At 40.1% G+C, this 144,179-nt stretch overlaps 2 protein-coding genes across 9 annotated transcripts in view; both read left to right on the top strand.

Moving 5' to 3' along the window:
- The window catches only part of kcnip3a (Kv channel interacting protein 3a, calsenilin), a 163,568-nt gene extending 113,719 nt beyond the window's left edge, over positions 1–49,849 (top strand). For 2 of the 3 annotated variants that reach the window (XM_030143340.1, XM_030143339.1), the window contains 6 exons: positions 34,500–34,624; positions 34,747–34,816; positions 37,750–37,928; positions 39,702–39,806; positions 39,923–39,985; positions 48,495–49,849. In XM_030143340.1, coding sequence (XP_029999200.1) covers positions 34,500–34,624; positions 34,747–34,816; positions 37,750–37,928; positions 39,702–39,806; positions 39,923–39,985; positions 48,495–48,542 — 590 coding nt within the window. In that variant the 3' untranslated portion in view covers positions 48,543–49,849. Of the gene's footprint in view, positions 1–19,273; positions 19,564–27,171; positions 27,175–34,499; positions 34,625–34,746; positions 34,817–37,749; positions 37,929–39,701; positions 39,807–39,922; positions 39,986–48,494 lie in introns of those variants that run through there. The other variant, XM_030143341.1, reaches the window with a different exon arrangement.
- Positions 49,850–59,341: 9,492 nt separating this feature from the next.
- On the top strand, positions 59,342–130,449 carry slc23a2 (solute carrier family 23 member 2). 6 transcript variants are annotated; one of them, XR_003936256.1, is made up of 17 exons: positions 59,343–59,617; positions 81,859–81,907; positions 90,302–90,534; positions 96,024–96,122; positions 99,550–99,666; positions 103,173–103,330; positions 112,127–112,215; positions 112,376–112,443; positions 114,925–115,106; positions 117,254–117,374; positions 120,370–120,526; positions 120,612–120,759; positions 122,016–122,121; positions 124,209–124,476; positions 127,219–127,314; positions 128,953–130,110; positions 130,146–130,449. XR_003936256.1 is itself a non-coding variant. In XM_030143278.1 (17 exons), the coding sequence occupies exons 2-17, from the start codon at positions 59,609–59,611 to the stop codon at positions 129,231–129,233; spliced, it is 2,181 nt and encodes a 726-aa protein (XP_029999138.1). In that variant the 5' UTR covers positions 59,406–59,433; positions 59,474–59,608; the 3' UTR covers positions 129,234–130,449. The 6 variants fall into 6 exon arrangements, 5 of the variants coding, with proteins under 5 accessions (XP_029999135.1, XP_029999133.1, XP_029999136.1 ...); XM_030143278.1 differs by having other exon boundaries at positions 59,406–59,433; positions 59,474–59,617; positions 128,953–130,449; XM_030143275.1 differs by having other exon boundaries at positions 59,342–59,617; positions 90,305–90,534; positions 128,953–130,449.
- The last annotated feature ends 13,730 nt before the right edge of the window (positions 130,450–144,179 follow it).

Here is a 144,179-nt window from a genome sequence, read left to right as displayed (position 1 = left end):
AGAAAACATCAGATTAGCTGCATTAAAAATGTTTTTTCATATCACTTTCTGTTACTGTGTTTTAAATACATGTTTCTTCGCTTCAGAAATTGAGCTGAGTGGACATTTTTGTAACTCCATAAAAAATAGGTTCATTAAAAAAATTTCCATCACTTTGTTTTTGTTTTTTTTATCATGTCTAAAGAGGAATAAAAACACTAAGGTTGTCATAACTCATGCATCAAAGGGTTAAGTGTGATAAAAAAGTAATTAATTCAAGTGTAGCTGTTGGTTGTCGTCATCCCTCCTCACTACCTCTTCAAAGTATCAGATTCAATGGATAGTTTAAATACTGTCTTTATAGTTCATTAGGGGTATTTTTATTTTTGTACATTGAGAAGTGGAAATAATGCCCATTCTTTGACACTAAACAACCGACAAAGGCCTTTAAATTCTTCCAAATGAACTTAGTTAATGTTGGAAATCGACAAAGCATGACAAATTCCAACCTATGTTATGCAGAAACATTTTAAGCACTTTGATTCACAGTTTTTCTGCAGTAATTTCCAACCTTGGATGGGAGGCTACATCTGCTGGTGCTATTGGACAGTACTTGTAAAGGGGATTTGATTTTTTTTAAAGTAATAAAATAATTAAATTAATAAAGGTAGTTCCTGATCAAACTATAATCCTCTGTCAAACTCTTAACAGGGACTAGACCCTTTTTTCAGTAAAAAAAAGTTGTAGCTACCTTAGCAAGTAAACACAATAAGCTTGTAATGACATAACATAATCACAGTATAATAAATGATGATAATGTTATTTCATGATAAATGTTGTGACATAATAAATCCAAACATGCTATGCTAGTTGATGGTTCAGTCTAAACTAACATAAATGATAAAACAGCTTGCTGAATGGCTAGCTGAAAGCGCTACGTGGTAAAAGCGCTACATAAACCACCAAACCCCTAACCCTAATCCTACCAGAACACACCCCCAGATACCAGAACCACCATCACACTGAAGTAATTATCTGATTTTCTCTTTGAAGCACAAACTCATCAAAAATAACAGTCTTGTGATATTGACATAATGCATCCGTCAGTAGTTGAAGTCATTATTCTGTTGGTTTAGCTCTAGTTTCAGACAGAAAACAGCCACAGCTAAACCACAACACCACAGGTCCCCTCAGTTTTCTCTACAGGTTTTGTTGTCAACAGCTGCACTAACATTTACATTTTTTCCAAACACGGTCAGAACTTTCACAATAACTCTAACCCTAAGTGGTAAAACGGCTAAATAGACTTTTTAAGCCAACATAAATATGGAATGGTATGGATAAATGTGGTGTGTGTTTTTTAAACAGAGAGCTCAAAGTAACTGCTAATCATTAATCAGTGTTAAACTAACAGACCATTCAAAGTATAAGATAACATCTAGTTAACTCCATATAATATGTTTCATTTAGCAAGGTGGAAAAAAAAAACAGCAAAATAAGAAAAGAGTTCAATAATGGCAAAATAAAGGCAACACAAGCTAAATAAAGGGTTAAGGGTTAGACTTTTACTGTGTGATTAAATATAGTATAGATAATTTTAACCAAATACGTTTAATGTATGAAAGAGCTGGAGGAGTTGGTTAACCCTCTGGTGTCCAGGTGTGCTTTTTAGGCACACTTTGCACTTTGTTTTAAAAAACTTCATATTATTTTTCACAATTTAAATAAGGTTAGAATTCAAAAGTTGTTCATTTTTGCATGATCTTTAAAATTCTGTCCACCAACTCAAATGTGCACATTGTAAACAAAAGAAAATGACCAGACTAGCATCTGTCTGCCAGGTGTGCCTAAAACGCACTATTTCTAACATTTGATCTGTATGATTAGGACTGAGCTGGATTTACAAAAATAAAATCCAATTAGAGCAGAAAAATAAATCAATATATAATATTTAATAGTTTGATTTACAGGTGTGCATTTTACGCACACTTGGTGACAGATGCTAGTATTTTTGAACATTTGACCTAGTGCCAAAAATAATAATAATAATGCAAATTAACTGATGTTGGAGTTAATCACTGACATATGCCAGGATGAAAAAATCTAATAATATGTGATCCACTTTTTATGTAGTATACTGAAAAAAAATATTTTTTTTGTCTTTTTTGCATCCAAAAAAATGGTTTGTTTACATTACAAACATGACATTTAAAGGGTTAAAAAATGTGACAGTTATTGAATATTTGGTATTTTTATTTACGGCTTAAGTTGATGAAATAGAAAAAAATGTAAAAGAATTAAAAACAAACTGTATGATTTTTTTTTTTTTACACTATTCCACAAGTGTGCCAAAAACGCACACTTGGTGCTTAGTAAGGGCCTTGGTGGATGAGATACCAGAGGGTTAATGTAATAAATGGATGGAACTAAAAATAAAAACATAATTGTTAGTGTTAAAAGACATTTAGTTAATAGTCCATAGAAGAACTACGGGGTCAGTACTGGAGCAGATGTGGTTGTGGTTTGGGGAAAACACTGTTTTACTGGAGGTTCGATGTTTTTCACAAACACCACATTAGACAGCACGTCTATGATCGGCAATAAAAAGGAACAGGATAATGGGAGGTTTTATTTTGCCTACTAAGGGATATACAATAAAAGCCTGATGGACCAGTAGACCGTATCCATTTGGGGCTGTCAGTGAGACAGCAGATCCTGCCGTTGGAATGAAGTGGTTCCCTTTGGTTGGAGTTTTGGGCTGAAGGCCAGCCCGTCAGAGTGCCCTGGAGTCCACGAGCCAAGACGATTAAGGCAGGAAGGCTCCGGTCGGCACATTAAAGCCACTTACACAGCTCAGCACCATAAGTACTGAAGAAATGAAAGTAAAAAGTACAGCAGTCATGTCCTTTCATAAGTGATCCTTCCTCTTAGTGTTGCCAGTCTTGGTTCGTGTCGGAGCGGTCCCTCCTCCTTCCTCTGGGCTGAGGCCTCCACCCTGCATGGGCTAGCATTACTTCACATCAATTATACATGCAGTATTGAACCGGCTTTCTCTGAGGCCGCCTAAAAATGGAGCCAGGAGCACTGGTCCAGGACCCTGAAGGACACTGGTCATTCTTCAGTCGCCTCCAAAACTCTGCCTCCGTCTCTCTTCATTTGTCTTCATCCACTTCATTAGCTCATTCTGTCCCAGTGGGACCAGTTTACCAACTGCATTACCAGTACCTGATGTTGTTGTAACATTTAATTTGGATATTATTTTATTTCCAAATTATTAATTTTTGTTTATATATTTTGCATTTGGCTGTGTGGCAGACAAACATTCACTTAAGGTGTCTGTAACTGTTTTTGCGTTATGCAGGTTTCCACAGATTGATTGATTGATTGATTTTTGCCTTTTTGCACACCTTGGAGTTCTTTATTGAAATGTGGACATTTCATCTGTGGCAGAGGATGACTAACATTTAATTTGACATTTATTTTATTTCCAAATTATTAATTTTTGTTTATTATTTTGACATTTGTTTATGTTGTAATTTACATATTATTTCATTAATAATTTAGTTTATACTATATATTCTTTTATTATGTTTCTTCTTGCCTTTCTTAATATTTTGGTTCCTGCCTATTGTTTGTGGTACGACCTGTTTTGGTGTGACACGAGTTATGGCCATGGTGGAGCGTGAGCGGTGTATGTCGTCCTGAGCTGCTGGCAGTAAAGTCAGCTGAAACTGTCCTGCCGTTTGGTGATTATTAGCACAGAAGATAGCAGAACATATCAACACCAAGATTACCATTGTAACCTGCCTTACCCACAGCCCCGGTGAGACAAACAATATTCTAAGGTTACATTGTCATTATCTTCACTAGGTTTGGGTATATTCAGCAGCAGATACTCTGTTGAAGGGTTTCTGTTTTCACCAGTGAAGACCAGCCAGTCATGGTGGTTCTTTTGAAGAAGCTGGATTTTGTTCTTGTTAATTAAAACACAGACAGCTCTTGTTTCTGCTTCATATTCAACTTGTGCTGTAACCGTACTGCCAAGAGTTGCTTCCAGTCGGACCTCTACTTTCATTGTTCAACGACAGAGCAACTCTGATCCAATATATGCAGGATATAGTGACGTGTATTTCAAGATTTGAATGAGCCGTCGTCACGTTGTCCCACTCTGTAGTGATGTGACGTTCATGAACGAATCGAATCTTATGAACGGCTCTTTGAAATGAACGATGGGAACCGAGTCTTTGTAAACAGCCGTTGATTTTATTTTATTTTTTTAAGGAGGGAGTGTCCAATTGCCTGTCAATTTAGTGTCACTGGGGAGGCACTGGGCAGGAGGAGAATGTTCCAGCAGAAAAAAAAGAGTGCACTGAGCATGTCTGATGGCAAGAAGTTAAAAAAAAACAACAGTTTGAAGAGTGAGGTGAGCATACTGAAGGAGGCGGAGCTAGAAGACTGGAGGAGGTGGAGCTGGAAGACTGGAGGAGGCGGAGCTAGAAGACTGGAGGAGGTGGAGCTGGAAGACTGGAGGAGGCGGAGCTGGAAGACTGGAGGAGGAGGAGCTGGAAGACTGAAGGAGGAGGAGCTGGAAGACTGGAGGAGGAGGAGCTGGAAGACTGAAGGAGGAGGAGCTGGAAGACTGGAGGAGGCGGAGCTGGAAGACTGGAGGAGGAGCTGGAAGACTGGAGGAGGCGGAGCTGGAAGACTGGAGGAGGAGGGGCTGGAAGACTGGAGGAGGCGGAGCTGGAAGACTGGAGGAGGAGGGGCTGGAAGACTGGAGGAGGCGGAGCTGGAAGACTGGAGGAGGCGGAGTTGGAAGACTGGAGGAGGAGCTGGAAGACTGGAGGAGGAGGAGCTGGAAGACTGGAGGAGGCGGAGCTGGAAGACTGGAGGAGGAGGAGCTGGAAGACTGGAGGAGGCGGAGCTGGAGGTGGAGCTGGAAGACTGGAGGAGGAGCTGGAAGACTGGAGGAGGTGGAGCTGGAAGACGAGGAGGTGGAGCTGGAAGACTGGAGGAGGAGCTGGAAGACTGGAGGAGGTGGAGCTGGAAGACTGGAGGAGGAGCTGGAAGACTGGAGGAGGCGGAGCTGGAAGACTGGAGGAGGAGGGGCTGGAAGACTGGAGGAGGAGGGGCTGGAAGACTGGAGGAGGAGGAGCTGGAAGACTGGAGGAGGCGGAGCTGGAAGACTGGAGGAGGAGGGGCTGGAAGACTGGAGGAGGAGGGGCTGGAAGACTGGAGGAGGAGGAGCTGGAAGACAGGAGGAGGCGGAGCTGGAAGACTGGAGGAGGAGGGGCTGGAAGACTGGAGGAGGAGGGGCTGGAAGACTGGAGGAGGAGGGGCTGGAAGACTGGAGGAGGAGGAGCTGGAAGACTGGTGGAGGAGGGGCTGGAAGACTGGAGGAGGAGGGGCTGGAAGACTGGAGGAGGAGGAGCTGGAAGACTGGTCAAAACTGGAGAAAAGTTTAAGAGTGAGTGAGCAGCTGTGAGTCATGAGCCAAAGAAAAGGAGGAGGATTTGGATGAACTTTCAGAAAGAAAAGATGGACATGACACTTGCAATATTTACAAAAAAAATCTATCTTTCAAGTCTGGATCAACGAATAATTTGCACCACCATTTGAAAACTCACATTTATTGTTCTTGTTTTGAGAATAAAATGTTCTTTCATCAGAAAATGTTTTCTTTTCTTCTTCATTTTTATTCTACAGACTAGTCCACAGAATGTACTGGGATGTTTTTGGTCCAGTTCCATCATTTGTCTAATGTCACCTCTCATGTCATGGACACCTTTAAAATGGAATGTCAGTCATCACATGGAGCCTGTTTAGTCATTCAAACACTGGTGTTTCAAAATAATGCCAAAAACAGAACAGAGCCAGTCTGTTGAACGACTCTTTTCAGTGAACGACTCCTGATTGAATGACTCCCTTCAAAGAACCACCAGTTCCATCACGAACAGTCATTCCCCCTCGGCATAAGCCCGGTGACGTTGTTAAGTCGCAGAAATTCTAGTCGGAGGTGGTTGGAGGTCCGGTCCGGTTTCATGCTGCGTTTATTTGTGTCTTCCCTCTTTCCCCAAACCTCTTTCCGTCCCCATAATCACCACATTATCTGCAGTTTGTCTGGAACAGGACACTGTGGGGTACCCTGTGTGTTGAAATGTGAGGCCAGGACGGAGCCACCAAACCAGACCAGTTCAGTCCAAATGTGTAGGAGTGGTAGCCCTTCAGAGTATACATACCAACCATAAGTCGTTCTGGACTCTTTGAAAGCACTCGTTTGACTTATTTCTATGTTGGATTGGGATTGGTCAGTGGGCTCTGTTATTTCTGTGTAACAGACAACTCATACCATAACTATCATAATGTAATTAACTAGAAAAGCCCTGGGAGAGCGCAGAGCTCCGCCCAGGGAACAGAACTCACAACACTGTGAATCAGGAGGATCTGTCCCCATTCCATGAACAGCAGGAACGGCTTGAGTGGAACTGTTAGCTTTGTAGTTGTAGATTAGATGAACACACTTTATAGACCTGCTTTTATGTGATGTCTGTCCCTTTTTAATTTTAATGTTTTAAAATTTGAATTGTATCCTGTTTGGTTATTCATTTCTATTCTCATACATGATGTTGTTTTATGTCACTCCTTCATTTTTGCGTTGATTTGACAGCATCATGTTACGTTCTCCCTGCCCTCTTTACTCTGATTCACTTCATTTATTCTTAGTGTCATGTTTTTGTTTTTGTTGTGCACATCTGTCTTATTGTGTTGCTTCTATTTTAGTGTCTTTACTTGTATCCTGTATCCTGCTGTTGTGCCCTCTACTTTGTCTGTTAAAGCACTTTGTAAACTTCATTTTTAAAGGTGCTATAGAAATATAGCCATTATTATTATAGATTATGATCATGAAAGACAAAGCATTAATAATGACTAGAATGACCGCAAATGAAGACAAAACAAAAACTAAATAGTAACTAAATAGTATCTAATATGCCACTAATATGTATGTTTACCTCATAAAACTCTTTGTGGGGACCCTAGCATAGGATGAAGGTTGTATATATATATATATATATATATATATATATATATATATATATATATATATATATATATATATATATATATGCATAGCACGCAACCTGCACGCAATATCTCACTCTGACAGAGACAGACAGGTGGGGGAGGGGCAGTTTGGACTCAGGGGGCCCCTTCAGAGAATTTGAGACAGCTAGTTGTTACTGCACCTTCTCACTGCCGCTGTGTAGTGAACTTATTCTTTAGACTGATTGTGTGAAGTCAGTTGGTCCTTTGGGGGCCCCTGCTGGCTTAGGGGCCCCAAGCAGCTGCTTGCCTTGCCTAATGGCAAGCTGCACCACTGGGGGTAACACTAGGTTTAGGGTTAGTCTTAGATCAGGGGCTCAAACATGCGGCCCGGGGACCAAATGCGTCCCCCCCAAAGGTTCCAGTCCGGCCCATGGGATGAATTTACAAAGTGCTAAAATTCCACAGTCCAGGCTGTGGAACTGATTTTAGTTCAGGTTCCACAGACAGACCAATCTGATCTACAGGAAAATAATAACAGCAGAAGAACCGACAAAAAAGGACTGCAGATTTACTTCTAGGTTTGATGTGGAAAAAAATATTACATTTTTTCTATAAATCAAATTTTTGTCTTTGTTTTAGTGCAAAAAATAACATTAAATTCTGAAAATCTTTCCATTTCCAAACTCTCCTGTACCAATAAAATGTGACTAACCTGAACAAATGTGTCCAACCTGAAATGTCTGTATTAAATTCAGTCCAGTTTGAACTCTTTTCTTCCTGTTCCTCAGTGTTTAGTGTCTTTGGAGATCTGATCCAGAATGCACATGGACTAATGAGAAGTGGAGGCAGAAGACTGAGAAAATTACACGGATTTTTCTTAAGAAATTTCAGTTTTTTTAGGTTATTCACATTTTTTTTTGTTTGAATAGTTTATAAAAAAGTAAGTATTTTCATAATTTAATGGGTTTTTTGCACTAAAACAAAGACAAAAATTTGGAGTTGTCATTATTTTATAGGTTATTCTGTTCTTATTTACTGGTTCGGCCCACTGCAGATCAAATTGGGCTGAATGTGGAACCTGAAAGAACAGGAGTTTGAGAACCCTGACTTAGATAGAAGAACGTTAAGTCCTAAATGCACATCATCAGTTCTCATATGAAAGGGAACATCTTCCAGTTTCTGTAGCTTTAGTATGTGACTGAAACACAGTATGAACAGGCTCTCACCCCTACCCCCAGAACACTACTAATATCCTATATGTTATTTTCATGAGTTCATTTGAATTTTTAATACATATATACTATTAGATATAATGTTATACTTGAACTTTGTAATTTCATTGGACTTTTTTTGAGTTGGTTTCTCGTCTTTGGTGTCCTTTTATTGTGCTGTCTGCTTTTGTGAATAGTTGCTTGCTAGTGCTGCGGTTTCTCCTGCCCCTGTGGTTTATAGATGCCACATATTCTTATAAAACATAGTACTGTTTACCATATTTTCTGGGATGGGAGATCAGCATACCCCTGAACGCTCCAGTGCAGTGCATCCTGACCCTGTCAAAGGGATAAATAAATCTCCAAACCTTCACAACCTGATCCTAATCCTGGTGACTTGGTGGATGTTAAGAGGTTAAAGTGAAATAAAGAGGGTTTGAGCTCCTGTAGTGGTCATTACATGATCAGGATGTTTCATTGAGCTCGAAGGTGAAGATTTATTAACCCTTAAAGACCCAAACATCTACCTTTAACCTAAACCATCTACTGATCTAAACTGTTTAATACCTGTTGATTCACTAATCCTGTTAATCCATGTCAATAATTGGTGTCAAATACAGTTCTTCATCTTTTCATGGTCATCAGATATGACCATATTTGGATGTTCAGAGGCTCTGTAGTTACCATGGAAACACCGTCATCTTCTACAACATTGATTCACCAGTCAAACCCATGGATTTGGATCAGTGACGGTGGATGGACACACTGGGTTTATGTTCAGTTAATGATGTATTTTACTACAAAAGTCACTTTTACTTCAGTTTTCTGCGTTTTGATATAATAACCTTTTAATTAACTCTGAGTTTTCATGAATATCTAAATTAAATATAGGAAAATACATGATTTACAGTGAAAAAATGTAAAATAGAGAGGATAATAATATAATAAATGGTGATTAATCACCAAAGAAAGGTTCATTAGAGAGAAAAACTCATTTGGGAACTGACCCAAATAACACTGGGTCTTTATGGGTTAAGCTTATTGACTTTTTATTGTGAATAAGGCATATCAGACTGAGTAACAGTAAGCATTTGATCCTGTAGATCTTTGGGGATCCTAAAAATCTTTCCTTGCATTTGGAAGTAGCAGTCCATTAGAAGTTCTTTGTCAATAACAGACCATTAATGTCTGATAGTTTCTGCTGTGGGATCTATACTCTGCCATCAGCTCTGCAGGGCCACGCTCACTGATGCTTTCCCTAAAAACAGACTGTGTGTGTGTGTGTGTGTGTGTGTGTGTGTGTGTGTGCGCGTGCATGGGGCTAAGTCACCTGATCCCAAATGGAACAGCTGACCTGTGCTTGGTCTGCGGTGTGTGTTTTTGGCTCTGCTCTTCTGTGTGGACAGGCTGGGTCCATTCACTCCTATTTTGGGATGACACTGATGCCAGAGCTCGTCTTTGTAGAGCTGCAGAACTGCTATTTTGAGGTTTTCTGATACCAAGGACTGTATTTTTACTCCACATTTGAGCCTCACACTGGACATTTTAGTAGTGAGTAAAATCAATACACACTCCCATTTGTTCATGTATTTGTTTATTTCTATGTTTAGTAGATGACTCTTATGTCATTTTATTAAATATATTTATCATTTTTGTTGGAAAGTGCCCCAAACATTAGAATGTAACTTTTAATTGCACTGTCTAACAGACTGAAGCTTGAAAGTCCCATGCACCGGCTGTACTCTCCCTTTTCCCCTCGTTAATATTTTCTTTTAAATGAACACGTATCAGGACCCTCCCTTTCACACAGCCTGTCCAAAACAGTCTCATTTCCTCCCTCTGACTGCAGACTGCTGTGCACTCATCACTAGGGATGGAACCATAAGAACATTTCATATCACAGTTATCATTATTATCGCAGTTTTGTTGAAACTGTGCTGAAAATGTTCCAAAAGTACTGATACACACACTGAAATTATTTCTCCAAGTTGTATTTTGAAAAAAAAAAACAACAACAACAAAAAAACAAAATAATAGTCACAATGTCCCTTCTGTTCATTCAACATTCAAATATTAACCCTTAGTGGTCTGAGTCTATTTTGTCTGTTTTTCAGTCCTTTTGATTTTGCCTTTATATACTATATAAACAAATGTTTACTATACCCATGTTTGGATCTGTTTTTTCAGCACAACTTCATCTATATCATCTGCCTATTGTTTTTTCACTTTAACCTACTATAAAAACACAAAAGGACAGAAAACACACAAAAATATATAAATCCTGATTCAATAAATGTATATAATTTATTGCATAAATAACACACAGATGCTTAACGAACCTTTTCAACGACTTTAAAAGTGAATATTGGTTCCAAATATTAGGTATAGAAAACTAAAATTGTAATAAATTAAAACTATACTCAGATATTTGACATAAAAGCAGATCTTTACATAGGCGTTTTCACTGGAAAAGTGCAGTAATCAAACACAGTTATCATGATAATTAGAATTTAGATGCTAATACTAACCGTCTGCGATTTTACCCAAGTTTATCATTCTACCGGAACATCCCCACTCATCACACATCTGAATTGAACTATCGAACTACGCAGTCATGAAACTGCACAGTATGAACACACTGAACACTGGCCTGAACAGCAGCTCAGCCTTTTAGCTGTCAGGATACAGATCATCTTCCATAAAACCTTTAACTGCTCCACATTTGGAGGTTGTACTTTCAGAACTGAACTATGCCACTGTGTGTCACTGCTTTTCTTGATGCCATTATGGTTGAATTTCTGTCATTGTGTTTTATTGTTCATTGTGTATCACGTCTGTGTTTTGTGTTGTTTAGACTTTGTATGGCTGACACCATGGCCAGGTCTCCCTTGCAAGAGACATTTGATTTATTTAATTTTTTTTCTTTGGTTTAGTTTATTTCAAATATGCAACAAAACAAAGTAATCTTATTTAGTCTTTAGAAATAAAATAGATAGTTGAAATCATGGGGAAAAAACCCTCTATATATACATGAAAGCAAAGTATGACTTCATTTGCACATTCGAAAAGGAGTGGCAGGAAGTCGAACTTATTTAATCCACACAACAGTCTATCCTTCAGCTTCCTATCAGCAGAATATATGAACAGCCAAGTCCTTTGGATCTTTTGTAAGTAATTAACCTCACTTATCATCCTCACATACACATACATACACTCCCATATTGACATACCAGAAACAGCAATGGATAAATAAATAAATAAATAAATAAATAAATAAGTTATATATATATATATATATATATATATATATATATATATATATATATATATATATATATATATATATATATATATGTCACAGTAGAGATTGAAATCCAGTAGGATTACAAATCCTACTAGGACAGATTGAAATTTTAGTTTGTCCCTAGGACAAACTAAAATCCTACAAGAAATTAGGATCTGAAGATTGGAATTCCAATCTGTCCTAGGAGAATTTACAATCCTACTAGGACAGATTGTAATTCTATTTGGAAGTGGGATCTGAAGATTGGAATTTCAGTCTGTCCTACGATTTCGCCATCACCATTCCAGCTGAATTCTTTTCATACCTTAGATCCAGTATATGGCCCTTAGGTCAGTACACATTGTAACCAGGATGCCAGCCGTCCTATCTGGTCCAACCTTATTCAATGGCCGTTTGTAACTGTCATTGGTATGTAAATGAGACACATTTGTATTCAGAAATCGGTAGAATTTGAAAAACGTACCTGTAAACAACCCGTTGCCATGGCAACATACAATTTTATTATTATCTAATTGTTGCCAAGCCATTCAGAAAATGTACGATGTTAAAGTTGGCATTGGCATTTTGCTGCCCCCTGGTCTAGATGGTAGAGTTAAAAGTAAAAGAAACAATGTGCTACATACTACTCAATAGTGACACTAACGTTAGTCTACAGATTGGAATTCCAATCTTCAGATCCTAATTTCTTGTAGGATTTCAGTTTGTCCTAGGACAAACTGAAATTTCAATCTGTCCTAGTAGGATTTGTGATCCAACTGGATTTCAATCTCTACTGTGACATATATATATATGTACACACATACATATGTACAAACATACATACATAAATCCTTAAAGGCAACACAAATGAACACACAATAAAGTAAACAATAAGACAAAGTAAACAAGAAAAGCACTCGGAGAGTGCAGACCTCCACCAAGGCAGATCAGTGGGCCCTGTGCCCCCCCCCCCCCCCCCCGGATCTCCACCAAAATTTAGTAATTTCTTCCTTGTGCCAGTATCAACATTTCCTGTAAATTTCATGAAAATCCGTCCATAATTTTTGGAGTTTGTAGGTTTTCCAATAAAACCTTTCACTTGGAGCTTATGGCTGACTCGTGTTAAAAGAGTGTGTCCTCCACAAAAGTTCGTCTTCTTCGATTTATTAAACAAAATTACGAAAAAACAAAAAGCACATACATACAAAGTTCCACTATTTACGTTATACTGTCCAAAACACGGTAAAAATACATACAAAACGTCCACAACCATCAGAACACGTTCCTAACACGGTCAGAAAAACCGTCAGCCCTCCTCGGCCCTAATGCCGTATACCCTCCAGACCTGTCGCACACCCCAAGCTCCGCCCATTGGCTCACACAACAACCAAAACACCTTTTTAAAATAAAATTAAATTATAAAATCACTAATCAGTAATTAATAACAGAACTGAAATTAGCAAATGGCACCTATAGAGTTATCTTGGTAGCAAACAAACAAACACACACGCACACAAACACACAAACAAAGTGATCACTACACCTCCTGGTGGAGGTAACAACAACAGCAATCAAACAAAACATAACAATCCACAATCTCAATGGAACAATCTGTAATCTCAGTGGGACTTCCTGGTTAAATAAAGGTAAAAATAGATAAATAACAATGTACTAATGGGTGAAAAAGTGCATGTGGAGAAGTAGGACATGGTTTTAACTGACAAAAGAAAACACCATCTAGAAGACGTGTTCATTTTGTGTCCAAATTAGCCATTTTCAATGTGTGGATGCAGGTTGGAGGTGTGCTGTTATTTCACTTAAAAAGACATTAGTTAAGTTCATGGTTAAAAAGAAAAAGTTAGTAAATAAATAAATATATAGTAGAGTTTGGATATTATATATAATATTCAAACAGTAAATTCAAGCATTAGTAACACAATTCAAGCATTCTGTATTGTTGTATCATTCTTTTTTCTTAAAAAACAGAGATGTGTTGGACATTCAATTTTCAAACTATTGGACTTGTACAATATTGGAACCAGGTTGATTTTTCTCTTGGTATAGAAACCTGGACCTGTACCATATTTGTCGTCTGCGATAAAATGTCCCAGTTCATACTGGGCTGCATTTAACCAGTAGCAGTGATTACCAGTTACATAAAATTCCTACAGAGAAACAAGATTGTTTTCTTTGTTCAACCATTAAACAGTAAAACTTCTCAGTTTAACACGATTACGTTGATCTTAAATAACTGTGTTTTTGCTGCTGTTAAAGGCACAGGTCCAGACTTATTTGAGCCAAACAAAATGCTGCTCCAGTGCAAGGTTAAAATCGTTAATGAAAACCAACGAAATGAGGAAAACTAAAATTGAAAAAACATTTTCGTTAACTGAAATAAATAAAAACTCTAATCAAAAGAAAAAAAAGATAACTAACTGAAACTTTATTGTGTGTTTACAAAACTAACTAAAACGTATAAAAATTACGGATAAAATTCCCTTCGTTTTCATCTTTTTCAGTGTCGGATTGATTTCAAATTGATTTACTTCACTCCAGCAGTTTTAGCTGCAGCACCATACGACACTACACAGTCCGTCATGTCTGGTCACTGGTGGTTTCCAGTGGTCTTCTGGTCCCCACTCTACCTGGAACATACAGACTAAAGCTGGGACACAGCAGCACAGTCCTGTCTGGGGTTTACTGGAGTGATACATGGGTCGGGTTTTTTTTTTTTTTTTTTTTTTCACTGTGTGCGCACATGAGTGACAGAGACAGAGTGGAGCTAAATGACAGTCAGACAGGTGTTGAACTAGCATCCAGGTAAAAACTGGAGACTTTATCACCATGAAAAGGCCTTCCAAGCCCTGAACTGCACAGTTTAGAAGAGGAGAAAAGAGGAGGATGAAAACTAATCTAAGTACAGAGGGATGGAACCTGTTAGAATGTTAAAAAACGTTTGATGTTACTAGCTACAGCTAGCTGAACTGAAATGAAGCAAAGTTGGCTAATAATGGAACTGGAGATGATAAAGATATGAGAGATCTGCTAAGGTGTGGTTTACTGATGAGGAACTGGGTTATATATGTTTATAAGTGGTTTATATATGTTTCTATCCGGTTTATATATGTTTCTATCTGGTTCACTGCTAGCTGCTTTGTGCATCTCCTCTCACACTTTGCACATCTTCGCATTGTTTTCACGTAAGTGACGTTGTGTATGGATCACACACGCCCCCCCCAACCTGCTCTAGGGAATTTATACATCATAATGTACATGTGTTTGTGTCTGTGCTCAGTCAATGAGCCGCCCTAACCCCACCCCCAAATAAAGTGTCCAGGGTAACCCGCTGATTCGTGCCTCACTAATTTCTTTGAATAGGATGGAGAGGAAGATAAAATATATGAAATAACTAAAACTAAAACTAATACTAAAACTAAACTAAACTAAAACTAAGCATTCAGAAAAAAACGAAAACTAATAAAAACTAGCAAACATGCTCTAAAAACTAATTAAAACTAACTGAATTAGAGAAAAAAAGTCAAAACTAAATAAAACTAAACTATAATTAAAAATCCAAAACTATTAGAACCTTGCTCCAGTGGAAGAGTTTTTTCCAGTACTAGACAATGGGTTCATATTCATTTATTTATTATATACATTTTATTGTATTAATGTGGTTCTATTATATTTCACTGTTCCCCATAAAGTTGGAATCATTTTGTTGTCAGATACATTCCTCTTTTTATTCCTGCTTATACACGTCTGTAATCACCTCTGAGTCCCAGTTACACGTTTTCTATCAAGAATAAATCGCACTGTCATGATTATTTCCTCAGAACAAGTACAAATATTTTATTCTGACTTCATGTGCAACATTGTGGTATTTGGCCTCTTTCTAGTTTCTAGTTCCCTCTGGAAACGGTTCCCTCATTCTAGCTTCTCTGAGCTCATATCTGCCTATAGGTTACAACAGGTATATAAATACAGACCATAGTTCACATCTACACATCTAGAATGAAATTAGAGCGGTTTAACCTCCTCAGACCCAGCTCTGGGTTTTCTGTCCACATTTATGGACAAGAGTTTCACAACTTTATACAAAAAAAAAAAGAAAACTGTCCACCACAAAGGACATTCCATAAAGATGTTAAAAACTGCATCTGAAAAAAATGGTTGCATCATGATGTTTCCAATATAAGCACTGACTGAATAAAAGACAAAAAAAAAGCTGGTACTGCTGACATTTCCTGGGTCTGAGGAGGATGAGCCCAGGCTGTGTCAGTATGTATCAGGACTGTCCAACTCCTGTTAGTTCAGTTCCACATTCAGCCCAGTTTGATCTGCAGTGGGCCAGACCAGTAAAATAATAACAGTGAAAAAGTCCAATTCTATTCTGATCAGGTTTACATCTACAAAGTTTCCTTAAAAATCTGAATAACATGAACAACTTGAATTGTCTTCAGAAAAACAAGTGCAATTTTAACAATATTCTACCTCGTTTTCATCAGTTTATCATTTACACATGTGCGTTACAATCACACTAAACATTTAGTAACAGACAGAATATTGGTACAACTGCATTTACTTTTCTAAAGACATTTCTGTTTGTTCATATTTGTTCAGGTTATTCACATTTTTTGTAAAGTTGTATAGTTTGGTAATGTCAACATTTTCATGTAATTTTACTTTTTTTTATAAGAAAACACAAAGAGAAAATTTGCAGTTGTCATTATTTATCGGTTATTCTGATCATATTTTACTGGTTCTGACCCACTGGAAATCTAACTGGACTGTATGTGTGTGTATGTGGAACCCCAAATTAAATAATTTTGACACCACTGATTGTTAACATCTTCAGTGTAATTTTTGCATTTCACAAATTCATCCCGCGGGCTGGACTGGATCCTTTGGCGGGCCGGATTTGGCCCCCAGGCCGCATGTTTGACACCTGTGGTCTATATGGTTAGGCCTGTAACGGTACACAAAATTTTCGGTTCGGTACATTTTCGGTTTTCAAAGCCACGGTTCAGTTTTTTTCGGTTCGCTACGGGAAGAAAGAAAACCCCTCAAAATGTCTTTAATACATTTATGAATTTTTTAACATTTTTCCCTCAATTTTTGGACACAATAGAATATAGAAAAACAGGAATAATATAATTCTGCTGCTATAAATCAAATGGAAAATAAAATAAATTATTAATATGACTAAATGTATTTTAAACATTAGTATTGCACTTTTCTCTGACAGGTAGTTTTGAACAAACAAGAAAAATCTAATCACAGTTCTGTCAGTTCACATTCTGCATAAAAATATCAGCAAAAAAATTCTGCATGAAGTTCAACATCAACAGGAGGGTAAACTGGTATTCTGTTTAAACAAACTGAAGAGCAACACTGACAACAAACTGAACCAAATTATTTATTTTAGGACAGAGAATAAATTGTTTAGGACACTGTGTGTGTGTGTGTGTGTGTGTGTGTGTGTGTGTGTGTGTGTGTGTGTGTGTGTGTGTGTGTGTGTGTTTGAGTGTGCGCGCGCATGGAACGTACGATTTGTCTGGGGGATGGTTTGTTTGTTGTTTTTTTGTTTTGTTTTTTTTGGTCGGAGCCGGGGGGTGGGGGGGTGCGGTCCGGTCCATAACTAACGTAACTAACGCTGGCGTGAAACGAAAGTGAAACTTTATTTTTATATACTGTCAGTGGCCAACTCCGAGTTTTATTCCTGTTATACAGCGTGCATGAGAGAGAGAGAGAGAGAGAGAGAGAGAGAGAGAGAGAGAGATAGTGTGTTTTAGAACTACCGTAGTTCCTAGGGGCCAAACAACGTCCGTCTTATCTCCGTCTCTTTCCTCGTTGTTGTCTTTCACCGGGACCTGAAGTGATCCAAACTGGACTGTACTGATGGTGGAGGGTCTTCAGTCTCTTCCTTCCAGGTTCACATCATATTTGTTTTTTTTTTTTGTTTTTTTTTACCTTATATCAGCTGCTATTTGGTATTTTGGGTCAATGTGCGTGTCCTTTAATATGTCCGTGTGAAACTTGCGCGGATTTAAAGTTCCGCATTAAACGACATCTTTCGTTCCTTTTTCTTTTTGTCAACATACTGTGCCGTTTCGGTACAGCTGTGTGCCGAACCGAACAGGTGTGTACCGAAATGGTTCGGTTCGGTACGTGTACCGTTACAGGCCTATATATGGTCTCTGTTGTTGTTTCATGTTATTTCCACTAGAGGGAGGCAGTGACCTCCAAACACTCCAGAGGGAGCTGGTGCATTTGTGAAGTGTGACAGAGCCCATGGGAGGCCTGTGTTCACCATTTCCATTTCTGTCAGGAGAGACAGGGGAGCAATTAGAAAAGTAGAGCGCAGGAATGAGACGACAATGGAAAACGGGATGGAGGACACCTGCTGACCTCTAACATCTCACCCTCTGTTTCCTTAAAGGCATCACCACAACTTTGGATACAAAATAATAAAGTCTGTCAACATGACTTTATTTAAACTACAGTTCCCAACACTTTGGTGCGTTTGCTAATGGTTTTGACTCTGATTTTTAATTCGTTTTGCTGAACTGTAGCTTTTCTGTGGTTATTCAGGAGTTCAGAGGTTAATGAGCAGAAAAGAACATGTGAGATGGAGGGGAAGCTGAGGAGCATCAGGATCATGGTTTTCATTTTCAACAGGAGCTCCAGCACCCACTAGACCACAGGTGTCAAACGTGTGGTCCGGGGGCCAAATCTGCCCCCCCCAAAGGTTCCATTCTGGCCCATGGGATGAAAGTGCACAAATGAACCTGAACAGTTCAGGTTCCACATACACACCAATGTGATCTACAGTCAAAAGAACAACACAATAACCCAGAAATAATGACAAACACATGTTTTCTTTGTAAAAAATTATGTGGAAAAAATTTAAGTGAAAAAAATAACATTACACTGTGAAAATATTTACATTTACAAAACTATTCTTTCACAACAACAACAATAATCAATATTCTGAACAATATTCTGCCTGTTCCTAAATGTTTGGTGCATTTATGGATCCACTGGGATCTGCAGTTGGGTTCAGAATAACAGATGGAATATTGGAGAAACTGTTCACATTTTAGTTCAAACTGCAAAATGTGAACAATATTCTGCCTGTTCCCAAATGTTTATGGAACACTGTGTGTAAATGGACATGTAGAAATAAGAAGTCCAGGCAGAATAGTGTTCAAATTGCACTACTTTTTCAAATGAAATTTGTTTTTTCAGGTTATTCACATCTTTTTTGTAAAATGTAAATATTTTCATAATTGAATTGGGTTTTTTTGTACTAAAACAAAAAGAAAAACTTGGATTTGTCATTATTTATAGGTTATTCAGTCATTATTTTCCTGGTCTGGCCCGCTGCAGATCAAACTGGGTTCGATATGGAACTGAACTCAAATGAGTTTGACAGGCCTGAATTAGAAGAACAGTATTCACACCAGGAGTCCCACATCTGGTCTACGCCTGGGACAAAAAAGCCAAAGTGAGAGTGTCTGTTCATCTGATTGGATTTTAGGTGGATTATCGAGGTGGTCCACATTTTAGTGGGTTTTTCTCTATTTTTTCTGTAAATAATGGGATCCACTGGACCAGTGGCTGGAGTTGTGGGGAATATTCTGACTGAAAGAGATGTGAGGAGCGCAGGAAGAGGCAGTCAATTAAAACAGCAGAGGGACAGGGCTAAATACAGTAACAGACGGGGGGGGGGGGGGGGGGGGGGTAGTGATGGGTGAGTGACAGCACACAGAGGACGACGAGCAGAACGAGGTAGAAGTTTTCTGTGGAAGAGATGGAGTTACAGAAGTGCAGCCAAAAAGTAGCAATCAGCAGAATGTAGAAGGAGAAGAAGAGGGAACCAAGAGGGAAGTCAAAGGAGCGTGGAAGAAAAGACAGAAGAGCGGGGGAAGATGAGTGTGAGGTGGGAGACGGAGGGGCTGCAGACGGTGGGCATCGTCTGCCTGGTCATCATGTTCCTCAAACTCATGCACCTGCTGGGCCTCATCGACATCACTGAGACCGGTGAGAAAACACAGGCTGCACATTCACAGTCGGACTTCCACTTCTGTCTGAGCTGCAGCTGGAGAACGTCTGCAGCTGCTTTTACTGCTTTTACTGCTTTTACTGGTTTTACTGGTCTGCAGCTGCTTTTACTGCTTTTACTGGTTTTACTGCTTTTACTGCTTTTACTGCTTTTACTGGTTTTACTGCTTTTACTGGTTTTACTGGTTTTACTGGTCTGCAGCTGCTTTTACTGCTTTTACTGCTTTTACTGGTCTGCAGCTGCTTTTACTGCTTTTACTGGTTTTACTGCTTTTACTGCTTTTACTGGTCTGCAGCTGCTTTTACTGCTTTTACTGCTTTTACTGCTTTTACTGGTTTTACTGCTTTTACTGCTTTTACTGCTTTTACTGCTTTTACTGCTTTTACTGCTTTTACTGGTTTTACTGCTTTTACTGCTTTTACTGCTTTTACTGGTTTTACTGGTTTTACTGCTTTTACTGCTTTTACTGGTCTGCAGCTGCTTTTACTGCTTTTACTGGTTTTACTGCTTTTACTGGTTTTACTGCTTTTACTGGTTTTACTGCTTTTACTGCTTTTACTGCTTTTACTGCTTTTACTGGTTTTACTGCTTTTACTGGTTTTACTGCTTTTACTGCTTTTACTGCTTTTACTGGTTTTACTGCTTTTACTGGTTTTACTGGTCTGCAGCTGCTTTTACTGCTTTTACTGGTTTTACTGGTTTTACTGCTTTTACTGGTTTTACTGCTTTTACTGGTTTTACTGGTCTGCAGCTGCTTTTACTGCTTTTACTGGTTTTACTGGTCTGCAGCTGCTTTTACTGCTTTTACTGGTTTTACTGGTCTACAGCTGCTTTTACTGCTTTTACTGGTTTTACTGGTCTGCAGCTGCTTTTACTGCTTTTACTGGTTTTACTGCTTTTACTGGTTTTACTGGTCTGCAGCTGCTTTTACTGCTTTTACTGGTTTTACTGGTCTGCAGCTGCTTTTACTGCTTTTACTGGTTTTACTGCTTTTACTGGTTTTACTGGTCTGCAGCTGTTTTTACTGCTTTTACTGGTTTTACTGGTCTGCAGCTGCTTTTACTGCTTTTACTGGTTTTACTGGTCTACAGCTGCTTTTACTGCTTTTACTGGTTTTACTGGTCTGCAGCTGCTTTTACTGCTTTTACTGGTTTTACTGGTTTTACTGCTTTTACTGCTTTTACTGGTTTTACTGGTCTGCAGCTGCTTTTACTGCTTTTACTGGTTTTACTGGTCTGCAGCTGCTTTTACTGCTTTTACTGGTCTACAGCTGCTTTTACTGGTTTTACTGGTCTACAGCTGCTTTTACTGCTTTTACTGGTCTGCAGCTGCTTTTACTGGTTTTACTGGTCTGCAGCTGCTTTTACTGCTTTTACTGGTCTGCAGCTGCTTTTACTGGTTTTACTGGTCTACAGCTGCTTTTACTGGTTTTACTGGTCTACAGCTGCTTTTACTGGTTTTACTGGTCTGCAGCTGCTTTTACTGGTTTTACTGGTCTACAGCTGCTTTTACTGGTTTTACTGGTCTACAGCTGCTTTTACTGCTTTTACTGGTCTGCAGCTGCTTTTACTGCTTTTACTGCTTTTACTGGTTTTACTGCTTTTACTGGTTTTACTGCTTTTACTGCTTTTACTGGTCTGCAGCTGCTTTTACTGCTTTTACTGCTTTTACTGCTTTTACTGGTTTTACTGCTTTTACTGCTTTTACTGGTCTGCAGCTGCTTTTACTGCTTTTACTGGTTTTACTGCTTTTACTGCTTTTACTGCTTTTACTGGTTTTACTGCTTTTACTGGTTTTACTGCTTTTACTGCTTTTACTGGTTTTACTGCTTTTACTGGTTTTACTGGTCTGCAGCTGCTTTTACTGCTTTTACTGGTTTTACTGGTCTGCAGCTGCTTTTACTGCTTTTACTGGTTTTACTGGTCTACAGCTGCTTTTACTGCTTTTACTGGTTTTACTGGTCTGCAGCTGCTTTTACTGCTTTTACTGGTTTTACTGGTTTTACTGCTTTTACTGGTTTTACTGCTTTTACTGGTTTTACTGGTCTGCAGCTGCTTTTACTGCTTTTACTGGTTTTACTGGTCTGCAGCTGCTTTTACTGCTTTTACTGGTCTACAGCTGCTTTTACTGGTTTTACTGGTCTACAGCTGCTTTTACTGCTTTTACTGGTCTGCAGCTGCTTTTACTGCTTTTACTGGTTTTACTGGTCTGCAGGTGCTTTTACTGCTTTTACTGGTTTTACTGGTCTGCAGCTGCTTTTACTGCTTTTACTGGTTTTACTGGTCTACAGTTGCTTTTACTGCTTTTACTGGTTTTACTGGTCTGCAGCTGCTTTTACTGGTTTTACTGGTTTTACTGCTTTTACTGGTTTTACTGCTTTTACTGGTTTTACTGGTCTGCAGCTGCTTTTACTGCTTTTACTGGTTTTACTGGTCTGCAGCTGCTTTTACTGCTTTTACTGGTCTACAGCTGCTTTTACTGGTTTTACTGGTCTACAGCTGCTTTTACTGGTTTTACTGGTCTACAGTTGCTTTTACTGCTTTTACTGGTTTTACTGGTCTGCAGCTGCTTTTACTGGTTTTACTGGTTTTACTGCTTTTACTGGTTTTACTGCTTTTACTGGTTTTACTGGTCTGCAGCTGCTTTTACTGCTTTTACTGGTTTTACTGGTCTGCAGCTGCTTTTACTGCTTTTACTGGTCTACAGCTGCTTTTACTGGTTTTACTGGTCTACAGCTGCTTTTACTGGTTTTACTGGTCTACAGTTGCTTTTACTGCTTTTACTGGTTTTACTGGTCTGCAGCTGCTTTTACTGGTTTTACTGGTTTTACTGCTTTTACTGGTTTTACTGGTTTTACTGGTCTACAGCTGCTTTTACTGGTTTTACTGGTCTGCAGCTGCTTTTACTGGTTTTACTGGTCTACAGCTGCTTTTACTGGTTTTACTGGTCTACAGCTGCTTTTACTGCTTTTACTGGTCTGCAGCTGCTTTTACTGCTTTTACTGGTTTTACTGCTTTTACTGGTTTTACTGCTTTTACTGCTTTTACTGGTCTGCAGCTGCTTTTACTGCTTTTACTGCTTTTACTGGTTTTACTGCTTTTACTGCTTTTACTGCTTTTACTGCTTTTACTGGTTTTACTGCTTTTACTGCTTTTACTGGTCTGCAGCTGCTTTTACTGCTTTTACTGCTTTTACTGGTTTTACTGCTTTTACTGCTTTTACTGCTTTTACTGGTCTGCAGCTGCTTTTACTGCTTTTACTGGTTTTACTGCTTTTACTGCTTTTACTGCTTTTACTGCTTTTACTGGTTTTACTGCTTTTACTGGTTTTACTGCTTTTACTGCTTTTACTGCTTTTACTGGTTTTACTGCTTTTACTGGTTTTACTGGTCTGCAGCTGCTTTTACTGCTTTTACTGGTTTTACTGGTTTTACTGCTTTTACTGGTTTTACTGGTTTTACTGGTCTGCAGCTGCTTTTACTGCTTTTACTGGTTTTACTGGTCTGCAGCTGCTTTTACTGCTTTTACTGGTTTTACTGGTCTACAGCTGCTTTTACTGCTTTTACTGGTTTTACTGGTCTGCAGCTGCTTTTACTGCTTTTACTGGTTTTACTGGTCTGCAGCTGCTTTTACTGCTTTTACTGGTCTGCAGCTGCTTTTACTGCTTTTACTGGTCTACAGCTGCTTTTACTGGTTTTACTGGTCTACAGCTGCTTTTACTGCTTTTACTGGTCTGCAGCTGCTTTTACTGCTTTTACTGGTTTTACTGGTCTGCAGCTGCTTTTACTGCTTTTACTGGTCTGCAGCTGCTTTTACTGGTTTTACTGGTCTACAGCTGCTTTTACTGGTTTTACTGGTCTGCAGCTGCTTTTACTGCTTTTACTGGTCTGCAGCTGCTTTTACTGCTTTTACTGGTTTTACTGGTCTGCAGCTGCTTTTACTGCTTTTACTGGTCTGCAGCTGCTTTTACTGGTTTTACTGGTCTACAGCTGCTTTTACTGGTTTTACTGGTCTACAGCTGCTTTTACTGGTTTTACTGGTCTGCAGCTGCTTTTACTGGTTTTACTGGTCTTCAGCTGCTTTTACTGGTTTTACTGGTCTACAGCTGCTTTTACTGGTTTTACTGGTCTACAGCTGCTTTTACTGGTTTTACTGGTTTTACTGGTCTGCAGCTGCTTTTACTGCTTTTACTGGTTTTACTGGTCTACAGCTGCTTTTACTGCTTTTACTGGTTTTACTGGTCTGCAGCTGCTTTTACTGCTTTTACTGGTTTTACTGGTCTGCAGCTGCTTTTACTGCTTTTACTGGTCTACAGCTGCTTTTACTGCTTTTACTGGTCTGCAGCTGCTTTTACTGCTTTTACTGGTTTTACTGGTCTGCAGCTGCTTTTACTGGTTTTACTGGTCTACAGCTGCTTTTACTGGTTTTACTGGTCTACAGCTGCTTTTACTGGTTTTACTGGTCTGCAGCTGCTTTTACTGGTTTTACTGGTCTACAGCTGCTTTTACTGGTTTTACTGGTCTACAGCTGCTTTTACTGCTTTTACTGGTCTGCAGCTGCTTTTACTGCTTTTACTGCTTTTACTGCTTTTACTGGTTTTACTGCTTTTACTGCTTTTACTGGTCTGCAGCTGCTTTTACTGCTTTTACTGCTTTTACTGGTTTTACTGCTTTTACTGCTTTTACTGCTTTTACTGGTCTGCAGCTGCTTTTACTGCTTTTACTGGTTTTACTGCTTTTACTGCTTTTACTGCTTTTACTGCTTTTACTGGTTTTACTGCTTTTACTGGTTTTACTGCTTTTACTGCTTTTACTGCTTTTACTGGTTTTACTGCTTTTACTGGTTTTACTGGTCTGCAGCTGCTTTTACTGCTTTTACTGGTTTTACTGGTTTTACTGCTTTTACTGGTTTTACTGGTTTTACTGGTCTGCAGCTGCTTTTACTGCTTTTACTGGTTTTACTGGTCTGCAGCTGCTTTTACTGCTTTTACTGGTTTTACTGGTCTACAGCTGCTTTTACTGCTTTTACTGGTTTTACTGGTCTGCAGCTGCTTTTACTGCTTTTACTGGTTTTACTGGTCTGCAGCTGCTTTTACTGCTTTTACTGGTCTACAGCTGCTTTTACTGGTTTTACTGGTCTACAGCTGCTTTTACTGCTTTTACTGGTCTGCAGCTGCTTTTACTGCTTTTACTGGTTTTACTGGTCTGCAGCTGCTTTTACTGCTTTTACTGGTCTGCAGCTGCTTTTACTGGTTTTACTGGTCTACAGCTGCTTTTACTGGTTTTACTGGTCTGCAGCTGCTTTTACTGCTTTTACTGGTCTGCAGCTGCTTTTACTGCTTTTACTGGTTTTACTGGTCTGCAGCTGCTTTTACTGCTTTTACTGGTCTGCAGCTGCTTTTACTGGTTTTACTGGTCTACAGCTGCTTTTACTGGTTTTACTGGTCTACAGCTGCTTTTACTGGTTTTACTGGTCTGCAGCTGCTTTTACTGGTTTTACTGGTCTTCAGCTGCTTTTACTGGTTTTACTGGTCTACAGCTGCTTTTACTGGTTTTACTGGTCTACAGCTGCTTTTACTGGTTTTACTGGTTTTACTGGTCTGCAGCTGCTTTTACTGCTTTTACTGGTTTTACTGGTCTACAGCTGCTTTTACTGCTTTTACTGGTTTTACTGGTCTGCAGCTGCTTTTACTGCTTTTACTGGTTTTACTGGTCTGCAGCTGCTTTTACTGCTTTTACTGGTCTACAGCTGCTTTTACTGGTTTTACTGGTCTACAGCTGCTTTTACTGCTTTTACTGGTCTGCAGCTGCTTTTACTGCTTTTACTGGTTTTACTGGTCTGCAGCTGCTTTTACTGCTTTTACTGGTCTGCAGCTGCTTTTACTGGTTTTACTGGTCTACAGCTGCTTTTACTGGTTTTACTGGTCTACAGCTGCTTTTACTGCTTTTACTGGTCTGCAGCTGCTTTTACTGCTTTTACTGGTTTTACTGGTCTGCAGCTGCTTTTACTGCTTTTACTGGTCTGCAGCTGCTTTTACTGGTTTTACTGGTCTACAGCTGCTTTTACTGCTTTTACTGGTCTGCAGCTGCTTTTACTGCTTTTACTGGTCTGCAGCTGCTTTTACTGGTTTTACTGGTCTGCAGCTGCTTTTACTGCTTTTACTGGTCTGCAGCTGCTTTTACTGCTTTTACTGGTCTGCAGCTGCTTTTACTGGTTTTACTGGTCTACAGCTGCTTTTACTGGTTTTACTGGTCTACAGCTGCTTTTACTGCTTTTACTGGTCTGCAGCTGCTTTTACTGCTTTTACTGGTTTTACTGGTCTGCAGCTGCTTTTACTGCTTTTACTGGTCTGCAGCTGCTTTTACTGGTTTTACTGGTCTACAGCTGCTTTTACTGGTTTTACTGGTCTACAGCTGCTTTTACTGCTTTTACTGGTCTGCAGCTGCTTTTACTGCTTTTACTGGTTTTACTGGTCTGCAGCTGCTTTTACTGCTTTTACTGGTCTGCAGCTGCTTTTACTGGTTTTACTGGTCTACAGCTGCTTTTACTGGTTTTACTGGTCTACAGCTGCTTTTACTGCTTTTACTGGTCTGCAGCTGCTTTTACTGGTTTTACTGGTCTTCAGCTGCTTTTACTGGTTTTACTGGTCTACAGCTGCTTTTACTGGTTTTACTGGTCTTCAGCTGCTTTTACTGGTTTTACTGGTCTACAGCTGCTTTTACTGGTTTTACTGGTCTGCAGCTGCTTTTACTGGTTTTACTGGTCTACAGCTGCTTTTACTGGTCTACAGCTGGCAGGTTTGGCTCCATTATCAACCAAACCCCTAAACTGATATTTAACCCTTTCATGCATACTGGTCACGCCACTGGACATTTATTCAAAGTTGTTCTCTTGTATATTCATGGATTTTGTTGTTTTAGTTCCATTTCAGCCGACACAGTGGACACTCATGCAGCATCCCATAATACACTGACATTCAGACCGCTACTGTTACCTGATCTGCACTAACATGTTTGAGTATAAAGCGATTCCTTATTGTTATTAGACTGTAATTAACTTTTTTTTCCTTTTTTTTTTTTGCATATTATCTCCATTAGAATATGTTAAAATGTGAGAAAACATCAGATTAGCTGCTTTAAAAATGTTTGTATTTCCTAGTTTTCACACAGTATATCAGTAAATACATTTCTGTGCTGGTGTCCAGCTGAGGGGACATTTTTGCAACTCCATGAAAAATAGGTTCATAAAAAAGATTTCAATCACTTTGTTTTTTTTTTTATGCCTAGAGAAATAAAAACCCTCAGGAAAAAAAAAAAAATCTTGATTAAGGCTTTCATAATTCATGCATGAGAGGGTTAAAGTACTGGGTCTGGGACCCAAAACCTGATTATGGAGTTCGTTTTTCAGTGATAAAGCTCTAGTCGACCTCAGGCTCCATCATTTCTCTGGGATTTTCCTTTATTATGCACTATTTTTAGTCCAACATCCTCTAATCTGTGGTCTAATATTATCACCGGAGCATTCAATGTGTACTAATTAGGGATGTAACGATTACCAGCTTAATGATAAACCGCAGTAAAATTGCAGATGGTTAGTATTAGCGTTTAAATTCTAATTCCCATGATAACTGTGTTGGATTACTGCACTTTTCCAGTGACAACGCCTATGTAAAGATCTGCTTTTATGTCAAATATTTGAGTATAGTTTTAATTTATTACAATTTTAATTTTCTATACCTAATATTTGGAACCAATATTCACTTTTAAAGTCTTTGAAAAGGTTCATTAAGCATCTGTGTGTTATTTATGCAATAAATTATGTACATTTTTCAAATCAGATTTGATAGATTTTTTGTGTTTTTTGTCCTTTTGTGTTTTTATAGTAGGTTAAAGTGAAAAAATAATAGACAGATGATCTAGATGAAGTTGTGCTGAAAAAACAGATCCAAACATGGGTATAGTAAACATTTGTTTCTATAGTATATAAAGGCCAAATCAAAAGGACTGAAAAACGGACAAAATACACTCAGACCACTAAGGGTTAATATTGGAATGTTTCTGACACAGAAGGGACATTGTACCAATTATTTTATTTGTTTTTGTTGTTGTTGTTGTTTTTTTCAAAATACAACTTGGTTAAATAATTTCAGTGTGTGTATCAGTACTTTTTGAACATTTTGAGCACAATTTCAATAATATCGTGATAATAATGATAACCGTGATAATTTTGGTCACAATAACTGTGATATGACATTTTCATCTGGTTCCATCCCGAGTACTAATCCACAGTCCCAAACCTTCTCCTCTGTAAATAACATCCTGTTGTTTTAGGCTAAAATCCTTAGTGATAGTGAGTCCCTTTGACTTAAAGCTTGTGTCTGTTTTGACAATTCTGTTCTGGAACTGAACATTGAAAACACAAGTGGTTTTTGGTTGAATGTCACAGTGAAAATGTGCTGCTCAAAGTTTCTTCTGCAGTTTCTCATTTCAGCCTCATTTTAGTTTCTGTTTAGTCTGGTTTGGCTGTGATATATATATATATATATATATATATATATATATATATATATATAATTTTATTTTATTTTATTTTATTTATTTATTTATTTATTTTTTCCCCAGTAATAATTGAGATTTGGAGGACATAACCTGCTAAACTGGACTTTGTGCCCATAGTGTTAAACGTAGTATTGTAAAAAAAAAAAAAAAACACTGATTGAAATGTACACTGTAAAAAATGACTGTAGAATTAACACATAAAGAGTTGTAAAATTGCAACATAAAAAAAACTGTAAGTGACAATACGATGCTAAGTTGTTTATTTGAAAAGATTTTTTGTGTTAATGATTAAATCAAATATAGCTGTAGTTTTTACAGGAAGAGTATGTGAACAAAACCAGATTTGTATGAAGTAATGATGGATTTGTATTGTTTTTAGAAAATAAAACTGTAAATTGAAAAACAATGTGATGCCATTTAAATTGCAAAGACCATAATGTTGAAATAACAGCATATTTGCTTTTTTTTTTTTTTTTTTTAAGTTATAAAAAAAAGTAAACATTTCCAATGTGCCATTTTAAATTTGTAAATGAATGGGTTGGTAGAGTTGGTAGAGCGGCTCGTCCAATAACCAAAGGGTTGGTGGTTCCAATCCTGGCTCTGACTGTCCATATGTCCAAGTGTCCATGGAAGACACTGAACCCTAAACTGGTCCCAGTTGGACCTGGTGGATTTGGAAAGAGCTGTGGACACCATGAAGGAGGAGAAAATGAGCTAAAGAAGTGCAGAACATTTACCATTTAAATCTACACGTTTAAAATGTTAAATCTACATGTTTAAACTGTTCAATCTACACGTTTAAAATGTTAAATGTACATGTTTAAACTGTTCAATCTACACGTTTAAAATGTTAAATCTACATGTTTAAACTGTTCAATCTACACGTTTAAAATGTTAAATGTACATGTTTAAACTGTTCAATCTACACGTTTAAAATGTTAAATCTACATGTTTAAACTGTTCAATCTATATTATTCTGTAAATATGTTCACAGTTGGATGTGTTTTTTACAGTATTGTTCTGGAAACCACAGCTGCCAGTTGTTGTTTTTTTTACGTAAAAACAACAGGATTGTTTTTTGCAGTGTACAAACTTTTTTTTTTTTTTTTTTTTAGCTCTTTTCACTGCACTTCTTAACACATATCAAGCATTAAGGACAAAATGTGGGTTGTGGCTGAACCCTTCTGGGAAATCACAAACTGTAAACTGTGTTTTGCAATATTGTTCATTGATCTGTGTGCCCATGGCTGACTGAAACAAACAAGCGCTCAGTTTTAGACCTCACTAACTCATGTTTTATGCCTACATTATTGCAACAAGCCTAAAGTAAAAATGAAAAGCTCATTTAAACCTCCTGTTTAATCTTTTCAAACTCCAGTTTCAAATGTGATTCAGCTGTAATTCTGAACTTCCATTTCAGACACAAGCTGTAAGAGGGCTCCTTTTTCAGATTGACCATCAAAGTGGTCCATTTATTCACAGAAAATGGAACTCCAGACACAACCCAGTCCAGTTTGGTCACAGTTCTGAATTCATGCTGGTTTGACTGAAACAATCTGAGACTTAGACAGTTTGGATTTTCGCGAGTGTACAAATAATGAAGTAGTGACTTCAGTGACGGTGGTGCAGCGGGTAGCACTGGAGCCTCACAGACAGAAGGTCCTGGGTTCCATTCCAACAGTCGACAGGGGGTGGGTCTTTAGTCCACGGGGGTGGGGCCTTTCTGTGTGCAGTTTACATGTTCTCCTCGTGTCTGTGTGGGTTCTCTCTGGTCCTCTGGCTCCTCCCACCATCCAAACACATGCTCTGATAGGTTCATGGGTTCATCTAAATCACTCATAGGTGTGAATGTGACAGTGGTTGTTTGTCTCTATATGTTCAGTCTGTGATGAACTGGTCACATGTCCAGGGTGAACCCCGCCTTCGCCCATAAGTGGCTGGGATAGGCTCTGCCCCCGTGACCCTAGTGAGGATAATGAAAATGAATGAATGACTTCAGTGACTCCTGGTCTGTCGTAGCAGGAGTCAAGGCTCTAATAGTTTTGGATTTTTCATTATAATTTAGTTTTATTTAGTTTTGACTTTTTTTTCTCTAATTCAGTTCGTTTTAATTTGTTTTTAGAGCAGGTTTGCTGGTTTATATTAGTTTTCATTTTCTTCTAAATGCTAAGTTTTAGTTTAGTTGTAGTTCAGTGGTCTCTTTTCTCTTCTTCTCTGTCGTCGTATTCAAATAAATCCCAGACAGGACTCTGCTGCTTTCTCCCAACTTTAGTCTCCATGTTTCCAGGTAGAGTGGGGACCAGAAGACGACTGGAAACCACAAGTGATGAGAAGTAGGGATGGGAATTGTTAAGAATTTAACGATTCTGATTCCATTATCAATTTTGCTTATCGATCTGATTCCTTATCGATTCTCATTGGGTGAGGGAATAAAAGAGTACAAACAGGTGTGTTTGCATAAACTGTTTTTTATATTTCCATCTGCACAGAAAATAGAACATATACAATTTGTACAAATAATAAGAACAGATGGCACATGGCCCAGTTTGGGGGGGCGGGGGGGGGGGGCATACAGTGAAAGTGAAACTACAGACTCTTTACTAATTCCTCTATTGCCACATTTCTACTACGTGGAACTGGTTCAGCTCAACTCTGCTCGTCTCCAGTTGTTGTGCACCTCATTTCTTTTCCTCTACCTTCAGAAACTTATATTTGGGTTCGACGTTTGTTGCCTGCACCCGAACCTGAACTGGGCCTGGTGTTCACTCTGCCGCTACATTCACAAGCGTCGCTAAGTAGAGAATCAAATATGTGACATTCCTGTAAATGAATCACATGTGGACAAATGTTTGAGCAGATTGGAGGGATTCCACCCTTTAGAAGAAATGGAAGCTTTGACAGAGTTCAACTGGACCTGGTGTGGTCTGTTTGGACCCGGTGTGGTCTGTTTAGACCCGGTGTGGTCTGTTTGGACCTGGTGCGGTCTGTTTGGACCTGGTGCGGTCTGTTTGGACCTGATGCGGTCTGGTTAGACCTGGTGTGGTCTGTTTGGACCTGGTGTGGTCTGTTTGGACCTGGTGTGGTCTGTTTGGACCTGGTGTGGTCCGTTTAGTCCATTTCTGCCTCAACACCATGTTGTCTACGTTCTGACCAAAACAATGCAGCGTACGCGTGATGTCATCACGCATGCACAATGAAGGCAGAATCAATAAGCAGAATCATTATGCAGGAAGGCAAACGATTCCAAAGAATCGAGCTACTGGGAACCGGTTCTCAAAAAGAACCGGTTCTCAATTCCCATCCCTAACGAGAAGTGACGGACTGTTAAATATCATATGGTGCCAGCAGCTAAAATTGCTTGAGGGAAATAAATTGATTTTATATCAATCTGACGTTGACAAAGATGCAAATGAAGGGAATTTTATCCAGAATTTTTATCCGTTTTAGTTAGTTTTGTAAACACACAATACAGTTTCAGTAAGTTATTTTTTTTCTTCTTTAAATTATAGTTTGTATTTATTTCAGTTAACGAAAATGTTTTTTTACAATTCTAGTTTTCATCATTTCATTAGTTTTTGTTAACGATAATAACCTGGCAGGAGTCTTTATTCATGTCTGGCTCTGGTCAGAGGTCAGCTCCTCCACTGTCTTTACTGTTGTATTCAGGTTTTGCACACACGTCACATGATCACGTGGTTTTCTGTTTACGACGCCATATTGGTAGTCAAGCTTTCCTTGGATCATACAATTGCCCATTGTTGGTGATATTTCTCTTTCTCCTGTGTAGATCTACAATAACGTAAAGCTTTAAGCAGTGTAACCATGGTAACCACATGTGTTGCGGTTGGTCGCAATAGATGAGTTTCATGTGACGTATGCATACATTAAGTCTTGGAGGAGGAAGTCACGCCGAGTTTGTAGCGTGTTAAAGGATGGACCTGCGAAACTCCTGTGTGCCGTTTATTCCTTCTCTTTCACCAGTATCAGTTCTGCATACAGACCGCTGGGTTCCACTGGGGGCAGCACTGGTTCTGTTCTGCCCACCGCTGTTTACAGTTATTACCACCGTTAGCCTAGCTTCTCAGTATAGTTAGCCTAGCTTCTCAGTATAGTTAGCCTAGCGGTGTGTAAAAACAGAACAGTCCTCATGTGGTCCGGTGCTGCAGACCCTTTAAACCTCCAGGAGGACTTCCCCTGGACTATCACCTACAGACACAGTGGGTGTGGATCTACCTGCTCCCTTTGAGTTTCCTCAGCTGGGTGAGGCAGATGGAAGTGGGCGGAGCTACGGCGGGCGACAGCGCTGAGTTCAGCTGGAGCTGGAGACAGTACTGCCCCCCCGTCTGTGCCGGTCTGCTGTAACTATGGGACAGCCTTCCACATGAGGTCCAGTCACATGATGCAGATGGGCGTGGCTTTAGGACACAGACAGTTGATGGAGCGTTTCCAGTGAACATCTGGGCTGGTTCACCAGTTCAGAGCCTGCAGGTGTACGGCTGATGGGAGCCGGCTGGAGCTGGGAACACTGGTTTGACCTCCCAGTTGAACGCATCACTGTTGTTGGTGAACATGTAAACTCATGTGTGGTGCCTTTATCACAGCAGACAGACTCACAAAGAACAAAACACACAAACACCAGTCCACAGAAAAACACCAGATAAAGAAACAGTTCAGACTTTCCGGATCCAGATAGTGTGTCTACCAATATGGAGGTGGAAACAACAATCACATGACCAGTGACGTCAGCTGACAGTCCTCAATAGGAGCCCGGCAGGTCCAGCCCCTGTGGCTCTGCCTGTGGTGTGGGCTGGTTGTATTTCTCTGTGGGCTGGTTGTATTTCTCTGTGGGCTGGTTGTATTTCTCTGTGGGCTGGTTGTATTTCTCTGTGGGCTGGTTGTATTTCTCTGTGGGCTGGTTGTATTTCTCTGCTCCACTGGAGGTTTGATCCCCAGTGGACTGCTCAGTACCAATCCCATGAACCTCTGTGTATCCTGTCTGACTTTTTTTCTTTTTTTTTGTTGTTCTTCCTCCTCTTACTATCGCTCTACCACTGTTCTCCATTCACTCTGTCACTCCATGTCGGTGTCAACACCCCTCCTCTCTGTTCTTTCTGTCTAAAGATGGTGAGTATAGGAACAGCACACAAACCCAGATAAGAACGGTTGCTTTCTAAGAAGAATCCCCTCCTTTTTTTTTTTTTTTTTTTTCCTTTTTTTGGGTGCTTTCCTTTTCCCAGTCGTGCAGTGCTTTCTCTTAGTGTGTGTGAACTGCTAACCAACAAGTGCCTCAACAAATTTTAAATTTCTGCTGTGGCTTTTGTTGTTTTTGACAGCGAACACATCAGATTCCAATTATGTGGTGATGTTTCCACCATAAAGAAAGTACCATAAAGCAGTGTTTCCCAACCTTTTTGAACCACGGCACATATTTTACATTAGAAAAACCACACGGCACACCACCAAACAAAACTGTCACAAAAAGTATATTTATTGAAATATGATGTAAACCTGGTCTCACTGTACTTACAGTGTGAAACCTGGTTTAGTTGAACACAAAGCTGATATTCTTGCAGGAATTGAAGAAAGACACACACGAATCTTCCTCAACAGCTCTCAGTCTCTGTGTTTTTTGAGGGGGGGCACGTCCGGGGTGCACGGGCGACATTTTCACAGGGCGTTTGGAACAAGAAAGCTGAGAGGGGTGCGTCAGTGACCCCTTGGACGGACCCCTGGGTTGAGGTCCATTGTATAATAGTGTGGGAGGCATATCCCCCCCGCCCCAACCCGATACCCGGGGTTCATGGGTAACTCACTGATTTGCGCGTCACTAGTGATGGGGGGCCTTTATCAACAGAACACACCACATTGGGGCCAGTTCACTTTCACTTTTATTTTGCAAAGGGAAACAGGAGACTGTTGTTGTGGAATGGATGACTGGTGCGTGCAGTGGTGTGCTCAGTTACAGAACCCATCAGGTGGAACTGGCACAGTGGTCGGGAAACACTGCCATAAAGTACCTCTTTTTCTTTTCATCCCCTCCGTTTACGTACTTTTTTGATCTTTTACAGTTTTCTCCTGAATCTCTCTGGCACGTTTTCCCTGCGTTCGTTCTGTGTGTTGAACGTGTGAGCCCCCACCCCCACCCCACCCCACCCCCCACCCTGAATGTCAACCTGCATCCACACACTCAATGTCTACCACATCCTTCCTGTTTTTCTCTTCATTTTCCCATCTTTACATCCTTCTTTCTCTTTCCTTTCTTCCTGTCTGTCTATCATCCCTCTCTCTCTCTCTCTCTCTTTTCCCTCTCTCTCTCCATCCCTTCCTCCCTCTCTCTCTCTCTTTTCCCTCCCACAGACAGCAGTGACAGTGACTTGGAGTTGTCCACGGTGCGTCACCAGCCGGAGGGGCTGGACCAGCTGCAGGCTCAGACCAAGTTCACCAGGAAGGAGCTGCAGTCGCTCTACAGAGGCTTCAAGAACGTACGTCCTGATGCTTCTACAGCGCAACCAAAACAAAAAAACAAAGTCTTCATTGCTTTAGCGTTCTTTATATAGACTCATATTGTTCCCATCTCTGTCTTTCTTCTTGGTCTCGTGGGCAGGAGTGTCCCAGTGGACTGGTGGATGAGGAGACGTTCAAGTCCATCTATTCTCAGTTCTTTCCCCAAGGAGGTCAGACATTTACACTGCTTCTGTCTCTGTCTTTTGTTTGGTGCTTTAGACGACCTCCATTCTATGGAGAGTTTCAGAGGCAATCTCACAATGTTCCAACACATCTGAAACACACATGACATGAGCAGGGTAAGGGTTAGGGTTCAGGCTAGGGTTAGGGTTAGGGTTAGTGCAGGTGCAGCTGTATTTTCAATCATCTCTGTGGATCAAATGCTGGACCCCTGTAGACACCAGGTGTAAATGTAGCTGTCGTTGTTCATCTTTAAGCAAAAACACATTTGGGTGAACATTATCTTAGTAAAATACATTTGATCTAAGTCATGAGCGTTAGGGCTGGAAATGACCTGCTTCCAAACTGTCTGATCTAGCTATTGTTTTTTGGGTTTTTTTTATTGATCTCAGCATGGTTTCCTAACAGTTGCGCTCTATAAACCAATGAAACAATGAAACTCATCTCCAGTTTTATTTTTGTAGTAACATTTCACCAAAAAATTCATTTCAAAGCACTTTACATAGTAAAGTCAAAGACATTCCCTGGACACCTCAGGTCTACTGCTGCTCATGTAACCCTAACCCTGAGTTTAGGGTCTGTCCGCTGTGGGACTACCTTTGTCATAGGGTTAGGGTTAGGGTTAACCACAGAGCCAATCAGCTCCCTCCTTCTGCCCTGCATAGACTGGTAACCTGTCCCCCTGTGGACACAGTACTGTGGACAGAAGCATCAGCCATGCCATGGGCCTATCAGGGTCCAGGAAAAGGATCCGGGACCAGTTCTACTTCATATATGACCTCAGTACTGTGGCAACACCAGGCCAAGGAGTTCATGGAACAGCATCTCTGATTGGTTCTGTGGCTACAACATGTTCTTACTGCTTATTTTCACAGTACAAATGCTAATATTTGATTGGCTCTGTGGAAATAGACACACCCATATTTGGTGCCACAGTACTGTGGCAGTAGACATTGCCATAATGTAAACAGGAAAAAAAACTGTTAAAAAATGCAAGAAGAGGAGTCACGCTGGAAAAAAATAAAGTGTCCAGAATGAAGCCTTGAAGCTTCATTCCACAAAGAAACATGACACAAGGCTAACTGTGATGTCTGTAAGAGGATCATTTCATTTCAGGAAGGACATGTGGTGTTCTCTACAGGTTATCTCAGGGATGGCACTGTCACATTCCTGTTTGCTCAAACATTCCTTTTGACTCAAAGATGAACTGATTCTAATCAGTCAAAGGAAAATGTCACCGTGACAAAACATTTACTGACTCAAGAAATCAGTCGGTATTGATGACAACATTTCCTAGGATGAAATTATGACACAATGTTGAATTACCCACAAAATGTCAAAGGCCGACTCTGCTACGACATTTGACAAGTGACGAGTATTTGTCTTGTCAATGTTTAACAATAAACTCCTGTGAAAGTCAGTGTGAGTCATTTACATGCTGCTATAGAGACAACTTCTGCATCACTAACCACATTCCATCTAAACCAGGGCTGTCGGACTCATGTTAGTTCAGTTCCACATTCAGCTACATTTTTATCTGCAGTGGGCTGAACCAGACAAATAATAACATAATAATATATAAATAATGTCAACTCCAAAATTTTCTCTATGTTTTAGTGCGAATAAAGTGAAATTAAACAATGACAAATGTTTACATCTATAAACTATCCTTTCAAACAATGTGAGTAACATGAACAATCTGAAAAAATAAGTGTAATTTTAACAATATTGTGCCTCAGTTTATCATTTCCACATGTACATTAGAACCTCCAGATCACAGTGGATCTACAAACACACAAAACAATTAGTATCAGGCAGAATATTGTTAAAATTGTGCTTACTTCTCTTAAGACATTTTAGGTTGTTCATATTTGTTCAGGTTATTCACATTTTTTGCAAAATTATACTTTGTTTTAGTGTAAATACAAGAAAATATTTACATTTACAAAGAGACAAATTTGGAGTTGTCATTATTTCTATGTTATTATGATAGTATTTGACTGGTCTGACCCACTGGAGATTGAATTGGTCTGAATGTGGAACCTGAACTAAAATGATTGTTAATATCTTAGTGTAATTTTTGCATTTCACAAATTCATCCCCAGGGCCGGACTGGACCCTTTGGTGGGTCGGATTTGGCCCCCGGGCTGCATGTTTGACACTTGTGCTCTAGACTTGACTAGATGTTTTCATCTACAGTCTGAGGTTGGACAGAGGTTTCTGGATGGAAACTGGAATGGACTGGTTAGCAGACATATGCATCATTATTATTTTAAATAAAATTCCTTTTTATTGTCCCTGTGTTTGTGTACGTGCACACACAGCAGGCACTCAGGCCGTACAGCGACCAAATGCAGATCTAAAGCAGTACTGTGGTCAAAAGCACAGGCAGAGAATTACACCAGCACACTGGGAAACCAGAGGAAATGTTCAAGACAGGAGGAGGACGAGCAAACTGCCACCAAAAGGCCCTGGTCCAACTGGGAACCGAACTGAGGGTCTTTTCTCTGTGAATGAACAGTGCTATGCCAATAAGTAATATTTAGTTTGTCAGGTTTGTTATAAGTATAACAAACAGTTTGTTCTAAGTAAAGACTGACATCAAATATCAGACATCAAATATGATTCACAAAATACCGTTTATTAACAAATAGCAATAGTTTGTTACTGTTTCTGAAGTAAAAAAAAAACAAAAATAAAGTGTAAATCTAAGGGGAAACCAAAACTCAGCTGATGTGACTTGCTACTCTGGTTTTTGTCAGTCTAGTTCATTGGAGTTTTCATATGGGCTTTCATGTTTTCATTTGAATCTGTACTTATTGTTATATTTTATTTAATTTTAATTTGCCTAATGATCTTTTTGTGTGTTTTACTTGTTACAACAGCCTTGACTGAACTGTGTCTTTTTGCCCTGCTGACACAGATGCAACCACCTACGCTCACTTCCTGTTCAATGCCTTCGACATAGACAGGAACGGCTCCATCCGCTTCGAGGACTTCGTCATCGGACTCTCGGTGCTTCTCAGAGGCTCGGTCACCGAGAAGCTCAACTGGGCCTTTAACTTGTATGACATCAACAAGGATGGCTACATCACCAAAGAGGTAAAACCAGTTCTACTCATCTGCAAGAACCTTTGTCTGATCTGATCTGTCTGTGGTGATTTGGGTTAGGGTCAGTTCACTGAACCCCTGAAGGTCTTCCAGGCTCCTTATCATTGGATAACGCAGGCGTTGAGAGTCAACCACGACCTTGATCTGTCAGCTTTTGTTATTGCATGACTGGTGCTTTATTCCGTGTGTTTCCATGATAACTTTTCTTCCTGGTTTAATCCTCTTTTAACTGCGCTCTAAATTCTTCCTGGACATGTAAAGCCTTTATTCCGTTTGGACTTTATTCCTTCCATTCTGCACATGCTCAGTGTCTTGTCCTGTGGCAATGACGCACACATTCTGCGCTGGTGGAAGAATCTGCACTGCAGTCTAGTCTTCCCAAAGTGTTCCAGTGGAATATTCTGATGGGATCTACCAGCCTGGAAAACCCTGAAGGAACAGTTCAACACTGGCTTTGGATTCATTCATTTGTCCTGAACTAATGAGTTCCACAAGTGGGACAAACAGTTTGAACTGCAGCCCTTCTGTTAGCTTAGCTTAGCCTAGCTTAGCATAATGGCTTCATTCCTCTGGTCAGACGTAGCCAGGCTTTTAGAGGTGATTTGTAGTATTTTAGGAGTGATTTGGGTCAGTTCAGTTCTCCCTAATCATTCCTTTAGTCCGCTGGGGTCAATATGATCACAAACTGAGGCTCAGATCATGGTCATGTGACTTACTGCAGGAAGAAAATCTGGGAAATAAAAACTAATGCAAAGCTAAAACGCTAAAGCAAAGCTAATTTAGCGCATGCATCCCTTCTACAAAAAGATTTTCCAATTTCCGTCAACACAACAGTCCACAGATTGTATGAGTGCAGTAAGTCGCAGATCTAAAGAAATAATTAGAGAGAATCGGATATGACAAAATCACTGAGAAAAGACGACAAATCACCTTTAAAAAACTGGCTACGTGTGACCATGGAAATGCAGTGACTATGCTAAGCTAAGCTAACAGAAGGGCTAAGCTAAGCTAACAGAAGGGCTAAGCTAAGCTAACAGAAGGGCCACCAGAACAAGGCAACGTGAGCACTGCAGCACAAACCCTTCTGCTCACAGATCTACCTCATTAATACCTCATGTAAACCTTTATTCAGGTTTAACATTTCCATGGAAACAGAAGAGAAAATACTTTAGCTCCAAATTAATTTCTCCTGGAAAAATAAATTGGATTTAATAAACATCATGTAACCGTACCCAGTGTGTAAGTGTGAGAATGAATGTTTGTCTTTACATGTCAGAGCTGTGATGTAGCGCCAACACGTCCAGGGTGGACCCCACCTTCATCCATTTATTAGACTGTGCCACCCCACAACCCTCATGAGGACTAAACGCTTCAGAAAATGGATGGATGAATGCAACTGACAAACACAAATATAACACAAACACACACAAACACACACACACACACACACACACACACACACACACACACACACACATATAAGTCACACTGAAACATAATAGAGCACAAACACAGACCATATACCAGTAGAACATTCATCAGCAGGTCTAACATTCAGTCATTGTGTTATAGAAGTGTTTTTAGACACAGAGCAAAAGGAAACACACTTCTTTTGTTTTGTTGCTAGTAGGTGATCTGCCAGTTTGATGAACTGTCATGGTTGATCTGTGTTTTATTCACATAAACAGCTTTGTGAATGTTAACTCTAGTCACTCAGGAACAAACGTAAGGCTTCCAACGTCCTCTTCATGTTGCTCTGTTTAGGAGATGCTGGCCATTATGAAGTCCATCTATGACATGATGGGGCGCTACACTTATCCCTGTGTGAGGGATGAAGCTCCATCTGAACACGTGGACAAGTTTTTCCAGGTTTCCTTTCACACTCATAATAACTACCTTTAAATAAGACTGTGTTTTCATTTTCTGCGTCACAAACTACCCTGATCTTTTCTGCTTGTTTTCCTGCTGTTTTCTTCCAATGAAAGAAAATGGACAGAAACCGAGATGGTGTGGTGACCATTGAAGAGTTCATTGAAACTTGTCAGAAGGTGATTCCCACTCTCACACACAGACACACAACAGCTTAGCCATCAGCACAAGTTCTGCACAGCATGTTCAGGCTCTTTTCTTGAGTATTTCCCAGTATTTCCAGTCACCTCCACAGTCTGACACTCTGTCTGAGCTCTCTCACTTACTTTGATCTTGGTAAACTGTATAATATTTGGTAACAAACATAACCTCGATCTAGGCCCTAGATTGTTTTTCATTTCATTTTTGAGTGACTCAGCAAATACATGATAAAATAGCTGTGCTTGCGCTAGGAAAATGAAAGATCCAGCCGCTGTGGCTACATTAGTAGAAATGAGTGTAGCCACAAAAAGCCACAGCCAGTCTGAGTCCAGTCTGGTCCAGTCTGAGTCCAGTCTGGTCCAGTCTGAGTCCAGTCTGAGTCCAGTCTGGTCCAGTCTGAGTCCAGTCTGGTCCAGTCTGAGTCCAGTCTGAGTCCAGTCTGAGTCCAGTCTGGTCCAGTCTGAGTCCAGTCTGGTCCAGTCTGAGTCCAGTCTGGTCCAGTCTGGTCCAGTCTGAGTCCAGTCTGGTCCAGTCTGAGTCCAGTCTGGTCCAGTCTGAGTCCAGTCTGAGTCCAGTCTGGTCCAGTCTGAGTCCAGTCTGAGTCCAGTCTGAGTCCAGTCTGAGTCCAGTCTGAGTCCAGTCTGAGTCCAGTCTGGTCCAGTCTGAGTCCAGTCTGAGTCCAGTCTGGTCCAGTCTGAGTCCAGTCTGGTCCAGTCTGGTCCAGTCTGAGTCCAGTCTGGTCCAGTCTGAGTCCAGTCTGGTCCAGTCTGAGTCCAGTCTGAGTCCAGTCTGGTCCAGTCTGAGTCCAGTCTGGTCCAGTCTGAGTCCAGTCTGGTCCAGTCTGAGTCCAGTCTGAGTCCAGTCTGGTCCAGTCTGGTCCAGTCTGAGTCCAGTCTGGTCCAGTCTGAGTCCAGTCTGAGTCCAGTCTGGTCCAGTCTGAGTCCAGTCTGGTCCAGTCTGGTCCAGTCTGAGTCCAGTCTGGTCCAGTCTGAGTCCAGTCTGAGTCCAGTCTGGTCCAGTCTGGGTCTAGTCTGGTCCAGTCTGGGTCTAGTCTGGGTCCAGTCTGGTCCAGTCTGAGTCCAGTCTGGTCCAGTTTGGGTCCAGTCTGGGTCTACTCTGGGTCCAGTCTGGTCCAGTCTGGGTCTAGTCTGGGTCTAGTCTGGGTCCAGTCTGGTCCAGTCTGAGTCCAGTCTGGTCCAGTTTGGGTCCAGTCCGGGTCTACTCTGGGTCCAGTCTGGTCCAGTCTGGGTCTAGTCTGGGTCCAGTCTGGTCCAGTTTTGGTCCAGTTTGGGTCCAGTCTGGATCCAGTCTGGTCCAGTTTGGGTCCAGTCTGGGTCCAGTCTGGGTCCAGTCTGGTCCAGTCTGGGTCTAGTCTGGTCCAGTCTGGGTCTAGTCTGGGTCCAGTCTGGTCCAGTCTGGGTCCAGTCTGGGTCTAGTCTGGTCCAGTCTGGGTCTAGTCTGGGTCCAATCTGGGTCTAGTCTGGTCCAGTCTGGGTCTAGTCTGGGTCCAGTCTGGGTCTAGTCTGGGTCCAGTCTGGGTCTAGTCTGGTCCAGTTTGGGTCCAGTCTGGGTCTACTCTGGGTCCAGTCTGGGTCCAGTCTGGGTCCAGTCTGGGTCCAGTCTGGGTCTAGTCTGGTCCAGTTTGGGTCCAGTCTGGGTCTACTCTGGGTCCAGTCTGGGTCCAGTCTGGGTCCAGTCTGGGTCCAGTCTGGGTCCAGTCTGGGTCTAGTCTGGTCCAGTCTGGGTCTACTCTGGGTCCAGTCTGGGTCCAGTCTGGGTCCAGTCTGGGTCCCTGCAGCGGGGCGCATAGCGGACCGCAGTGACAGGCATAGCTCCCCTGGGAAATTTGGGACAAATGAAGCCTTTTTCCTGCATTCTCGTGCATTTTGAGCTTAAAAATCTGTTCAATCTGGCTTCAGTTTCATACAAAAAAAAAAAAAAAATCATAAAAAATTAACTTAAGTTAACATTTTCATCTAAACTATTTTTTTTTCTAATCTAATGTATAACAAAACAATAAATGATAGACTTATAAATACAATTATTCTGACCACTGATGTTCATGAGATTCAATATGAGATTCAATATAAAAAAAATTTACCAATGAGACAGGATTTATCATAAAGTCATTTGGTAATTAAATATGGACAGATATGGACTCTTGAAATTATTTTATTTAGACTAGAAAGTCCTCCTGCCCAGACTAGAATGGACATGGACTGATTATTAATTAAAACTTAGATATCTCACATAATTGACTTCTTTTCAACCATTTGACTTTTGAGTACTTGCCGATACCGAGTACTGATCCTAGTCCTTAATAATCCCATTCCAGCTGTTAGTTCCTTTTGTAAATGTGCTTTATTGTCGTTGTCATTAGTCTGACTGGAACAAAGTGCTGCTACTGACATTTAATGTGTTGGAATGAGCGTTTGTCAGTTAATCCACCAGGGGGCGCCGCTCTGAATTAACCATACTGGACAAATACCACAAAGAAGAGGAAAGTTTAATGAAGAAGAAGAAAGTCAGTAATAACACACCTGTAGACAGAGGGAACACTACTGTGATACTAATACTGCAGCGTTTTCTCTGGTAAGGTTTAAAAGTTTAGCTTCAGCAGGAAGAGAAAAGAGAAATGAAACAGAAGTTTGGTTTTCACTTCCACTGGCGGTGGTCTGCACCGCTCCGTACCCCCATAGTATTATCAGTAGGATGTAAACCAGCCCAGCCCTGGGTAGTTGTCCTAAACGTGTCAGTAGGTTTTCTCTAACTCTCTCAGTGGTTCTTTGAACAGATCCTCTACCTCCTCGGTTCCGCTGGTATTCTCTGTCTGCGTACTCATCCTCCATCAGCTGGAAAACAGATGGAATGTACGCAGAGGATGGACAGAACGCTGCGTCTGTATCTGTTTTCACTTCCGCTGGTGGTGGTCTGCACCGCTCCGTGCTTTCAGCAGATGTTGTACGTGATGAAATGAATGAGCGGTGACTTCCCACAAGTGACGTGTGCAGTGTGAATTCATAAAAAATCGGAAACGTTCGGGTGAGTTGGAGCGCTCTCGGCAGCGCTCTTCAGTAGCGGAGACCGTATTTGTTCTTTTCCTTGGTTATCGCTGGGACATTTTCAATCACAGATGTAAGTTGGTTGATTTTACTCAAAAATACCTTGGCCACTGTGGCTACATGGATTGAAAACAACTTCACCAACCAGGAAAATGCATCGCCAATGGTGATGTGGCGATAGGCTAGTGCAAGCCTAGAGATAGTGATAGAGGACTAACATTTAAGGAAACTAAATGATGGTTTAACAGAAGCACGTGGCACTGAATAAAGTCATTATGCACTGTCTCTGATATTTACTCACCACTGGTCTCATCATTCTGACTGTGTGATCTCATGACTGTGTGGAAAGTTCAGCAGTTATCAATCATCAGCACATGTAATCTGTATTAAAACAACAAAAAGTTAATTTTGACATGAGAAATATTAACCCTTTCATGCATAGTGGTCACTACAGTGGACAGTTCTTCTCCAGCTGTTCTCTTGTATATTCATAGGTTTTGTTGTTTTAGTTCCATATCAGCCAACACAGTGGACACTAATGCATCATGTAACTTTGCTGTTCTTGATAAACCTGATCTGCAGTAACATGTTTGAGTGTAAATCAATTGTTATTAGACTGTAATTATCATTTTTTTCTTTAACAAAATGTTTTTTTTGTATATTATCTCCATGAAGTGAGTAATGACTAGCATTAGAGTAGGTTTAAATATGAGAAAACATCAGATTAGCAGCATTAAAAGTGTTTATATGTCATAGTTTTCACTGTATATCAGTAAATACGTGTTTCTTTGCTTCAAAAATTAAACGCATCGTATCCATTTGAGTGGACATTTTTGCAGCTCCATGAAAAATAGGTTCATAAAAAAATGTCGATTGCTTTTTTTTTCATGCCTAAAGAGGAATAAAAACAGGGGGGAAAAATCATGATTAAGGTTCTCATAATTCATGCATGAAAGGGTTAAAATAAAAACAAACAAATACCGAAATGCAATAAAAAGAGATGTTTCTGGTCATCTAGTGTAGTAGATTTTAGAAAAGATGTAGTACCTTTGATCTTATTTTTGTCACTGACTCTAAATGCCACATAAACCCAGTGCTACACTGGACAGATAAGATGCATCTCTGTTCATTTGTTTTATTGTAGTGCTACTTCAACTTTATATTGATATTTGTAAAAAAAATAAATAAATAAATAAATAATCTGGAATGCCCACGAATGAAAACTAGACTAAAATGTTCAGTATGTACAATTCACACATGTTTGTGTTGGGAGTCTGTGCAGTGCTGGGATTCAATAGTTTGTTGGTGTTAGACACTGGAGAACTGGAGAACAAGTGTAGGGATGTTTTTGGAAAAACAGATGTGAGTCCTCTGCACACAGTTGAAATGTGTGCACAGGCATTAGCTCAGACATGGAGTTAGCCAACACCAACAGACAGCCAGCATCCAGCACAAAACAGACTCCAACACAAACTTCCCGTATGCACACAGGCACAAACAAGTGTAGAACCGTGAACCTTTAAGGAAAGTAAAGAGCAGCAGCAGTAGACACTGGAAGGCAGGGCTCTCAAACTCCTGTTCTTTCAGGTTCCACATTCAGCCCAATTTGATCTGCAGTGGACCCAACCAATAAAATAAGAACAGAATAACCTGTAAATAATGTAAATAATGACAACTGACAATTTTTGTCTTTGTTTTAGGGGGAAAAAAAACATTAAATTATGAAAATACTTACTTTTATGAACTATCCAAACAAAAAAGATGTGAATAACCTGAAAAAATTAAATTTCTTAAGAAAAATCAGTGTAATTTTCTCAGTCTTCTTCCTCCACTTCTCATTAGTCCATGTGCATTCTGGATCAGATCTCCAAAGACACTAAACACTGAGGAACAGGAAGAAAAGAGTTCAAACTGGACTGAATTTAATACAGACATTTCAGGTTGGGCGCATTTGTTCAGGTTAGTCACATTTTATTGGTACAGGAGAGTTTGGAAATGGAAATATTTTCATAATTTAATGTGATTTTTTGCACTAAAACAAAGACAAACATTTGACGTTGTCATTATTTACGAACATAATGTAATTTTTTTTTTTTTTTCACATCAAACCGAGAAGAAAATCTGCAGTCATTCTTTTTTGTTGGTTCTTCTGCTGTTATTATTTGACTGTAGATCAGATTGGGGGCGGCTGTGGCTCAGGTGGTAGAGCGGGTCATCCAATAACCGAAGGGTTGGCAGTTTGAATCCCGCTTTGTCCTAGTCAGTCCGTTGTGTCCTTGGGCAAGACACTTCACCCTCCTTGCCTCCAGTGCCACTCACACTGGTGTATGAATGTTTGGTGGTGGTGGGAGGGGCCGGAGGCGCAAATTGGCCGCCACGCTTCTGTCAGTCTGCCCCCCCCCAGGGCAACTGTGGATACAGGTGTAGTTTACCACCACCAGAGGGAGAATGTGAGAGCGAATGAAGAATGGGTCAATAATGTGAAGTGCTTTGGGTGTCTAGAAAAGCACTATATAAATCCAATCCATCATTATTATTATTATTATTATTATTATTATTATTATTATTATTATTATTATTTTTATTATTATCATTATTATTATTATTATTATTATTATTATTATTATTATTATTATTATTATTATTTTTATTATTATCATTATTATTATTATTATTATTATTATTATTATTATTATTATTATTGGTCTGAATGTGGAACCTGAACTAAAATGAGTTCCACAGCCTTGACTGGAATTTTTACACTTTGTAAATTCATCCCACGGGCCGGATTGGAACCTTTGGCGAGCTGCATTTGGGACCCGGGACGCATGTTTGAGACCCCTGTTGTAAGTGGAATTATGAGGTGAATAATCTTCTATTTCTAGTTCTTCTTTTTTAATACCTTTATGGAAAACTCTGCATTTCTTTCAGTTGGTGTCCTGCTGAGAAGTTATCATTTGCATGTTTCTAACTTTAAGACTGGAAATCTTCAAACCGTTATGGTCATTAATAACTTGAAGGCTCTCGTCGTCATTTGTTCATTTCTAACCTAGTGAACAAAAAGCTCCAGTGTACAACATACGACCCAGTCTTTACAGAACCGCACAAGAACGTGTCAGTTTTATATGTGCAGTAGGGATGCAACGGTACTGGGGAAAACCGTGGACTCAACGCACATCAGAGTCCTGCACAGGTCCACCCCTTTTCCAAAGCCCCACCCACCTGCACCTGTGTACATTAGACCCACAACCCTACCCCACCTGTGATTAAACACACTGTCTACACACTAACTCACTTTGAAGTACACATGGACCTGACCCGGTGCAGGACTCTGACTCATAGACAATACTCCGTGTGTTTCCATGACAACTTTTCTTCCTGGTTTAATCTGATTAAAGGTTCGATCCTATTTCAGATGTCCATGTAAACACCTTATTCCAGTTGAAAAAGAAAAGTTGGGATTAAATTTAAACCCGATTAAAGTCACTGCCTCCCCCTTGAACTGGCACCTTATCATGGTGGGGGAGTTTGAGTGCCCAAATGATCCTAGGAGCTATGTTGTCGGGGGCTTTATGCCCCTGGTAGGGTCTCCCAAGGCCAACAGGTCCTGGGTGACGAGCCAGACTAAGAGCAGTTCAGAAGGCCTTATGAAAATTAAACAACAGAAGAACATGTCGTCGCCCGGTATGGCGCAGCCGGGGCCCCACCCTAGAGCCAGGCCTGGGGTTGGGGCTCGAATGTGAGCGCCTGGTGGCCAGGCCTATGCCCACGGGGTCCGGCCAGGCCCGCCCTCCGGTGGACCCACCACCCACAGAGGGAATCGTAGGGGCTTGGCGCTATGTGGATTGGGTGGCAGTCGACGGCAGGGGGCTCGACGACCCGATCCCCGGATGCAGAGTCTGGCTCTTGGGACATGGAATGTCACTTCGCTGGGAGGGAAGGAGCTGGAGCTTGTGAGGGAGGTCGAGAGATACCGTCTAGATGTAGTCAGGCTCACCTCCACACACAGCTTGGGCTCTGGAACCCAACCCCTCGAAAGGGGCTGGACTCTCCACTTCTCTGGCGTTGCCCGCAGTGAGAGGCAGCAGGCTGGTGTGGGCTTGCTCATAGCCCCTCAGCTCAGCCGCCATGTGTTGGAGTTCACCCCGGTGGACGAGAGGGTGGCGTCCCTACGCCTTCGGGTGCCTCACTGTTGTCTGGGCCTACGGGCCCAACAGCAGTGCAGAGTACCCAGCCTTCTTGGAGTCCCTGGGAGGGGTGCTGGATGGTGCTCCGACTGGGGACGCCATTGTTCTCCTGGGTGACTTCAATGCCCACGTGGGCAACGACAGTGAGACCTGGAGGGGGGTGATGGTGTACTTGTACTCGTACTCATAAAAGTAATCAGATACAACTGCACCAATACCACTTGTGTCCGTGTGACATTCCCAGTTCAGTGCAGCAGGTACGAGGAGGAGGAATAATGTGTGTGAGTGTGAAGAGTGTGGAGATGGAACCAAATAAATGAGGCTGATCAAAGTAAGGCTGACTGACTGTACCGTTCAGACACAGACAGATACAGATGCAGCCTTCTGTCTGTAATCTGAGTACATTCCATCTGTTTTCCAGCTGATGGAGGATGAGTACAGACAGAGAATACCAGCGGAACTGAGGAGGTAGAGGATCTGTTCAAAGAGAAAAACTACTGACACGTTTAGGACAACTACCCAGGGCTGGGCTGGTTTCCATCCTACTGATAATACTATGGGGGTATGTAGCGGTGCAGACCACCGCCAGCGGAAGTGAAAACCAAACTTCTGTTTCATTTCTCTTTTCTCTTCCTGCTGAAGCTAAACTTTTAAACCTTACCAGAGAAAACGCTGTAACATTAGTATCACAGTAGTGTTCCCTCTGTCGTCTACAGGTTTGGTATTACTGACTTTCTTCTTCTTCTCATTACACTTTCCTCTTCTTCGTGGTATTTGTCCAGTATGTTTAATTCAGAGCGGCACCCCCTGGTGGATTAATTGTCAAACGCTCATTCCAACACATTAAATGTCAGTAGCAGCACTTTGTTCCAGTCAGACTGATGACAACGACAATAAAGCACATTTACAAAAGGAACTAACAACTGGAATGGGATTATTAAGGACTCGTATCGGTACTCGGTATCGGCAAGTACTCAAGTGTAAGTACTTGTACTTGTACTCGGTCTGGAAAAAAGTGGTATCGGTGCATCCCTAATTATTTTTATAAATTGATATTGTACTTATTACATGGAACAGTCATTTTTTTTCATCTGATTCAGTAAATTCCGATAACTTGCCTTAACTGGTCTCTCAGGTCGCTGCTGCTTTTATCCTGCACTCTAACTCTAATTAACATCTGCTTTAAGCTGTGGTTTACTTCAGACTTTTGTTTACAGTTGTTTTCCTTCTTCTTCTAGGATGAGAACATCATGAACTCCATGCAGCTGTTTGAGAATGTGATCTAAGGACATGAGCTCTCATCAGCTGATGCACACACACACACACACCACACCAAACTGACACCCTGACACCTTCCGTAGGTACTGTAAACATACAGGAACTAGTCCTTCTGTTCCTCGCTGCGCTCCTTTAGCTATGTCTTCTTGAAACTGCTTCTGAATCAACAGGACTGCTGACAACAGAAGAAGCAGAAGAGCTTCCTGAGTCCACTTCCTCTGTGTCTGCTGTGTTTTCGTGTCCTCAGCGGAGCAGGAGAATAGCTCCATCTACTTTTATCCTCACATACACAGGGATCAACAACAAATGAGTGTGGCAGGTGGAGGAGATTGTCACGGTCAGTCCTCTAACCTGGACACACAGACAGTAGCTTTAATCACACCTCACATTGCACACATTCATGCATACATTCTGCTCAGATCCTCCTGAGACCCAGCAGTGCATTATTGTCCTCTGTAGTGGACCAGAGTTTCACAGCTTCAATAAACAGAGTCCACTGAAAAGGACGTTATATAAAGAACACATTTAAATAAAAAAATATACCTGAAAAAACTATTGCATCATGCTGTTTCCAATTATTTCATGTAAAACGGTGAAAATGTTTCCTTACTGGGTCTCCGGAGGATATTCATTTACATAAACACAACGCGCACTCAGACCTGCTGTTTCTCAGAGTTTTTAGAGCAATGGACAAAGTAAAAGCAGTGAAGTTTAGCACGAAAAATTCACTGTGGCACAAAAGAAAAAAAGAATTGAACTAAAGCATGTTTGTCATCAAAAATGTGATGTGGAATTAGCTTGCACTACAATTTTATGACTATGTATTATATGCGCCTCAAGTAAAGGCAGTGTAGATACCTGCGGCTGACACACCACTGATGGCAGCAGTGTGTATGTACTGTATATATGTATAGTTAGAGTCACACACACTTTCCTGTTGTACTGGTCTCATCTGTGCAACACTAGGCAATGCTAGGGCCACACCTATCCAACAGAATGTTAAGACATATCTGTGTTCATTGATTAAGATATGAGTTAAGTATTAGTTTGGTTCATCACAGAAATGAAAGGACAAATGTTTCTTTTCTGTTTTTTCGTTTTGTATTTTCTATATTTGAACTTATATCTGGGTAAAGTGAGCTGTATATTACTGTGAAGAATCAAAAGGACTGTTAAAAAGTGCATTCCTATGCTGAATTAAGGCTTTATCTCAGTTCTTTGGTATCTACTAGCATGCTGACTCTTTAAGTGCCACAGTATTATCTACAGTAGGACCTTTGTGATGTCAGTTCAATAAAGATGCTGTGAAAAAATGGCCACTTCTCCTTTTCTGACTAAATTAAATTAAATTAAATTAAGAAACTTTAAGATTATGTTTTGTGACCGAAGCATTTTATGATTCAATAGCCACAACATGCTTCACTCACTGAGCTGAAGTTATACATCTGATAACTTTTTTTTTTTTTTTGTGCTTTATTTTTTGTTTTAATATAAGATCCAAAACAAACAGAAACACAGTCACAGGTCCATTCAGACATTTACAGACTGTTTACTATCCACAGATTGAATGAAAAGGTCCCATTTTTTCCAGTACTTCACACCCTTGTGCTGTTGTAGGCAGAGATTGTATGTCATCATTTCCATTAAATGGTTTTGGTTGACAGTTTTTATCACCAAAGAGACTGAGGGAGGGTCCTTTTTAAGCCAATATTTGGTGATGGCTTTTTTGGCTGCGGCAAGCAGTATTCTAAATAGATAATATGTCACTTTCCCATAATTCCTCTGGGGGAATGCTAAAAAACAAAGTAGCCAATGACATGTGAAAATGAACACCAAAAACTGAACACATCAGTTTGATCATCTCTCCCCAAAAGCCACCAACACCAGGACAGGAGCAGAACACGTGTGTGATCTGCCTCCAGTGGACCACACTCCCTCCAGCAGGAAAAATGAACTCCAGAAAACTGTGATTTTCATGCAGGTGGAATAAAGAAACGGGCCAGACATTTCCAACAAAAACCCCTCCATGATTGTGAGTTTGTAGTCCAGTTTGGAGACTTCCATCCCTCTGGTCAGATTTGATGTTTCCTCATGCAGGTCCCTCTCCCATTGAGTTTTTTTTGCGTGAGAATATATCTCATTGTCTTTTGAATTCAAAGCTGTATAAATTTAACCAATGATGTTTTTGTTCCTGGAACCTTTACAGGCGTCCACCAGTATCTGAATTAGGTGAGAGGGAGTCTCTGTCATAGAACTTTGTATTTCCTTTACAAAGTAATCACGGAGTTGGAGTTATCTGAAAAAGTCATGTTTACCAAGTCCAAATTTGAGAGTAAGATTTTGAAAGCTGTCCATCTGTCCTTTGGAAAGTATCCTGCAGAAAACAGTTAACATCTGATAACTTTTAATGTTGTTTCGTCACATCTTACAAAACAGAAGACCCCCTGTATGTTTAACAATGTTCAACTCATTCAGGCCAAATGTTACATGTTTCTGTTTTTACTTTAAGACCAGAGGTTACACAAGTTTACACATTTTAAGACTCCCACAGACTGTGCAGTTTGTGGCCATATAAGTCTGTTCGCAGCCACCTGTTAACTGAATTTTCTTGTTTCCAATATGCAACTTCTGCATGTTTTTACTGTTTAGACTGCACTGGTGCACTGGGTTAGCTGGATGTTAACTAAACAGTTCAGGCTAGGATTGCCTTTTAGATTGTCAGTATTTATGAGTATATTTCTGTTATATTTTGTTTATAAGGCAGGCCATATACAGGGGTTGGACAAAATAATGGAAACACCTTAAAAAATCAACAAAATATAATTTAATATGGTGTAGGTCCGCCTTTTGCGGCAATTACAGCCTCAATTCTCCGAGGTATTGATTCATACAACTTATGAATTGTTTCCAAAGGAATTTTAAGCCATTCTTCAGTTAGAATACCCTCCAACTCTTTTAGAGACGATGGCGGTGGAAATCGACGTCTTACTTGAATCTCTAAAACTGACCATAAATGCTCAATAATGTTGAGGTCTGGGGACTGTGCCGACCATACGAGATGCTCAACTTCATTAGAATGTTCCTCATGCCATTCTTTAACAATTCTAGCTGTATGGATTGGGGCATCATCATCTTGAGGTGAAGGTGTTTCCATTATTTTGTCCAACCCCTGTAGTTACCCTCGACCACACTGGCCACAGGATATTGTCATCAGTTGGTCATCTGTCCGTCAGTCTGTCCAAAAACTTTGGCATGCACTGATAAGTCAGGCCAGTGGGGGCAGTAGTGCACCTGATAAGTCAGGCCAAGGGTTTTCAAGTGTGTGCACTTTATGTTTGTTTTTTGTTTTTTTTTGCCGCAAGTTCCAGTTACTGTTCATCTGAAACCATCCATTGTGTAAAAGACAGTACAACATTGTTTTGTGCACACGTGGACAAAGCACAGGCCAAGGACCATAACCTTCCCATGGACTGTCCCAATCTGGTGCACAATGTTCTGAAAAGAAAACAAAACAACCCCCAAAAAAATCAAATAGTAAGCATTAGTAATAGTAATTCAAAAGTCCATCTAAGGCACTAAATCCTCCACACTGAACTTTGGCATTATCTGCTGGTGCGGCATGGCCAACCGTCATCCTGCTCCTGACACCATGAGGCTACGTCACCTGTCCAGTAAATGTCCAGTCCCGATGGTCAGTTTGGTGAAAGACGTTCAGCTGACTGAACTTCATGTGTTTGTTGTTTATTTTGTGTCACACTTTACCTTGAAGTCACCACTCATCCACCCTGAACCTTCAGGATGTTATCTGTTGAATCTATTGACACAGACAAAGTTCACCTGTTAAGTATATGTACTTACAGATTTAAAGGTTCTAAACAAAGACCCCAGCGTGTTCACTGTCAACAAAACCCACCAGCACACAGTAACAGCTGCTGATGGCTGGTCCCAGTCTGGTTCAGCAGGTCCAGGTTGGAAAGTGTCCCACAGGTGGAAGTTGGGCAGAGCAGAATCAGTTTTGTATATCACTAGCTTTAGTAAGAAAGATAAAAAAAAAACAAAAAGGGTCTTAGTTTGTGTGTTTGTTGATAATGGGAACAAAAAGGAGAGAGAGAGAGAGAGAGAGAGAGAGAGAGAGAGAGAGAGAGAGAGAGAGAGAGAGAGAGAGGGCAGAGGAGACTCCTTGAATTCCTCCAGTCAGAAAGAAGACAATTCTACTGCACATGCTCAGTTAGATTGTTTTAGTGTCTACAGCAGAGCCACATCTTTTACTCCCAAAAAAAGTGACCAACATATTCTTCTTCTGTGGTAGCAGTGAAGTGTGGATCATCCAGCAGACGCAGAGTGGCTGTGGTTTGTGTTTGAACAGCGATGACCCTCTGCTCTGCTGCTTTTCAGGTGGAATCACACTGATGTATGAAGAAATCATTTTAGCAAATAAGCTGTCCAAAGTTTTTAAATACACTGATGTTCATTTTAAACTCTTTAAAAATGATTCTTTAATGTTGGTCCCATAGACTGTCTTTAATCTGGGGACGGTGGATGTCATTCATTGGTTTCTGAATTGCCGTTTTGAAGCCAGTAGTTTGTGATTTGGCTGTCCCAATATTTGCTTTTTTGAGGCGGAGGTGACTATGTTTGGACAAATGGCGTGGAGCTGCAGGAGTTCAGAAGGTCAGGGTCATCTGTGAGGAGTCCGAGCCGAGCTTCTGTTGACCCAGTAAAGTGGTGAAATGCATCAGAGGGGTCTTTTACCATCCTGTTAGTGGAACCTATCAGTGTCAGCTGCAGTGAAGCTGTCTGTCTGTCTGTCTGTCTGTCAGGAAAAACACGTTTTCATTACATTAAAATAAAACGTCCAGGGTGGGTGCACTGTTGCCTCTCGGGGTGGTGGGCTGGATCCCCCCTCTCTGTGGTGTCTGCTGGTTGGCCGGGCTTTGGGGCCCTCTGTGTCGGTCCCTAATCCTTGGAGGGAGTGCGGTTACGGTTGCATGTCTGTGTTCTTCACCTCAGCCTGTTTTCCTGGTTCACTCTGTCGCAGCAGATGAACGTGAACTGATGTTGGGTGGATTTGGTACTGGTACTATTTGTTATAGGTATTATTTGTGTGAACGTGGTATACGATATTTTGTTCATGCTTTCTTTTCTTATATTCATCATTTCATAGGTCTTATGTATTTTATTGTATTTTTTTTTTTTGTAGTTTTGTTTGTTTTGTTTTTCTCTCTCTTCTGCCCAGTTTACTCAGTTCTGGTTGTACTTACTGTTTCCATTATAATTGTCTCCATGGTCTTTACTGTTTGTATTGTTGGTACTTCCTTGTGAGGGTCTTCACCACCTTCTTCTCTCTTGCTCTCTCCTCTTCACCCCCCCTCATAATAAACACAGTAGAATATCAAGTGGCGCTTCATATACTTTATGAAGTTTCCCTTGGCAAAGCAAATGTGTTCAGCACCAAAAGGAGCCAGACTACCATTCTGCTGTTAGGATGAAGGACGAGACAAGTAGAAAAATAAATAAATAAATAAAAACACAGAATGTCAGGTTTGACAGGTGAGTGCTACATACAGCAGACGGGTGTGTGTGTGTGTGTGTGGGGGGGGGGGGGGGGGGGGACCAGATCAGATTATTAGAGGATCCAATTTAAACAGAGTGAGTCCAAGAAAACAAATCCTGACTTTGTGAGTCAGAGGTTTTTGAAGTAACATCTAGTGGCCATCAGCAGTATAATAACTTCAGGGGCCTTTCCCTTTGAGGACAATAATAAAATAATATCTGTAGAATACAGTGGCAGACTAAAGGTTTTTGGACACCCCATAGCTTTGTGATATATGGCATTAAGACTGATCAAACCAAGGACTCAGCCGTTCTCAAACCCACTACTGCCCTCTGCATCTGCACTGGACTGTCAAGATCAGCACTTAGTGTTTCAACAAGGTAATGTCCCTTTAAACACATCCTGGACATGACATATTGAAAATGTCAAGAATTTACTTCTGTTGTTGTTTATTGTTAACAATAAACAACAATTGTTAACAATAAACAACAACAACAAAATTGCATTGGCTGCAGTGGCTGCATCGCTACACCTTTTGAAACAAACCCAAAAATAAAACAAAGAAAAAGATTTTTCCACAAATATTTCATGACAATATTTGAGATGTAAGATTTTAACGATATCAAACATAAATGTAAATAACAATAGTTTTGCATATTTAGAATTTCATATTACAAAGGTTGTTCAGATTATTATAAACAAATGCTTTTGTCACAATACCTCAACAAACAAAGTACCATCAAACTAAATAAGAGGTAAACTAAAATTTGTCTACTATTCAAAATAAAAATATAACTACTTTTACACTTGTAAAGTCAAAAAAATTAATTAATGAAAGTGAAGTTGAAAACCAATCAGAAAGACTATATGAAGACAAAAATCAATGAAAATGTTTAATTTGTAGGACCTATAACTGTTTCTATCCCCATTCTGTCAGGTGTCTTTGTAGGTGTGTTCATGTTGGTGTTTCCCACTAGAGGATGAGGCCGAGCTGTGATTCAGATCAGAGAGGCGGAGAACCAGGGGGCAATCAACCTGGTAACACTGAGACCCTGAAACCCTGAGCCCTCGAGACCCTGAGAACCTGAGAGCCAAAGATCCTGAGCCCCTGAGACCCGGAGCCCCCTCCTCCCCAGGTTTCTGGACAGCAGTAGATGACAGTGTACCGTATCTGCAGTGTAGCTCTTAGTGTGGGGAACTGACATCGGCAACTTTAAAATATGTGAAATAGATATTTTATTACTTATTTTTATGATTTCATATTATACTTAAAACAACATAACAGGACAAAAACAATCTGACAGACATACATGAAATAAGACATAGCAAGATGTAACGATGAAAATTACTTGGACAATGCAACTGTCTTTTTCAATGTTTAACTGAACTAAATCTCAGAGAAAATGCATCATGATGGTTCAAGTGCTGCTGCTCACTCTGAAAGGAAATTTACACATTACAGTCACTGTAAATAATTTTTAGTGTTATTATTTTACTAGGGCTGGGCAAGTTAACGCGTTATTACCGCGTTAACACATTCATTAAATAACGCCGACAAATTTATTTTTTCTCTCCCGTTAATGCCGTTTTATTCTAACTCCTATTCTTCTGCTTGTGTGCGTGTAGCGATTAGCTGCAGATAGACAACAGGTTTACCAAGAAAAGACGGACGCCCAAAACTTCTGTCCAAATCTGTTCCTGTAGACTCACTGTAAAACTGACACATACAAACTAAATCTGTCTGAGTTCTGTTCACTGCCTTAGTACGTTTACATGGCATTATACATTTAAATGAATGGGAAAAAGACCACTAGCTCGATGCTAACTTGAATGGGAAAATCCATAGACACGCTAATGATTAGCATTTACAGATTAATTTAAGATTTACAACATCTTTTTATCCAGCAACAAAGGTTCACATCAGAGATATTAGATACTATTCATTTTGACAACAACTGAACAGAAAATACTCACAGACAAACGTTTTTGGGGCCATACAAACAGAGTGAAAGAAACGTGTCTGTTAGTTCCTTCTTATGTCTGAACTGACTACGAGAACACCACAATGACAAAACGTTAGTGACACTTATTCTGACCACTAGAGGGCCCCCTTTGTTTACTCTGAACAACTGAACATCACATATTATTGGGCTTATTAGTATTAGTACTGATTAGTGGGACTAAGACTCCTGTCAGTCACTCACAAGCGGAAATAAACATGTGTGGACATAAACATGTGTAACAGTAGCGGTCTGTTCCATGGACATTTTCATTTGAAATGTCTTCAGATGGTGGGGGGGAGAAGAAGCACTGACATGTGCAATTATTTTTATCAGCGGAGTACTTCAGTCTGAAATATCACTGAAAGGAAATACACGCTGTTGATGCCAGCAAACCCCCCCGCCCAGATAACTATGTGATTAATCATGATTAATCTCAGAAATCCACGCGATTAATTGCAATTAAAAATTTTAATCGCTGCCCAGCACTAATACAGACAGTAACAACCATGGTGATAAGAGAAAGAAAAAAAAACACTAAACTGCAATAAAATAAAATAAAATAAAATACATAAGACCTATTAAATGATGAATATAAGAAAAGAAAGCATGAACAGAATATCATACACCACCATGTACTTTATTCACCTCTAACATGGACTAGGTGCACATGTTGTAGTAAACAAGTGGTTCTAGGCACAACAAACCCCGCCCCTAGCATGTATTGAAGCTTATTTTAGCATCGATCCAGCTGATGTCATTTCAATTGCCTCTATATATGTGCCAAGTTTGAAGTAAACAACATTTATGTGTTTATAAACATGTGAAATTTCACCCCGAAAAAAAAAAAAAAAAGATTTTAAAAAATTCATAAAAAAAATTGAACTTTGACCTGCTTTTCCCAAAATGTAATAATATCTATTCTGGGTCACTGGCAATCTATAAACCCAGTTTGGTATGAATTCAACCAGTAGTTTCGCCGCTAAAGTGTTAACAACCAAACAAAGAAACGAACCGAACCAAAAACAATACCCCTTGCCTCCCCTTTAGTGGGGTGTGGGTGGGGGTGGGAGGGGGGGTAATAATGATTTCCAAGATGTTTACAACTACTGATTTAAAATATTATAATAGTAAATATACCCATTGCAGTTGTCAATAATTAAAATGGTAAATATTAAATCAGCATTTCTTTAAAGTTTAAATGCTGGTTTTTACACCTCGGGGTATTGTAATGGTTTTGTCGTCTGTCTGTCTGTCTGTCTGTCCTTCTGTCCATTCGACAACATAATGGCACTATCAGAAGAATGCACTGACATATCTGCACCAGATGTGCATAGGGCAGGAACTGTCAGCAGAATCTGACACTGGATTTGGCCGAGAGGGATTAAAAATGCACAGCACGTTATGTTTCTTTCTGAATTAAGAGTTGAACAAACCACTTTTAAAGTGACATGACTGATATTTATGGTCAGAATACGATGAATATTTCCGAACACAGGTTGAACACAACAATTATGTTTTTATGATTAAAAACATGTTTATTGCTATGATATTCATCACACAATTGAATTTGTTATCATGGTTTTGCAACCCAGGCCCCTGTTATTGATGAAACATCTAAATTCAGTGTGTAATAATACTTTTACCACATAGCTATTTGTAGTGTAATTACTGTTTTTGAATATGAAATCATATATGCACTTTTGTTCAAACACCTGAACATCTGCACTTTAGAGCAGTCAGACAGGACTGAAGAGTCATGAATATCAATGAAAATGTATTTTAATAATTTCTCCCCAGTTTCTATACCACTACTACTACTACTAATAATAATAATGACATACAATAATAACACTGGATCCTCTCTTCATTCACTGCTGGTGTGAACTCCATCTGCATCCACTGCTGCCCTGGGACAGACTGATGGAAACGCCAGTGCCAGTCCATGTCAAACAGCCCCTCTGACCACCAAGCATTCATACACCAGTGTGAGTGACACTAGAGGAAAGGTGGCTCTAGTGTCCTGCCCAAGGAAACAACGGCAAATAACTGCCATGGAGCAGGATTTGAACCACCAACCATCTGGTATCTGGATAACCTGCTCTACATCCTATTATGATTATGATTTCTGAATTATGATTACAGATCTTTAAATGTAAATGTTTTTATTCTGGCAAACCCAGTACTTACATTGCATTTGCACCTTACAGTTTATTTCAATTTGTTTTGCACCTTACAGTTCTATTTCAGGAAGTTACAGTTATCATCCAGATTCTACTCAGATCTTTTTATATATATATATATATATATCAAATTTAGAGTGTACAGTGTAGAGTGTTTGCTCTTATGTTATATTTTTCTTTACTCGTGTTTGCTGTGATATTATATTGTTATTGAATGTGTGTCATGCTGCTGCTACACTGTAATTTCCCAGTTTGGGATAAAAAAAAGTCTATCTATCTATCTATCTATCTATCTATCTATCTATCTATCTATCTATCTATCTATCTATCTATCTATCTATCTATCTATCTATCTATCTATCTATCTATCTATCTATCTATCTATCTATCTATCTATCTATCTATCTATCTATCTATCTATCTTACTGGATGTCAGTGATGATAACCACATATCATTTCTTTAAAATCAAAGATGCCTCTTGTTTTGCTACTTGTTCTGCCTCCAGTGACAGAAAACCCGATCACGCACCTCAGACATATGTAATCGGCCGATTCTTCCATGCTACAGTCTTACATAATTGCCTGACTGAAAACCTCGCGGGTAAATGTCCTGTTACCAAACCTGCTGCTAGAATGTAGGCCAGATAAAGGCAGCTCACACAATGACCACTAGATGGCACTGTGGTGAAACAAACGCACAGCTTCTGAGGCTCAGTGGAAGAAGAAGAGCGGAAAAGCATATTTTAGTTGATTGAAATGCAGTTAAAATGTTAGTTCAGAAACTCTCCGTAAGTGTCCAACGGCAGGATCAAACAAACATGGTTGTTTGTCAGAGGTTATTATTACACAAAGTGTTGTTGTCGGCCGTGTCACTGACAAGGGGGCCAGGGCGTGCGTCACAGAGACTTCGCTTCTGATTGGCTGAGACGCGCTACCGAGGCGGGGCTGGATGTAAAGACCTGACGTCACAGTAAATGTGGGCATGCGTGCTGACTAACGTCAACCCCGTGGCTTTATGAAAGGCGAAATCCTTCCATGGCTGCGTTATAAAACCCACTGGATGAGCGCGTGAAGGAAGAAGAGGATGAGCGCGTGGTAGACAGAGGCAGCAGCGGGCGGGAACACGGTGGTGTGTGTGTGTGCCGCGTGCGGGCTTTTCTGCGGGTCTTACTGTGTGTGTGTCTGTGAGTGTGTTTGTATGTGTATGTGTGTGTGTGGAGGCTGCCTTCCTGCCTTCCTTCCTTTCCTCCGCACCGCTTCAACAACACACACCACGGGGACGAGCCAGAGGACGGAACGGTAGCCGAGAAGGGAAGTGTGTGCTCCGGCTTCTGTTCATGAGGCAGGTGAGTACAAAGCGTGCCGCGTTCACTGCCCGTGGGACACATTACATGTACATATGTGTGTGTGTGAAGGATAAGGGGACTCGTGTAGACTTCAGCTCAATCGGTGTGTGTGTGGGGTGGGGGGGTGTGTGGGGGGGGGGGTGTTAGACATGTACTGTCTGTCCTCTGCTGGAGGACCTGGTGGTGGGTCTGTGTGACCGTGTGTCTAGTGGGTGACAGAGCCGGCCTTAACCAACCTGGTACCCCAGGCTGGGAACTAGCCTCTGCTTTTTGCATCGTAGCAAATTCCAACAGTAGTCACTGTGCCCATACACTCAAACACCATCTGTTTATTTAAAAAAAAAAAACACACACACACAATATAAAACAAAACCAAAAAAATCCGACAAAATAAAACTCAATATGAAAGACATGATAGTTCTCCGCATCCTTTTGGTAGATGCCTGATGCGACATTGCTGTGATGCGTTCAGGTGAAGTTGTCTGCAGGTGGCCCAGGACCAGTAGGGTTTGGATGGAGATGGAAGAGGAGAGTGTGTGACCACTGGGTGTTACATTAGAGCAGGGCTGTCAAACTCATTTTAGTTCAGTTCCATATTTAGCCCAATTTGATCTCAAGCGGGCCAGACCAGTAAAATAATGACTTAATAACCTATAAATAATGACAAATCCAAGTTTTTCATTTTGTTTTAGTACAAAAAACCCCCAATTAAATTTGAAAATATTTACATTTTACAAAAAAGATGTGAATAACGTGAAAAAACAAAAATTTCATGTGAAAAATTAGTGCAATTTTAACAATATTATGCCTGGACTTATTATTTATACATGTGCATTACACACAATGTTACATAAACATTTGGTAAAAGGCATAATATTGTTAAAATGTTGGAGTTTGGAACTAAAATTTGAACTATTTATACAGTATTACGTCTCTTATTAATACAACTACAGATCACTGTGGCTCTATAAATGCACAAAACATTTAGTAACAGGCAGAATATTATTAAAATTGCACATTTCGGGTTGTTCATCTTTGTTTTTATTTATGTATTGCATTTTATTGTGAAAGACTAGTTTTGTAAATGTAAATATTTTCACAGTGTAATGTTATTTTTTTCACTTACATTTTTTCCACATAATTTTTCACAAAGAACATTTGCAGTTGTCATTATTTATAGGTTTATTGTGTTGTTATTTTGACTGTAGATTACATTGGTCTGTATGTGGAACCTGAACCAAAAGGATTTTGACAACCTGGACTGTTCAGGTTGATTTTTGCACTTTCATCCTGCGGGCCAGAATGGAACCTTTGGCGGGGGGCCAGATTAGGCCCCCAGGACGCACGTTTGTCACCTGTGCATTAGCGTAATAATTAAAATAAAGTGTATAACGTCACCATAACACAAAAACATGATCAACTCAAAAGAATTTAATTACACTTGTAATTTACGCACAAAGCAGTGAGTAACTCTCATATGATGTGGGTTGGATAATGAACACAGCCTTTGGACTAGAGCTGCAACCGATTAATCGATTAGGTGCTTGAAGCGAATGCAAAAATTCACAATTCGATTAATCAGCTCGAATTGATTGGAGGGAAATATTCTATTGCAGTTTTCCTGAATTGAAGCTTCTTTGTGCATCACATTAAGCGTCTGTGTGAAACACAACAGTGGAACCAATGTTTAACAGCAGTGAAATGAAGGAAACAAAGCTTTGATTCAGGAGAATTGTGGTTGAATAATTTTTTTTGGATCGCTTTGCATCAATTAATCGGTTGCAGCTCTACTTTAGACCTTTGTATTTGCTGAGAACCTCAGATTATATGTGACATTTTATGTTGTAAAATAGCTTTGATTGGGGAAATGCAAGGGAAAGAAGAATAAACAGCTGAAGTTAAATCACATTGTTGAGATCGGTTACAAACCCATAGTTTGCAAGAGGAAAAAGCCACTAGCTGTTTAATCAGACAGTATCACCTTTTCCCTGAAAATCTTCAACATCATGGGAAATGCACTATTTTTGAGTTGGACATAAGAAAGATAAGTGGTGAACTGAACATCTAAGTCAACATGAGAATACCCAAATTAATTAGGACCTGAACAGTAAGGCAAGGCAAGTTTATTTGTTTAGCACATTTCAGCAACAAGGCAATTCAAGGTGCTTCACACAGGACATTGAAATAAAAGAAACAAAAAGAAACACATTTAAAACATTATTAAAGAAGCATGTAAAAGGTCATTAAAAACAGGAAGTAAGAAAACAACACATAAAATAAAATAAAAAAAAACAAAAAAAAAACACACACATATTAAAGTAAGAGTTGCAGTGCAGAGTTTCAAAGAGAATGTAAAATTTAAAAAGTCAAAAGCCTTTTAGTCAAAGGCAGCAGTGAACAGGTGAGTCTTTAACCTTGACTTAAAAGAACTCAGACTCTCAGCAGACCTGATATTTTCTGATAGTTTGTTCCAGATATATGGAGCATAGAAACTGAACGCTGATTCTCCATGTTTAGTTCAGTAGTTAAACTGTCAATAATGTAAGTTTTCTAGACATTCTACTTCGATGGTAATAGGTGAACTCTTCATTTGTAGCATCACCTCTCTCTCTTTTTCTGTTCCGGTTCCTCTTCTTTTTGCTGACCAGCTGTATCACTGTGTCCAGGACACTTCAGTGTATAGGCTCACTGCTGTAACCCAGGATATAAGCCCTATGTTGTGACGCTGTTGAGGGCTGTTTAGTGATATTTCAAAGCATTAGTTAAAGTTGAGTAATGTTATTTTGTCTAGTTCTCACTTGGACTTCTTCTGGATGAATGTCCCTCTGAAGTCATTAATCCTCATCCCTGATGCCTTTTAACCTCTCCTCTCATTAATACTACGGACAGCTTGAGAAAAGACCTTCAACACTAGACTTCTTTCTAGTGTGAAGGCTACATGCATAGATAACAAGGCGTTGTGACTCTACAGTAAAGCCAAACATGAATCACTAACTACAATTATCTTGCAACGTGACTGAATGAGGTCCCTGAAGGTAGAGTACATAAGAAACTCTGGTGCTGTCTGGGACACTGCAGTGTATTTGGCCATTAGGATTTATTGGCTCTTGATGATGGGGTTGTCCTGGAAACGGGGCTGGATATGTGTGTACTTTGAGTATCTCTGCATAAGCCACATGCAAACACATGAAAAGGGGTTGGCTTAGAAACAGTGTTGGAAAGGTTTCTTTTGAGATGCAAGAGGTTACAGTTTAGTAGTAATTACAAATAGCTTATTAGATTTAATAATTTACTGAGCTAAACACTCAAAAAGATCCATTTAAACCAGGCAGCGTACACCTCACTACAGCTTTCTACCCTGATTGCTACTTTTAATCAAAGTACAGTAATGTTGGAGCACATTCATGATTTCAGATATTGTTTAATTGTGTAGATAAAATTAAATATATCAATCAGACCAGCCTACTTTATTAATCCCAGGGGGAAATTATTGGGTGTTACAGGTGCTCCATTCAAGTAGGAAAAAAAAGTAGCCGGAGAGAAATTATCAATACATAAAACTCTCTCTCCATATATATATATATATATATATATATATATATATATATATATATATATATATATATATACACACACACACTCACACACACGCATATATGCATATGCCTGGGCGACATAGAAAAAATCATATCACGATAATTTTTTTCCTATCAGACAATATGATAATAATAATAATAATAATAATAATAATAATAATAATGAATTACATTTCTATAGCACTTTTTTGGACACTCAGAGCACTTTACATTATTGAGCTGTTATTCATTCACTCCACACTGCCCCTCTGGTGGTGGTAAACTACACCTGTATCCACAGCTGCCCTGGGGCAGACTGACAGAAGCGTGGTTACCCATTCGCGCCTACGGCTTAAGAGTCTGTCTGTCTGTCTATACAAAATTAGAACAGCAATTTGTACATTATGTACTAGACAATATATTATCAATATGATAACTAAAGAAATACACATAAATACGTGTGCAAAAAAAAAGGTTGTGTATAAGTGAACTAAATGTGATTGCATACTACCAAATAGATGGAACATGGAAAGCAGGTGAAATGGATGCAAACAAGCAGACCAACACCACAGTGGTGGCCAGAGGAGGGGAAAAAGCCCAAAACTCTTATTGTATGGTAATATTTTGGAGTCTGTAGCACTGAGCAGAGCAGGCTGCTGTGTAAATCATGATGAATGAAAGTTGCAAAATTTTTCATTCATTTTTTAAATTTTTTTTGCCCTAGAAAGAAGGAAGCACTATAATATACTATCCAACTGAGACACTGTTGGTATCAGTAATTGAGATGTTGTTTCACCAATGGCCAATTTTTCAAACTTCTTTTCCCTCTGTGAACTTGTATGGTTGAATTAATTGTTACTTGAAAGATAATGTCTGAGAGGTGAAAGACCTAGATATAGTTAACTTATTTTCCATATATATGCAATCAAAAACTTTCCTAACACCTTAAGGGAGCATTAAGACTAAAAATAAATAAAATGATAATTAAACAAGTTAGGCCTAATTGATAACATTGATATTGTCTAAACTGTCTTTTTAATTATTGGTATTGGCCCAGGATTTTGCAGTTGTAGTTTTAAAATCTGTATGACCTTCATTACGCTATCTTTGATTATGAATTTCAACTTAAAAAAAAAAACATAAATATAACAAAAGTGATTAACATTGGCCACAGTCATCAGTGAAATGTCTTATTTACAGGTGGCTGATACTGGCTGTATTGGGATCAGCTTTATGTGATGTGAATATTGGCAAATGTTCAGCCGACATATCTGTGGATTCTGAGAAATCTGGGATTTTATGTGATATTCAAGCAAACAGACTCACGAAACCATTTGGTTCTTATGTATTTCATTAGATAAGGAGCCAATTTGTGATGGTGGGAGACTAAACTGTTCAGCAGCTCATAAAAGTTCAATAAAATGACAGTTGAATTCCAGTCATATACTGATACCAATATTCAGCTGATGTAGTGACACATCCCAAATTAAATCTGAGATCATGTTACTTTTCAGGAGACAAAAAAGTCCAACCCAAAGTGCTCATCTGTTTTTATTTCTTCTTATTTTTGGCTAAGTTGTTGAGCACTAGTTTCCTTTTCTGTGCATACAACCCAGATCTTTGCATGCCAGGGCATTTTCTCTGCTCCCTGTGTTTTGCATAGGATTTAGGAGGGGATATCTTGCCTTGTCTTGTTGATTGTGGTTTGTATGTGTGTCTGACGAGATGACCAAGGTCAGTGGTTATTTTTAACACTTTGGCTCAGCTTCTGTGTACTTTACCTTACACTTAGTATCATTTCATTACCACCACTATTTAATACACACGTATAATGGGCCGGGTGCTGCAGTCAGCTGGGAGTCTATAAGGAGCTCCTGAGTTGTTTTTGTTATCATTATGGGTAGTATCTTCTGGCCCTGGCCCTGAACTTTATTGTTTAAGCTGAATAAGTCTAAAAGGAATTGATCTAAATATTGCCTATACATAGTAAGGAGGCAAAGATCTTATTTCAGCCTTAACACAGACATTTTGGCAGTGGCAAATGTTTATCTTTTGTGTTTTTCGTTTTATAAATCTGTATGATCTGAATTTGTGCCCAGTCAGGTGATATGATGAAGGCTTTAGAGACTTTAAAAGTGTTTAGTTCTTTTATAAGGATGATGACTTTGTTTTTGTGACACAGAAGGGGGAGTAAATAAGTAAAATGAAGTAAACAGAGAATGACATAATCACTGCATCTGTAAACCCTCAAGTTTCCTGAAACTGAATTTCTTAGTCTGAAAGAACTAGAGTAGGAAGGGGCCCAACACCACTGGATAGTAGTTTCCCCAGGTCTCCTGTTTGTTCCTGTTGAAAGTTGAAACTTGATTAACAGGAGAACAAAAATAATCCAACTGATGAAATTCAAAGTTAAGATGCTATGAACTCTGTAGGCATGTGAATGATGATGTAGATATGATGCAGATAGGCCTAAATGGATTTCAGGTAACGTTTTGTCATGTCTTTATTTCCTGTGTTGGTTGATGTTGTGTTCTAATTCCCTGGTTCACTCGTTGGACAAACAAACTTGTTTTTGTCATTGGCACCATATAAATATTTTTGAATGCCTTAAATCTGAGTGCCACTGATCATTTGACTTAATATCTGATTAAAATTAAGTATATAATTAATTGACTAACTGTGGCTTCTTGATATGAAAGATACTGTATGACTGCTGACCAGGTGCTTCCTGTTATTGTTCTAAAATTAACTGGCCCATGTGAAGATGAAGTCCTAGTACTGTCAGGCAAAAAAATATGAGTAATTCTTTCTCACTGTCTTCAATTGGGACACATTAAACATGGTTTCTCAGTCATTAAAGTCTAAAATCCAATCATCTGATTTCAGGTCCTACACACTGATATTTCATTGGACCACCAGTAAGCATTAGCCATGGCTTTGTTTTATTAAGCTTATGCAGTGTCACTACATTCATATGTAGTTTTTTGGATGCATAAGTTGCTGAACCTAGATGTAACCAAGTGAAGGAACCTCAGATCATAACACTGCCCCCACAGACTTTTACTGGGGAGACCAGGCATGATGGCTCATCTCAACCTGATTCATTCATAAGACCACATTACATTTTCCACAGTCCATTTTTTACGCTCTCTATCAAACTGATGGTTGTTTAAAATGGTTGTTTGAGAAGCTACTCACTGCATTAGAGCTGCAACTGATTAATCGATTGGGTGGTTGAAGCGAATGCAAAAATTCACCATTCGATTAATCGACTCGATTGAAGGGAAATATTCTATTGCAGTTTTCCTGAACTGAAGCTTCTTTGTGCGTCACAATAAGTGTCTGTGTGAAACACAACAGTGGAACCAATGTTTAACAGCAGAGAAATGAAAGAAACAAAGCTTTGATTCAGGAGAATTGTGGTTGAATGATTTTTATTTTTTTTTATCACTTTGAGTCGATTAATCGGTTGCAGCTCTACCCTGCATCAGTTAGGGTTAAAGACTAGCTGAAACCTATTAATCACTGTAGTAACACTCCAGGTCGAAACTTTTTCTGGCCACACAATATAGTTTCTGATTAATTTAGAAGTCAATAATTAATTTGTTAATTTTTTGAAGTGTGAATTGCACGGACAGAACAAAACCAACATGGAACAATTAAACACTAATGCAAACAAATGTTTCTTAGCCAGAATTTCTTGGAACACACTCAGCTAGTTTGTTGTGATGCGGTATGTGAGCTAATGTGGCATCTGTAGAAGTGATTAGTTGAGCTCTGTTGGGACATACTGCATGTAAGGAATTTCAAGCCTTGTGCACTTTATCAAATTAGGATCTGTGGGTCTAAAACCATAAAAAGAATGACACAGGAACTCAGAAATAATGCCACCATAAAAAGTCAACAGCAAAAGCCTGCCATTGACTTCCATCTTGTTCTATATTCACATGAGGAACATCACCAAATCTGGCCCCGTTGCAAACCTCTCCACACTAACAACCAGGTCTTAAATTGTGTTAGTAATGATCTTAATGTCTTTTAAAAGCTTGTTATAACCTCTGGAATACCACAGCTATCAGAAGATTCATTGTATCATTGGGTTTCTCATAGATCTTTTGCTGTTTGCTGTGGTATCCTATTGTTATTGTATGTGTGTCATGCCGCTGCTACACTGTAATTTCCCAGTTTGAGATAAATAAAATCTATCTGTCTGTCTATCTATTACCTTATTGCATTTAGTGTCTGAGTGTCTTGCTGAAAACCTGATTTCTCAGCCCTTCAGGAACATCCTTTAAGCCCCTCTGATTTGAAAGAAATGTATATGGAGCAGAGGATCGCCTCATGAGCAGCTTGGGCCAAACTGGACCAGGCCAGTGGTACATTGAGGTGAACTGGGTCACCAAAATAGATTCCTGGCCTTGTTTGCTGTAGGTAGCATGTGACTAAGATTACACTGTGGTGCTGGGTCATGCTGTGCCTTCCCACTGTACAGTATGACGGTGCATGTGCAGGTGGGTGGTGGGTGGTAAATGGTAATGTTTTAGCACGTGGGTCTGACAAGAATGTCCTAAAATAACAAGAGCATCTCTTCTTCTGGGTTGATACTGGATGCCTTAGATTTTTGCTGAGCGTGGAAAATCTCGATGGTAATGGCTACGACTCTATTGTGTCTCCTTAATCTTTATAATCTTCAGTATCATGAAGAAAGAATGGGGATTAAATGACCAAAGCAGCATAGCACCCAACATATGATCCTTATGTAACCGAGAGTGAATAACTTGGTTGGCCAGCAGTATTAACCTGTTGAACTACATTCATGGTGTAGAGTACCAGAGCAGATTAAAGTTCTACAGTGTATGGTTTGAGAAGGGTTTCTGATTTTACAACTTTGGTCTATCAGCATTTTGAGCGCCATCCCATGTTGAATGTACACTACCCCTCAGATTAGATTAGATTTTATTTATAACTCTTAGTTTCCCTCAATGTCAGTAACTCCAGTTGATAAGCCTTAAATGATTCATTCTCCGAAGTGGTGAATCAGACCAGGGCTCAAAATTAACTTTTTGACCTAGGAGCACTGTGCTCCTAACCCTAAAAAGTTAGGAGCACAGGCTAAAATCTAGGCGCACCACTATTATATAAAAAATTTGGAGAACAAGCAAAACTCTTGGCCATACCAAGTAATATTCGTATATGTATTTAAGCAATGTTAACAACCTAGAATAAAGTATTTGAATAGAGTATGAAAGAAAAAGCTTACATTGACACAGGTGCAAAACAATTGTCAATGTGTGGTATATACTTTAGTTGGTTCTTGGAGAAGAAAGACGAATCACACCATTATTTGCAACAACCAACTTTTTTATTTCATGGCCTAAAGGCCCTTAGTCACTGTGGTCTACTCCACGCCTGAAGTCAAGTCAAACTTTTGACGAATCATGTACACGTCTGGATACCGCTTGTTGTTTATTCATTAGCCCCTCGATTCGCTGGTTACGGTCAGCTGATCGTGTAGCAAGTTGATTCGCGCAACATAATCATCTAACTTGCAGGATACATTACGTCATGGGAAAATACTTGGAACAACGCCAGCGCTACTAACCGGGTTTGGCGGGAGATTGTTTCAAACGTCGGTGGAGTTATTTGATCCCTTTGTTTATGCCGCCTGCGCACGCGAGGGGGCGGGGACTAGTTTTTCCGCTTCAGTCAGCGGGGCGTGGAGCTTGTTTATTTTCAGCTGACGAGTTACTTCTGCAGCCATTATTCTAGGCGCACGTATTAATTTTCGCTCATTTTTTTATTGGCGCACCGTGCGATCGTAATCTCAAAAACAGTCGCACTACCGAAATTCTCAGGCGCATGCGACCGTAATTCAGTCGCAGTCACGAGCCCTGCAGACTATCTCTAATAGTTAAGCTTATAACATACTAGACAGTTAAAGTGTTAATCGCAGTGTCAATTTAAATGTCAGTTGGGCAATTTATTGTAAATAAAAAATATGTGCACAGTCTTAAAAGACACTGAAAAAACTGAACTAAATGGGTCCACAAGGTTAAAGCGAATATTCAGCGTGACCTCTGACCCCACAACAAGAAGCAGCACAAAGAATTGGGAACATCTGACATGTGTTGAATGAAACCTGGTACAAAACATCAGAAAATTAATGCAATAAATCTCATATTGTCTGAACAAAAAGGATTAAAGACATGTTCAGAGCAAAGGGATGTCACACTTAATACTATCACTAGTTTAGAGAAGCTGTTTTTATCCAGAAGTTTTAGTTTTTACTGCTGCACATACTTCACATACAGTGTTTCCTGTGGAATTGACCTCAGTGTGGCTGTGTGCGTGTGTGTGTGTGTGTGTGTGTGTGTGTGGGGGGGGGGGGGGGGCAGGTTGGTCAGCTTCTGTTCTGCCTTTCTAAGGAAAGAAAGTGACTACATTGCACCAGCATTTGATAATTTAATAATACATTTTTAAAAATAAAAATAGTATTAATTATTGAGTCATGATCCACTCAGTAACAGTGCACAGGTTTGGTCCATGCACTTAGTAGGGCAATTTCCATAACTGATTCGGTTTCAATTCATAAGGTTCTGAATCAATTAATCACGATTTGATTCGATCCAGTATCGATTCGATTCAGTATTAATTGATTGATTGAGATTATTTTAGTGATACCAAAGTACAATTTTGAGTTGCAACCTGATTATTTGACTACTGCAGTCATGCAACACATCAATACTGGTATCAGTATTGATATTGGTCACATCAATACTGGTATCGGTATTGATATTAGGAAGGAAATAAATATGACATTTCAGCAGTAAATAGCTGAATCTGCTCTGAAACAATGAACAGGACTACAGTGGCTCAGAACGGACTACTTTGTCATCTTTTTTCTTTTTAATGGCTGGTGGCTTTTACTCACGGGGGGGGGGGGGGGGTGCGCTCCGTGATTGTTGGTCAGAGTGGGGCTCGGGGGGGTGTCACGCTCTGTGATTGTTGGTCAGGGAGCGGCAGGGTGGAGTAGCGGCTGGTCATTGTCGCTTTACTATTCCTCTAACTCCATATTTCGCCATAGGTGGTAGTATGGATCAAAGTTAATATTCCAAGAACGACCGGCTTCTGCGACTCGCTTCGGAGAACCTCCAGGTGGCCAGTTCCTTCACACTGCAGGTTCAGGTTTGAGGCTGGGAGGACCTCCAGTGGAGGGGTTTACCCCCTTTCTCCGCATCTTTTCCGCGCCAGAGCTTCCACGTACTTCCAGTCCTGCTCTGAAAAATCGATCTCATCCACTATTAATCGATTACGCAAAATTAAAACGAAATCGATCTAAGATCAATCAAATCGATTTTTTTTTTTACCCAGCCCTAGCACTTAGTTCTTCTTGGTTTGTGATAACAGAGCTCTAGACTCTCCTGTAGGGACTTCTGCTGGTGGTGGTCCACCTCTTCTGGTCCAATCCACGCATTAACACAGGATCATTTTATCTGAAACACTCACCTAGGGCTGCACGATTAATCGATTTTAAATCGAAATCGGATTTTTTAATTAGGACGATTTTTAAAAAAGGGAAATCGTAAAATCGATTTCATTTGTCTCGTGCTTCCGGGCTGCACGCCACCGTAGGCTCTTCCTGTGACAGCGGTCTGTCACAGAAGTCCGTGTAATGACCACAGACGTTAAATCTGTTAATGAACCCGCAGTACTCATAGCAATGTAAGCCGTGACTTCACGCACGGATCCCGCAATTGAAATATAACTGCATGCGGATCACTCATCTTCCGTTGTCCCGGATCCGTACCGTACTGTCTTCTTCCGAACCGGGTTCGGGTCTCGGGGTCATCAGTCTCAGCAGAGGAGCCCAGACAGCCCTCTGCCCACACATATCCACCAGCTCCAGGGATACAATACCTCCAGCGGGTCCTGGGTCAGTCTGTTCACGCATGGATCCTCCAGTTTAAATAGAACCACATGTGGATCACTCATATGAACCTGGTCCACGCACACACGACTGATGCCTGTCACTGACTTACACTGGGATCACTTCTGTGGGCCAGATACCCCAAAAAGGGGAAAAAAAAAAACTTTTTTTTTTTTTTTTAAATAATTAATTTAGTCCTCTTACTTGCTAAATTTTTCATTCACAAATGTAAGTTCTGTAACACAAAACCAAATAGTATTTATTTTTTCTAAAATGTGGAACTTTATTTAAAGCTGTTCGATAAATCTGGAAACAAAAAGGCTGTAAAAACCATAAGTTTCTGCTCTGATTTGGACATTTTATTGTAGTGTATTCCCCCTGACAAACTTATGTTATTTTCTTGTTGTATACATTGTTTGTATACTCTACTTCATTTTAAAGATTTAATGAAGAGAAAAAAAACCCAAAAACTGTGGGTTCATCACATGATACCATCACAGATTTGAGGTAGGGAGCAGTGCCTTGCACTGTGGGCTGCTCACGAAAACGACATGCTGACTTCTGTTGTCTTTTCCAGTTTTACCCAAAAATCGAAATCGAAAATTGAGTTTTTAGAGGAAAAATTCGGGATTTTTTTTCCCCCCAAAATCGTGCAGCCCTACACTCATGGTTGTAGCCGCTCAGTGTGGAAAAAAAAATCCCTTTACGCGCAGATCTTCCGATCACCTCCGAAAGGTGTGGTGTCATGTCCAATTTTTACCCCCGTGTTATTTTTGTACTTCCAGTGTTTTTGCACATGTGCACTACATGGGTAAATTTGGTACAGCATGCAGCGTGCCGGTTTTACAGCTGTATTATTTTTACCCCCATTAACTGTGTAGCTTCCAAATAAAGTGAAATGTACTGTAGTAAATGATGAATAAATCACATCAAAAGAATACATTTGCACATGCCCGATGGTGATTGATGTCAACTTAATGGTCAACACTGCCCATACATACGGAGTTTATTGCCTAAGGCAGTAGGAAGTAGTAGTCCTCCTCACTGCCTTAACTTACCTCAGAAAATTTTTGGTTTTGCAAAGGATCCTTTCAGCTAAGCTGCAGAAGTTGTGTATGAGGTGCAGACAGTTGATGTCAGTAAAGTTTGAAAGTGGTGGAACTGAGTAATGACTTGTATTATGAGTGTCATAAAATTTCAGCATCTTGATGGATGGATAGATGTTAGATAGACCGGGCCTGATAATCCTCCACAGACTGGAGGCATCCACTTACCTGCTACTTATCTTGGTTTAAGTGGTCCAGTTGATGTCTGACATCAGGCATGTCTCCAGAAAATTGTCAAATAAAATTGAAGCAAACTTACACAAATATCATTTCAAAGGATATGCGTGCGAATGAGACACATTTATCAGTATGTGGTGTGGACTGATTAAAGAAGGATTCAGTGTTACTACAGTGTATTTGAAAAAAGTGTGTGTTTTTTCATCTCAAGCAAATATAAAACTTTTTCCCCTGGAGTTTTCTGAATTTACATTTCCAGAAAACCTTTTCTAAGGTGATACTTATAAACATCTTACTGTGTTGTAATCCTGTGTTTGTGTCATAAAGTGAACACTTTTGTTTCACCTTTCCCTCTTAGTGTCTTAAAAATAAAGGTCACAAAATATGCCATAAAGTGTTATTTAATTTGCTTGTAACTGTGTAAAAGAAAACTATGAACTATGAGAATAATTGTGATCTTATCTCATGTGTTCTCCCCTTGTCAGGGCTTCCTCTTATCACTCTGAACCTTCTTATGTGTTGTGTCTTCGTTGTCTATTGTCATACAAACTCACTCACCTCCTCTATGTACAAGTGATCTGTCTGAAAGTTAGAGTGTTTATGCTGCAGAGGGGTATGATCAAAATATGAGGGAAAATTTTTCAGATGTGACACAGTTTGTCCAAAAAACCCTCAAAAACTGTATAATTATTTTACTCTTTGAAAATTATTGACTATATTTGATTTAAAAGCAATTTCAGCATACACTGAGTAACCTTGAATGACTCCCTCCAGACATATAGTCAAAATTATAACCGCATCAGTCAAAAATGTTAAACGAATACTTCTTTCAACCTTGGCAGCATACTTGTGCGTGTGTGTGTGTGCGTGTGTGTGTGTGCGTGTGTGTGTGTGCGTGTGTGTACTTTCTTTTCCAACGTAACTTTAACTTCAATTACACAGTCAGCCTTAAGCCTTTTACATGTGTACACATACATGTAAGATGGTACAAACACAACATTTTCTTTGCAATGATTCACTCTTCAGTGTGACTTTAAGACTGTTTGCTGTGAAAACAGTTGACTTACTGCTTTACCATCTCAAGTTAGACATTTTCGTGTGATCTTAATGAACCTGTTCTGGGGCAGGTTCTATTCATGTTCCTCTACAGTACAGCCAATTGAAACGTGTTCCTCCTACAGCGAGCAGCGGCAGGAGTCTGGCTCCGACAGGCTTAAAGGATTTTCTGAACCTCGGGCAACAATGGAAACCTTAGTCTTTAATATGCCTGCTGGGCTTGTTGGAAAATGCCCGAGGCAGTGGGAGGCAGAGCAGTCCAAGTAACCTATAAGAAAAGTGTACAGTTACTTATACTAAAGGCCAACTTTGTCTCAGAACAAATGTGAGAAGTAGTGTTTTTTTTTTTGTTTTTTTTTTCCTCCTCTAACCTTCATCGTCCATCCGTGTGCTGCTGATAACACGCTCTGTGGGTGTAGGTGTTGCATTGTGAAAGTAATGGAAGTACAGTAAAAGGGTGAACAGCTCTGCTTCTCTGATCTGAATCGTACTGCCTCTCCATCTGCTAAAGGCCTAAAAAAAGCAGAATAGGCTGGCTTTAGCCCAGACGGAACGTACCACAACTCTACAGAGCACAGTATGGTAGTTTCTCTCTGGAAGTTAATTCAATGTCCATTAAATGTAAATTCCAGTGAAATCATCTGCAGTAGAATGTAGACTTAAGGTCCTGCTTCATTGGGACAGTTTTTGTAATTCTGTCACTATATGATGCGTATTTAAATTCCTCAAGGTGTGTGCTTCTCTTTACATGAAGAATTCATGGCTGTGATGGTTTGTGTCTTGTTTAATAAATACGGTTACATGCTTTATGATGAGGGACAGGTTTAGTTTAATTACTGCCTCAACAGATCTGGACTCAACAGCATTACACACAAGTTTCTGACTCCAAATACTTCCAATATTTTGTAGAATTCCATCATCTCATTACATCACTTACAATGTTTTCATATGCTGCCTAAGTTCATCTGATGTCGTTAGACCTGAAATCACCCTGTTACTTGTATAATCTGCCCATGATTGCCATCACTACTGCCTTTGTATTACTGTTCTCTTTGAGAAATGAGCATAATTTAACCTAGTGCCTGGTACTCTTACTGATACAAGGACTGGAAAACCAATAGGAAGGTGCTCTCTCTGGAACAGATAACTCATAAAATCAAATTTTAAGGTTGCAAATGCCTTACCTTTTGACAAAACTAGCTGTTTTGAGATCCATATAGTACACTCTACAAGAAACATGGCTAATGAAAAATGGCCTTTGTTGTAAAGTTGTACAATGTCTTGATCAGGGCTGGGTATCATGGCCAATTTCCTTAGTCGATTTGATTTTGATTCATAAGGTTCTGAATCGATAAATTACAATTCGATTCGAAATTGATTCAGTATTAATTGATTCAGAGTCATTTAGTGATACCAAAGTTCAATTTCAGCTGTAACCTGATTATTTGACTACAGCAGCCATGCAACACATCAATACAGGTATCAATTAGAAAGAAAATAAACATGACTTTTCAGCCGTAAATAGAAGAATCTGCTCTTAAATAATTGCCATGTTTCTCCAGTGGTTCAAAACAGACTTCTTCTAGCATTAAGGTGCATTACTATCACCCTGGGGCGCCACCTGGGGGTGGGGTGGGGTGGAGCGCTCCATGATTGTTGGTTGGAGTGGGTGGGGTGGTAGCAGTCCGTCATTGTCGCTTTACTATTCCTCTAACTCCACACTCATCCATAGTTGACACTGTCACCTATGGATGACTGTGGATTCAAGTTCATATTCCTACAATGACCAGCTTCCACAACCCGCCTCGGACAGCCTCTGGACGGCCACTTCCTCCGCTTCCTGGGTTCGATTTTGAGGCTGGGAGGAGCTCCCGCGGAGGGGTTTTACCCCCCCCCCCCCCCCTCTGTGCCCCTCCTGTGCCAGGACCATCGCAAGATCAAGACGCCCCGTCTCTTCCAGGGGCTCGCAAGACGGAGTTGGCCGGCGGTACCCGGGTCAGGTACTCGTGGTCCTGCTCTGAAAAATCGATCTCATCCACTATTAATCGATTATGCAAAATTAAAATAAAATTGATCAAATCAATATTTTTACCCAGCCCTAGTCTTGATCATGTATCCATACATTGTTTATTACCCTTCTCCATTTTTTTTTTTTTTTAATTCACTTGCATTTCTGTGACCCCTTTTATCAGTTAATTTTTGTTCCTCCCCCCCATGTTTGGTGTGTTAGAGATGCAGAAGTGCGTTGTTGTTTTCTGTTTGTTCTGTAGTCTAGATACTCTCTTATCTTAGCTCACCTCTGCTCCACTGACAGGAAGTTGACCAACATAAAATGACCTAGCAGCCGTTTACATTTACCCCTCGCTAGCATCTCTCTGTCAAAGACCAACCCGCACGTGCAAAATGTCCCTTTGTCTGCTTGTATCATCTTTACTTTGTGCTTCAAATTGTTTGACAAGCATAGAGAGGGTACTTGGACATGCAGTCGACCTGTTCATTTGTTGAATCAGATCTGAGTTAGTAAAATCATCAGAACTTTTTAAATAACAGTAAGAATTTATTAAGAATTTAGGAGATAAAAGTACTTGACCCAAGCTATTACTTAATGGATGATAAATCTTTTTGTTGCCTCAGCATCTGTCTCACTTGGTTCTGGGATTATCCTGTTCACGCACTTGTTTGTGCTGCTCAAATGAAGCTAATGCACAAATGCTGCATCTTGTGGAGTAATGCCACTGATAGGTGATTGGAAAATAAAGATTGCAGTCAGGCACTGCTGAGACTCTGCTTCCTCCCTAACTCTGTATAAAAATGAAATGAGTATCTCACAGTTACAGGAGCTGCCGTGATTGGTTCATCCACATGTCACCATTTCTGGACTGTGGTTGGTCATGTCAGCTGTCACTCACCCTTTTTTTTTTGTCATAATTTATAATTTACTAAAGAAATGATCAGACAGACTCCACTTTGAACACAAATCAGTCTCATAAAATATACTTAAATGAGTGAAGAGGATTACCTTTGGTCAAATTAAACACAAAGTACATATGCAATAAATGTTTTACTAAAGTTCTATAGAATAATGGAATAATAATAGATAATGGCACGATTTCTCAGCTGTACTGCAGCCAGTCACCAGGGGGAGATGGATACATTTTGCCTTCACTCTTGAGGGGCTGTCACTGTGTCCATTACTATGTATCCTCATTGACTAAAGCCTATTTTTCCACACAGACAGATCCGCTGTAGTTGTGGTTAATTAATGACACACATAGGCCAGTGCATGATATTGTTACACAGATGTTCTCTCAAGTTTACCATTCTACTGTCAGTAAATTAGCATATCGGATTAGTTCAACTGTCACCCCTCGTTCATCCTCTGCTTCAGTCTTTTGTCCAAACACAGGATGTGTTTGAATAATCCTTTTGCTTAAGGTTTTGAAGGTTCCTCAGTCAGTCATCTTATGAACCGCTTTATCCTCAAAGGGGTCGTAGGGGTGCTGGAGCCTATCCCAGCTACCCATGGGTGATGACGGGGTACACCCTGGACATGTCGCCAGTTCATCGCAGGGCTGATGGGAAGGTTCCTAAAATGACCTGAAGTACGTGTCAACCATGACAAAAGCTGAAGGCAAAACACATGACTTTATGTTCTTCCTTGAGTGTTTCCTTTAGCAGAAGCTGTGTCCTTACCAAAGGAGAAGACAAAAAGTTGTCCCACAGTTCACAAGCAACATCAGCCTCAACAACGCAAAAACAAATGATCGACATGACAAACAGGACACACATTTTGTATGTTGTCTAATGCCACAGTGGTATATGCAGATATGGTTAGCACTTTAAACAACAGGTGAATAAGAATGTGATGAATGGAATAAAATGTGATGTCAGTGTTCGAAACTGATGGAGTAATCCATGCCTTGCTGGTTTTATAAAGCACACACTTCAACAGGAAGACAAATGCGGCCAGTGGAGTAGAGCATAAGTATATTTGTGGGCTATAGTATAATTTTTGCAGATCATGTTTTTCATTCAATGTGAAATTTTGTTACATGTGAAGTAGCAGATTTGTGGACCTAGTCTGTAGTTTTATGGTATGGTATTATCTTGCATAGATGTAGCCTATTTACATAAAATCAGGATTCATACAGACAAATGTTAGTGGATGTGTAGGGTGAGTAACTTAAAGCATATAGTCCTTTATATTTCTACTGATATAATGCGTCTCACCAGGTTGTCGTTGTTTATAACTTGCATGAAGCAAGTACCCAAGACACTTTTGGTCGTCCAACTTTTTTGGATATTACATTTTACAGCACTTTAACTATGGTTGACTTGTGACATTGTGGTGTCTTTTCTTAAACCATGAATTCTGCTTTCCTTGATGTTGATGGAAAATGTCATGTGGTTAAGTGAAGTGGGTTGGAAAAGTAGATGGGTCAAATTACTTGTCAGATGAGCCCATGGTCTCATTTGGCTCTACTGGGGCTGCCTATTTGTTTATAGTATGGACTTGGTCTCCTTTAGTATTCTTTTTTTCCCCCTCATTTGCTGTTGTACCTTTCAGTGGCGACTCAGTGGCGTTTCGTCAGTGCTGCCAGAGTGAATTCTACTTTGTGACTCTTGTAGGAGTTTAATAACATTGGCTGGTGTGTAGTGACTGCTCAGTCCTGCCTTCAATAACAAAACTAGCACTAGCTTCACTGAACGATGTGCGATGTATCTAGTGGTTGTCCAGTAGTGTGAGATGTTTAAAGGCAACTATAATGAGTGACTAAGAAAAAGCCAACGGTTGATTCTGCTAATATCAATAATCCATCTGCTTTTCCCTCTGTGTAAAAATAATGCATCCAAGCATTTTGCTTGAAAAGTGACTTTGACAATTAGTTGAGTATTAATATAATTTCACACATCAAAGATAATTAAACATCTTTATCATTTTATCTCTAATTTTGACTGATCTTCATAGTAATAGTGTTTGAGAATTTAATTTTCTTTTCATGTATTTGAACAAATACTAAAATTACTCAAGTTCATGTTGTTGTTGTTTTTTTTTTCCGGGAAATAAATGTTTAAAGAGTCCTGCACCTCTAAAACTCTCAATAAGAGCTGATAAAAAAAATAGTCCAGCTGCAGGATAAATATAGTAGAAAAACACACATACATGCTCATGCATAGATTTGGTGTGAAAGATGGTGAAAGGATGAGGTTACCATGGTTATAGATCCAGGTGGTAACACTGTCCACCAGCCTGTATATTCTGAAGAGAGTTAAAATTATCATTGCGAGTGTATTTGTTCTTCTCTGTTCTGGTTTTTCTTCCCACTTTCAGGCCTTTCTGTTGCCTATGCACATGCTGTGGCTTATTAACATTTTTAGGTTGGCTTTTCACATTGTGTAAACAATTTATGTGTTCAAGAAACTGCTGACTTCCTCTGTTATCGTAAGGTTTCATTTCTCTCTTCTCACCCCAGTTCCCTGTCTGTCTTGTAGGATGTTGCAGTTTGTGTTTGTGCCGCCATTAGCCACGACTCCAACAGATGAATACTGTCACAAGAAGGGGTGTAACAGTGGACCGAGTCATTTCAGTTCAGTTCGGGGGCCTTCAATACAATACGGATGTGTACCGAACAATTACATGTAGCCTATGTGAAGAACGCAAACACTCACCTTAAGTTTCCACATGAACCTTAAAGCGGAACGCACACAGTATGAGCAGGGTGAACGCAGCAGTACCCATGTGCAATATTTAGTATCCTAGATGGACGTCTAAGTGGTCCACGCACCATCCACATACAGAAGGTGAACCAGCATGGCAGCTCAGAGCAGCGTCACAGGTACAAAGCCGGAGTTGGAAGACCCTCTGTCTTCTCTTAGGTCTCCGATTTGGGAACATTTGGGATTCCCTGTCAGTTATGTCAAGGGAGAGAGACAAACCGACAAAACAAGCGGTGTGCTGGCATTGTTTTGTGAAGATCGGTTATTGGTCACATTTTTTTAAAAATGAAATTGGTCTCCTTCACTGTACAGAAAATGTATCGAAAGTGTATCAAACAAAAGATCCCTGTACTGAAAACGTACCAAAATGAAACTTTTCTGTACCGTTCAGGGTTCTCGCTAGTGTCATTGAACATCGGGGCCCCACAGGGACAGCATCGGTTGATGAGATTTGACCCACGACGCTGTCTTTCAACCAGCGTAGCAGTGTTTTTTTGTGTGTATTCTGCCCCTGCTTGTGTGTATAGCGGCTAGCTCAGCAGATAGATAACAGGTTTCTCAAGAAAAGCCGGACGCCGAAAACTTCTCTCCAAAGATTTTACTGGAGACTTCAGTGTAAAACTGCAACATACAAACAAAACATGTCTCAGTTAGGTTCTTTGTTACAGCACATTAACACAGCATTATACATTCAAATGAATGAGAAAAGATTGCTAGCTTGATGCTAACATAAATGGGAAAATCCATAGACATGCTAACGATTAGCATGTTCAGATCGACTTAAGGTTTATGTCTTTTAATCTAACAACAAAAATTTACATCAGAGACAGGTTTTACTGTTCATTACCACAACAACTGAACATAAAATGCTCACAGGCAAATGTTCTTTCTGTCGATACATACAGAATGACACAAACGTGTCTGCTACTTCCTTCCATGTCTGAACTGACTACAGTAACACCCAAAGGACAAAACACATGCCAGTGACACTTATTCCGACCACCAGAGGGCCCCCTTTGCTTGCTTTTAACAACAGAACATCACTGTGTGTGTGTGTGTGTGTGTGTGTGTGTGCGTGTGTGTGTGATTGTCCAGCGTAATGATAACGAGATTTGAATTTGAAAAAATATATTCCTTTGTCTTGGCGCAAAGCGCTGCAGACAGGAAATGATAACAGTAGAATCAACACCCCTTTGTGTGCCTTGGTATTGTCTGACGCCCGCCCACCAACATCACTTGCCTCATGCTCACTGGCTGACAACAAGACTTTAATCAATTTATCTGATTTAAACGGGCCAATCGCCCGTGGAAAATGATGTCTAAAATTTAGCCTGTGTGTGGTGTGAGTGCCGCTCCAATTATCCCAAATTTTGTGCAAGTGAATATTTTTCTACGATCCTGTCTGCGTCGAAGCGTGGGAGCAACGCCAAATGCAAGGGTAACATCGCATCATTTTTTGGCTTCATTCCTCAAAATTTTCCCCTCAAAATGCAGGAAATAATGTTTCAGAGAGTTATAAATTTCTAAATTTTCCGGGGGCATCCTCCCCCGGAGCCCCCTACAAAACTTGCGCATGTGGCGCGCGCCCCTACACTGTGAAAAAATCCTAGTGAGAACCCTGCACTATGTTTCCAAAAAGGCCTGAGTGACATTTTGGTTTGTTCTGTAAACAAGTGGACTGTGTTTGTGATGGAGTCATTTACGAAGTTGTTCACTTTGAGGGAAGTGATTCAGGTGCATAAGCGTAGACAGACTAATGGATGAGAGACAATTAGGATCTGACTGGGGTTGGACACGTTTGAACAAACATCTGGGATCAAAGTCATACACTGCTTTAACTAACATCAGCTAACTGGGGAAAACTAATTGAATTTGAATCCCATTTAGAATATACTTCAATTCTACTGAAGTACCAAATGAGACTAAACATTGTGTAACACATAGAATACCAGCACAGTTAATATTTGGCAAACAGAGAAAAAGGGGCCTCTGTCTTTCCACTGTGGGTCAAGAGAACATGTGTTAGCATCCTCCCATGGAGCAAACAAAGGAATTAGTGTTGATTATTTGAGTATTTGTCAATGTACCTTACTAAAACATATTATCCTATTTGTCAACTTTTCCCAGATGCCATATATCACAACTCTTTTAACAAACATTGATATTATTTCCACTGATATGTGAGAATTGGTGAATATGTCATTAAAAAAATGGGTAAATACATTGCATGATGTCAGACATCCTCAAAGTGAAATACCCACACTATCCTATTTTTACGTCTGCTTGTGAGTGTCCATGGTCGGTCTGTGGTTCAGCTGTGACTGAGCTCATCCACAGGGTGAACTCACATGTTCGTGTAAACACAGTAGCTTGTCTGCTTCACAGATATTGCTGCAGAGTTTCTAACCTCCACAGTGTTGCTTCCTTTGCTCTTCTTGCGCCCTCTGTGGCATCCTCACACCTTCAGCTGTAAACTCAGCCTCATCAGTCACACTAATAACCTTGAATGTGATTCAATGCTGTGTCAAACTAACTTATGTCTAACCCCCCTCCTCCTCCTCCTCTTCCTCCTTGACCCTCTGCCTCTCTCCTCTCTGCCCCCACCCCACCCCCGTCCTCTTTCTCACTTTCTTGCTCCTCCTCTACCTCCTCCGTTCCCTCTCTGTTACCCCTTTCACACAGATGCTCCCAGCCGCGCAGCTTGACAGGAGTGATGGGATGTGTCAACTAGGTATTAACACCTATCCCAACATCTTACACTGCGAGCAGGGGGACAGGCTGGGTGGGAGATCTGGGAGGGTTGGGCTCAGATTTGGGTCAAATTGGAAGGGTAAAAATACACATTTTGATTCACATGACAAGGGCTGGCTGATATGGCTAAAAAAAAACTGTATCTCGATATCCTGAAGAGAAATGGTGAGACTAGTGTAACCTTGGCCATTGTACACATTAACTTAAAAGCTTTATTCTGAAACTAACCATTTAATTATCAGTTACAGCATGTTGTCATTCTCTGTATTCATTAAGGGTGGGGTCTGAGATTTTAGAAAAACGGTTCGAGCAGCTACATTTTGAAAATACTCAGTTCAAAAGCCCAAACCCCTTTCTTCAGACGTCCCTCCGAAGCCACGCCTCAAGGGTAGTGGCACGCGCAATGTTTGTTGCCGAGGGTTCACAAGCGCTATACAGCAACAATTGCCCAGCTGAGGCTCTGCTCTGGACCCGGGTTGGGCTCTGACGCTGTCTACGGTCCGGTCCGGTCCGGCCAAACCGTCTCCGACACCGGCTGGGGCTCCGTCCCCTGCTTTGCTCCTGTATGCCTCAGGCTCCTGTCCCGACCTATGGGACTAATGGTACATTTCCTACTGGTTTATGTTAGTGACTAAACAGTTTGCCGGTGAACTTTCCATCCTAATTTAACTAATATATCCAGGTTCTGGCTACACTTCCTGTACAAGCGCTTCACCCTCTGGGAACGCGAAGAGGGGTACACACAGAGGGGGGGAGGGGTGAATGGCAGTTGAGTTTGATAGACGTATCACCGTTCAATTATTTCGAGTGGGCGCTCAAAATAATTGGATGGTGTTTTTTCAGTCCTGCCAGTTCCACAGGTGACTGATTCTTTTAAATTTTTGTGTTGCAGCATTTAATTAATTAGCTGTAATCAGGGTGTGAAGGGGATTTTAAGGAATATAATAAAAAATGCTCCAGAAAAACATCTCAGACCCCACCTTTAACAGTAAGTTTGTCTTCTGACTAGTGCATTTTTGGCCCCTTTGTCCCCTTGAAGAACCTTGGTTCTTCCTGCCACTGTTCCTAGTGGTATAGATATGAGTCAGGGTTTGATTAACATGCTGCTGTCATCCGATGTTGATGTTTATTAAGGACAAACTGGAGGGCTGACCACAAACATCCCAGGGAAACTGGATAATGTGATATGCCAAACAAGAAATCAGATTTACAAGACTAGATATTAAATGCATGCATGTGTCCCCGTTTTATTCTCAGATGTCTCACTTAATTAAACTGCACTAAGTGATGTTTGAGGTGGTGAAATGAATTAGTTGAAATGTTGCTAGTTTGATTATGAGGTTTTCCTGGCATCTGTGGCACAACACTGTACTTGGATGAGCATTGCCCCCGAAAAGTGACCCAGGGGCTTGTTTCTGGGTTAAATTGTGCACACCTTTCATCGCACATAGTGAACTAACAATGGGTCAGCGAAAGCAGAGGCTTAACAAACGCAAAATCCGTTTCTGGGCTCATTGCGTTTGCTAAACCATTGTTAGCTCACTATTTGCAACTATATGTGAGCGAACGAACGCAAACGCCTCCGCTTCCACTGTTTCCGTTCATCTATCAGAATTGTGGTTAGAATGAAGAATTAGTATAGGCTAGACCCCAGACCTCCTCCATTACCCTCACCTGTCTGGATGGAACCTCCTCCTTTACCCTCACCTGTCTGGATGGAACCTCCTCCTTTACCCTCACCTGTCTGGATGGAACCTCCTCCTTTACCCTCACCTGTCTGGATGTACCCCTCAGCAGTCTGCTTGTGCCTCCACCCTGCTGCCTCCTTACAGACTGGCCCTACATCATCAAATGAACGTCAGTCAGTCCTGGTCTCATCCACAGTCTGTCCGTCCATGGGAGTGGATTTCTCCTACACTGCGGTTCTCCTCGAGGTTTCTCTGTTTCCCACTGGGTTTTTTGGAGTTTTTCCTTACGGAGAAGGAAGGTCTAAGGACAGGGGGTGCCAGGACATTCATCCATTCGCTTCACTAACTGTTTACTTACTGATTACTTGACTGTTTGCTTGTTTTCATAGTGTTTTTTTTTTTTAATCAATGAAACAGTTTTTGTAAAGCCCTGTGAGGTGACTTTGTTGTGATACTGGGCTCTATACATGAAACTGAATTGAATTATTTACACACATATCGTGCATCCAGCTGGACGTCTAAGGATGACCTAAGTTATTCCACACCGGTGACTTTATTAACAGAAGCCTAAACGGTTACTGTTGGCCGTAACCACGCCGAACAACAGGACAAACAGATTGTATAGAAAAACTGAACTCTACTCTGTTCCCTCATCCACTCACTCATACCTCATTATACATAGTGTTGGGCAAGCTACTTGGAAAATGTAGTGAGCTAAGCTACCAGTAACTCTGCCATAAATGAAGCTTCACAGAAGCTACGTTACACAAAAGTTACACAAACACCGCAGAAAAAGCTTACTACACGTGAAGCTACTTTAAGTTGCATCAGCTTAACGTGGCGATAAACATAAAAAAACTACATGTTTAAATCACCAAATTCATGCAAAGTCAATTCCATTGGGTTATCAATATGCCAAAGTAACTGTAATTAAAGACCAAAGACTGGTGGCTAAATTCCTGACATCTGCAGACCAGGATGTAGTTAACAATGCTTACTATGGTCTGATTGGAGTTCAAAGTCACGTGGAAGTGGAGGGCAGTAAACAGAGTACTTTGAATGGCTGTACAGGCAGGGGACTGACTAAAAACCAGGCGTTTCACCCAGGGGTGGGGCTCTACGTCCTGTGTCACACACATCATGGACATCGTGGACAGTGCACTTTTAAGTGCACTGATTGGTTTTGATGTGTGGAAGAGAATGATTTATTTAAGGTGAAATATGAACAAGGATGTACTGTCAACTTCAGATTTAAGAATTGTATTTAAGTAAATGTAAAAAAAAAAAAATAACTGTAACCCTATGTTTGCCTCATGCTGAATACATTTACATTCATGCAGCTGTTTGTGTGTCCAGTAAAACCTACAAACTGCTCCTGATCGAGTCAGGATCATTTTATAATAGTGAACAAACACTACTGATGGATTTTTGGGTAAACTAAACAGAGTAGTCTTACATGTCACTGTTTCTAAAACAGGGCATTTTTTCTGGACTACTTAAAAAAAAAAAAATCAAAAATTTAGTGTGTACCCACTTCTCTAGGGACCACTACATCACTGACAAACTGGTTCCTTTAGTGCTTGTGTCACAGCCATGAACCAGAGAAACGGAGAGGGGAACTGGCTGGAATGCTCTTTACTGTGGGTTTGGTGACTTTCACCCTAACCCAGTGTTTTTCAGCCTTGGGGTCGGGACCCCATGTGGGGTTGCCTGGAGTTCAAATGGGGTCGTCTGAAATTTCTAGTGATTGATAAAAAACAAAGATAAAAACTTACCAATAAAAAATATATGGTCAGTTGACAGAGACAATCACAATCCATAACAGACATGACAAACTGTGAAGCTGAAACTGCAGCACTGTGGTTCTGTTTCTGTGTCAAATGTTCATTGTGGTCAGTTTCAGATGCTGCAGCTCTTTCATAATTCATAGTTTCAGTTCTTGTTTGTTCAGTTTTAATTGTCCTCCTTGTAAATCACAGCTGGACTGACTGTACATATCCGGACCAAGGAAGATAAAATCCTCAATTTGTGCAGTAATCTACACCTGGATTTACTGCCTCCGTCCACAATAATAGGCATTATATAGACTAAATGTTGTCTAAAATTAATATGCATTTGCAACATAGTTTAGCAAACTATTACATGATCAAAAACAAATTAGTTTTAGCAAAAAAAAAAAAAAGAAAGTCTCAGTTTTCAATGTCTGGGGTCACCAGAAATTTGTGATGTTAAAATGGGGTCACGAGTCAAAAAAGGTTTGGAACCACTGCCCTAACCCCTAAACCCTAACCCTGTGAAAAGAGCCTTTGTGGTGATCAACAAGCATCAGATGTTCTGCAGAACACCAGTTCCCTCTGCACTGAAGTGAACACCATCATCTGACAGGTGCTCCAGGGTGATATTGGGTGCACGCTGCAGGTCTCATTTCCACTTCCCCCATGGAAACTCAGCCCTGCATGATGCACCTGGTCCGCTCCATCCCATGTCTGCTCACTGATACCGCCAGCAGCGACGCAGCAGGATGTCGCAGAACATCAGTAAGGAAATGGGGAAAAGCTCCATCACGGCCCGGATCTTGCTACGCGGTCCATAAGCACGGGCACGGCCCTTCCAAGAATGTGACGTTCCAGTAAACCACACCCACTCTGGGCGAAACACCTGGTTTTAGTGAGTCCTGTGCAGACTGTGTGTGCCCCCCGTTCCAACCAATCTTGAGTGCTTGTGTTGTGGATTGTATAATAAAATTTTTCTAGACTACAAACTGCTTCTCCGCCGTGTTCAGTCATATAAAAATAGCTTAAGTCGTCGTTACCATACTACTGGATCAATAAGAGTTAAGCTACTGAAATGTTATTTGATTCAAAAAATAGTGACGTTACTGCCAAGCTACTGAGAATTGTAGTTAGTTACTAGCTTCGCTACAAGCGACGCTACTGCCCAACACTGATGCGCGCGCACACACACACAGACACACACCGGTTCACTGGCTCCGCCCCGATGCTGCTCTCATTCATTCATTCATTCATTCATTCATTCATCTGTCAAAGCCACACACACACTGTCCTCTGCTGTACTATGTCCTGAAGTCTATATCTATCCATAAATCGATGCAGAGAATAAAATTCAGTGAGCAGATCAATCCTCACACGGTAAATTTGTTTTTGTCGGTGCAAAATGTCCAGAGGAAAAATCTGATATCATCAAAGACACTGTCAAACTTCTGTTAAAAAAAACTTTAAAAAATCTTCTTTTTCAAATGTAAATAATATTTCAAAGGAAATCCATGACAGAAATAAAGTGAAATGAAGCTACAAGAATATATCCTCAATCAAAACCAAAATCAACCCTGGAACGGAACTGGGCAAGTGCAGACTTTTAACCAGCGAGCCCAGAAACAGAATAGCACAAAATGTGTTCAATGGACGCGTTTTGTGTTGGGCTTAATGATTTAACGAACGAGCACAGAAACGAGCCCTAGATCCACAAACCCGAATTTGTCTCAGGAATTAAATTTCAGTATTGTGTTGTTTTTCTTTTCATTGTTGACTGAGTTTAGGAAAAGTGGTGAAAGTTACAGCATGTGTCTGCATACACTTACCCGTTAACAACATAGAGGAAAGAGTTGCACTATTTTTCAGTTAAATTGAGGCCATTTAAAACGCTTACATTTTAGGAAATACTACTTATGCATGATATAAAAAATGTCATTTCTTATATCTTCTACAAAACACTATCAAGTATTGTTTTGGTTCCGACCAGCCCTATGTGATGTTAGGGCATTTATTGGCTACTGCTAGACAGCACCAGATGATCAGGAGGTTACACTGTACTAATGTGGATACTGGATGAATACTGCAGCCCACATTTAATAACAAATCTACAATCATTATATGTATATGAAATCAGCACAACCATCTACATCATTTTTTATCTTTAAAAGCTTTTTTCAAAACAACTTCATTTTTGGCAGGTTCACTATTAACATAGTAGTTCCTATGCTTTTCCCTTTGGAAACTTTTGGGTATTATTTAAGTCAGATTGATAAACCTTTTTATGGTCCATTGCTTGTTTCCCTCTGGTTATATTTGTCCTAGTTGCAGGGTCAACATGCTCTAGAACACAGCTGTGGATCACTGACAATCTGGTAGTATAATACTGTGACCAAGGAGCTGTATGGTGATGGCTTTTTTTTTTTTTATAAATCTAATTGAAAATAAGAATGGTGTACTTTTTCATCCAATCTAAACAGGATATTTAGAGTTTAGAGACTGCAAAAATGAAATACCATGCCACAAATGAAGTATTGCATGCTGATATTTTTTTTAAACACCGAGGTCACGCTCACCAGCAAAGAAATGGCACATCATATTCTTATTGTCATTTGAAGAATTTCTGTCCATCCACAGTAAAAACCATATAGAATGTAACATTTTGAAATGGCGGTTTGTTGCTTAAGCCTCAAAGTAATAATGACTGTGGGTGTAAAGGTGTGTTTCTCAACATAGCAGTCTTTTTGGTATGAAGTGTCCCCTTGGAGTGTCCAGTCCCTTTATGTCCACTTTCTCCACTCTGACATTGTTAACACTGAAATTGTTATTACACATGTGCCATGTTCTAATTCACACTAGGTGTTCTAAATATCTTTTTCCTACATCCAGTATTTTCTCTGTTGTTGCTGAGTAGAAGCCATGAGCCCACTTAGTTTCTGTCCAGTTACAATTTGTAAAGTTTATTAAAACAGGTTGTGTCTTTGATGGAGTTGCACTGCAGTCTCGAAAGCTGAAATTGCATTATTGTATTTGGGGGTTAATTTAACTTAATTATGGGTATCCTACACTGTCTTAATTGACTTTTCCACCCAATTTCCCTTTACACATTTGAAAAAACAGGTCTTGAGTAGGGATATAACGATTACCGGTATAACAATAAACCACAGTAAAATTCCTGACGGTTAGTATTAGCGTTTAAATTCTAATTATCGCGATAACTGTGTTTGATTACCGCACTTTAGAAAGACAGAGAGAGAGAGAGAGAGAGAGAACCAGTCTAAGTGCACAGAGAGAGAGAGAGAGAGAGAGAGACTATGTATTTATCTATCTATGAAAAAGAAACTAAAACGACTCAAACTTGATCTGGAAAATGATCAAACAATGGCCATAAGGTTCCATCTTTAATGCACATTTGTATGTTTGATGTTTACAGGTTAATATTTGAATGTTTCTGCTACAGAAATTACATTGTGCTGTTATTTTATTTGTTTGTTTTTTTCAAAATACGTGGTTAAATTATTTCAGTGTGTGTATTAGTACTTTTTGAACATTTTGAGTATATTTCAACAATATCACAATAATAATGATTACTGTAACAATTTTAGTCACAATAACTGTGATATGAAATTTTCATATTGTCATATCCCTAGGCTTGAGTTATAAAATAAGATATCCTTTATTTTTTCACACAGAGGGATTTAGGCTGGTCAGTAGAATATGTTACAAAGAAAATACAATACAGTAGTGAGTTAAGGAACGATAACCGTAAGTGTCTAAAACAGACTGAAACAACTTCACGCCTGCAGAATATTTAATTGTATTTCTGTGTAAATGTGTTTCATTTTTGCCACTCTTCACTTGTTTCTTGTGCGTATACTTACTGCTGTTTACAACAGGAGAGAGCACGTCAAGCCGTAATTCCATAAATGAGTGTTTTTAGACGACCAGTTCTCAGTGCCACTCTGTTATAAAACTGGAAATGAACCACATTCACAGGAGATGCTTTTATTCTTAACGTAGATTAAAAGAAAAAAAAATACCATTCTAAGTTGGTGACTGCAGGTGCACATGAGAGAAAATCCAACTTCATAAAGACCTGCATGAATTATTACAGAGTGTTCTTTTATTTGTTTTGATAAGTAGCTGACTGTTTTGTTCTATTGAGAACTTGACAACTTCTTACATGGGATTCTAATTCCAAGATACGTTATGAGTGATAGTTTGTTGTAGCTTGAACGAGACTGAAGGTTCTGAATGCTCTTCCAGTGTCTGCCAAAAGCTAAAGGTATCCAGTTCTACATAGCTTAAGATCCTGTTTAATTATTAAATATTGTCACAATAACAGAAATTGGAGGATACCACACCACTCCAGCCAGGGCAAATAGATCCTCCTCCTCGGCCTCTCCCTGTTTCCTTTACCTCTACTGTTATCACTCTTCCCATCATTTTCTTTTTTTTCCTCTTGAACATGTCCTTATTTCACACTTTCTTAAGTCCTTACATAATGTTTCCCTCTCTACGCCTTCTCCCTCCTCTGTCTCCTGCTGTCTGCCAGATAATGGCATCTATTGTAAACTCAAGTGTAGATGCTGCTCTCCCCAGAGGATATTATTTTATCTCTTACATGTTGGTTAATCTTAAACCTTCTTCTCATACCAGCCAGACAAAAGTTCGCTATGGTTTTAAGAAAAATGTAACAATTTTGTTCTTGATAAATGACTAATATTTCTTGAGGTCCAGAATAGGCTGGACAAAAAAACAGATGTCTATTTATTTATTTAATAAGAAACCACCTGATGGCGTCTTGAGCCGTCTGACTGGATCAGCACTTCACAATGAAGGTAGAATATTAGATGTCCTGGGAGCCATAGATCAAGATGTTAATCTCTATTTTTCTGTCTTTTTTTGTATTTCAAGCAGATGAGGCAGCCTTGGACGATGTAATCGGGCTGAAGGATTCGTCTGCAGTGTACACATCAGCACAAGACCAAGGAGGGACAGAGGAAGGGGAGGAAGAGGAGGAGGAGGACACAGAAGACACCAGGATGGGAGTGGGAAAAAATACCACGTCCAAGTCTATGGACAGCAGCAGCGAGGGAGGAAAATACGAAGAGGAGAACAAACATGGAGCAGATTTTTACCCCATACCGGTACATGACTGTGTTTGGTAGTGTTTTTATTGAAATGAGCTGGAGCAAAATACAGATATGAAAAGATCAGGACAGGCCCAGTATTGCACCTTTATGAAAGATTACCCCAATAGACCAGGGGTGTCAAACTCATTTTAGTTCAGGGGCCAGATTCAGCTAAATTTGATCTGAAGAGGGCCGAACCAGTAAAATAATAACATAATAATATATAAATAATGTCAACTCCAAATTTTTCTCTATGTTTTAGAGCGAAAAAAGTAAATTTACATTATGAAAATGTTTACATCTACAAACTATCCTTTCAAAAGATGTGAATAACATGAACAAACTGAAAAAATAAGTATAATTTTAACAATATTCTGCTTCAGTTTATCATTTCCACATGTACATTAGAACTTACAGATCACAGTGGATCTACAAACACAAAACATTAAGTAACAGGCAGAATATTGTTAAAATTGTACTTACTTCTCTTAAGACATTTCAGGTTCACATTTTTTGCAAAATTATACTTTGTTTTAGTGTAAATACATGAAAATATTTACATTTACAAAGAGAAACATTTGAAGTTGTCATTATGTATATATTATTATGATAGTATTTTACTGATCTGACCCACGTGAGATTGAATTGGTCTGAACCTGAACTAAAAGGATTGTTAATATTTTAGTGTAATTTTTGCATTTCACAAATTCATCCCAAGGGCCGGATTTGGCCCCCGAGATGCCTGTTTGACACCTGTTACAGACTGTATGTTGGAAATACACACAGCCACTGTGACACTAGCCTTTGGTTTATGCATTATTTTGAAACGTTGAGTTTGGTTAGTTGACTGATGCTCTTTATTGAGCCAGAAATGACCACATTTAGACACAAGGGAGGACTGTAGAAAGTATAAAAGGTGAAAACTGGCCAAGCTAATGTTTCACCGTATTGGTGAAAATACAGCTCTCAATTCCAATCAGGAAATGTTCAGCTAAAATGCCTCCAGTTGTTTGAAACTAAGTGTGCATTTAATCTAAACACACTAACTAGTAAGGCAGCAGACAGACCATGTAGTTTAGTACAAATGAATGCTAACATCAGGAAATATGGCTATTTATGTTACAAGCTATGTATTGTTTGAGTTTACAGCTGCTTAATTCAGTTATAAATTTAAACTTAGACTGTACTGTGATCTTGGAAATATTTGAACATTTAGCATGTAGCTGAAACCACCCAGTGGATTAATGTCAGCTTTACAATCATTAACTGACTCCATAGCCAATCAGCCTGCTGGTATTGTAATTAGTATTGTAATTATGTAATTATTAGTATTGTAATTATGTAGCAGTAAACTTAGTGCAACATGTTTACCTTAGAGACTGTTTAAAATAACAAATGTCGTCTTGTCTTATGATGTCACTCATGTCAATGTAACCATGTTGAGTTGCTTTGACATTAGCATTTGTCTGTTGCCATCTTGTTATTTTCAGTCAGAAATGCCCAAATTTGGCCAAGACGATAGACCCTGGAAACCACATGGGTGAAACTTGATAAGCTAATGTTAGTGCCAACCTGCTGAAAACATGCTAAGACAAGTGTTTAGTAGAAGTGTGAGCTTCTTGTGTCTATGTATAAACATTAATTAGCAGGCTAGCTGGCTAATTGGTCATCTAGACATGTTCACATTAACATATTATGTCTGGATATTGTTAATTACATCCTGGCAAACCACCGCCGTCACTCAAAACAACCATTTAATAATATAAAATTTAAAGCCTTAGTAGTTATTTTAAAAGGTGAGTTGTATAAAAATGAATCACCATACACACACACACACACACACACACAAATGTTCAAAACTCACCAAAGCATGTTTATATCTGCTGTAAAGTTACACATTTCAACACAGGCTAAATGAGGATTTATTTGCTTTTGGAGCCATTCTCCAGCAGACATTTGAGGAAATGCAATTTTTAGACCCCTTTTCTCTCTCAGGGCCAGGGTGTTAGAGCTACCACCTCTCCAGTCCATCCATTTCCTGTTTGTCCACATCATCTTCTTGTCACCGGCCCAAAGCATATTGTGGGTCAAAAGGCAAATAACGATAGTGATTTATCTGCTACCCATTTTTAAAAACACACACACACTGTACATTTTAGTCCTTTTCTTTCCTCTTTATAAATCCTGCATTATAATTCCATAAGGTTAAGACTTTAAATTCACTTGTGTACTCTTTCTGCATTTAAAGAAGTAGTTTAGTGCTTTGTTTGTACTTAAAGCTGCAGGAGACTTTCATCACCAATTTTTCATCAAATCTGTCAAACCCCAGTCATATCCTCAGTATCACGAACCCATAAGTCTTTCTGTGATTACTCACCTGAATTTCTTGCCTCACCGTGAACAATTCCGAAGTGTACTCCACCATAAACAAACCATTTGTTTACAAACAGAGCTGGTAGGTAACTCGGGCATCTTCAGAGTTTTGTTGCGACGTGCATTGTGGGAAGTGGAGGTTCGCGCAGCCGCCTGGCAGCGGCAGTGCAACCGTATGATATCATATGGATGCAACAAACACAATGCGGAAATGGCTTTAGCTCCGTTTCCCACAATGCACGTTGCAACAAAATTCTGAAGATGCCCGGTCATCCAAGGGTTGGCGGTTCATATCCTAGTCTGTCTGTTGTGTCCGTGGGCAAGACACTTCACCCTCCTTGCCTTCACTGTCACTCACACTGTTGTATGAATGCATATGAATTTTCGGTGGAGGTGGGAGGGGCCGTCAGTCTGCAGGGCAGGGCAGCTGTGGGTACAGATGTAGTTTACCACCACCACAGTGTGAATGTATATACGTACATGTATATGTATTTTCTTACATCCTTAGCTAATTGGAGAAAAAAAAATGATATCAGAAGTTGTAATTTGGTGTATATGCCTTTTACCTCAGTAAAATGATTGAAATGCTCCTTCCACTGCAAGATATTGATATAAAATGGAATCTTGTGTGTGTGTGTGTGTGTGTGTGTGTGTGTGTGTGTGTGTGTGTGTGTGTGTGTGTCTATTGGTTTTCTTTGTTCTCTAAGCTCAGTTCCATTCAGCTGAACAATTGCTCTGCTTTTCTCTGGTGTTAATGCCTGGAGCCGTTGAACAGAACATAAAGAGATGGAAATATGAGAAGCTTTAGATGTCTTCAGTTATTTTGTGTTATTGTGAAGTGGTGTTTGGTCTTTGTGTTTCCTCCAAGGCCACAGTCACGCATCCCAAACATTTCTGGCTCTGCAGATTTGGAGCATATTCTCAAGGTCACGTGGCCCATAGATTGTGTTTGCTTGTGGAAAACTCACGAATGCACTGAAAAGTCGCTGCGCTCCCTGAGGTTTTCTCTTCATAAAATGTCAGCAGTAGAAATCGACCACTAACCCCACACTGAGGACAGGCTGTAGGCAGCAGATGGAGGAGTGTGTTTACATGTTGTCCTTCAGCCATGGAAGACAAATCACATCTGTAGGTGATATTATTTTGGATCTGGTGTCATATGTGTGGTGTCAGCCCGCTGATAAACCTAACAGATGCAGATATGGACAGGGTTTGTCTGTCTGACAGCGACCAGTGCTCACTGTGGGGTCAGAGTATGAATACGTATCTGTTTGGTACAGATGTTTGCATATCGTCAGCTTCATAACTTAATTCCCTAACTCTTACACAAGTGGACAAAGTCTGTGGACCCGTTGAATCCAGGTGTTTCTTTTCTAACAGGGGTCTGGGATCCAAAACAATAATGACTAATGTCAGAATATAGTTTTATATTATGGGATAAATATTGCATTGGTTAGTTTGGTTTAAATTGTTATCTTTCCTTCCAAAATGCCTCGAAGATGGTTTTGACTTAATTTCTCTCAACACTGATTTTGTTTTTTTGTTTGTTTTTTTTTATTCGTAACTATGAATTCCAGTGTTGTGCCTCTAAATTTCTACATTATTTTTCGTGCTCCGACTGTAAATAATTCTTCACATTTCACTTAGGAAGAAAAAATTCCCATTAAGCTTTCAGGAAATATTGATGTTTCTAAACTATATGGACATAAATATTGGAACACATCATTGTCTACAGCTGTAAGATGTCCTGTTCATGAGGCTCTGACATAGAAATGTCAATATTAATAATCATTATATTTATCCCATAATATAAAACTATATTGTGACATTAGTCATTATTGTTTTGGATCCCAGACCCCTGTTAGGAAAGAAACACCTGAATTCAACAGGTCCGCATACTTTTGCCCATTTATGAATGAGTTAAACAGTTACGATATGAGGCTAATGATATGACGCACATGTCTATGACGTGGTTAATGTTCTTTACCATGTGATCAGTTGTAGTTGGTTTTTCACCTTCAGCCTACTACCCAACTTTGGATGCATTCTCCTGCCACCTATCCAAAGATGAAGTACTGATCCTCTATGCAAACGTGGTGCCATTTGGGTACATACCTGCTAAAGTGCATCCCTCGTAGGCCAAGGCCTTGGTGTTGGGACCTGGGTTGGATTCCATTGAGGCCATTTGCTGCATGCCATTCCCCCTCTCTCCCGTCCCCCTTATTCCGTGAAATAAAGGGAAAATTTCCACAAATAAATGTTGATGGTGGGATGTACACAACACTAACGACATAAACTGTTTATGTCCTGTTTCCTTAGTAGTCATGTTCAAGGTTTAGATGTAATAATAATAATAATACACTGGTGTCACATTTTTCATGTTACTAACATCATTCTATCTTAATTATCATTCACTTGTTTCTCCCAACACAATTTATCACTAATTCAGAGAGAGGCCTCTAAACAATGTCCTTTTCTTTTTCCTTATTACCGTGTCTTAAAATGTCATGTTGATGTCTGTATGATTTGTGGACAAAGGGACACAAATTCCATCTTGAATCAAGCCAGCAAAGGAAGTGCCAAAATCTGCATTTCCTTTAATGTCTCTAAAAGTGAGTCCATCCCCATACACTCATGTTAAAATGTCAAACTTTAAACCTGAAATAAACTTGTTTAGAATGTGGTGTAATTAGCAGGTACATAGCCTGATAATTAGGCCAGGTATCACTAATTTTGTTACTGTTAAACATAAGTGCATGTGTTAAAATTTAGTAAAACTGCTGAAAATGTCAAAGTCTCAAATGGCCGTCCACAAATGGAGTCCACCCTCTTTGTACGGTAAACGGTAATATGCCAAGTTCAGCCAAATAACAGGCCCCTCTTTAAGTTTGACACATTGTAAGGGTAGTATTTTAGTACTCATGACTACGTTTGGTTCTTATTTTCCTAATTTGTTCATCACGTAGGGCTTTTTATACATGCATAGTTTCACACTGCTGCTTCGCCTGTCATTTCACATAGATTTGTCAGGCAACCAACGACGTGTCGAAGCTTTGAGCATCTCAATTTGTCTGATGCTCCTAAGGTGTCTCATGCTTGTCCCGTCTGTTGCTTTGTAATTGTGTGTTCAGGTGGTGGTAAATGGAGTGGGTGGGGCCACCGGAGACCAGGACACCGAGAACACAGAGCTGATGGCCATCTACACTAAAGAGAATCAAGCCGCAGAAAAGGTAATCCAAGTTAACACACAAGTGAAATACTCCACTCTGCATTTTTCTCGTCCGAGTCCTAAACATCGTCAACCAGTCATCAACTACTGTAACGTCTAATCAGATTATGAACTGCAAAAAAAACCAACAAAAAACAATTTATTTATATTCATTGCAGCAATGCAATACTGTATTGTCTGATTGGACGTTGGATGGACAGACAAGGGTTTATTCCACATTGGTCACTTTATTGGAAGAACAGTTTTGGTAACTGTGCAAACTGTCGGTGTAGAAAATAAAAAGACTTCAAACAAAGAACTGAATGAACGTCATCCAGGTTATTAATTGAAACACTGCAGCTGTTTGTACAGGAAAATACAATCCTGTTTACTGACAATGGGTATGGTTACATGATGTTTTCTAAATCCGATTTATTTTTCCAGAAGAAATTAATTCGGAACTTAAGTATTTTGTCTTCTGTTTCCATGGAAATGTTAAACCTGAATAAAGGTTTACATGAGGTATTAATGAGGTAGATAAGTGAGCAGAAAAGTTTGTGTTGCAGTGCTCACATTGTCTTGTTCTGGCAGCCCTTCTGTTAGCTTAGCTTAGCCCTTCTGTTAGCTTAGCTTAGCATAGTCACTGCATTTACATGGTCACACGTAGCCAGTTTTTTAAAGGTGATTTGTTGTCTTTTGTCAGTGATTTTGTGAAATCCGATTCTCTCTAATTATTTCTTTAGATCTGCGACTTACTGCACTCATACAATCTGTGGACTGTTGTGTTGACGGAAGTTGGAAAATCGTTTTGTTGGAAGGGATGCATGTGCTAAATTAGCTTTGCTTTAGTGTTTTAGCTTTGCATTAGTTTTTATTTGCCCAGATTTTATTCCTGCAGTAAGTCTGTTTCTCCCACTTAATGGAACTCATTAGTTCATGACAAATGAATGAATCCAAAGCCAGTGTTGAACTGTTCCTTCAGGGTTTTCCAGGCTGGTAGATCCCATCAGAATAGCCCACTGGAACGCTTTGGGAAGACTAGACTGCAGTGCAGATTCTTCCACCAGCGCAGAATGTGTGCGTCATCGCCACAGGACAAGACACTGAGCATGTGTAGAATGGAAGGAATAAAGTCCAAACGGAATAAAGGCTTTACATGTCCAGGAAGAATTTAGACCGCAATTAAAAGAGGATTAAACCAGTGACTTTAATCAGGTTTAAAATTAATCTACACTTTTCTTTTTCAACTGGAATAAGGTGTTTACATGGGCATCTGAAATAGGATCGAACCTTTAATCAGATTAAACCAGGAAGAAAAATTGTCATAGAAACGCACAGAATGTGTAGCTGAAGTATTGGAACGATGTTGGATTGAACAAGTGGTGCCAGGTACAACAAGCCCCACCCCTCGCACGTATTGTAGCATATTTTGGCATCGATCCAGCTGATGTCATCATGTCTATTTCATGTACTGATGTCATATCAATTGCCTCTATTTATGTGCCAAGTTTGAAGTAAATTGAAACAAAATTGATGTTTTAATGGACATGTGAAATTTCACCCGTTATAAGTAAATGGGGAAAAAAAGATTTTGAAAATTCATAAAAATTTTAACATTGACCTACTTTTCCCAAAATGTAATCACATCTGTTCTGCATCACTGGCAATCTGTAACCCAATTTGGTATGAATTCAACCAATAGTTTTGCTGCGAAAGTGTTAACAAATAAATAAACAAACTGAACCAAAAACAATACCCCTTGTGTCCCCTTCGGGGAGGGTGGGTAAAATATATACAAAAATATATAGAAATACAGAGTTTCTAGTTAAAATGCATTTTGTATTGTAGGAATACAAAAGTAGACACTAATTCACAAAATTTCCTGGTGTGGTCAATGTGTTGTGAAGCGGTGGACCTGGTATTGAGGTAAATGTACAACACTGTCATTTTACTTTGTTTATTTTAACATAAAAAATAGGTTGAACAGGCAATATGGTTGGTATAGATTTGGAACGGTGTCTTCCAGGATGACGATGCTCCCCATCATTAGGTTGGGTCACTGAATGGATTAGTCATCCAATGCCGCATTTCCGCTATGTGGAAATAACTCAACTGGACTCACATACCAGGTACTATTCCTGGAGACCGTTTCCATTACAGGATACTACCCACTTTAGGGTACCTGGTCGTCATAGCGACATTGCGCGAAACTTCTGTGTCATCTGCTCAGAGAGTTGCTGATAAAGTCGTTTGTTGTGTGTTGTCTTGTCAAGCTCACACTGAATCATTTCATTGTCCACCAAGGACAGAAATGTCTGAACCTCCTGGACCGACCACAGAGTTGTTTTGTGGGTCGTCATGTGGATTAACCACCACTATAGTTACTGTCAGCTTTCACATCTGTTTTTTTTTTTTTTTTTTTTTTTGAAGGTGGGTCGCAACACAATGACACAGAGACAATTCTCTGACCAATCAGTGGTCTGCAATGTTTACATGTCACGTTTTAGTATCTCTTCACACGTTTTGGAACCTCGGCGGAGCAGATACCAAAAAAAACGGGTACCAGATTCCAGGTTCTTTTACTTAATGGAAACGCAAAAAAGCAGAGTTGAGTTGAGCCAGTACCATGTAGTGGAAACGCAGCATAAATGTCTGCTTTTTCCTGTAATGTGCTTGTCTTTACAAATGGTGCATTTATAAAATGAAGAATGTCAATCTGTGTGCATAAGAAACACTTCCTGTACAGTCTCTTAATAAGTGTTAATGTGGTAATATAGGCTAAAATATTTTCCATTCAGGTAATTGGTAAACAACTAGGTAAATTCAAAGAAACTACAGCCAAAATACAATGTTAATTTATACATTTTTACTTGAATAAAGACTGTTACATCAATTCAGAGCTAAATTGATGCATTGTAAATAAAGGAGTGTAGCCATGAACAATAACTACAGAAGAAAATGTAAGTTATCTTTGTATTTTGTACATTGCTCAAGGGACTATAGGTCTTTGGAATTAAAACCAGAAGTGGAAGTAGTACATGACTGTGCAGAATATGCTGTTCAGTTGTTAGAATCACTTCCTGTTTCTTAAATGTCACCATGACTGTGCACTTTTGTTTCTATGAGTCAAATCTTGTGCTTGTTTCTCTTTGACCTAGTTTCATCACTTTTTTTTTTAGCTCACACTCTTGCCTTTCATAGAATCCTTTCTTCATTTCTGTTTAAGCCCATGGTTTTTAAGCAGACATTAAACTTGTTGCGTGTGGCAAAAAGGAGGTGGAAAACACTCCTCCAGCATATGTAATTGTGGTTCATTACACACAGGGAGATGTACAAGAGAACAGTGTGTCAGAGGCATGTGTTTTCACCCATTTACCTTCTGTGTGTGTGTGTGTGTGTGTGTGTGTGTGTGTGTGTGTGTGTGTGTGTGTGTGTGATTGTGCGGTTAGAGCTCCATGTCTGAGACGTTGGACAGCACAGACAGTATTGACGCCCGGAGGATGGACATGATCTACACCATTGAAGACACCCCGCCCTGGTACCTGTGTGTGTTCTTAGGATTACAGGTAAACAGTCATCTGCAGCACAACAACAGCTCCTTTCACATCTAATTGTGTCCGCTGTAATCTGACTTCACGGCCTGATCACAATCCAGGGTACTAGAAAGGGTGCACATATAGATAAAAAATAATAATGCTCCATCAAAAAATCAGACAAGCCATTTTATTTGTGTGATATTTCTGTTTTAAAGTCCAAAATATTTTTGTATTCTGGTGTCTCTAAATGTGTCAGGCTTGTACCCCTGTCAGATCATAAATTCTTGGGTGTACGGACACTCCAGCCTAACAGCCTCCATATTTAATGCCTACACACATATACAAATGTTTCAGCACTCAGGAGAATCATGCATTGTTTCTTGCGTAGATGTGGTGTCCAAAGCATGCCTGCTGAAAAATTCCATATATTGACAGAAACAATCAAATCAGACTCACATATTTAGAATGTGGTGTACGGACACTACTTGGTGTCTACTCTACCAGATGTGAATGGAAATCTGTCTGAGCGCATGGTGGCATCTGTGTTCCATCTGGAACTAAGTCTTCCTGGTACAGGAGGACAGAAACATTTGGAACCAGTGAGAACAGTCGATCTGTAAGGCATATAGTCCAGATTATTGATGGAAGTATATTGGTGTACGGACACTCCATGAATTTGGGTGAACAACGCACCATTGAAAACATGCGCTTCCACGTAAACATCCGTTTGACACATTGTTCCCAAATTTTCTGCAGCCAGGGAGCATACCAAAGTCTGTCTAGTTGTGCATATTTAGTTGTAATAATACTGAAAGAACAGGTTCCCATTCTATGATTCCAATTAAAGGGCTGGAAAAGAAGGGGTTAACAACAAAATGGTGGATTGTCTTAATACTGAAAATAAGAATTGATAATCAAACAGCTGTTCAACAAAAATGATCAATAAATGAAAAGCAATGTGATGTGTGCATTTTGGAATAAAAAAGACACAGGAGTTGAGTAGGAATTATTTATTGTGTTACAAAACATTACGGACAATATTTTTGCTCTTATAACAATAAAATTGTGCACGTTTTCACACTCATTGGGTCGCCATTTTATCAGTTTTTATCCGATTTTCTTCAACTTTGGAGGATTGCAAGATCTAGTAATAAGATGGACAAAGAAACATTTTGGGAATGGTTTTGGGAATATCTTTTTGAAATACTGATTAATAACTGATGCAAATATACTTGTACACCTTGATTGTGATCAGGCCATTCATCATGTGTTCCAGTGGTCACACCAGTCATGTCATGGTAGAATTTGTCATCCATCCTCACACACAAACAGCCTCTGAAATATCATCTTCTTCTGCCTGCCCTCACACCACCTCCAGGTCATTCTTCATGTTTCACTTGTTTGGAAGGTGTTCATCTGTAAAGTTCACCACACTTGTTTTAAGTTTGTCACGGGCTCGGTTCACATGGCAGTACACTGGAGGATGTACCGTGACGTGGTCGGTGTGTCCTGCAATGATTGGCCTCATTGAAGCGGCTGCTAGGTGGCAGCCAGAAGGATGAATGAGCTGGCAAACATCCACACTCTGTCCTTCAGTAGATAAGCAGGGGCTCAAAGTAAACACTGGGAGAAAGTAATAGTGGAGTAAAAGGGAAAACCTTCAGGCTCTGTAATGTATTCAAGTCCAAATCAGGGCTTTTCATAAAATGCAAACAGAACCTCACATCATTAATACAATGTGAAAACTGTTAATGAGGCTCTGAACATTACAACTCCATAGACGGAATCATCGAAGGAATAAAGACTGAAACTTATTGTTCATCTGTCATGGTATCATCAAGTTTTCCCCCTCGCACACAAACTCAGTCTGTCAACATAATACTGTGTGTTTAACCTTCAGGTTCAGCACAGTTTGGTTGTGCTGCTTACTCTGTTCTCTTCTGTTTATTTCTATTTCAACTTCAACTGCTGTAGATGTAACACTGCCATTTCAGCATCAAATTCCATTAAAGCTGTGTCCAGAGGAGAAAAGGACAGTAATGCTACTATTTTTATCATATTTATCTAGTTTGTCACTGTCTTCGTGGCTCAAATTTCAGTAGTTTCACTTTGTGTCACTGCATTTACACACTGTATTGGTTAATATAAAAAAATAATAGTGCACACATTTTCAGACCAAAATATTGCTGCATTTTTTTTTCCTGAGGAGCTTCAGTTCATCCATTTTAGTCCTGTTATGTTATGTCTGTCTGTTTGAAGAGTTTTACTGACTTTATTCTAAATGTTAACCAGCAGCCATACACATAAAAGTCTGACTTAATGTATTCTTTCATTTATTATCTTGCTCATAAGCCTCATGATTATAGGACACATGAAAAACACAGCTGCAGCAGTCAAAACATTACATCATGTTGCATTACAAAATGACAGTTTCCATCACAGCTTGGTTTTAAACAACACAGTCCTCTCTCCTTAACTCAGGAAATAAAAATTAACATTAAAATTTCCCTTCCTGAAGAAAAATTCACATTTTTCATAATCATAAGAAACCAACATAAATGGAGACTATTTTACTGAAGAGTTCTTCCCTTATGTCCTGTAGACTGGACAGCAAAACAGAAGTTGAGCCTCATTATTTCCTTCTTATGATGGTAAAGACTGAAAGAACTTTGAGGGAAGAAGACAAAAAACACGTACCAAAATATGTCACAAATTGGTGGACAGTTGATCAAGGAGTTGAACCAAAAATGATGGAGTTAACTACATTAAAAAACCAAACCTTTGTGTTGTACTCCAGGTTTTGTTTTCTGATAAATTTAATTAAAAAATGGTGGTAGATTTTTTAATTAATCAATTCATCCATTAGTTTGTTTTGTTTTTTGGAGAAATGTATGCAAGAACGCAGATGGTTTCTTTATTCTACATTTGTTAGCCCTAAGACCTCTCATTTTTCCTGCTTTTCAGTCTTTGTTTTTTAACAGTTGGTGTGAGGAGATGGAGTGGAAAGAGCACAGAGCTGGGTGATCATCTTCTAGGCCCTAGAACAAATTCACAAATTCAGTAATGTGTAGATGATTGTCATTAATATGTGCTTTTCCAGTTTTTTTACCCCTTTGCCGTTGGCCTCAGAGGTATTGTCATACCCTGTGGTGTCTGTGTCATCAGCCCATTTCCATCATGTTTGGTATTTAGGTGCATCTTGGGAAGCTCTTTGATGAGTTCTGTGGGTATTGACCTTGACCTTCCTTTTCAAGGTCAAATTGGGTTTGATGTGTCAAACATTTTTCAGGTCTGTCAGGGTCAGTGTGTGGTTTTGGAGGCAAATAAGAGAAGCTGAGAGGGGAGGGGAGGTGAGGGGAGGTGAGGGGATAATGATACTGGTGGGGGAGCAGGGAGCTACAGGAGTCCAGGTGCAGAGCAGCCTTCATTAGGTGGCTGAGGGGTCATCACAACGTTCAGTCTGCTTTTCTGTATCATTTGAATTATTACAAAAAAGAGACTTTACTCAGACACTTGTTTGTCGTGTGTCCTTGCAGCACTACTTGACATGTTTCAGTGGGACTATTGCCGTGCCGTTCCTCCTTGCCGAGGCCATGTGCGTGGGCTTCGACCAGTGGGCCACCAGCCAGCTCATAGGGACCATCTTCTTCTGTGTGGGGATCACTACCCTGCTACAGACCACGCTGGGCTGCAGGTACTCTCACATGCACACAAAAACAGTTAGTTCACATGGACATGGTGTACAACAATACACCACCAGATGCCATAAATCAGGCATGTTGAACATATGGTCCGTGGGCCAAAACCAGCCCACCGAAGGATCCAATCTGGCCCATGGGATGGATTTTTGAAATAAAAAATTACAAAATTAAAACAAGAAAAGCACTCGGAGAACGCAGACCTCTGCCAAGACAGATGGACCCCCCCCACCCACCCACCACAATTTAATAAGTTGTTCCTTGTGCCAGTATCAACATTTCCTGAAAATTTCATGAAAATCCATCCATTACTTTTTGAGTTATCTTGCTAACAACCAAACACACAAAGCAAAGTGATCACAATACCTCCTGGCAGAGGTAAAAATTACACTGAAGATATTAATGGATATAAATCAAAGGTGACAAAATCATTTTAGTTCAGGGCCCACATACAGCCCTATTCAATCTCAAGTGGGTTGGACCAGTAAAATACTCCCATAATAACCTAGAAATAATAATAACAACAAATTGTTATGTTTGTTTAGTTGTAAAAAAGTAAAAATTTGCATGAAATGTGGTCTACATCTACAAATTATGTTTTCACAAAAAATGTCAATAACCTGAACAACCTCCAATGTCTTAAAAGAAAGAGAGAGAGGGAGAGATTGAGAAAGGGAGAGAGATAGAGATGTTTGGAGCTGTTATTATTTTAATGTTCCGGCCCATTTCACATCAAATTGGGCTAAATGTGACGCCCCTGTCATAGCTGAACATTTTTACTGACTCTTGTATGATCAAAACAGTCTCATCATGAAATCATTTCACATATCATATTATTTCTGTATATTTTTTACACAGATGAGAAAAACACTCAGCCAGTGTAAGTGTACACTGTTTGAGTAGTTTCATCATTTGCACTTTCATAGCTCTTTCAGGGGAGCTGAAGATCTCTCTCTTCAGTCACTTAACTCCTGTGTCCAAACAAAAACTAACAAACCAACCAATCAACTGCCACTAGGGTGGTCCAACAATCATGGTAAAAAAAATAAAGTTTCAGATAACCTCAATTAGAACCCTGCATTCGGTTTTGGCATTCAAAAGATGATTTAGGAAAAAAATTGGAAGAAAAAGGAGATGTTTAGAAGGTTGCACAAGTTGCTAGAAGTTTCCTGGAAATGGACTAATTGTTCATTTTCAGCACAGATGAGATGAGCTGTAAGAGAAGAGCAGTACTATCAAAACCAAGGTTTGAGTGATTCAGCTAGAAGTACAGGGGTTGGACAAAATAATGGAAACACCTTCTGTGATGCCACAATGTTAGGTGTTTCCATTATTTTGTCCAACCCCTGTATATGGATGAAGTATGACCGCCCACATCTGTGGTACTGGAGTGTAGAACTGGTTGTGGTCCATTCTGTGACTCCAGTGTGACACCAGAGCAGAAGCAGCTGATGGTTGACAACATGATGTTAAATGCAGGTTCTTTGGGTTCCACTAAAGCGTTGGGATGTCCTTAATCCATCAGATTGTGAAGGGAAGCAGATCAGGGCTTTTGTCCCCACCAGCACCATGCGTTTGTTTGAACCTTTGGATCTGCCACAAACATTCTGAACAGTTCCTCCAGTAGACTGGGCTGATGATGCAGACTTTCAGAAGGAGGAGGAAACTGGGCATTCCACTAAAGATGTCAATGATGTCACTGACAGAGGGGCGGAGCTTATTCCAGACTTCAACTGTAGCCGAACAACAAATGCAGATCACAAACAGTACTGGCAACAAATTGTCAAAGAACACAGGAACATTTTTGTCATTTCAATAAACCAACAGTGGTTGCTGGACTTTCTAAGTAGCATTTTTATGCGAGTTGCAGTTTGATTTTGAGAATAAAATTACAAATTATTCTAATCTGCTTTATTCATTTGGCTAGTTCTGTTATAGTCTATAGAGACATCTTCACGTGTCTTGTGCAACCTCTAAATATGAATTAATTTGCATAAAATTTGGACCGAAGTAATTTGGCCAGATATGGAACCAAATGCAGGGTTCTAATCCAGAGAATCTTAAAAAAAATTGTTTTGACCAGGTTAACTACGACATTAAAACATCAGAAACATACAATGACACAAGCAAACTAAGTGATCTAGGCAGCAGATGAAGGTAAAATTACAATTTTTTAAAGGAATCTTGTTGCTTCGAACACAGCTTTAGGGCTTTAGGGATTTTTCTTCTACTGTCCACATCAGGTCATAGCTTAGCTTACGTCCATGTTCCTGTATGTCTCTGCTACAAGTAAACAAACAATGGATAAATCCCTCCTACAGGCCCACTGCAGATAATATGAACTAATCCTTTGCATTACTCCTTTAGCCTCTTTTCCATTGCATTAACCGTTCCAGGATCTTTTATTTTAGCAGGAACTTTTTAAAAAACAAACCTTGGTGTGTTTCCACCAAAATTACCTGGGTAAAAACTTTTGTTTCACCCCAAATTTCCCTGAAGAAAGTTCCTGTTAGGGGTTGGGCTTTTTGGATTCCCCAGAGTTCTTGGGGAGGGGGGGGGGGCGCTTGTGTGCTGAAGAATCCTGATTGGTGGAACACACTTTCATGTTTGTTCACCCACGATAGCTGGTGTACAGCCGCAAACGTGTTTATTCCATTTCTTTTTGACACTTAATTTTTATTAGTTAAACATAAACAAAACAAAAAAAACAACATTTGGCAATAGATATTAGTTACAATTCAAAAGCAAAGGTAATAATGGCTACAGTTATGCAGCAGCAATCAAATTATATAATCAAATTTGAGCAGCCGTTCTCACAACACTCTCAGGACTATGTGACAAACCACACATTAATTGTTTTTAAAGAAACTAATCCATTTGTTCCACCTTCTCATGTAAAAATCAGCTTGCTGATCTACTATTTTTGTCCAGTCCTCTAGCACTGGTGACTCAAGTTGAAGCCATTTTTGAGTGATTGTTTTTTTTTTTTGTTGTTTTTGGGTTTTTTTTTGCTGCTGCACCAAAAATTTTTAGGAGGTATTTTTTCATTTATTGTCAAATTGCCAGGAAGATCTCTTAACAAAAGTGGAAGAGTGGGTTGTTGTAATTTAAACCCAAAATCTGTTCTATTTTTTTTTCCAACATCTTTCCAAAAAGCTGTAATTTTCATACAGGATTTCCATTTCTAAACCTTCACTTTGTTTGTGTTTTGATCATTTGGATAATGGAGCATAGGAAGACAAGGTCCATTTTTCAGGTACACTATTACAGCCTGGACCTGATCAAATGTATGTGGGTGACTTGAAACAGCCGAGCCTCATCTGAATACATTTTCTGGAACTTTGGTGTACAGAGGAAAGGCAAAGGCACGTATTAGCAGGACTTCCTTTACCCAGGTCCAAAGTCAAAGGGGCTTTAGTTGGATCCACTCTGTGCCTCTCCTCTCCAAGCACCACTCAGGCTTCCTCTGACTCTGTTCTTCCTCTTCATGTCACTCTGGAGTGTGTTTGAGTGTGTCGGACATACATTCAAGTACATGCTTCATACAGATTTCTTTGTTTAGCTTTCATGGTCAATTCCCTGAGTCATTCAGCAGACCTGTAACACTGTGTCTTATTGTAACTAGGGGTGTGTATTGACAAGAATATGGCGATTCGATATAAATAACAATATTAGGACCACGATATGATATATCACGATATATCACGATACTGTTAACAAGGCAATATTTTGTGTTTGTTTTGTGTCTTCTTCTAAGAGAATCTTTCCTGGAAAAATTTGATTTTATTACAAATATGCACAAATATTAAACTAATTTTTATTTGATCAGAACAGGATTTAATACTACATCAAAAAACATTCCTCTGTATAAACAAAATTTTGTTATAAATAATAATAAATAAATAAATAAAATTATGTTCACAGACATTACAGTTTAAGACCCTTCTCAAATGTTCATATTCTATTAGTTGTGAAAAGAATGCGTAGTTTACAGTCCCTGAATCATCCAACATCATAACATTATTTTTGTGCGATCCCAACAAGGGAACTAACATCTGCCTTTCAGACAGTAAAAAGGGCTTTTAGAATGATTGAAATAACAATTATTTAACAAAACAGTGTTATCAGTTTAAAAATGTAGAAATACAGAAAAATACTACATTTTTAGTATACAAACAACAGAGCAAAAAAACCCATGTGAATATAGAAATGAAAGAAACACAAAAAAACCATGAACCTCCGTCATATCTGCATTTGAATAAATACCTAAAAATATCGATACAGTACTTTTTAATATCGATACAGTATCATGAAATGAAATATCACGATATATTGCGGAACCAATATTTTCTTACACCCTAATTGTAACGTTCTTTAGTCATTTATTAGCCATCGCTTTAAAGTTAAAATAACGCTGATTTCATATCCTCATGCTTGCATGTGCAACTTCTTGATTGTGAAATTAGGAAGCTGCTTTCCCACAAGATGCTTTTTTTTTCTCTCCACTGAACGGACACAATGAAGCAGAGTCTAAAAAGGAGCCCAGACTATGAGTGAGACATGTGGCACTTGAGTCAAGGCCGGGGGAATAAAGCTACATGTGGTCGACACATTGCATCATCCCTTTTGCTATAATGCTATAATCGATTAAATCCAGCCAACGTATTAAACACGAGGGAAGTCCCTGCTTTCAGCCAAACTGTATGCACACAGAAGGAAAAACTGTGACCCAGAATCTCCACGTTATTCATTATGTCTGTGGTGGTTTAATGTGGTCTGGCCTTGAACTTATTAATCCTGTCTTGGAATCATGTTCATCTAAACCCTTTGCTTTAAATTTCTCCCCGTCTTTGTTCACATGACCGCACCCAGCAGAACATAGCGAGGTGAATCAGGTAATGACTCGCCTCATTCAACCTAATATCAGTTTTGTCTGCAGTCATAGAAGTCCACATATGTAATTAGTCTGTAGAGAAATACAGGTTTTTTCCTGCAGTAAAACTGAAGAAGTTCCAGGTTCTAAAATGTGTGCAAACCAAACCCCACGTCTTGTTAATGTAATATGAAGACTATTAAAACCTTCTAACCATAAATGTAATTTAAAAAAAAAAACAATAGAATGAAAATAATGAATGTTAACTTCACTCCAATGTGCAAATCAGTTTTCACGATCAACAGAATTTGAAACTTTATCATGCATTTTGTCCACAGTTCAGTCTCCAATAACTGTCATTTGGTCCCCAAAATGGAGTTTCAGGGATATAATGGTTTTACCCTGAACGCCGTCTGATCCGCCACCAGATCTCAGGTATCTCCTGCATGTTGTCTTCCACATGTGGGTTACTGAGGGCTTTTTTTGGCAGCATTGTAGTTTTCTTTTACTCTCAAAGTTGTTTGAAAAGTGAACGCAATCACCTAGCACTAGCATTAGCACGTAGCACACCAGACACCACAGTCCATGACAGACTGGGTGTTTTGGTGATAACTAGGATGGATTTGGTTGGATTTCTTCTCCTTGATAACCAACATAGTGGACCCCTAGTGGAAGAACCCTATGGATTTCAGCTTCTATCAGTATTATCAGTCATCCACATGGGGGCGCTGTAGTCGAACATCAGTTTTTTGGACATAAATCATCAATAATCGGCCAATTGAGATCAAATATGGTTCATGTTGATGTTCTTCCAAATGTCCATGTTCTGTCTACCATCCAGAGTTCATATGGGCTCATTTTCATTCACTAGGTGGAGTTTAGAGGTTAAATGGGTTTAGTGTTCTGACACTATCAGGTCCACGGAGCTCAAACTGAGTTCAGATCCATTGTCTAACAATTATCGTGGGTAGATTTATATATAGCAGAGGACTGGGGGATTTTGCTGTCGGCCCCTGTCAGCGTAAGCCTAATTTTTAGCTTCACTTTGTTTGTGTGGATTTGGTTATTACAAAATCCAACATATGCAAACAAAATGAGCACTAAATCGCAATATCAGAAAGTACCCATGTGTCATCATTTTGTTGCATGCTTTACCCCATTATCTTTGTCTAGTTAAATCTATAATGTTTTCTATATCTTATCACTTTTGTGCTGTTTTCAACTTGTTTTGTCTTCTACAAAGTTTGCGTCTCCCCTTACATCCACTTACACTTGTGTGTTCGATACGTCAGTGGATACAAGAGCCAGTCACATCATCGATGTGTACATTCATGTTGATAATGAAGTACTCCATTAGTAAAGTTACAGCTGATATTGGAGGGTACAAGTTGTAGCTCAATGGAAGGGGGGGTCACTTAAAATGTTTGTATTAAATCTCATCTTTTCATGGCAGGTGCTCATGACCTCATCAAGACAAAGTCCCGCCCACAGACACACTGGCTGTTCTGTTTTCATGATCAGTGGCCTTGACCAATGTCTCAGTGACAAGACTGTGTCATCTCCCTTATTTAAACATTTAGTGGAAAGTTTTGAGATGTTTCTCATCATTTGCAGGTTTAAACACTGTTTATTTAGCTATTTCTTTTTTGCCTCTGGAGGTTTGTTTGCAGGGACAGACGGATTCAAAAAGTGTTTTGGAACGAGTCAAACCAAGGCTGTTAAAAGAATGAGGACGTGCTCCATATGGCCCAGGCCATCTCTGAGGATGGTCTGAGGGATTAGATCTCACTTCCTCCTTGATACACCTTGGGTGTGTTCACACCTGCATCACAAAACGCCGCACATTGAGGCCAGCGGTATCCAGGTCTAACAAAGACAGCAGAATGTGGACTTGAACAGCAGGCACTGGAGGCACACACGTCTACATATCCATTTTTCTATGGTTTGCAGCCTCATGAGAAAGAAGAACAACAACAGCAGGCAAGGCTGAAGTCCAGCAGAGTAAATCTGTCTATGTTTATACTACATCTAAAGTGTCAAACGTTGTCTTCAGGCTAAATATTCAATTTTTTTCAGTCTGACCAAGTGTTCCAAGTGGAATCCAAACAGAAAAAACCCATAACGTGCCTGCTGCTTTAAAGTTCAGGGGCTTCATACACCAAGACTACCATGACTGAGGGATTTCAAAACTGAGTCACTGTTTTCTCCTCTGATCTTCAACACATATAGAATAAAATAAATGAGGTGAAATTAATTTCATCGTGTTTTTACGTTGTCAGATTTTGATTTTGTGGTGTGTGAAGTAGGTGTGTTTTTTTAAAATCAGTGTAAATTGGCTTTTCTTTTGGAGGACTCTTGACGTCTTTTCTAGATAGATGTGTCATACAACATCATTTCCATATTTTTGAATGACTGTGTAGATCTGAGCTGTCAGCGATAGATCTGGGATGACCACAGCAGCGGTGAAACCAGTGGAGAGGGTTAATGACTGTGGGTGTAACATGAGTCATGAGGCCTGGGGAGGTCGATTAAACAATGCATAAATGCTCTTCCAGGAATGGAGAAGTGCGAGTACATATTTGTGTGCTCAGCCAAGTGTGTAGCTGGCACCTGCAGAAGACCTGATGGTACATAGTTGAAGATGTGTTTTAATGATGTGACATTGATGCCAAACAATATAACAGTATGATCTCATGTCAAAGTCAGAATATGTTGAATGACACACAGGTGTTGAGGAATTCTTTAATTAAAACAAATGACCATGTGATGGTGCCTCATGGTATTTTCATGTCACTTCCTCGGTGCATGTTTCCAGCCCCTTCAGTCTCCTTGGTTTCTATCCAAGGCATTTCCACTGATGGTTGTCGTTGTTATGTCTTGTCATTATTACTATGCACCCACTATAGGGTGTGGGTATGTATCAGGAGTTCTGTTTTTCCATTCATCTGAGATTTTTGTGCAGTTGATTTCTTGAAGACTATTCACCCAATTCTTTTCAATTTTGATACACATATTCTGTGCAAATTAGTTGGGGGGGTGTTATAATGTATATACCAGGAATTCTGTCTGTCGTCATTCTGTCCATTCGTATAAGTAAGTGCTGCTTCTTTTTTTTTTCACTTGTTAATTTATTAACTTATTTTTTCCTCCCTTTATATAGATCCTGCACAATCTGCATTAAAATTAGAACAGATTTATTGTATTCTCAACTAGATAAGGAACTGAAATAAACAAGACAAATCCAACACATCACACAATAAACCGTAGCAAATAAAACGATTTAATAGAGTGAATTTGATCAGAGGAAGCTAATAAGTTCTATTTATTATGCATGTAAACCAAAAATGAACTATTTAAGTATTGAAAAAAGTCAGCAAAAATGCATTTCAAGTGTAGTTGTGAAGAACAGCAACATTCATCTGAAATGTGTTTGGTCAGTTTTAATGGCAAACAATACGGAATACAGGTCTGACATAAATAGCAGTGTGTACTTTAAAACTGAAAATGATGCAGCAGAAAGGACCACAAAATAAATAAAACATGACAAGTAATTCAAAGACTCTGCATTTCATTTTATGTGGGGGGAAAAAATAGTGCCATCAAAATGACAAGAAATACTTGCTGTGATTGGATAAGTGTCATTTCTAACCCAGTGGAGCTGACGGTGGGGCACTGTGGACAGAGCTGATACTGTTCTGTTGGTCCTGTCTGCTTCTGCCCAGTGTGAGGAAGAGGAGGAAAATCTGTGCCAGTCAGAAGGCCTCTGACGCCCTCATCCTCAGTTTGTTGTCATCATAGTGCTGGCACCTTGTGGTGTGAAAGAGAACAACAGCTTTCTTGCTGTTTTTGTAACTGTCCTTTTGGTGCATTCTTAATAATACTTCAGGCTGGTCACATCATTTCTCCTTTTGTTTTTCAGGCTGCCTTTGTTCCAGGCCAGTGCTTTCGCCTTCCTTGCACCAGCCAGAGCCATTCTGTCTCTGGACAAATGGAAGTGTAACGCCACAGGTGACAACCGCTCTGTCCTTCAGTCTTTCACTCACATCCAAACACATTGTCAGACTTTTCATTTGTGATGACTTAAAAGCTACTTTCAAAGCCCACTAAGAATAAAAAAATGGCTTTGTGTAATCTGTGATTGTATTTTCATATCTCCCCCTTTGACCAGATATCCCAATGATGAACAGTACAGAACTCCTCCACACAGAGCACATCTGGCACCCAAGGATACGAGAGGTAAGATGCAGAAAAACATGCAGACTGAGGATGCATTATGCCAAATGAAAAGGAAACTGACCTTTTAAGAACAAATACTTATGACATTTGTTCTGTTCAAGGGGGAGGATGCCAGACATGAAAGAGGCTTAGCTCAAAGTAAACAAGAGTAACTCAACTGTACAGGAAATAATCCATTGGTTACACATTGGGACACATTATGAGGCTGCAGAGGTGGTTCATCTGGGATCAGACCTGCTAACTTGGATTACTCTTTAGGCAGGTTTGCGTAAGCAGTTTGAGTAATTGTGTGTCTGTGACACATGAATGAGACCTAACTCAATCACACCAAATCAAATTATTGAACAGGACATGAAGGAGTTGAGGGCAGCAGCAAAGAGCAGGCGGTGGAAGGTAACAGATGAGAACACAAAGATGAATGAAGACACTAATGCCATTCTCCAGCTACCATTCCTCTTCACCCTTAACTTTGAAATATAATAATGTTGCATGATTTTTATTCTACTCATACGACTGACTCAAACACTACCTGGGAAAAAAGTCCCCATCTGGATTTAACAGAGCATATAGTTCACATCATTCCAGGTGAATTTCTGCAGTGATGAATATGTTCAGGTGACACTAGTCCTTTAAGCCTAACTGATGTTTCTTCGATAACCTCCACTTTGGTAGAAAGCATATAGATAGAGTGGTTCAGCAGCATGAGACACCATTTCACACATGGGCTGGACACCGCAGAGTCAACACCTGAATATTATAAATGTCATTTGTGTGCTTTGTTTCATGTTCAATAGTGTAACATTGAAAACATGCTCCAAGTTACTCTACAATCCGTGTGTTTACATGAGTAATCCCCTTTTAATTCTGGTTTAAATTCTTCCTGGACATGTAAACCCTTTATTTCATTTCGACTTTATTCCTTCCATTCTGCACATGCTCAGTGTCTTGTCCTGTCACCGTGATGCACACATTCTACGCTGGCGGCAGAATATTCAGTGCAGTCTAGTCTTCCCAAAGCGTTCCAGTGGGCTATTCTGATGGATCTACCAGCCTGGAAAACCCTGAAGGAACAGTTCAACACTTGTTTTTTGATTCATTCATTTGTCATGAACTAATGAGTTCCACAAGTGGGACAAACAGTTTGAACTGCAGCCCTTCTGTTAGCTTAGCTTAGCCTAGCTGAGCATAATGGCTTCATTCCTCTGGTCAGACGTAGCCAGGCTTTTAGAGGTGATTTGTAGTATTTTAGGAGTGATTTTGGTAAATTCAGTTCTCCCTAATCATTCCTTTAGTCCGCTGGGGTCAATATGATCACAAACTGAGGCTCAGATCATGGTCATGTGACTTACTGCAGGAAGAAAATCTGGGCAAATAAAAACTAATGCAAAGCTAAAACGCTAAAGCAAAGCTAATTTAGCGCATGCATCCCTTCCAACAAAAAGATTTTCCAACTTCCGTCAACACAACAGTCCACAGATTGTATGAGTGCAGTAAGTCGCAGATCTGAAGAAATAATTAGAGAGAATCGGATTTGACAAAATTACTGACAAAAGACGACAAATCACCTTTAAAAAAACTGGCTACGTGTGACCATGGAAATGCAGTGACTATGCTAAGCTGAGCTAACAGAAGGGCTAAGCTAAGCTAACAGAAGGGCTAAGCTGAGCTAACAGAAGGGCTAAGCTAAGCTAACAGAAGGACTGCCAGAACAAGGCAACGTGAGCACTGCAGCACAAACCCTTCTGCTCACTGATCTACCTCATTAATACCTCATGGAAACCTTTATTTGGGTTTAACATTTCCATGGAAACAGAAGAGAAAATACTTAAGTTCCGAATTAATTTCTTCTGGAAAAATAAATCGGATTTAAAAAACATCATGTAACCATACCCAGTGTCAGCAACATGGTGCCTCTGTGGATGACAGTGTTTTTGACTGACCATGGCTGTGCATCATAGTCTGGATCTTTAATAGGAAACGTTGCCTTCTCCGTGGCTCTTCATCAGTGTCCTCCAATTTTTTTTCATCAAATGTTTATTGAGGTCCATGACATTGTAAAGCCCTTAGAGGTCAATATGTACTTATATATTCGATATATTGGGCTGAAGAAGTCAAATTTTGTCCAGCAGAGGGGTCTTCATCAGACATGCTTGCCTGTGTGGGTTTCACTGTGAGAGTTGTCTAAAAACCTGTCATATTACATGATCAACTGAATAATAAGTGTCATCGAGCACAGCCTAGAACAAAGTAACGTGGCAGAATCAGCGTAATCATCACATGTCCATAACTTACAGGGGCTCCACTAATGCCCCAGCAGGCTGTCGGTTTGATTGACAGCACAACCACAAGCTGTCAATCAAAGCAGAGCGGGACGGTGTGAGCGTGGATGGACTGGACTGGTTGGATCTGACCCTGGTATCTAATCCACTCCTCTGTGGTCTGATGCGTAAATACTTTTCTGTGTGCTGTGGGTTTTGTCAGATCCAAGGCGCTATCATCGTGTCGTCTTTGGTGGAGGTGTGCATCGGAGCGCTGGGTCTGCCGGGGATCCTGCTCAAGTACATCGGCCCCCTGACCATCACCCCCACCGTGGCCCTCATCGGCCTGTCAGGTTTCCAGGCAGCAGGAGAGAGGGCGGGGAAGCACTGGGGCATCGCCATGCTGTAAGTGGAGACGTCACCAAGCACAGCAGAGTCCATTCAGTTACACTTTAAGGGCATTTTTAAGAATCTTTTAAGGGTTTTTTTTTTTGTTCTGACTTTGTTTCTCATTTACATCCTCACCTGTGTGTGTGTGTGTGTGTGTGTGTTGTTGGGGGGGGGGGGGGGGGGGGGGGGGTGTTAATTAATAATGCAATAATACCAGGAATTCCATCCAGTTTCTTGAAGACTATTCACCAGATTCTGCAGATAAAGTGCGATCAGATTGAAACTTAAGACTTGGGCAGAATAATGTCGGCCTTGGTTTAGTTGAACATCCCAAAAGGACAGTAGTTTAGCTGAATCTAGTTTACAATTATCTTACATTTTTTTATATTACTAATTCAATATTAATACGTGGGTACTAGGGCTGTGTATTGGCAAGAATCTGGCGATACGATACAAATCACAATACTAGGATCGTGATCCGGTACATATATCACGATATATCATGATACTGTTAAAAAGGCTTTTTTGTTTGTTTGTTTCTTTTTTGTTAAATGATTATTTCCTCGAAGAATTGAGTTGCACCAGAAATATGCACAAATACTAAACACATTTTTATTTGATCCCAACAGGATCTAATGTTCTATCACCAAATGTTCCTGTGTTCAAACTCAAATTCTGTTTTACAGACATTACAGTTTCAGATCCTGTTCAAATGTTCAGATTCTGTTAGTTCACAACTAACATCAGAACATTATTTTTGTACGATACCAACAAAGGAACTAACATTATTTAATAAAAGAGTGTTAAATAATGATAAATAAAAGAAAAAACAAAAATGAACCTCCACAATATCTGCATTTGAATAAATACTTTAAAATATCGATACAGTACTTTTTAATATCGATACAGTATTGTGAAATGAAATATCATGATATATTGCAGAACCGATATTTTCTTACAGTGTATCTGTGAGCAGGTGGGGCAAAGTGTTGTGTGACAGGGTAGGGGTATTGGTAAGCTCCACCTACTTTTTCATTTGTTTTAGTTAACTTTGAAGATGCTTTTAATGTAGGATCACTAGTTTAGTTCAGCTCAGTTATGTTCCTTGTAGTTTTAGTCTTTTATTTAATAAAATGGAGTATTTTTTTAGGCACAATATTGAAATAGTTCAGAAAACGCAGAATGTGTAATAAATCATCAGTTATTTACCCAAAAAAGTTCAAATCCACTCAAGTACAAGGCTTAATGTATGAACTGAAGAAAGAAAGTAGACATTTTTGCTAGAATTGTTTTTTTGTAAATGCATATCACTGCCTGACGTTTTTATGTAAAGCCTTATATTGATTTTTATTCCACTCAATAATATATTTTCACCTTCTTTTTCAGTTCCTTAGTTTTCTTTCATTACCATGTGGTTACCGTGTCATTATTGTATTTCTTCACCTAAATTACACTTGCATCGTAATGATCACAGCTCAGATTTTGTGGAAGTTTCATCTTTATTCCCTTAACCCAGAAGTCAGCAACCCTGGTCCTAGAGAGCCACTATCCTGCATGTTTTAGATGTTTTCCTCTTCCAACACACCTGATGGTCATTATCAGGTTTCTGCTGAGCTTGATGATAGGCTGATCATTTGAATCAGCTGTGTTGGAAGAGGGATACATCTAAAACATGCAGGATAGTGGAGGATCTCTAGGACCAGGGTTGCTGACCCCTGCCTTAACCCATACAGTTAACATTCTCACAGCTCAAGAATGAGACGGCTGCTGGGGAGGCATTTGATAAAAAATAAAAAAGGTAGTGCTTAAACCTAGGTGCCTGGAGAGCACCTCTGTGTTGACAAAGACGATAAAGATCCAAGGGACAGGTGAATGGAAACGCTGGGATGTTGAGGTGGTGTGACATCAGTTCCTGCTGTGTCATTGCTGTTTACCCAGCAGCAGCCGGAGGGTACATCTGTGTGTCCGTCTCCACAGGGACGGAGGAGATGTGCTCGTAATTGGCTCTGATTTGCTCTTTCACAGGCAGTTAAGATAATTGATTGGCTCTGAAGCCTCTGGGGTGTGAGTCAGACCTGGAGAGAAGAGCAAATGGAACAGGGTCACCCAGGTTGAACTATGAAACATCACAGATAATACAGCCACTTGTCTTTTGTCTGCAGGACTATCTTTTTGGTGCTGCTCTTTTCCCAGTACGCCAGAAACGTTCACTTCCCTCTGCCGATCTACAAAGCCAAGAAAGGCTGGACCTCCTATAGACTGCAGGTCTTCAAAATGTTCCCTGTAAGTACAGAAAAGTTCAGAGCCCTGATTGAAATCCACCTTTTATGTTCTTCTGATCTCTGTCTTATTTAAGGGTCCTCCTGTTTATTTCCATCACCCTGTGAGTCACAGTTATTCAACACAGCTCAGGTCATTCCCTCTGACAGAGAACTGCGTGTCACTGTACATTGAGCAAACCAGTCTTCTACTGCCCCCTGCTGGAGACATAATTAACCACCAGCCATTCATGGCTGTGCTTTTAATAAAGCCACCCATTAGTCTTATTTAGAGCCGCCTGTCTTCTCAAAAGGTTTTCCATTACTGCCCTGCTTTTAATTTTGTTAATTTTTACTGTCAGATGGTACAATGGACTTGATTTGTAGCTGCCAGGATGTCAAAGCTTTGGAAACCAGCTCTAGTGATGACCGAATGAGGCTTTGTTGGAGCTTCGACACTTTTTTTACTAAACCTGGTTCATTGCTTGCGGCTCCAATGACACAGTGCTGGAGGAGGACATCTAGTGGTCATTAAAATGAAGTGCAACCGAGACGTATTGAAAAGTCCAACTTGTTTCCATTCTGCAGCAGACCTATTTAATGCACAACACATCCCAGTGGTTCATGGATTGTTTTGGATTTGATTGTCCATGCACATTCCTGTTGGACTACAGGGTGGGGAAGCAAAATTTACAATATTTTGAGGCAGGGATTGAAAGACAGTGTATGACCAATTAGTTTATTGAAAGTCATGAGAATTGATTTGCCACAAGAAAATTTACATAATAGAGAATGTTTTTATTCTATGTGTCCTCCTTCTTTCTCAATAACTGCCTTCACACGCTTCCTGAAACTTGCACAAGTGTTCCTCAAATATTGGGGTGACAACTTCTCCCATTCTTCTTTAATAGTATCTTCCAGACTTTCTCGTAATAGTTTTGCTCATAGTCATTCTCTTCTTTCCATTATAAACAGTCTTTATGGACACTCCAACTCTTTTTGAAATCTCCTTTGGTGTGACGAGTGCATTCAGCAAATCACACACTCTTTGACGTTTGCTTTCCTGATTACTCATATGGGCAAAAGTTTCTGAAAAGGTATGGATAATAGTGTTAGGTATGATTATGACATCAATATATGTTTGGTTTCAAAACAATTGACGTAGTGCCTGCTGAGAAAAAACAACTAAATGTTCATTGTAAATTTTGCTTCCCCACCCTGTACACTAGATGATTGTATGTTTGTAGTGGACACAATAGTAATAGTACTAGTAATAATGACAATAATTATTGAAAACCATGATCCTAATTAGGAATATCTGTATGTGACCCTAAATAGATCTTCACTTGTTGTGGTATGGGACATTTAAATGTAGCTGCTACATTCAATGAGATGTGCTCCACAAATACAGACTGATGTCATTTCACATGGGGTTGGTGCAAATACAGATTAGATTATGGATTTGGGCAAAGTATGTTTGAAGGTTCATTGGTAAATGGGTTCATGGGTGTGTTTCCAAGTGATTTCAGGTGATTCGAAGCACTCAGCTGCTTCATACGTCACTCAAGTGTGTCGAATGTCACAAGTCACGTGACCAAACCACACCTGGGCACTGTGCTTCCATACATCTGCTTTATGAGCTACGGCGCATGCACCGGAGCTTCGCCTGTCAGCAGCCCATCACTAACCAGCTCCACTTCTCTGCCGTTTGAGGTCAAGATGCAGCTGTATAGTCCAAAAAACAATATCTTTTGTTGTCACTTAACACAACTGCTTCAGCTTGACTTCTGTAGAAAATATAACGAGTTCAAGCAAAGATGTGAAAGAGAATTCGAAAAGACACCAGTGTAGTTAGGAGTTCCATTGCACTTTCACCAGCTGTGGTGAAACTCATGTGTTCCAGAGACACCACACTTAAAGTCCATAGATACTTCATTCCTGGTGCTTTTACGTGGCTTTTTCACACAGTCTCTAAACACGAACAATATTGTTTAATGTAGGACTTTATCACCAATGGTCAAATTGAAGTAAACTGTACAGTAACAGCCTGTCCACTTGTATGCTACACTTTAACTCAGCTGTGGATGATGGTCTTTGCTCAAGTTCTTCTTATGGTTTATTCCTTGGTCATCATGACCATTTTTTGAATAAGTTGCTGCCACAAAGAACTTAGACATGTTCTCCTCTCCTTTGATAAAGAATGGTCCAAAACACCCCCTGCTGCAGGAAACATATCAGGGCTGTCAAACTCATATTAGTTCAGGGACCACATTCAGTCCAATATGATCTCAAATGGGCTATAGTAAAATACATAATAAGGAAAATAATAACATAGCAGTGTTTAAATAATTATCTAAATTTTTGTCTTTGTTTTAGTGTGAAAAAGTAAAATTACATTGTGAAAATATGGATCAGCTGAACAACCATGTACAACCTGAAATTTCTTAAGAAAAATGAGTGAAATTTGAACAATATTTGTCTCAGTTCATTATTAACACAACTTACAGATCACAGTGGATCTACAAATACACAAATCATTGTCAAAATTGCAGTTAACTTTTAAAACATTTCAGGTTGCTCATATTTCTTCAGGTTCTTCACATTTTATTGTGAAAGGATCATTTGTAAATGGCAATATTAACTTTTCTTTTTTCACATTAAACCAAGAGCCAAATCTGGACGTTATTTCTAGGTTATTATGCTATTATTTCACTTGACAGATCACACTGGTGTGTATATGAGCCCTGAACTAAAACCAGCCTCCACTGTGAATATCTTCAGTATCATTTTTGCACTGAAGGGCCGGACCGGGTGCTTTGGTGGGCCAGTTTTGGCCCGTGGCCCATATGATTGACACCCCTGCATTAAAGCTTCTTTTGTTATAAGAATTTGATGACCATCTCTTATCACAGCTGACATGTTATTTCTCGTCATTTCACTTTGTCAGGAACCTGCTTAAACCAAAAAACCTGCTATTCAAGCATATCCACTAAGGTCTGTGATCTTGTGTTTGAACCCAGATCATCATGGCCATCCTAGTTTCATGGCTGCTGTGCTTCATCTTTACTGTGACTGATGTTTTTCCACCTGAGAAGGACAAGTACGGTTTCTACGCTCGCACTGACGCACGTCAAGGAATCCTGACAGCTGCACCGTGGTTCAAGATCCCCTATCCCTGTAAGTGTTCACACATGAGGAGTGAAAGGAAACTGTCTAAACTAAAGGAGATTCTACACATACATTTTCTACTGTCACCCTGTAGTTCAGTGGGGCGTTCCTACGGTAACAGCAGCAGGAGTGATTGGCATGATGAGCGCAGTGGTGGCCAGCATCATTGAGTCCATAGGGGATTACTACGCCTGTGCCCGCCTGTCATGTGCTCCTCCTCCTCCTATCCACGCCATAAACAGGTAACTCACATCCGAGTTCACATTCATGTTGACGCTCTGCTTCTAATTCTAATGTCAGTCTTTCCATCAAAGACTATTCACCTGATTCCATTCAAATCTGACACATTTTCTTTACCACTAAGAGTAGTAGTTAGAGTACTGCGCAGATTAATGACTCAATTTCAATTTTTTAAAGAAAAAAATTCTGAATTTTGGAAAATTTTAACTCAGAAAATTTGTCCGACTGATTTCTGGAAGAGTATTCATCCAATTCATCAGACGAAGCACGACCAGATTGAAATTTAAGACTTGGGCAGAATAGTGTTTATCGTGGTTTGACTGAACTACCCAAAAAGGACTGTAATTAGTTGCGACAGCGCCCCCTTGAAAGTGGAAATACATCACGCCAATGGGACCACGTCCAACGTAAAGTTTGTTGTAGAGCAATGAAAATTGGTACACAAATTCATTGTCAGGAGACAAACAAAAATATTATTATGGCCACGCCCCTAAACAAACCGTAAATCAGCCATGTTGGATTGAAAATTCCAAGATGCTGAATGTTTTCAATGACATCGTAGTTTAACGATCTCCTCCTTTGGCGTTTGGCGGAATGAGCTCAAAATCGGCGTACAGTATCTAGAGAAGCGGGGCATCAAAAGTTAGCCAAATTTTTGGAATCAGCTTCACCATTTTTGTGCAACGAGGTTGCAATATTTGCAAATTATTTTCAGAAATTTACCTTTACAAAAAGTGCATCAGTTCGGACATACAAACACCGATGTGGCTCAAATATGACTTGGTGATACATCTCCCAGGCCTCCACAATGGAAGAAGTTGAATTTTGGCTCCATGGCGCCCCCTACAGATTTACTTATACAAAAATTAGTTCTGTTCGGACATACAAACAAGGATTTGCCTCAAATTTGAATCTGTTGTCAGCCTCCTCGGCCTACATCAATTTTTCAGAAGACATTAAAATTTGGTGCTAGGGCGCCACCTGCTGAATGATGGACATACTTGTACTGGACGTGCCTGTGGTGAGGGCCTTTCAATGCCGCTTGCAGCTTTAGTGTTTGATTTAAAATTCTAAATAAATCCCTGACTAGGCAGAATATCAGTGAGCAGGAGGGGCAGAGTGTTGTGCAGGGGTATTAGTAAGCAGTATTCACTTGTTTTTCTCAATTTTGTGTCTGACTTGAGTGGTTGATGATTCATAGCATGGGCTGTTTACTGTCTTGAAGTTACTGTAATGTGTATTTCCTGTGTGTCTGCAGGGGGATCTTTGTAGAAGGTATTTCCTGTGTACTGGATGGACTTTTCGGGACAGGAAATGGCTCCACCTCGTCCAGTCCAAATATAGGTGTTTTAGGAATCACAAAGGTAAAACACTACAGCTCTACTTCTTCAACTTGTTTGGCCTTTTTTGTTTTATACGTACCCACACACTTAAACACAACAACTATATGAAGAGTGGGTTCTTAATCATCATCATGGTTTAAAAGATTGGCCATTAAAAGTGGTATTTCAAGCAGTAACACTAGGGTTGGTTCAGTTTCCAGTGTTGCTTTGGTCCAAGGTTATTATCGTTAACGAAAACTAACGAAATGACGAAAACCAGAATTCAAAAAAACATTTTCGTTAACTGAAATAAATAAAAACTATAATTATAAGAAAAAATGATAACTAACTGAAACTGTATTGTGTGTTTACAAATCTAACTAAAACGTATGAAATTTATGGATAAAATTCCCTTTGTTTTCATTTTTGTCAATGTTGGATTGATATGAAATTGATTTATTTTTATTTTATTTTGCTCGAGCAATTTTAGCTGGCGGCACCATACGGCACTTAATGGTCCGTCACTTCTGGCCACTTGTCATTTAGTCGTCTTCTGGTCCCCACTCTACCTGTAAACATGCAGACTAAAGTTGGGAGAAAGCAGCAGAGTCCTGTCTGGGATTTATTTGAATACGACGACAGAGAAGAAGAGAAAAGATATGAAGAAACGAAAACTAATAAAAACTAGCAAACCTGCTCTAAAAACTAATTAAAACTGAGTTAGAGAAAAAAAAGTGAAAACTAAGTAAAACTAAACTATAATGAAAAATCCAAAACTATTAGAACCTTGCTTTGGTCTGGTGTGGAATTTTAAAGTGGTTTAACTTGTTCAATCCAACTAAATGAACATTTGTCATAATGATAGGTTGTGTCATTAAAAACGGGTCTTACATCACTAGCCTGTGCTGACGGCATCGAGTCACTACATCCAACTTGTTTTGTCTCTGTGTCTGGTGAACTGTAAGTAGTTTAGTGAAGCCGTCACTAGAAAGAATCACATTTCAGCGGAAGGAGGGAGGGAGGGGACCACAGAGCACATAAGTGTTTGTTTACCAGAAGGGTCATAGGCTTTTTAGGGTGACATGAAAGGAGACATGAGAGTAAAAGTGCCCCAGTATGGCAAGGTGGCCAGTCTGAAGTTGATGAAAGAAAAGAACCGAGAAACCTAGATGACATAAATGATGAGCATGTAAAAAAACACTTATGCCACGTTTCCACTGTGTGGAACCAGCTCGGCTCGGCTCGGCTCGACTCGGTATTCCTGGAGACTGTTTCCATTACAGGATACTACCGACTTTACAGTACCTGGTTGTCATAGCGATGCAGCGCGTTACTTCCATGTCGTCTGTTCAGAGAGTTGCTGAAAACTCGCTCACTGCCTGTTGTCTTGTCTGAATTTTTACATCAGCCACCAAAGACTGAATCTCCTGGACCGACCATGGTGTAGTTTTGGCCTGTTATCATGTGGATTAATGTACCCACAGATTTACTGTCCACAAACGCATCTGTTTTTTGTAAAACGGCGGGTCACAGAGAAAACGACCAGTCAGTGGTCTGCAGTGTTTACACGTCACGTTTTAGTATCTGGTCCCCGGTCCTGGAACCTCAGCGGAGGTGATACCAAAAAGTAGTACCAGGTGCCAGATTCCAGGTCCTTTTTCGTAATGGAAACGCAAAAAGGTTGAGTCAAGTCGAGCCGATACCACACAGTGGAAACGGGGCATTAGCCAGCCCTGTCTCAGCCACTATAAAGATGGTGCTGCTTCAACTGTCTCATTAATTAGTCTGTATTGGTGGTTTTAAAACCAGCTTAGAGATGTAATACTGTCACAAAGCGGACTGGAGTGGCCATACTGTCAGTCATGGGCTTTGATAGTCTGATCTCTTCTCTTCTGATGAGCGAAAGTGTAAAACCTAGTGTCCAAATAAAGGGTATGGGTCCAGTCCTGTGTTCCACTTCAGATCCAAGTGTCCATCCACTGCATGCTCGACGCTGCTCATCAGTAAAACAGGTTTTGTCACCACCTTAAGTGCGATAAAATACTCAGTACAAATACAGCTTAGGATGAAGTGGTCATTCTTTTTGTATCCTATTAGAGCTCATACACATCATCTGATTGGTCCTCTAGGTGGGCAGTAGACGTGTGATCCAGTACGGAGCTGCTATGATGCTGCTGCTGGGGCTTGTGGGTAAATTCAGCGCCCTGTTTGCCTCACTCCCCGACCCGGTCCTTGGAGCTCTCTTCTGCACCTTGTTTGGGATGATAACAGCGGTGGGCCTGTCCAACCTGCAGTTTGTTGACCTCAACTCCTCCAGAAACCTCTTTGTCCTTGGATTCTCCATTTTCTTTGGCCTGATGCTGCCAAGCTACCTCAAACAGAACCCACTGGTCACTGGTGAGTGGAGAGGACCACACTTTCGGCCCGATTTACTAAAGGTTTTCTCGTGTAAAAACGGGCGCAAACTTGACTGTGCACTCAAAAACACATTGAAGTTGATCTACTAACAGGACGCACCCAGGGTTGTGTCTCAGATGGGTAAAATAACTCGCACAACCCATTTAGCGTGTTTGTCTTGATGAATATGAAATATGGGCGTTTCTGCCAGAACACGCAAAAATTATTTTCAGGAGTAGATGCAAATATTTATTTAGCGCTGAATGTGACTGGCCAAACCTGAAACTGGTTGCGGGGGCTGATTTTGCGTCTATATCTGGTCTTAAAGCTCTACCGTATGATGTGGCAGTTTTACGCTTTTCTTTTGTCATCTTCAAATGCTCCTAATAAGCATGTGTCAAACTAAAATGTAAAATAAACCCACCAGGTGTTGAAACTCAAACATGTTTAATTCTCATATATTGCTCATATTTCTGATCAAATTCTGACCAATCATTTTATTCGGTCGAATGAAGTAATTGGCCGAACCTGGCTGAGCCTCCTGTCAATCATCCATTATTGCCATCTCGCCATCCGATATGGGTACGTCTGAATCTGACGCTTCACCCATGCTGCTCCCCGAGGACGCACGTTCACAGTGTACACGCCCATCAGCTGAGTGATCCTGACCCAGCACTGCACAGACCACACCCTGAAATACAGACCACACCCTGAAATACAGACAACACCCTGAAATACAGACCACACCCTGAAATACAGACAACACCCTGAAATACAGACAACACCCTGAAATACAGACCACACCCTTAAATACAGGCCACACCCTTAAATACAGACCACACCCTGAAATACAGACAACACCCTTAAATACAGACTACACCCTTCAATACAGACAACACCCTGAAATACAGACCACACCCTTAAATACAGACCACACCTTGAAATACAGACTACACCCTTAAATACAGATCAGACCCTTAAATACAGACTGCACCCTTAAATACAGACCGCACCCTTAAATACAGACCAGACCCTTACATATAGACTGCACCCTTAAATACAGACCGCACCCTTAAATACAGACCAGACCCTTAAATACAGACCAGACCTTTAAATACAGACCGCACCCTTAAATACAGACCAGACCCTTAAATACAGACCACACTTTTAAATACAGACCACACACTTAAATACAGACAACACCCTTAAATACAGACCACACCCTTAAATACAGACCACACCCTTCAATTCAGGGTCTACTGATGAAACAGGAGCCGCGGCAGGTGGATGATGTATCTGATTACTGAGAGAGGGGTCCACGGACACGCTGAAGCAGACCAGAGCTCCGCCTCCACTTCCACATCAGATGAGAGGAGGAGGAGCATCAGAGCTCAGGCACAAGGAAGTGGGCAGGGCTTTGGAGGGAGGCGGGTTGTTCATGTTCGAACTTTTACTAAGTGCTATGTGAAATACCACATCAGTAGGTAGAGATTTAAAGGCAGGTTTGAACTGGAACAGCTTCACCATAAACTGGCTGAGGAGGCGGGGCTTAGGCCCAGCCAAAGGAAACACCCAGAACCAATCTGTTCTGATCACATCAACATTTATGGAATGACAGAAGAAAAAATAATACAGACATATGTCCTACCCACAATGCCATTGGAGAACTTGTAGATGAGCGATCATCAATACCTTCTCTGACTAAACTCCTCCTGTGGTACATTTCCTTCGTCTGGATCATTCCAGTCCCTGTTCCCATTAGTGCTGGTGTATCCCAGAGCAGTTTTTACAGTGGACTGTCTCCATGACGACAACCAGTAGCACACGCAAAATCCTCATTTAAATCGGGCGGTCTCCAACACTTTGACCTGGTGTCATTTGAGCAGCTAATCCAACCTGATCACCCATGACACTCAAATCAATAGCACGCAATTTTTAGCATGAGCAAGCAAATTTGTGCCCGTTATTTGTGATCTTAGTAAATCAGGCCCTATGTGTCCACACTGATCAGTGGTCCTTTCAGTATGTTATGCAAATTAATTAATACTCCTAAGAGCACGGGTGTCAAACTCATTTCAGTTTAGGGGCCACATGCAGCCCCATATGACCTCAAGTGGGCCAGACTGGTAAAATAATAGAAAAAGAGTCTCTAAATATTGACAATTCCAAATTTTTCTCTTTCTTTTAGTGCAAAAAAGTTAAAATGTCTACATTTACAAACATTTCTTTCACAAAAAATGATGAATAACCTGAACAACCTGAAATTTCTTGAGAAAAATAAGTGCATTTTTAACAATCGTATGTTTCAACTACATGTGCTTTACAGATGAAAGCAGACCTACAAATGCACAAAACATGTAGTAACAGGCCAAATATGGTTAAAATGTAACAGTTTGGATTTTGGAGTTGTCATTATTCAGAAGTTATTCTGCTGGTCTGACCCACTCGTGATCAAATGAGTGTGAACACCCTTGACCGTTAATGTTTTCAGTGTAAATTGTGCACTTTTCTAATTCATCCCATGGGTCCACTTGGAATGTGTGGCAGGCTGGTTTTGGCCCATGGGCCGTACGTTTGACACCCCTGACCTAGAGGATTCTGGATAACTTGTTCTGAAATAGAAGAGATGAAAGCATTACCAAATTAATTAAGCACTTAATTTTATATTTACAACAACAAACTTCTGTCTTTTGTTTAAATACTATTTATTAAAAAGGACCTTTCCCTCCTTTTTTCCTTCAGGCATAGTTGAGATCGACCAAGTGCTGAATGTGCTCCTCACGACTGCCATGTTCGTTGGAGGCTCTGTTGCTTTTATTTTGGACAATACTATCCCTGGTAAGACTTGGAATCATCTCCTAGTCCAGATTTGTTCCACCAGCCCTTTGATGTAGAGCTGTACTTCATCTGCTTTGTTTGGCGTGGCTGTATTTCTTTAACTGATTTGCTGCACTAAACCAAGGGTGCAGTGTTTGTGCCTTTTGAAAAGTAGCTCTGAGGGAGAAGTTTTTTAGTGGAGTATTTGCATGGATATTAAAATGTGGATATTAAAATGATGAAAACTCAAAGCTAATTTTTTCATCTAAAGAGAGACTAAGAGACCTTTTGGGCTGGTGTGGACATGTCTGTGTCTTTGTGTCGTCTTGTATTTAACTGCACAACACAAAATACTTGTTCACCTTGAGTCTGACCAGACCATAAACTTACTGCTGATATTAATCCTCTGGTATCCCGTCCACTAAGGCCCTTACTAAGCACCAAGTGGGCCTTTTTGGCACACTTGTGGAATAATGTCAAAAAAACTTCATACAGTTTGTTTTTAATTCTTTTACACTTTTTTCTATTTCATCAACTTGAGCCGTCACATTTTTTAACTCTTTAAATGCCGTGTTGTATTGTAAACAAACCATTTTTTTTTTAATGCAAAAAACAAATTTTTTAAAAAAATTTTCAATATACTACATAAAATTGGATCACATATTTGATTTTTTCATCCTGGCATATGGCAATGATTAACTTCAACACTAGTTAATTTGCATTATTATTTTTGGCGCTAGGTCAAATGTTCAAAAACACTAGCATCTGTCACCAAGTGTGCATAAAATGCACACCTATAACTCAAACTATTACATATTTTATATTGATTTATTTTTCTGCTCTAATTGGATTTTATTTTTGTGAATCAAGGTCAGCCCTAATCATACAGATCAAATGGAAGAAATAGTGCGTTTTAGGCACACTTGGCAGACAGCTGCTAATCTGATCATTTTCTTTTGTTTACAATGTGCACATTTTAGTTGGTGGACAGAATTTTAAAGATCATGCAAAAATGAACAACTTTTGAATTCTAATCTTATTTAAATTGTGAAAAATAATATGAAGTTTTTTTAAAACGAAGTGCAAAGTGTGCCTAAAAGGCGCACCTGGATACTGGAGGGTTAAATATGAAGCTGTTGACGATAACAACACTGGTCTGCAATTTTTTTGGAAATGATCTGCCTCAGAGATTAAATGTGCTAAATCTGACATACTGTAATAAGATGAACTGGAAAACAGATGAGCAAAGCGCTGGTTTGCTGTTGTTTTCAATGCACATGATGAAGTGTTATTTCATATAAATATTGGTCTCTGTCCATTTATCCAATAGATGTACAAGTGTTCCACAGATAGAACCTGTAAAGTGAATGCGTTGTCATGTGCACACAGTGTTTAGAAGCAGCTCTGACACTAATACTCTTATTGAGTCGAACCCATTCTCTCATTAATTCACAGAATATGGATCTGTATCTTGGAAACTAACACCAACCAGCATTTTAGATTAATTTCCTTTTATTAGTGACTCAGACTTGGTGAAGTTTTACTACTTTTATTCTGAAGCCATTTTACTTGTAGATCAGTGTAATAATAAGTTGGAAACGGTAGTCACAGTTTTCCTTTGTGTCCATCAGAATAATGTGAATGGCCTTTGTTCCTTAGGCACCCCTGAAGAGCGAGGCATCAGGAGGTTGAAGCGCGGCTCGGGCCTCAGCGCAGCGGAACTAGAGGGAATGCGATCTTATGACCTGCCATTTGCGATGGACTTCATTCGCAGATACCCCATTTTCAAGTACATCCCCATTAGCCCCACATTTATGGGCTACCAGTGGGGGCAGCTGCAGGACGCCTGCAGGAGCAGACTGGGACACAGGGACGGTGGGGTGAAGGGAGGAGGAATGGGAGGGGAGGGGGGCACAGCTGCAGGTGAGAGCCGGGTATAGCTAAAGGATGAAAGCGGAAACATGTTCAATCTGGCTAAATTTGGGGGACAAGAGATGGTACACTAAGACAAAAGGATGGGAGGGTGGAGGACTGGAAAAGGTGCAGGATTTGGGATGCACCAGCCCCTGTCAAGATTATTTTTTCTTTAGCTTGTGAGTCTTCTCCCACTTCCCACTATGCTATGTTGAGCATGCTTTAGCAAGTCGCAGCATGCTGTAAAATGTCACCGTTCAGAGGTTCGTCAGTGTGTGTGCATGTGTGTACTGTATGCAGAAACAGTCTGTGCATTCATCTACTGCACAGTCAGCCTGACAGGTGGATGTCAAACAGTTGCACGTTTGATTCCTACAGTCATGATCACGGCAAATTGGTTCTGCCCGTTCTGCTCAAACCTCCTCTGCTAAAAGCACTAGATTAGATTATGTCAATTGAAGATTATGCAAAATTTGGTATGATTCATTGCCTTTAGCTTCTTTATGCAACCACATTAGAGCTGCACACATGCACACAGCCTCGGCCCTAAAAGAGTTCGAGCCCTGAAAAGCCTGTGGGGGGGGGGGTTACATACACTGATGGAAGCGCTTTTGTCAGGTGCCCTTAGACACGCACAGTGATTGTGATTTGTTTTTGCACTATCTGCCTCCTGAGTTTCAGAATGTCACTTCACTGTTCACTCCCACATTCTCTTTAGATGCTCCTTTTTCAGCTCATCTCTTTCAAAACAAACTCACCTTGTTCTCAGCTCACTGACGGATCGTTTGCATTTCTTTTTCGGTATTAGCTGTCGTTTTACTAACCAGAGAGAAAAAGCTTCACTTTTCCTTAACACATCATGGTGTCATTTGGTTCTTAAAGCTACAGTAGGCAGAATCCTCAGTTCATCCCAGAGGGAAAACTATTCAAACTTGCAGCTCTCTCCTGTCTGTCTTCAGCACAGACTGAACATAAAGTTGGATGATGTGACAGCATTTCATGCCACCGTATTGGTGTCATTGGTTGTCACAGCTCTTAAACACCCAGTTTTATGCCCCTCCTCTCTGAAAAGAGCACAGATTTGCCAAACAGTTGTGTAATAGTTCAGATAATGGTCATTATTGCAGTCGTGGCAGTCAGTAACTGGTCATCGAAACCGATAAACTTTAGTAGGAAAAATGAAAACCTCAGTGTCAAATTCTTCATTAACTCATTAAGTGTCCTTAAACTGTCAAATGAACTTTAAAATAAAAAAACAAAACTACAGTTCAGTAATATTTCAACAGTTTTTACTGCCAGCTTAAAGATAAGTATGAGTAGAAAATTGAAGCTCTTTTCTTCTTTAATCATTGGATGTTGACCATCACGGTGGTGAGCAGACAGAGCAGCTGCTGCTTCACAAACACACTTATGTATTTTTAAATTCCGGTTGCTGGGTTTTTTTCCATTAATTTTATTGGATATTGGTTAAAAGAAGTATCAGATGTTCTAAAGTGTCTTGGACTCGTCTGTAAACAAAGCCAGGCTGAGGTCTCATACGTCTTTTCCATAACCTTTAGCCTGGTACTAGTATTGGTTTGGAGTTGTTCAACTTGCGGTCCTTCTTTTCCACCGTAGAACCACATCAGCAGTATGTCACGGTTATATCCACGTTAGGAAAAACACATCAGTAGGTCCTCAGATCTTGTCAGGCTAACTGGTTATGGGAGTGTCCAACGGGACTGCCAGGACGCTTAAGCAGACATCAACATGAGCGGAAAGTCTGCACTGATGACACCTAGGGATGCACTGATACCACTGTTTTCCAGACTGAGTACGAGTACTTACATTTGAGTACTTGCCGATACCGAGTACCGATACGAGTCCTTAATAATCCCATTCCGGTTGTTAGTTCCTTTTGTAAATGTGCTTTATTGTCGTTGTCATTAGTCTGACTGGAACAAAGTGCTGCTACTGACATTTAATGTGTTGGAATGAGCGTTTGACAATTAATCCACCAGGGGGCGCCGCTCTGAATTAACCATACTGGACAAATACCACGAAGAAGAGGAGAGTTTAATAAAGAAGAAGAAAGTCAGTAATAACAAACATGGAGATAACAGAGGTAACGCTACTGTGATATTATTATTGCAGCGTTTTCTCTGGTAAGGTTTAAAAGTTTAGCTTCAGCAGGAAGAGAAAAGACAAATGAGTGAGAAGTTTGGTTTTCACTTCCACTGGCGGCGGTCCGCACCGCTCCGTACTCCCAGTGGTATTCTCCGTCTGGGTACTCATCCACCAGCACCTGGAAAACAGATGGAATGTACTCAGAGGACGGACAGAAGGCTGCGTCTGTATCTGTCTGTGTCTGGAACGGTACTGTCAGTCAGCCTTACTGTGATCAGCCTCATTTATTTGGTTCAGTCTCCACACTCTTCACACTCCACACACATTATTCCTCCTCCTCATACCTGCTGCACTGAACTGGGAATGTCAAACGGACAGAAGTGGTAACGGTGCAGTTGTATCGGATTACTTTTATGAGTACGAATACGAGTACACACACTGAGTATCGGAGCCAACGGCCAATACTGGTATCGGTATCGGTGCGTCCCTAGTAACCACACACAGAACCACCTTACCTCCAGAAGTCCGTTTCAAATCATGTTGTAGTGCGCACACCGTTTTTCTCCTCTATGGACCACTGCTGCTTCTTCCACATCCATACTGGAGCCGTTATTAAATGATAGTCACTCTTATATTTGTATCCTGGGTGACGGAGCACCAGAGGAACCAACTTTCTTTGGCTATTGAACACAAGAGCCTGGAAACAGATTAAACACTGGCTCCAACGGCCTCAGTGGAAAACAGGCATTAGACCTTTTCAGTTCCAATGCTGAAACGTTCTTCTACCCTGGAATGCCAAAAACTCTGCTTACTGAAGCTTTAAGTCAGTGTCTGCTTTTCATGACACAACTGAATTCATTTGTCAGGGTTTCTTTTGTGGCTGGACTGATTCTTCTCATGTCATGCCTCTAATAGCAGAACAGAAGTGGCTTTAAAATCCCACCTGTGCTGTCGGTGCATTTCCAACAGCTATTGGGACACACACACCCACATATAGGCCATATGTGCAGACATGTTGACACCTGGTGGACAAAAATACCCAGACTCAAATATATAAATGGCAACAAGAGAGGGAAAGATTCTTTTTCTCAGCTCTGATCGTACAGACTTGAGCGATCATCATTTTTAGCTGTAACTTGTCTATTCAGGACTGCTACAGTGTGTGTGTGTGTTTGTGTTTGTGTTTTTTTGTCAATCCAATCGTCATTTTTCACCTCCTTAAGGGGTGCTGACGTTCCCTCACATTCCTCCTCCTCCCATCATCACATGTGGCCCATTCTCCCCCCACCTTTCATCCCATCTCATGTGTAGTTGATGCTGATGTTTCTTACGGTTCTTAGGCCTGTTTTCCGTCGGGCCGTGTCCACTCTCCTTTTTTGCAGAAGAACTGAGCTCAGTGATGAGGTATTGGCAGCCTGCACCTTACTGACCTGGGATTGTGTCTCCAACTCAAGAGGTAGTCTGATTCGACAACACTGTGTGCCCCCGCTGTTCTATATTTATGGTTGGAAAAATTAGCAGAGTCAAGTTTGCATTCTTATCTTGTAGGGCTGGGTGATAACGGCCAAAAATGTTATCATGATACAAGTTTTTCCCATCAATAGATTATGACAATAAATGAGAAATAATTGTGTCTTTCCAGTTTAAAGGGTGATTGAGTGAAAATTAAACAAACCATGTGGTTATATGTGGTTTTAAACTACTGTAGATTACATTTAGAAGCTTCAGAACACTTCTAATGGTAACATTTTGGTTCATCTAAATATGCATGAAGTAAAACAAACCCAAAAGTGTTTTACTGTGGTAGTGATCCTTTTTATCACCCAGCCCTATATCTTGGTACATTTAGAAAGAAAGAGTAGCACAATAAGAACTACTAAAAGTATACTTAAATATTTTTTTTTTTTAATATGCCAAAATTCTCATTGTTCTGTTAATGTATACCAAAACCTTTTTTTTATATATTGGCGCTTGTCATTATCAAAAATAACTTGCAAACTAGTTTGAAATTTATCTCACTTTTCCTCACTTTCAATTACGTTTTGTTCAGATATTTATTTATTTATGACCAGAGCTTAATGTTAAATGATTGTTTGAAGCAGGTTTATATGTCTCTTGCACAATGTTGAAAATATATCCTATTAGTTTACTTCTTTTTGCCCTGTAAAGACGGGTGTGATGCCTCTCCACCACTGCTCCTCTGTCTTCACTCGGCTACAGTCGGTGCTGTAAGGAAAAAATTACAAGCGGGGTCAGCGGCTTTTTCTAAACATGGTTTTGTAATTTAAAATGCTTCTAATTCATTCCATTTGTATCATGTTTTGAAAGTAACTGAAAAGAGAAACACTTTGAAATGTCGACCATTTTGACAAATTCATCAGGGCCTTTGTACTATGATTCTATTTGCACATGTACTGGTGCCAACGACCTCAGGGTCTGTGAGAATATTACTCACCACACCTGAAAATTAAAAATGTCACAGGAGTGCTGATGGTCAACTAATTATCTTTTTGACCTGGAGAAAAGGAAATAACTGTACAATAATTTCCTTTTTTCGTTTTGGGCCTTAGCCAGCGATAGCTAGATGAGTCTGTTGACTGCCGTCTTTATGACTTCAGCATTCAAGGTGTTAACTAATGTCGGACAGAAACGTTACAGAAAAATTCAACATTTAAAAAAATATATTCATCAGCATTTAAAGGTTCAACATATTACATTTGTGTGTGCCCCTAAATGAAGTTTGTGTTGAAATCAGTGCTGGAAGCTGGTTGTTTGTAGATGTTCTTCCTCTTTATAAGTTCACATAAGCTGTTACTGTGAGTGTGATGGAAAGAACCGGAAGGATTTTCACAGACCAAACAAGCCTCTTCCTTCATAAATCAGTGTACCGGCTGTTATCATCCATGTAGGCAACCAAGAGAGTAGTTCACTAACATGTACTAGCATGTGCAAATCTGACACATTGAACCTGTAAATGTATCATCAAAGTTGTACTATGATATATACATATATATACTAGGGCTGGGCAAGTTAATGCGTTATTACTGCGTTAACGCATTCATTAAATAACACCGACAGTTTTTTTTATCTCCCATTAATGCCGTTTTATTTTAACTCCTATTCTGCTTGTGTGCATGTAGCGATTAGCTGCAGATAAACAGGTTTACCAAGAAAAGACGGACGCCCAAAACTTCTGTCCAAATCTGTTCCTGTAGACTCACTGTAAAACTGACACATACAAACTAAATATGTCTGAGTTCTGTTCACTGCCTTAGTACATTTACATGGCATTATATGTTTAAATGAATGGGAAAAAGATCGCTAGCTCGATGCTAACTTGAATGGGAAAATCCATAGGCACGCTAACGATTAGCATTTACAGATTAATTTAAGATTTACATATTTTTATCCAACAACAAAGGTTCACATCAGAGATATTAGATACTATTCATTCTGACAACAACTGAACAGAAAATACTCACAGGCAAACGTTTTTGGGGCCATACAAAGAGTGAAAGAAACGTGTCTGTTAGTTCCTTCTTATGTCTGAACTGACTATGGGAACACAGCAAGGACAAAACATACGTTAGTGACACTTATTCCCACCACTAGAGGGCCCCCTTTGTTTACTCTGAACAACTGAACATCACATATTATTGGGCTTATTAGTATTAGTACTGATTAGTGGGACTAAGACTCCTGTCAGTCACTCATAAGTGGAAATAAACTGGTGTGGACATAAACGTGTAAAAGTAGCGGTCTGTTCCATGGACATTTTCATTTGAAATATCTTCAGATGGTGGGGGAGAGAAGGACACAGGTGTTTGGAAGCACTGACATGTGCAATTATTTTTATCAGCGGAGTACTTCAGTCTGAAATATCACTGAAAGGAAATACACGCTGTTGATGCCGGCAACCCCCCCCCCACACACACACACAATATAACTACGTGATTAATCGTGATTAATCACAGAAATCCATGTGATTAATTGTGATTAAAAATTTTAATCACTGCCCAGCACTAATATATATGTATAGTAAAACCGACATGTAACTTCAGTATTTCCACAGACTTGCCATTCAGAGGCCTCTAGTATTGACTCTATTCATGTTTGTCCCAGAAGCGTACCTGTGGCCTAAAGCACAATGGAACTGCAGTCATTTGGTCTCATCTGTCCACTCTAGAACTGTTGTAGTACCACACATTCTTCTAGGTTTTATGGAACAACAGGAAAACAGCTGATCAGTGATGTAACTTAAATCAGTGCATCAGAATTGACTCCAAAGGTTTGCCTGTCTCTCAATATGTCCTTTAAGTATTTCCAGACAATTTAACTGTGCAAAGAATAAGGCTAAAGTTGTCTTTCATATCAAGAATATCTGAGAATAAGGAATTGTGAGTGATTGTTTGCCATACAGGCCCTAGTTTGGCAAAGCAAAACTGATGAGTTTTAATATTGGTGGCACAGTATAAATACTGGAGGAAAAGCATTTCTGTGGCAGATCTGTTCCATCCCTCTGGAACAGGGTCCATGTAGACTCATCTGGAACAGGGTCCATGTGGACTCATCTGGAACAGGGTCCATGTGGACTCATCTGGAACAGGGTCCATGTGGACTCATCAGACCACAGGATGTTTTCCACTCACACACAGTTCAGTCTTTCTGCTCTCTATCAAACTGAGAGTTGAGTCAGGAATGACGAGCTACTGCATCAGTAAAGTTCAAGAACCTGTAGCGTATTCCTCACTCCAGTAATTCTCCAGGTGTGTGTCCACAGTGTACATATGAAGTGGTACGAGGTCACACAGTGTGTTCCAACACTGGCAACGTCTGTGGAAACATTGGCTTTGAATGTTGGTCTCACATTCAGAAGCTGTTCTGGTTCTGTGTTGACAGAAGACAGAAGTGAAGTTCCTGAATGGTGTAACAGAAGGAGCTGATGTCAGGTGTGTGTAAATCTAATTCTGGAATTGTGGGCTGCGTTCAGGTCTGGCAGCCGGACACATTTAGAGCAGAGCCAGTGTTTAGGATGGGACGAGTGGTGCAAAAGGGATTTATTCCCAAGTACAGGTCACTGCCTTCTGCGCTTCTGCTCCAACACAGACGAACTCGAGGGGGTGGGTGTGGTCTAACAAGACGAACTCGAGGGGGTGGGTGTGGTCTAACAAGACGAACTAGAGGGGTGGGTGTGGTCTAACAAGATGAACTCAAGGGGGTGGGTGTGGTCTTTATGACGAGCACACACAGTCATCAGACGCACAAAGTCTAACCATGTTTTCTGTGTTGTCATGTTCATGCAACTAGCATCCCCACACACACACACATACACACACACATACGTACACACACTTACACACACATACATACACTTACACACACACATACATACACACACTTACACACACACATACATACACACACACATACATACACACACTTACACACATACATACACACACACATACATACACACACACATACATACACACACTTACACACACATACATACACACACACATACATACACACACTTACACACACATACATACACTTACACACACATACATACACTTACACACACATACATACACACACACATACATACACACACTTACACACACATACATACACTTACACACACATACATACACTTACACACACATACATACACTTACACACACATACATACACATACACACACATACATACACAAACACACACATACACACTCTGTCTCTTGGATCATGTGACCTCCAGTCCTGCAGTGAAACTATGGTGTCCTCTCATGTTTTCTTGTCGTTTTTTCTCCTCTCTGGTAAATTCTTAGCTGTTGTCGGTGGGTGCCGGAGCCTGCACCGTCTGACCACCTGACCCAGAGCCCGCTGGTGTTTGGCAGCTCAACACTTCTGCCTTATCCCTGTCCCCTCACATCTGCAGCTGAAGGCCACTGCCATGGGTTTGCACTAACCCAAGGGGGTCAGACTCATTCTAGTCCAGGTTCCACTTTGAACCCAGTATGATCTGAAGTGGATCAGACCGGTCAAATAATACCAGGGAAAAAAGTCAAATGGTTTTATTATGGAATTACATCTACTGTCGTATTAAAGAATGTAAATAACAGCAACAACCAAGAAAAAACCTGACATTTCATAAAAAAAATAAGTTCAGTTTGAACACTACTCATTTCCATTACATTCTAACTTATAGGTCACACTTATGGATCTGTAAACGCGCTAAACATTCAGTGAAGGCATAGTGTTCAAATTACACTCACGTCTCATGACATTTCAGGTTCATATTTGTTCAAGTATTCCCATTGTTGGTGAAAGGATAGTTTCTAAATGTAAACATGTCCTTTTGGAGCCTCAGACACAGATCAGTCACATGTGCAGTTATTATCATTAGTAGGTTTGTATCCGAGTATTTGACTGGTCCAACCCACTTCAGATCCAGGCTGGGCTTTATGTGGCCCTTGAACTAAAAGGATCCATTGTTTATATCTTCAGTGTAATTTTTGCATTTCACAAATTTATCCCACGGGCTGGTTTGGACCCTCTGGGGGGGGGGGTCATATGTTTGACCCCCCTGCCTTAGTGGTCTAGTGGGTGGTGCTCCTGTGAGTCCTCCAGACCAGCTGGAGGTGCTTCTTACTGAATGGTTCCATCATGGCGCTCCTGTCTCTCCCACAGCAGACTGTCCTGGCTCATGGGTTCATGGGTTCATGTGTTCATGTGCTCATGGGTTCATGGGCTCGTGGGTTCATGGGTTCATGTGTTCATATGTTCATGTGTTCATGGGTTCGTTGTGGCTCCTCCAGCGGCTCTGCAGAAGGTGAGCAGAAGGTGTGGAACTCAGTCCCTTTCAGTTATTTGGAAGGGGACACTACCTGAAGAATATACTTTGATGTATTACATCTTTTCTCTATTTCAGTGGTTCTGTTTTTTATACATTGTTTTTATGTTTTTGCAAGTAAATATTTGTAACAAACGAATCATAACTTTTAATCTTAAATCATGCTGGAAAGCGCACCATTGTGTTGTACTTTTATTTAAGAAGTAAATACATTTGATCCTTTTGTTCAGTCTGTGGCTGTCCTTTTTATTTGTTAGGACCTGTTCATATTGTATTTTTTTTTTTACTCTAACATTGTTTTTCTGTCCATGTTAACACATTACCAGTATAAATCAAAGAAGAAACTGAGAAACTTTAAATAGATGTAAAAACAGAAAAAAAATGTCTATTTATTGGAGTAAAGTTTGCTAAAACACTCTGGATGAGAAATTGTGTAAACTAACTGTAGCAAAACTGTTTTATTCTTTGTTCCTGGAACTATTTAATAAGATGTTACAGAATGAATGGAGTGTTTTGTCTTTCTTGCTCATTTGGATGTTACTCGTACGTGTTGTTGTCTGTAGTCTTCCACCACAGGACAGTTTCTACAGAATACCACCAAGAGTTTCACATTCAAGCTTCGTCATTGTTCTGCTGCATCACACAGACACAAGGTCCATGTGAACCAGCCTGCATCAAGCCCACATTCTTTTTTTTTTTTTTATTATTATCTTTTTTATTATTATTTTTCAGTCAGCATCATCTTAGCATTTTACATCATTTACATGATTTCTGTGTATGTAAAGAGAAAAAAAAAAATAATCAAAATAAAGCACAAAACATTCTCAAACAGGGGAGCATTGACAGAAATAGTAAAAATATATAAAGCAACCCAAAATATAGTTAAAGGGAAATAACACAGATTTCACATTCCATTCTTTTCCCCTGTATAAGATGAACACTGAACATTTAAAGTGTAGCACGAACCCAGGATTTACATGGAACTAAATGCACATTACTCTGATCAAGTAAAATCGGTTCTTAATAGTTTTATAAAATCAACCCAGTTTTTCTAATACTTGGTGAATTTGTCTGAATCCAGTCGGACAGAAAGTCCACTTCTCCATCCTATAGATGTCATCTATAACCTCTCTCCAGTCCTCCATTTTTGGTGCATCCTTTCATAGCCACTTCCTAGTGACGGCTTTTCAAGCCCACATTCTGGGGTCCATTTTGACCCAGAACAGCCACATGTAGTGAAAGCATCACTGGATGAAAGTCAGTGTTCTTCAGTATTTCTTCCCACAGGTCACCAGTCTGCTGCTGTGTTGTCTGTGAACCCAATCCAACGGCTGAGAAGAGCTGACCAACAACCACTAAAAGGTGCAGAGCAAAATGAACAAAGCATTAGGATTAGATGATGGAGCTGAGGACAGTAATGTTCATCTGTAGCTGGTGCAGAACTACAGTGACATGGAGTTCACCAAAACAGCACCAGCAGGCCCAGTGTGTGGTGGACCGTCTGGAACACACCTGTGCCAAAGCCGAGCCGCTGATGTTCACAGCTGCTCAGTGACTGGACTGGGTTCAGCTGAAGCACATCCTGTTGGAACACTGACCCACAGGCTTCACCGGACACCAGGGGTGTCACACATGCGGCCCAAACGGGGGTGCACAGACAAATGCCCACAACTTTATTTCATAATATTTTAGTAGCAACAAAAGTAACAAAATTACATACATTGTTAGGGTTAGAGGTTAGTATTTGCATGCTTCGTATAGTTCCCCCAGTGGAATAATGCCATACTACAAATTGTGGCCATTTGTCTTGGAATCGGCCCGGGGTCCAAATGCAGCCCACCAGCAGGTCCAATCTGACCCATGGGATGAATTTGCTACGTGCAGAAATTCCACAGTCTTGAATTGAATTAAGCAAAAAAAAAAAAATAGCTTGAATTAAGAAAAAAATCATGAATTAACAGCTTAAAATTTTTGTCTTTGTTTTAGTGCAAAAAAAACATTAAATTCTGAAAATATTCACATTTACAAACTATACTGGAACAATAAAATGTGAATAACCTGATCAAATATGACCAACCTGAAATGTCTGTAGAAAATTCAGCATGATTTGAACTCTTTTCTTCCTGTTCCTCAGTGTTTAGTGTCTTTGTAGATCTGATCCAGAATGCACATGGACTAATGAGAAGTGGAGGAAGAAGATTTTTAAACTTGCACTGATTTTTCTTAAGAAATTTCATTTTTTTCAGGTTATTCACATCTTTTTTGTTTGGATAATTTATAAAAGTAAGTATTTTCATAATTTAATGGGTTTTTTTGCACTGATGTTCTGGGTAATACTGGTAACCCTCTGTACTGCCTCCTTTTTGTTCTTCGGTGCAGCTCAAGAACCACGCAGAGATGCACCAGGTCAGTCCAGCGTGTGGGGGTGGGGGATGGGGGGTGGGGTAGAACACAGCAGGTCCCCCCTCAAGGTGGGGTCCTGGTCTGCAGTGGTTAGAAGTGACCAAAAATGGACTAAGAAAGGATGTCCCAGTCCCAGGCCAGTTGAGTGTCTGTAGCAGAGGTGTTTAGTGTCAGACTGCAGTGGAAGCTCAGCTGACCCTAACATGACTCCCATTAAATGCTCAAATCTGTTCAGTTTTCATTTCATTGACTCCAAATGTGTTGGAACACGTTCATCTCTCAGACCAGTTGGTTCAGAATCAGTTTGATCCCAGATCAGTGGACTGGATGTTGTTCACTTCTCCTCCATTCCCGTGTCTGTGTTTGTTCATTCCATCTCTGCTCAGTGCATTTGTCCGTAGACGCTCAGCGTCCATGCACTTCAATGGGACTGAGTGGAACTGCTGGAAAACCACTACAGACTGGACCAGCACTGGACACATGACACCCTGTTGTCCCGCCCCCGGACGCTCGGCGTCTCTGGGGGTGAATGGAGCTGTGGGCGGAGCTCGGCCGGGCCGGATGCTGAGCTTCCGCGTGCTGATTGGATGATTGGTCCAAAGGCTGAATGCGGTTTGATTGACAGCTGTTTTCAGATCTGCTCCTTCACTGACACAGTTCAGTTTAATACCGTCACACATTCTGCTGTGAAATCACAGAAACCAAATGAACTGTTCATTTACTGACCTGAAAGAAAACACACTCATTGTACTTCCTTGTTTCAATTTAACATAATTTCAGCGTTTTCTTGTTTACTTGGTACGATAAGGAAACTGAGCATTTTCTGAAAAAGGAACAGAGGACGAATTTATGTTTAAAGAACTGGACTTTTTTTTTTTTTAATGTAAGTCGACAATGAGCTTCCCCTGTCTGAAAGACGAACAGCTGACACTGGTCTGTAGGAGGCGCTGGACAAAGCCCCCCCATCCATGGAGCCCCCCCCCCCCCCCCGTTGGTCTGTGGCCTCTTCCTCAGACTCCTACCCCGGCCCACTTCTGCTGGTTCGAACACATCTGCTTCCAGGTCCACAGGTCCCATAGTGAGGACGGAATGAAAAGGATTACGTCCTCAGCTGTCATTGGTCAGAGTAGAGTTGACTTGTGATCGTGCAAATGATGACATCATTCAAAGGCGTTGGAACAATTCAAACATTCCAATCCTTTTTCCACAGGTAGGTCCCATGGGCCCCATGAGAAGGGCTGGGACTTCAGTCCTCCATATGACCTGTGTCTGAGGTTTCAGGACCACAGGTAGATGATTCCCAACAACAGACCCCCACATTGGGGTGGGACACCGTCATTTTCTGATCTGTGACAAAAACACCCACTGTTCACGTGTGCATGAGAGGCTGGAAGAGACTGAACAGAGAAAAGGAAGGTTTGGTGAACTGCATTTCCATTCAAGTGGAGGAGGCAGAAAACTTTGGGGGAAAACTGAGGGTCAAGGCTTTCAGCTCCAAAGTGAAGCAGTGTGTGAGTAGTGGATATTCAAACTGTAATACCAATGACAACCACAGGGTGGCTCCAAAAAGCCCACAGTCACACATACTTAATGGCACCAAGACAAAGGAGTTTTTCTAGGATTTGTTTTCTGCTCATGTCTGTTTTCTACAGATCTTCTACTTTTCTCTTCTAAGTCATCTGGTCCTTCTACACATTTTTTGTCCATTAATCAGATCTCAAGTCAAATAGAAGAATGTGATATCTACCATGTCAGATTTTGATTGACAGCTCACTCACCTGTCAAGTTGGCCTTTAAAGCTGCAGGAGACTTTCATCACCAGTTTTTCATCCAGTCTGTCCATCCTCAGTCCTGTCCTCAGTGTCATGAACCCGTTCGTCTGTCTGTCGTTCCTCAGCTGAACCTCTTCCCTCACGGTGAACAGTTTCTCAGTGAACTCCACCTTAAACAAACAGAGCCTGTGGGTCAGTTGGACATCTTCAGAGTTTCGGTTGTGATGTGCATTGTGGGAGGCGGAGCTCCAGCCGTTTCCACGTGGTGTTTGTTGCAGCCACATGGTCGCCGCTGCTGCTCAAAACTCCGCTTCCCACAATGCATGTCACCACAAATTTCAGACAAAGCCAGAGTGACGTACCGGCTCTGTTTGTAAACACATGGTTTGTTTGTGGTGGATGAAACTAAGAAACTGTTCAGAGTGATGGAAGAGGTTCAGCTGAGGAGTGACAGACAGACGAACAGGTTCATGACACTGAGGACAGGACTGAGGATGGACAGACTGGATGAAAAACTGGTGATGAAAGTCTCCTGCAGCTTTAAGAGTTTTAGTTTATTTAATAAAAGACTTGTTCCTACCAGATAGTGGTACTTCTAATGTAGTAGTGGCTAACAGGAATGGAATTGTACTATTTTACAGATTTTTACTATTGGCTCTATTGGCTCCAGAGTGGTAGAGAAAACAGAGTTGTGACACTTTCATAGACTTCCACTGTGAAAAAAAACATGGAAGACAAAGTATGGACTATGGACCTAACTATGGGTTCATTTACCAGGTGTTGAGGAGCATGACTGAACAGCAGAATGGGTGTTGATTTGTGGACAGAGCTACAGAGCAGACCAGTGTGTTCATGGACGTCATATGAGGCGTCGTATCAGTACCATTTGACTTCTGAAACAAGGCTATTCATTAGACTGGAAGGAACTGTTCTGTCAGCTCTGTCACTATCAGAATGTGGATATTTCTGTTCGGACCAACTTGCTAACCAGCTGATACAATTAGCTCTTGCTGCAAACATAGAACGTTGAACATGCTAATTTTAGTTCAACGGCTTCTTGCATTGTAGTCTGAGGGAATTCATACAAGAGTTGAGAGCAAAGCTGTTGAACAAATAGTGCATGTCATGATGCACTCCTGCACTACCACAGACCCCTCCCTCAGACTCATGATCAACTTCACCTGCAGCACCTGTCACACCTGGAGCAGATGTGAAGGAGGAGCCCCTAGAAGCCCCTCCTCTGCTCTGGTCCAGTTCCAGATCATTGCTGCTGCTGTCACTGCTTCATACCTCCATAGACGTTCAACCCATTTCAGTTCAGAGCCAGAACCCGGACACCTGGAAAGCACTTCATGCAAGAGCACTTCATAAGCATCTATGTGACATGTGTTTGAGCACACTTTAAAAAAAAATAGTCATTATATGGTGTTTTTTGAGTGTTTCAGAGTTCACATAAAATGAATTCCAGGCGAGTGTTGTGTTTTAGTCTACATGAGATTAGTTTTTGTAACTCCCAGAAGAGTTAAATATTAACTCCTGAAAAGAGTTACTTGAACTCTGCTCTAGAGTGTTTTCAGTGGTCTCACATGTACACTTAAATCGAGTTGATTTTAACTCGCATGGAGTTTATTCCAAAGACCAGAATTTGCTGTGCACTGGTGCAGTGTGTTTCCTGTATCAGTGTCATTTCTGTTGTAAATTCTGTTTTCTTTGGTCTGTGTTTGCGTTTGGATCCACTTCTATCTGACCCAACTGTTGGGTTGGATTTTCAGCTGTGGTCCTACAGTTCCATAGTTGGACCGGTCCAGCTGTTCACATGGAACCACTACAACCACA

The sequence above is a fragment of the Sphaeramia orbicularis genome, chromosome 9 (genome assembly GCF_902148855.1).
Source record: "Sphaeramia orbicularis chromosome 9, fSphaOr1.1, whole genome shotgun sequence".
Lineage (NCBI taxonomy): Eukaryota > Metazoa > Chordata > Actinopteri > Kurtiformes > Apogonidae > Sphaeramia > Sphaeramia orbicularis.
Note: the sequence above shows the minus strand (reverse complement) of the source record. Positions and strands in the feature narration are given on the sequence as shown.

Coding starts and splice junctions, on each gene's coding strand:
- slc23a2 (XM_030143273.1), top strand. Junction 112,444..114,924: donor GGCACCCAAGGATACGAGAG/GTAAGATGCAGA, acceptor GGGTTTTGTCAG/ATCCAAGGCGCTATCATCGT. Junction 115,107..117,253: donor CACTGGGGCATCGCCATGCT/GTAAGTGGAGAC, acceptor TTTTGTCTGCAG/GACTATCTTTTTGGTGCTGC.